Raw genomic sequence first — 141,604 nt, forward strand, 5'->3', positions numbered from 1 at the left:
AAGGATGTGGCAGTCTTCTGAAGGTTACATGTTTTTTGGTGTTTCACCATATGACCCATGTAAAATTAATTTCTAAATCACCATTAGAATGATCAAATAAGACTTACATCCATGAAATGTACAAATCTTAGATTTATTCCCTGTTCTCCAACTGTCAACACAGGCAAAATCGAAGGAAAAAGATTTCTCAATAACAGATTAAAGGAACTGGGTGGCTCACTAGTTAAGAGCACCGGCTGCTCTTCTAGAGGACCCAGATTTGGTTCCCTGTGTGCACATGGTGGCTCACAACCATCTGTAACTCCCATTCCAGGGAATCTGATGTCTCCTTCTGGCCCCTGCAGGCACTAGGCACACGTGTGATACACAGACATGCATGTAGGCAAACACCCATATATATAAAATAAAAGTTAAAAAAAATAAACTCAAAGAATTCATGACCACTAAACAATCTCTACAGAGGCTATTGGAAAGATTAGTTCAGTTTGAGGAGAAAAATAATACACCTAAGAAGTTACAATACAGTACAGTTAAGTAAGAGAGGTCTATGAAAATAACCACAAAAACAACAAAATGACAGGAATGTATATTTCCCAACAACAACTCTTAATATTAATGGATTTAATTCCTCAATTGGTGTGGGACAATTCTGTATTCTGTCAGTTATGTTTTAAATTAATGCTGATTGGACAGTAGCCAGGCAGGAAGTATAGGTGAGATAACCAGACAGGAAGTAGAGGTGGGTAAAAGAGAACAGGAGAATTCAGGGAAGGAGGAAGGCCATTCCTCCCCTGTTCTGTCCAGACACTGAAGAAGCAGGATGTGACCTGCCCCACTGAAAAAGGTACTGAGCCATGTGGCTAACATAGATAAGAATAATAGGTTAATATAAGTTATAAGAGTTAATAAGAAGCCTGAGCTAATGGGCCAATCAGTTTATCATTAATGTAGACCTCTGTGTGATTTCTTTGAAGCTTACCGGCTGTGGGAACTGGGCAGAACAGAAACCAGGCCCTCATGTTACACTTAATAAAAAGACACAGACTAGCAAGTTGAATTAGAAAGCAGAATCCATCTTTTGCTGCCACCAAGAAACATACCTCACTCCCAGGTGTGGTGACATATGCTTTTAATTCCTTTAAACTCGGGAGCAGAGGCAGGGGGATGTCTGAGTTAGTTCCAGGACAGCCAGGGCTAAGAAACTCTGAAGAAGAGAAAAGAAACAGACTTCACTGTCAGTCAGCCATAGACACGATCTTAGGATCAAAGGATGGAAAAGGGATTCCAAGGGAATAGAACTCAGAAGCAAACAGACATAGTTATTCTAATGTCTTAAGAAAACAGACTTCAAAACAAAACTAAACAGAAGAGATAAGGAAGGCCACTTCATACTCTTTAAAGGAACACTCCACCGAGAGAACATCACAGTTCTAAACGCATACTTACCAAACACAGATGTACCCAACTTCATTAAAAAGTATGATGTTATAAGCTGCAGAGATGGCTTAGTGGATAAGAGCACATACTGCTCTTCCTGAGGACCTGAGTTCTATTCCCAGCACCACATCAGATGGCTTACAACTGCCCAGCTCCTGGGGGATTTGACACATCAGACCTCTGTGGGCACTGAACGTTCCCACATGATGTGGGAAGGTCATCTACCACGTGATCCACTACCATATATGTCACAAGCTCTAACCAGATCTACCACGTGATCCACTCTCATATATGTCACAAGCTCTAACCAGATCTACCACGTGATCCACTCTCATATGTCACAATCTCTAACCAGATCTACCATGTGATCCACTACCATATATGTCACAAGCTCTAACCAGATCTACCACGTGATCCACTCTCATATATGTCACAAGCTCTAACTAGATCTACCACACGATCCACTCTTATATATGTCATAAGCTCTAACCAGATCTACCACGTGATCCACTATCATATATGTCACAAGCTCTAACCAGACCTACCACGTGATCCACTCTCATATATGTCACAAGCTCTAACCAGATCTACCACGTGATCCACTCTCATATATGTCACAAGCTCTAACCAGATCTACCACGTGATCCACTCTCATATATATATGTCACAAGCTCTAACCAGATCTATCACGTGATCCACTCTCATATATGTCACAAGCTCTAACTAGATCTACCACGTGATCCACTCTCATATATGTCACAAGCTCTAACCAGATCTACCACGTGATCCACTCTCATATATGTCACAAGCTCTAACTAGATCTACCACGTGATCCACTCTCATATATGTCACAAGCTCTAACCAGATCTACCACGTGAGCCACTCTCATATATATATGTCACAATCTCTAACCAGACCTACCACGTGATCCACTCTCATATATGTCACAAGCTCTAACCAGATCTACCACGTGATCCACTCTCATATATGTCATAAGCTCTAACCAGATCTACCACGTGAGCCACTCTCATATATGTCACAAGCTCTAACTAGATCTACCACGTGATCCACTCTCATATATATATGTCACAAGCTCTAACCAGATCTACCACGTGATCCACTACCATATATGTCACAAGCTCTAATTAGATCTACCACGTGATCCACTACCATATATGACACAATCTCTAACCAGATCTACCACGTGATCCACTCTCATATATGTCACAAGCTCTAACCAGATCTACCACGTGATCCACTCTCATATATGTCATAAGCTCTAACCAGATCTACCACGTGATCCACTCTCATATATGTCACAAGCTCTAACCAGATCTACCACGTGATCCACTCTCATATATGTCATAAGCTCTAACCAGATCTACCACGTGATCCACTCTCATATATGTCACAAGCTCTAACTAGATCTACCACGTGATCCACTCTCATATATATATGTCACAAGCTCTAACCAGATCTACCACGTGAGTCACTCTCATATATATATGTCACAATCTCTAACCAGATCTACCACGTGATCCACTACCATATATGTCACAAGCTCTAACTAGATCTACCACGTGATCCACTCTCATATATGTCATAAGCTCTAACCAGATCTACCACGTGATCCACTCTCATATATGTCACAAGCTCTAACCAGATCTACCACGTGATCCACTCTCATATATGTCATAAGCTCTAACTAGATCTCCAGTGATCCACTCTCATATATGTCACAAGCTCTAACCAGATCTACCACGTGATCCACTACCATATATGTCACTTCTGGGCACATTCCCAAAGGATTCTGTATCCTACTAGGGATACTCACTCCATCCGTGCTCTCTTCTGTTGTATTCACTATAGCTAGGGAATGGAAACAGCCTAGATGTCCATCAATGAATGAATGGATAATAAAAAGAAAGTCCACTTACACTATGAAATATTTAGCTGTAAAGAAAAACAAAGTCATGAAATTTGCAGGTAAATGGATGAAACTGGATTGATCATTTTGAGCGAGGTAACCTAGACCCCAGAAGACCACACTCTATGTTCTTTTTGATGTGAATGCCAGTTTTCACTTTTTGAGATTTTTCTTTTTCTTCTATGTGGCCGTGTGTTTTGTCTGTGCACCACATACACCCCAGAGGCAAGAAGAAGTGGTTATATCCTCTAGAACTTGAATTATAGAGTTGTTAGCCATCATGTGGGTGCTGGGATTTGAACCCTGATCTTCCGGAAGAGCAGTCGGAGTTCATGACTGCTGAGCCATCTCTTCAGCCCAGATGCTAGCTTTGAAACACTCTGGATATCTGTTTTAAGTTGGAATACCCAGATAACAGGAAAGATAGCCATGGGGGAGTTTCAAGGGAATGGGGTCTAGAATGAAGGTAGAGGGAAGGGCATAACAGCACAGGAAGGGTGGATGGGGGTGGAAGGGCAGGGTGGAGGAGGGCTAACCAGCACTAAATACCTTTGAAAACACTATTACTGTAGAAGTTTCCTTAAACAGATGCATACACACATATAAAAGGGGTTTACACGTAGCTACTCTATAATGGGAGACATTGCCTCTTCCCAGATACTATAGACTATCAGATAAAAAGCCCAGCGCCAAGTATGAATGACCTCTTTTCAAGTTGTTGGTGAGTGTGACTCTGTAGTGCCCCCATCAAACAATAATATTGCAGGTTATTGCCTTTGCTTTTGCTTACCCTCCAGAATTTGATGGTAAGCATCTGTTGCTTACCCCATATTTAAGCCATAGAACAGGCAGAAATCAAGCTAACTTGAAGAAGTATCATTACTAGATATAGTGTTTCAAGTTTCCATGCATGCTGCTACGGGAGTTCTACCCACTGTAAAGCCTGTGATCTATAGTAACAACTAGCTTGCCAATATATGTTCACTGGTGCAACAGTGGCACAAGAACCGTGGGGACAACCAACCACTTTCTTATTAGATTTTAAGTCCCCTCCACAAGACAAAACTGCTACCCAGTGCCCTTAATTGGATCAATAACTCATGGCTGGCTAGGTCATAGGTTCCAGAGGAGAAACGGACACTTTTGTTCTACTAAATAGACACAGTAATAAATGACATACATTCTTATCTTTATACCACAGATTAGCCCATTTATCTACCCTGATGAGTGAAGTTTCTTTTGGCAGAAGATGGTAACTAATACAGAGAACCACAAATGTCAACATGTAGAGACTAAGAGACTATGGGTCTGCCAGCACTAAGTGGGGCATTTATATCACAATGTTCCCCCACCACCCTTTCCAACCCCTGCTTAAGGCCGGGGATCCCTGTGGAAGAGTAATGATCCTAAGAGCCAGAGAGAATAGAGACCCGCAGGGTAGCAGCAGTATTTGCTGAACTCGACAGGGCGGTTGCACATGTGAACTCAGAGCACCTGGGGCTGCCTACACAAGATCTGCACAAGCCAGCTGCAGTCTCAGCATGGATCAGGGAAGTCCCACCTCTAGCTGAGAGGCCAAGAGGCCACTTTTTTTTTTTTTTTTTTTTTTAAGGATGCAGGCCATGCTCCAGTAGATTGTCCCACATCATATTCATACGGGCCACCCTGCATTGCCTCAGTGGGTTAAAAAAAAAAAACTGCATGAAGTTGGAAGAAGTGGCCAGAATAGGAAAGGAATTGGAAGGAAGGGAACAAGGGGTTGGATTTGATCAAAACACATGCTATATGTGTATATGACATTCTTAAGCACTAACCCTCCTTAAAAGCAAACCAACAACAAAACAAAGCAAAATAAAACGAACAGCAACAACAAAGAACCAAGGTCCCTAGAACAGCAGTGGCTACTTCACGAGGAAAGTTGTTGGAAATGCAAATTTTCCGCCTCTACCCTAGAGCCCTGGGGCCCACACAGGTGCACTCCAGGGGTCACCCCCAGTGTTGGGGACTAAAGCCAAATGCTATGGTGGCTCTCCGAGGCCGCTGCAGTATTTGGTCAGGAACGAGGAAAGTCTTAGGAAATGAGCATGGCTTTGTGAAGACTCTGGAAAATGAAGCAAATGAATTGAAGGAAATGCAATTTCATAAATAATATTCCAACTCCAAGGAGGAAAATTTTGAAAATTCTCTACACAGGCAAATTAATTGCCTCTTTTACTTATTTCCTTTCCATCTTTGGCTCCTGAGTCCATACACACACTTATTTGTAACTAACAAAGAGTTTTTCTACTTTGGTTTGGTTTTTGTTTTCTGAGACAGGATTTCACTCATCACTATGTTAGCCCTGGCTGGCCTGGAATTTTCTCTGTAGACCAAAATGGCCTCAGAGATCTACCTGCCTCTACCTCCTGAGAGCTGGGATCAAAGATGTATGCCACCATGCCCAGCTATTACATAAACTTTTTAAACATTTGGAACAAAATTTGGAAAATTTATTCAGGAATTCTTTGAAGTTATCTGTGGATTTATTATCTTAACCCATAATTGCTATTACCTTCTAATCTTTTTCTCTTGGAAATCACTGACATAATTGGTATAGCAGTAGACATGTATTGTACATATAGAGTTAGCATGCTAGCATGAATAGTCCTCATTGTTGAGCAGTATTTGTAGCTATATACAAGAGGCTAATAAATAAACCCACCATGGTTTATTTAGCCAGTGTCTTATCTCCGACTCCTTCTAATGTCTGTAGTGATGAACATCTTTGCTTGTGAGGTGCTTTTCCCCTTGTTCTAAGTTAAACCCTTAGCCTAGATTTCCAGAAGTGGAATTTCAGGGTCACCGGATACAAATTGGTTTATGATTCCCAATACATTTTGCCAAATTTCTTCCAAAAAGTTTTGTGCCGGTTTATATTGCCACCAGCGATGTGTGAAGATGCCAGCTTTCCCACACCCTTGGCAAGTTTAGGGATTTTAATTAAAAATTTCTGCCAACTTAATAGCATAGATTTTTATTCATTTTAATTTGCATTTTTATTACTTTACCTAGTATGTTTTTCCTATGTTGCTTTAAAGTTCTCAATAAATCCTTTTATATTTGCCAAGCCCTTTTAGCGTTGGGTTTTGATGGACGAACGTTCGGATAGAGCCATCCACTTTAGAGACCCCCACACTCCACTTTAGAGACCCCCCACAGAGCCCGTGCTGCGGCAGGCCCGGAGGGCTCACACGCTGCCTTTCAGGCTCAAACTCATTGTCTTCAGGCTCAAACTCATTGTCTTCAGCTCCGGCATCCAAGCCCACCTCCTCAGTAAACAGCAATACCAGCTATCTCGATTTTTCCAGTCAAAACCCAGGCGTGGGAATCACTGTCAGTGCCTCCCCGCTCTTTCCTAACCAGTTTCCCTCCATTGCTCTAGAGATTCATTTCATCCCCTTCATCTGCTCTTCTACCACCCAAGTTCAAACCCTACCCCTCTTCCGAAGGATAGCAGTCAAACTCCTGTGGATCAGAGTTTTCTTCTAAACTGTACTTCACGCTGCAGGTGGATCTATGGTTCTAAGTTTTAAATATAAATCAACATTTTGTCTTTTTTTTTTTTTTTACAACTTCTCTTTGCTTCCTGGATGTAGTTCCCAACTTCCAAGTCCCCCCGAGGACCCTGTATCCTCTGAACCCCACGTTGCTCTTAAATGTTTTTTTCTTACGGGTGTTTGGCCTGCATGTATGTCTGGGGACATGCATGCCTGGTGCCCACAGAGGCTAGCAGAGGCTGTCAGACCCCCTGAGACTGGAGCTGCAGATGGTTTTGTGCCACTCTGTGAGTGCTGGGAATCCAACCATGGTCCTCCCGGAGAGCAGCCAGTGCGTTTAACTACTGAGTCATCTCTCCAGCCCCGGCTGTCCTGCTCTGACCTGAGTGGTGGCACACTGTCAGGAGGCTTGCTTGCCCCAAGACTTTGGACATGACAGCCACGTATTCAAAATTGTTGACTGAGATCAAGGTTAAATGATGGGAAATAGAATCTAATTCCGCAAGCGACTTCATTAATATGCCTGCCATTGCTGAAGGGCGGTCATCAGAGTGGTATTTTGTCTAACTCTGGCTTGGTCTCTGAAGGTTTTGCTACTGGTACAAGATGGGACGAATATGAAAATAATAAATAGTGCCTGGTGATGGCACATGCCTTTAATTCTAGGACTGGGGAGACAGGGGAAGGCAGATCTCTGTGAGTTTGAGGCCTGTTTGACCTACAGAGCAAGTTCCAGGAAGAGAAACCCTGTCTCAAAACAAAACAAAAAAAAAAACAAGAAACAAAAACCCAAAACCAAACCAAAAAAAAAAAAAAAAAAAAAAAGAAGAAGAAAGAAAGAAAGAAAAAAGGAAACAGGAATTAGAAACTGTCACAGCAACTGGGATAGAATAATTCTCCACTTAGGAGCTAATAACAAAATCTGGGTTTGGACTTTGGTTCTTAAATTTTTGTACTTGCTGCTGGATGGCACAGAATAACAAAGGGTTTTGAAACAGATGGTGGCTGCATTATTTGCCAGTGTTAATTTTGCTTTCTATATGTTCAGTGTACATGCAAGCATATGTGTGTGCTCACACATGTTCATGTGTGCATGTGTATATGTATGTGTGTGTGCATGAGAATTTGCTTGTGAAGACCAGAGGACAACCTAGGGTATTGTCTACAAGTAATTTCCGCTGGTTCCCCAGTGAGCCACAGGGGTCTGGCTGCTTCTGCTTTCCCAGCTCAGGAGCTTTAGATGCACTCCACCATCCCTCCCTTCCTCCGTCCCTCCCTCCGTCCCTCCGTCCCTCCCTCTGTCCCTCCCTTCCTCCATCCCTCCCTTCCTCCCTTCCTCCCTCCCTCCCTCCCTCCCTCCCTCCGTCCCTCCCTCCTTCCTCCCTCCCTCCCTTCCTCCCTCCCTCCCTCCCTCCCTCCCTCCATCCCTCCGTCCCTCCCTCCTTCCTCCCTCCCTCCCTTCCTCCCTCCCTCCCTCCGTCCCTCCCTCCCTCCCTTCCTCCCTCCCTCCCTCCCTCCGTCCCTCCCTCCCTCCCTTCCTCCCTTCCTCCCTCCCTCCCTCCCTCCGTCCCTCCGTCCCTCCCTTCCTCCCTCCCTCCCTCCCTCCCTCCCTCCCTTCCTCTCTCCCTCTCTCTCTCTCTTTCTTTTTTAATTTTTTTTTTTTTGGTATATTCTGGGGATTGAACTCATGTTTGAAGGAGAACACTTTACCAACCAAGCTATCGCCCTAGCTCCAATTTTTTTCAGTGGAGGGAAATGCCAAACCTAGAGCTATTGATCACAGACTTGGTGCTCCACCTTAAAAATGGCCGTGTGACTAGGCTGGATTTTCTTTTTACTTGTCTGTGCCTTGTGCTTTGCACTGAGGGCCACAGTTGTGTCGCCAGCCTCCCTCATGTGCTGTAGGCTACAGAGGAGAACCAAGCGGTACTTCCTGGGAGGTTCCCTACCCTCAGCCAGATGAGCTCCTCTTCTGTGTTTAGAAATGGGCCTTTGTGTAGGGTTTAACTAGAGGTAAGATTTCATTGACATTAAGTAAATGGTGAAACTTAGGCTAAATGATTACCAGTATCCCTGCAACCAACCTTCCTTCCTTCCATCCTTCCTTCCTTCCTCCCTCCCTCCCTTCCTCCCTCCCTTCCTTCCTTTCTTCCTTCCTTTCTTCCTCCCTCTTCTCCTTCCTCCCGCTCTCCTTCCTTTCTTCTTATTTAAAATGTAAATATATTCTTTGACAATTTCATGCTTATATACAATGCGTCTTGATTATGTCCACTCCTCAGACCCCCTCCACTCTGTTTGGACCACCTCCCCCCCACCAAACAGATGCCTCGTCTCTCTCATCTTGATCTCCTCCTCCCCTAATCCTCCAATTAGAGCTACCCACGTGAGAATGGCCCTACCAGTGACCACATCTTCAAAGAAAAAGGACTTTGCCGCCGCCGGCAGCCATTCTCTGATAGCTCTCCATCGGGCACTGTGACATGTAATGACAGACGCCTGACTCATAGGCATAATGTCAGGTGAGGGGGCTGGATATTTGAATGCATAGAAGTGAAGGAATGACATCCGACTGGCTACACACCCAATAGGGAGCAGGTAGACTTTGGTGGATGAAGAAGTGCCCTGTTTAAGGGCTTCTGCCTGAGGCTGCCACACGGCATGTGAACCTATTCATCAGGATATATAGTATAGAAGCTAACCGTGCCTCATTCCCTCTGGACTCTGTAGTTCTGAAATTCTTGGAAATGTTTTAATGCTGAATAAGTGAGACATATGAAGTATCCGGCTAGTGGACCGGTGGCCTCTGCTGTTGCTTAGCACTGTGTCTGGCCCACGCTGAGCCGACTATGGTTGCTAGCTGTCATTATCATCATCATCATTATTACCTAATAATGGTGGAGCAGTCTTGAATCTGCCGATAATTGCCATGGAGTTGCAATGTAATTATACAATTTTGTGCCATTCAGATTTAATTCCTCTAAAAAACATATCATAAAACTGGAACATTTTGGGGGAATTATTGACAGCAGGAAAAAATAAAGTCTCAGATGAATTTGGGCCAAGTCCAAGGTGAGTCTTGTATTCTTCTGCCAAATATGGCCCTTCAGATTCCTGATTGCTCACAATGAAAGCGTGTGGGGGGCCAATATACTGTCTCATTCTGTGTGCCAAGTCAGGCCTATTCCAGAGGCTGGCCCACAGCGCATTTACAGATAGGTGTCTAGATCTGTGGCTTCTTTCTCACACACGACTGCTGCAGTTTTAAAAGCAACATCCTGTAATTCTATGATAAACCTATGATAGCATCCATAGGATTAAACCCTCTACCTCTCTGCCTTACTTACATAGAATACGAATGCCCAGAGAATGACTTCATGTATCCACTGTGAAATTTTAAGCAGGCTTTGGTTTTACTCTTTTAAAGTCACAGAACAAGCGGAAGAGGAAATAAAAACGTTCTCTCCATCCTAACAATCTTCTAAGACGATTGTTTCTTCAGATGCCTTCTCTTGCCTGTTTTACATGAAATAAAGTAAGTCATAACATTACTGAATTTGTTAAAGATTGGTAAAGGAGTATGGTCATGCCACAAAATTGTCTGTCTGTCTGTCTCTCTTTCTCTCTCTTACACACACACATACACACACACACACACACCACACACACACACACACACACTCTCCTGCACGCACACACAAAAGCAAAGCAACAATGAAAATTCCACACAAACAAAGCAGAAATAAACTGAAAGGTAATTTCTTTTTGGAAAAAAAAAAGTGCATTGTTCCCCAATGCAGGCCAGAGAACACACAAGGCCAAGAAGGCCTCTGCCTTTTTTTCTAGCACAGATGGTGACTGAGTCTCATTCTGTTGGTGGGCGCTTGATCGCATAGTCTGACACGTGGCAGAGGGGAAGGGTATGGCAGATCTGGGGAAACAGGCACATCAAAAGATCGAGCTTCCTAATCAAGTCTATTCCAGTGCTTGTCCAACAGCGTAGTTACAAACAGACGGCTCAGGTCTGTGGTTCTTAGCCATCGCTGCACGTGGCTGCTGCAGTGTTGGGGGCTTGTGGAATGTTGGCTGTTGGAGGGCCGACTGCCTTTGATAGAAAAAACATTTCTCATGTCACAAAAGTGGGTAGGATATAGTGTACTTTTTGTGGTTTTGTTTTTTTGTTTTTGTTTTTTTAACTCTTTGGTGCCCACTACCCAGCCCCAAATAAACACACGGAGAGCTATTCTTCCAGATGAATGCCTGGCCTTAGCTTGGCTTGTTTCTAACCAGCTTTTCTAACTTAAGTTATCCCATTTCTCTTTACGCTTTACCTCTGAGCTTTTTACCTTCCTTATTCTATATCTCTTTCTTTCCTTTTTACTCTGTGGCTGGGTGGCTGTACCTGGCATCCTCTCCTCCTTTCCTTACTCCTTCTCTCTCTTTTTTCTAGCCTAGATTTCTTCTATTTATTCTCTCTGCCTGCCAGCCCAGCCTGTTTCCCTCTCCTGCTTACCTATTGACCATTCAGCTCTTTATTAGCTCAATTGGGTGTTTTGTTTTTTTTAAACATTTTAAAAGTTTTTTAAAATTTATTTAACCTTATTTTATGTGCATTGGTACAAAGGTGTCAGACCCCCTGGAGCTGGAGTTTCAGACAGTTGTGAGCTGCCATGTGGGTGCTGGGAATTGAACCTGGGGTCTCTGGAAGAGCAGCCAGAGCTCTTAACCGCTAAGCTGTCTCTTCAGCACCAATCAGGTGTTTTCAACAGGCAAAATGTAACACAGCGTCACAGAGTTAAACAAATGCAACACAAAAGAATGCAACACATCTTTGCATCATTAAACAAATGTTCCACAGCGTAAACAAATGTCACACATCTTAAGCTAATATTCCACAACAATACAGTTTTTACTGGGGCGGGGGTGAAGACGGTGGATTTATGGGCTCATCATTTTGAGATTATAAGGTAAGTGAGATTATGAGTCTTCTTCCTGTAACTGATTTTTTCCCCGGGGACCATTGTACAGTTTGATGCCATCATTTTGAATTTCAAATAGAAATTCTGAGTAGAGGAAACGGGTATGGATTTTCTTCCTCCAGTCAGGAGGAACTGGGGACAGATGCTGGCTGACCCTGTGGGGAGCCTGACAGTGAAGAACAGGCCTTCTCTCTGCTTGGGCCTCGTCCAGGACTCTGGTCCTTTTAAGAGAGCCCCTTAGGGCCTGGGTGGGCAGCTGCTTTCCTTTGGTGCCACTTTCTGGGCAAAAGATTCAGTGTTGGGATTTTTATTAGCCAATAAAGTTAAGGGGGAAATGCTGGGAGGAAAAAACTCCCAGCACACTGTTGTTACTCTTATGAATGAGCAACTAGACTATTAATGTCTAAATGGGTTTTCTGTGCTCCCAGCCAAAACACATTTCATAAAGTTACACAGAGATGGACTGCATCCCAGTTAATAAAAACAGTCGTGTGCAGAGGATGCTGGTCCAACCAGAGGGGAGCTGACTGCTGGGTGGTTGCCACAGTTACTGTTCCAACTGTGGTTTGAGTTGACTTTTCAAAAACAAAGCATTTCATTAAATCATTAAACTTAAACATTATTACCAAATTTTAACTCCAAAAATTTATTTATTGTGCAAGATATTGGAAAGATGTAGATGGGCTTTTTTAGTGAATTACTCATCTATCTCTTTGTAAGGCAGGGCCTCACATATCCAAGGCAGGCCTCAAGTTCTCTGTGAGCAGAAGATGATCCTGAACGTCTCATCCTCCCGTCTCCACCTCTCAAGTTCTGGGGTCACAAGATTGCCATCATGTCTAGTTTATGTGGTGCTGGGGATCAAGCCTAGGGCATTGTGGATTCAGCGAGCACCCTCCCAAACGAGCAACAGCCGCACCCCAATTTTCAACATTCTATTAACAGCCGCAACTAATTATTTGTAAATAGATGTACTGGTTTGAAAGAAAATGTCCCCCAGAGAGAGTGACACTATTAGGAGGTGTTTGAGTAGATGTGGCCTGGTTGGAGGAAGTATGTCACCATGGGGGCGGGCTTTGAGGTCTCCTAGGTTCAAGATACGTCCAGTGACACAGTTCAAGTCCTGTTGCCTGTGGATGTAGAATTCTGAGATCCCTCTCCAGCACCATGTCTGCCTGCATGCCGTCATGTTCCACCATGATGATAATGGACTAAATCTCTGAAAATGTAAATTGGCCTCAATTAAATGTTTTCCGTTAAGAGTTGTTGTGGTCATGGTGTCTCTTTACAACATTAGAAACTCAAACTAAGACTAAAGAGATGTTTCTTTTTCTCTCCTTTATTCCCTCACTTTTTTTTTTTTAAGACAGGGTCTCACTATGCAGCCTTAGCTGATCTGGAACTCTTTATGTAGACCATGTTGGTCTTAAACTTGCAGACATCCTCCTCCTGTCTCTGCCTCCTGAATGCTGGTCTTAAAGGCATGGACTGCGACATCTGGACTTTTTCCTTTCTTTTTAAGATGATATCTTCCTATGTACCTTGGCCTGGCCTCAAATTTAGGATGTGCTAACTTCAGCTTCCTAGTGTGAGGAACACAACTTAAATTACATGGATTTGTCTGCAAGAGATGACAAACATCTTTCTCGCCCCCTCCCCGACATAATATTTTTGTTACTTATTGGGAATTGCGTACAATGCACTCTGATCACATTCGCTTCCCATTCCTCCCACACCACCTTCCCCTCCTTGCACCCCCCTCCCCAAAAGAAAGAAACACACCAAACCCATTTTGTGTTGTCCATAACATCACTGAAGCATGGTCAAACTCCTAGCAGCCAGTCAGTCCCTTAAAGGTAACTGAGTTGTGCCCCCAACTACCACCAGAAGCCATCAACTGTGGAGAACTACACTGCAGCATCTTTAGTACAACTTTTTAAGGTCTCTCTGCAATAGCTTCCTGCCTGGACTATTTCTTTTCTTTTCGCTCTCTCTTCTTGGAGGGGGTTGTCACAGAAGACTTCAATGTCTCTTATTCTCATTTATGAATCTGCAGTCATCCATACCATGTAAAATGAGCTTCCTTGCCCATAACAGCTAGCAGCTGTGTGGAACATGGACCCCAACATGTTCTCTGGGAGCAGCATGGACCACAGACATCAGTACAGCCTGTGGCGGCTGCACAGGTCATACAACATGGTCTCCAGCATCAGCATGGACCATGGAGGTCTTTCTAGGAGGGTTAATCTGGAAAACGTATCATTCTTTACCTTAGATATTTTGTTGTTGCTCAGAGTTAGGGTGATCCTGTGACTGGGCAGTGAGTTCAGGGGCAGAACCTGTGCAAGCTCCAGGCTGGTGCACACCATTCGCTGGCCCTGCTCGGCCCATTCGACCATCTTTCCCATCTCTTTATTGAATATTCATTTATTAAAATGGCGCTGCAAACTTCTGTGTGTCACACAGTGTATTTTCCCCCCCAAACAGCTTTGCTTGCAAATATTTATTGTGTCGAGTCTGGTTCAGGTTTCTGAAGCACTGTAGGTACTGGACTAACTCTGAGACTCATCTCTTGTTGCCCAGAGTCAGGGTGGTCTTGCAGCTGGGCAGCACATTCTGGGACAGGATCTGTGTGAGCCCCAGGCCGCTGGCAAACACCTTTACTCCCAGCACTCAGGAAGCAAAGCAGGCAGATCTCTTTGTGAGTTTGAGATCAGCCTCACATACATAGTGAGTTCCAGGCTAGTCAGAGATACACAGTGAGACCCTGTCTCAAAAACCAAAACAAAATAACACCAAAAAGAACAAAACCAAAGGATTTGATCCAAAACATATTATATGTATAAATGAAGTTCTTAAATAAAAATTATAATAAAACAAATACAGAGTAAATAAAAATAGCAATAAAATGACCCAGTTAATTTTATTGCTGGGGAAATGGAAAAAAAAATAAATAAAATACAGGGTAACAAAATTTTAAAATTTTTAAATTATACTTCTGGGACCAGTAACATGGCCCGACTGGTAAAAGTGCTTGCTTGCTTCTTGGGCCTAGTAACTTGAGTCTGATCCCTGAAATACATGGTGGAGGGTGTTGTAAAAGGAGCAGTGGGCTGCTTCCTGCTGCCCGGCTCCCGGCCGCTTGGCTAGCTTATATCCCAAAATAACAACACACAAATTGTATTCACTTAAACACTGTCTGGCCCATTAATTCTAACCTCTCATTGGCTAACTCTCACATCTTGATTCAACCCATTTCCAATAATCTGTATGTCACCACAAGCTCATGGCTTACTGGGAAAGATTCAGCATGTCTGACCTAGCAGCTTCATGGCGGGCAGCTCTCTGTCTCTGCCTCTTTTCTCCCAGCATTCTGTTCTGTCTACTCCGCCCATCTAAGGGCTGCTCTATCAAAAGGCCAAGGCAGTTTTCTTTATTCAACCAATGAAAGCAACACATAGAAAGAAGACCCTCCTACCCCAGGAGGGAGTAAACTGACTCCTGAATGTTACATATGTGCCATGGCATGCATACATATCCTAATAATAAATAACAAAATTAAAATTATATTTAATGGGCTGGGGATGTGGCTCAGCTGGTGGAATGCCTGTCCAGCATGCATGCTCAGGGCCCTGGAGTCAACCTCCAGCATTGCAGAAAACTAGGTGTGATGGTACATACCTACAATTCCAGTAACTGGGAGGGTGAAGCAGGAAGATTGGGAGTTCAAGACCATCCTCAGCTACATAGTGTAAGGGGGGCCTAGGTTATATGAAGCTGTCTCAAAACAGAAAACAAAATAAAAAATTTTAGAAGTCTACATCAATCTGGGAAAGGCATTCATTACATTAATAAAATAAATTCTATTTTGTTTATTGATTGATTTTCGAAACAGGATCTTATGTCTCTCAGGATGGCCTAGAATGGCTCTGGAGACCAGACTGGCCTTGTACTCATTGAGATCTACCTGCCTCTGCCTCCCAAGTGCTGCAGTTACAGGTGGGCACCCCTGCGGGCAGCATGTAGGATTGTAATGCTGATAATGACACTGATCGCTGTGGGGTCCTCAGCTCGAAGAGTTGTGATCTCCTCCCATGAATGGGGACAATATATTTCAGAGCTCAGCATCCTCAGGCAAAGAAGAAAAGAGAGTAGGAAAGGTGGCTGCAGGAAAGGCTTGGAGTTCCTCCCAAGAGCCCACCTTGTGTTCTTAGAAACCCTTCCCCATTCCAGAACCAGCTGCCAGTGCTCAGCTCACACAGAGTTATAGCGGCCTCCTGGGTGAGACAGAGAAATACATGGCACAGGAAAGTGCTTGCACAAAGCCAGGAGAATGCTCTAGGTGTCTTCATGCATTCCTTTCTTCCCTAAAAAGGAGCATGGACAGAATGAGGAATATTAGCAAAGTACCAAAAATAAATTCAACGTGTATATGGAACTATATCAGATGTAAGCTGCCAGATCATCAAATTTGGAGTGATTTTACTTTGTTACTTATTTATTATTTGTGCAGTACTGCGAATGGAGCCCAGGGCTTTAATGCACGCTAGGCAAGGCTCTACCACTGAGCCTACCCCACCCCACCTTTAAATTTTCAGTTTGAAGTAGAATCTCTTTAAGTTTCCCAGGATGGCATCAAATTCACTGTGTGGCCAGATTGGCTTTAAATTCCCAATCCCCCTGCCTCAGTCTCCAGACTAGCTGGGATTACAGCTGTGCAGGACTGTGCTTGGAGGATGGATATTGATTTGATCTGTTTGTCCTTTTATATAATGAGTCTGTCCCTCTTAGGAAAAAAGAATTTATTCTCCCACTGTGTGTGTGTGTGTTGTGTTTTTTGGGTTTTTGTGGGGGAGATTTGAGACAGGGTTTTATTGTAAAGCCCCAGCTGTACTGGAACTCACTCTGTAGACCCGGCTGGCCTTGAACTCAGAGACACACCTCCCTCTACCCCTAGAGTGCAGGGCTTAAAGGTATGCACCACTACCTCTCAATCTCTGCCAACTTCTAAGTATATATTCCCAGACTGGGAAATGACTACAGGATGAGTTTGGGATTCCACTGGACCTACTGTGAATTGAACTTCAACCAAAACTCCATTAATCACATGACCTCTATCACTGTGGCCCTCCAACTAAAGTAAGGGGTGATAGTGTCGTTTCTGAACCAGTATCCAACAGACCTCAGAAAGTCTGATTGTTTCCTTTCCCTCGGTGTACCATTGCCTTTGTAGAAGGTCATAGGTCTCTCTAGGGAAGGGCAGGAGGAAGGCTAACAATAAAACTCTTAGGCATTTAGCAGAGTCTTTCCTCAGGGAGACCTGGCATCCCCTCAACTCCAGAGGTTCTGGTTCTGCACACTGGCTCAGATCAGGAAATTAATTCACAAGCTGAGATTCCCTTTTGCAACAATCCAATATAGTCTTTCTTTCATTTGTCTGAAAGTGTCAATAAAAATGCAGTAGACTTCGTATCTATTTCACGTCTGGAAACACCATGATTGATTAGCCAATACCATATGAGTCAGTCCACCATAAAAATCACTTTGCCTATACCGACCATTACAGGTCAGGCCTTTATGGACATTACATTGTCTGTGCTGCCCATCGCAATAGCTACAATCATCTTGCTTTTGGTGATTCAGTGCTGCCAGCTGGCCCCTGCTACTTCAGGGCCCAATGCACTCAATGCATTCAACTGAGCAGCGCATCTCCAACTCTAAGGTCTGGCACAAAGAAAAGGGCGACAACAAAGCTCAGCTGTGCTGGTGCCCTTCTCAACGTTTTGTGTCTGATGGCATTAGTGAAGGGTGTATCTTCTGGGCTTTCCCATTGTGGAGGATTAGGTTTTACCCATCATACCACCCTAACATCGCAGTTTCCCTGAGCCTTCACCACCCTTCATCAGCCCTAAAGCCAAAAGATATCAGGAATCTCCAGCTCCTTTCAGTAGGCCATCTTTTGACAAATGCTTCAGTGAAGCATTCAAAGAAACTTTTGGACCTTCTTCTTCTTCTTCTTCTTCTTCTTCTTCTTCTTCTTCTTCTTCCTCTTCCTCTTCCTCTCCCTCTCCCTCTTCTTCTTTCTCCTCCTCCTCCATCTCCTCGTCCTTGTTTTTAACTTGGCAAGCTTCCATATTTTTATGGCGTCCACTTGGAGCCAGCACAGCTCATGCGCCAAGTCAAAGCAGATGACAACAATTTAGTGTGATCAATCCACTGCTGATGGATCAGGGCCACAGAACTGATCTGAACTTGGGGGTTGAACTGTGACCCTGAGCCAGAATGTTACAGTTTTAAAGTCTGAAAACCACAAACATCTGTGCCAAGTTATAGTTCCATTTTCTACCAGTCAGGATTCCGGGACAGGGGACTTTTCTAGGAACACTGTTCTGTGGTCCACTTATCTTGTTTTCATTGGTTGGTTTACTTGAGTGAGTCAGGGTGGCTTGCCCACCATTCAAGTCTCACCTTGGTAGTCAGGATATCAGTGAAGTCAGTTACACAGGGAGTTCTGGAGAGGTCTTGGGAATTTAAACTTTATTTGAGCTTTATTCAAAATGGAAGTTCTATCCAAAATGGCTTCAATTTGTTTCCTTCTTACAATAGTAAACCTAGATCTCCACTCAGTGGGCCCATATGGATAAACTCAGACTGATCCACTTTTATGTTCCTTCTGCCATTATCCTACACCCTTAAAATATATGCCCACACACGTTCCCCAGACTTCAGTTTGAATGAGTTAGCAAGCTCATTAAGCTCTTTAGTAGTGTAACGTACCTCCTCATGGACTACACTTTCTATCTCCCCTCTAGGAGCCTGCTTAGCCTTATAGATCTACAGGCAACTGTTCTTGGACCCTGAGGGACATCAGTAATGTCTTGTCTAGCATCTCCTTCAGGGAAAGTCATTGCTGGTTTAGCAGACAATGAAGGATTGATTTCTTCTGTTAAAGGTGGGAAGGCAATATTTTAGGGGGTAGAACTATACCTTCTGCTGAGGATAAAGAGACTACTTCCCCAACGAGATAAACCCTTGAGGATCTGAGGGTTCAACGTTCTCGGCTTCAACAGGGTGCTCCCACACAACCCCATTGTAAGTTATAGGATCCCATTCTTTATCAATTAATGCCCTTACTTTAGCCATTGATACCCTCTGAGGCTGAGACTAGAATTTTAGCAGTAATCCAGGCAACATTATAATGGTGACTTCTGTTTGATTTTTCACAACTTGATCCTTGTGACTGCTAGAGAGAAGATTCTCTTTCAGGGTGCACTTAGAAACCTGTAGAGTCTGAAGTTTAGACTGTTTATGTGCATATGGAGGTGGTCAAGTTTATCACCGAGTTCACTGTTGTCCTTCACTGTATTCTGAGATTCTAGAAGTTGATTAATGCTAAAGAGAGCTTAGTCTTTTCCTTTGTCAGTTTACCCAGAGATGCTAGGACCAACTAACCAGCATCATTATTTTCCTTATTGTTCCCCAATTTGTCAAAAGTTATATATACAGAGTCAACAAATTCCTTTCCTCTCACAACTGGTGAATCAGGATAATCAAATGTATTTGTCTTAATAATTTTATGAAGTAGTTTATACCACGGGCTTTCAGGACTCTCCGAGTTTGTAAGAGAGGCTTTAGTAACTGCAGATGTCAGCAGGTTGGAAAGCCTATTCCAGATACTTAGACTCATCCTTATACTTCTCTTATTCTAGCCCCACTCCCAGTACCAAAATCTGTGCTAGTCAGGTTTTCTAGAGGAGCAGAACTGATAAATAGATGGATGGATGGATAGATATAGATAGATACATAGATATATGGATAGGTAGAAGTAAATATCTATCTAGATATATCAAGAGGATTTATTAGAGTGGCTTACAGGCTGTGGTCCAGCTAGTCCAACAATGGCTGTCTACCAATGGAAGATCCAAACATCCAGGAGTTGTTCAGTCCACAAGGCTGGATGTCTCAGCTGGTCTTCAGCTTATGCTGGAATCCCAAGGGATGCTCTAATGCCAGTGAAGGAATGGGCTTAGCAGCGAGAGTGAGCGGGCAAAAGCAAATGCTCCCTTCTTCCATGTCTTTATATAGACTACCACCAGAAAGTACGGCCCTGACCAAAGGTGGATCTTCCCACCTTAAAAGATTCAGACTGGAGCTGGAGAGATGGCTCAGAGGTTAAGAGCACTGGCTGCTCTTCCAGAGGTCCTGAGTTCAATTCCCAGCAACTATATGGTGGCTCACAACCATCTGTAATTCCATCTGGTTCTCTCTTCTGGCCTGCAGACAGAATACTGTATAAATAATTAAATATTTTTTTTTAAAAAGATCCAGATTAAAGGTGGGTCTTCCCATTTCAAATGATTTAATTAAGAAAACAATCCCCCACAGTTGTACCCAGCCCTTGGGTTTTAGTTAATTCCAGATGTAGTCAAGTTGACAACCAAGAATAACCATCACAGGCTTGAATCCTGGAGAGCCAGGAACTCAACTATTCTGAGTTTGCCAGTATTTCCCCCAAAATGCACAGTCTTTCTGGGACCTCGGAATGTGATCTTACTTAGGGGCTTAAGTGTGGTTAAGGCATGTACGAGGTATGACAGGCCCTTAGTCCATGTAACTGGTCTCGTGAGAAAAAAAGAAACAAAAACATAGCGGGTGCCAGTGAGCTGAGCATGGATCAAGGTGATGTATCCATGGACTGAGGGATACCAAGAACTGCTGGCAATCCCCAAAGCTAAGACAGCAGCACCCAGGCTCCCTGGTCCACAAGTACCTTGGCTGTAGGCTTCTGACCTCTGCTGTGAGACAGTACATTTTTGTTGTTTTAAGCCATGTAGACTACATGGCTGCTCTAAGAACTGAACACAACATTCATAAGTGCTAGTGGATTGAAATATTATATACATTAAGAAGCACACATACGAGAAAAAAAGACATTGAAATACATAGATAAAAGGCCAGCATTAAAAACATCTTTCAAAGTATTTTATTTTTACTTTTTACTCTTGTGTGTTTGTGTGTGTGTGTATGTGTGTGTATGTATGTGTGTGTGTGTGTGTGTATATGTAAGTGTGCTCAGGTACATGGGGGAGCTTGAGGAGGCAAAGGGAGAGCATTAGATCCCTTGAAGCTGGAATTACATGGGGATTGTGAGCTGCCTGATGTCTTTGCAAGAGCAGTATACACTCTTAACTGCTGAGCCATCTCTCCAGTCCCTAACAAATTAATCTTATCTTGCTTATTTATAATATACAAAAAGTTCTGAGAAGTATAATGCTGTGTGACTTGTTTGTTGGTTTATTTGTTTGTTTGTTTTGAGACAGGGTCTGGCTCTGTGGTTCAGGCTGGCCTGGTATTTACCATGTAGTCCATGCTAGACTGGAATTCAGGGTGCTCCTCCGGCTTCAGCCTATTAAGTACCAGGATCACGTGTGTGTGTGTGTGTATGCGCGCGCGCGCGTGCCATCATTATGTGCCGTTTTAAAATAAACTTTTCATTCTGGAATAAGGTCACATTTATAGAAAAGCTGCAAAGATAGCACAGCGAGTTCTCCCTGTTGTGTGTGGGGCAGATGGTGCCTCCTGGGCCCACAGGCAGCTGGGATTCTGAGGAGAGAGCCCTGGCTCATTCTCTACACAGACCCCAGAACATCTGACTGGTGATGGGCTACCGCCATCTTTCCACCTCCATTTCTCATTTGGGAACAGGAACACAATCACTGGGAAGGTGGAGTAAGTCCCTGCCCCGTGCCAGGCGAGCTAAGTGGCCCTGAGAGGACACTCAGCTCTTTGAACACAGGCTCCTCCTACTCAGAGAAGTGAAGAGAGCGAAGCCTTCCCTCCAGGTGTGAGTGGAAGGGGAGCTGTTCAGCGTGGGCTTCTGCGTGCTTCCGCTTTTCCTTTCTTTACCCCTAAGCCATGTTTTCCAGGCTTCTCCTTATGCTGAGCTTTATTCGTGGGGTGAAAATGGTAGGTCAGACATCTGCATGATACATGCTGACACTCCAAGATATCCTGTTCTGAAATGCTTACAGCTCCTGACACACACACACACACACACACACACACACACACACACACACACACACAGAGAGAGAGAGAGAGAGAGAGAGAGAGAGAGAGAGAGGAGAAAGACAAGAGAGCACGGCAGGGGGAGAGAGTGTGTGTTGGGAGGTGTAGGTGAGAATAGAGGAAGAGAGAAAAGGAGAAGAAAAGAGAGGGAGGCAGTAACAGAGAAAGGGGTGATTGGTGACCCTTAAGGACCTAACAACCTTGAGGTTCTTCACACCAAGAGAAGCAGAATGTAGGCTGAATACTTTTCTGCTAGGAGTAGTGCCTAGCTCTGTCTGGAAATTTCCAGGAGGCGGCTTCTTCAGTACATATGTCTGAGAAGAGCTGATTTGTTCTAAAACGAGCAAGTGCGTGGGCTGCTGCGCACCGCTGCTCCTCCTCATCACCCTCCCCTCGCCCCCACTTCTCCCAGCACCAGCTCGGCTTCAGTTTAGGAACTCTGATGCCACCAACCCTTTCTCTGGGCTTCCTGGGCCCTTTTCTTCTCTTCCATGATGGCAGAGACCATGGGCCACCCATTTTAGTGCGGGCTGTCTCAGTCTTGTCTATATTTTACTTTTAAATCTCTTGGGGCGGGGAGATCTGAAACCCATGGAGATTCTGATAGCTTTGAGACAGGCTATGGCTGTGGACCCCAGGCTGTCCTTGAACTCATCTCAATCCTGCTTCTTCAGCCTTCCGCGTGCTGGGATTACAGGCACACACTACCATGTCCAGCAGGCAGTTCTGATTTAACTGGACAGGAAGAGGCTGAAGGGTTTTGTTTGTTGTTTGTTTGTGTGTTTGGTTTTTTTTCGAAAGCACCCTTCTGGTGATTCAAAAGTTCAACCACGATTGAGAACTACTGCTTTCTGCCACAGGCTCCCAGATCTCCTCAGACAGAAGGCAGAGACAGCAAGTCTCACCCGAGCGTGTTTGTTGGACGGGTGAGCAGGCTTGCTCAGCAGAGCCCTAGAGAGTCTTTGGAAGCCATGGAAGGATAGAGAGACGGTGTCAGTTTTTGGACTCTAGGCCCCATCTTTAGTTCTACTGGAACAGCTCCTGTTTATCTGTTATTATATTTCTTAACTGCTTCTCAGTAAGTTACGTACTATACTCTGGATCAAACGTCTCTATAGATCCATGTGTTTTAGACACATGGTCCTAGGTGCTGTAACTGGGAAGTGCTGGTACCTTAGAGAGGTCGGGCCTGGTGATGGTGGGATCTTTCTTTCTTTAGCCAGTGGGGCCGAGTGCGATTGAAGTGGGATGTGTGGCCCTGTCATTTCCTCTTTCTCTTTGGCCTTACCTGGAGGCAAGGTAAGCAGATGGTCATGCCAGATACCGCCTATCATCATAGCTTGGCAACCCTCCAGAGGCCTGAATGCAGGGGCTGCCTGACTGTGGGTTAGAACTTCCAAACCTATGGGTCAAAACAACACTTTTCGTTATGTTGCCTGTTCGAGCGGTGGGATGCTGTTCAGAACCGTGCAGAAGCTGCTGACTGAGACAGAACTCAGAGTTCCATGCAAGGGAGCAAGGGATGGTTCTCTTGATACGTGAAAATAGCCCACAGAAGCGGGAGGAAAATCCAACCTATACTAATTAACAAATTAAACTGGGATTTGTTGTCGTTGTTGTTGTTTGAGAATAAGGTTTGATGTGTAGCCCCAGATGGCCTGAAACTCATTCTGTAGACCAGACTGGCCTTGAACTCACAGGCTGGCCTTTGCCTCCTGAATGTTGGGATTAAAGGTGCTTGCCACTATGCCTGGTCCACAAGTTGAGTTTTGTAATTCAAGAATAATTTAAGGAGTTGGAGAGATGGTTCTGGTGAAGAGCATTTACTCTTCTTCCTAGAGGACTCGGGTTTGATTCCCAGAACCCACATGGCTGTTTCCTGATGTCTGAGGAACCCAGCACTCTTTTCTGGCCTGTAAGCACACGGTGCACACATGCAAGTAAAACACTCATAGACATAAAATAAGCCCTAAAAAAAAAAAGAATACTGCCAAGTAGTGGTGGTGTACACCTTTAATCCCAACACACTGGAGGCAGAGGCAGGTGAATCTCTGAATTCCAGGCCAACCTGGTCTACAGAACCAGTTCCAGGGCAGCCAGGGCTACATAGAGAATCCCTGTCTCTAAACTTGGGAGGTTATGGCCATAGGATTGCTGTGAGTCCAAAGCCAACCTGGGCTACATAGAGAATCCCTGTCTCTAAACTTGGGAGGTTATGGCCATAGGATTGCTGTGAGTCCAAAGCCAACCTGGGCTACATAGTGTGTGCCAGCCAACCCAGGCTTCAGAGTGAGATCCTGTCTCAAAAGCACCAGCAAAAAGAGAAGACCTAATAGCCGGGCGATGGTGGCGCACGCCTTTAATCCCAGTATTTGGGAGGCAGAGGCAGGAGGATCTCTGTGAGTTCGAGACCAGCCTGGTCTACAGAGCTAGTTCCAGGACAGGCTCCAAAGCCACAGAGAAACCCTGTCTTGGAAAAAACCAAAAAAAAAAAAAAAAAAAAAGAAGACCTACATATATATAATTATGAACTCAGGGGAACCTGACAGCCATTTCTCCTAGCAGACTTTATCTTTGGAAGATCTTAAATCTAAATGTATAGACAAATTGCCTCTGGTGTTCTCCGACCAGACAGGCCATGTTGGTAACCAACACATGTCAGAACAGATGAGCTAATACAGACACACAAAGTTTCCACTCTTAGTGTGTTTCCTCAAGTCCTTTTCCAGAAGCCGACATTATGTTCAATTATCATGTAACCATAGGCTCTTCTTGGTTGTGACAGGGTCTACCCCCTCTCTTTCTCTTTCCCTTCTCACCCTCTCCCTTTCCTTCCCCATCTTTGTGACCAAGTTTGGCCCTGTTAGTCTAGGTTGGCTTTGAGTTTGAGATCTTCCTTCCTCAGCCTCCCCAGGGCCGGAAATGCCACCATGTGGAGCTATGCCTGGCTGCCCTTCCCCTCCTCCCCTGCTCCTTCTCACCCCCCTCACCTGTCCTGAGTCACAGGTTTATATATGTGTGGTCTTCGGGTGGTTTTCCTTAATTTTGCTGCCTTCGTTGTTTTCGGCGTTGGCCACTGGGCAAGCTGGTGGAGCTCCTGGTCTGTGAATGATTGCCACCCCCACTTCTTTGCTTTCTGGCACTGGGAGCTGCCACAGATTCATCTCATGTATTTTCTGCTACAGATAAAATCGTTTAGAAAGACATTTGAATTTCTTATATACTTCTTGGGTTTAGATTAATGTATGTTTTTCTCAGAATAATTGAAGGTTTAAAAAGATACGATTGGAGAGGTGTGTGAGAGAGGCTGTTGGGGTCTACAGTACGGGCGAGCTTAAAAGCTCAAAAGTTTTGTCATTCTCTTTCTTGGTTGAAATAAATACTATTTTATATTCAACCTGGTATTCACAACTTGGAATATTTTCTTTAACAGAGTCTGCCTGCCTGTAAAGGTGTTAGGCCTTAGCTTTTCCCCTGGTGAGTCCCCAGGGTCTTCTGGCTGCCTACGTGAGCTGGAACATGAAGCCTGGGTCTTGACTTGTCATGAAGTGGGACAAAGACAAAAGTGTAGAAAAACAGAACTCAGGCCAGCAAGATGGCCCAATGGATAAAGGCGCTTGCTGTCAAGTATAATGACCCGAGTCAGACTCGCAACCTCCAGAGACTGGAAGGACACCTAATCCCAGAGAGTGCTCCTCTCCACCCTCTCTGAGGTATGTACCTGTCCCCCCTGACCCTCATGTTCACACGTGCACATACACATACATGCGCAAACACACCAAAGAAGGAAAGAAGGAAGGATCAACCATAAATGAAAATGTAAACATCTATCTCAGTTTGTGAGTCAGGACTTCTGAACTTTCCTTCAGAAAACGGCTGAACATGATGCTTTGTACACAGGCCTTCTTTGTCAACAGTGTAGCTTCGGTTGTTTCATTCACTTTTAAAGATTAAAACATGTATGTAGCCAGGCGGCGGTGGTGCACACCTTCCATCCGTTCCTCCGGAGGTAGAGGCGGGTGAATCTGTTGGGGAATACTATTTTCAGGTGTGTTGCTTTTATTTATGCTGCATTTGGCTGTGAAGCTGGGTTACTGTGCCCATTTAAAATGCCTAATGGTCCTAATAAAGAGATGAACAGTCAACAGCGAGGCAGGAGCAAGGATAGGTGGGGCTGGCAGGCCGAGAGTATAAATAGAAGGAGAACCAAGAATGAAAAAAGAGGAACAAGCATGAGAAGGAGAGGCGGGCATCAGGGGCCTGTCACCCAGCCAGTCATGGAATAAGAAGTAAAGAAAGGTATGCAGAAATAGAGAAAGCTAAAAGCCCAGAGGCAAAAGGTAGCCAGGTTAGTTTAAGTTAAGGAAATCAGGCAAGAAACTGGAGAGATGGCTCAGCGGTTAAGAGCATTGCCTGCTCTTCCAAAGGTCCTGAGTTCAATTCCCGGCAACCACATGGTGGCTCACAACCATCTGTAATGAGGTCTGGTGCCCTCTTCTGGCCTTCAGGCATACACGCTGAAAGAATATTGTATACATAATAAATAAATAAATATTTTTTAAAAAAAAAAACAAGAAACAAGCCAAGCTAAGGCTGAGCAATCATAGCTAAGAATAAGCCTTTGTGTGTGATTTATTTGGGAGCTGGGTAGTGGACCTCTCAAAAAGCCAAAAGAATAAAACATCACACAATGTGGATCTCTGAGTTTAATTCCTGTCTGGTCGACAGAGAGTTCCAGGACAGTCAAGGCTACATAGAGAAACTCTGTCTCAAAAAACAAAAACAAAAACAAACACAATTACATGTTTGAGTGTTTGCCTGCATTTATGCCTATGTACCATGGGAGCGCCTTGTGTCTTTGGAATACAACAGAGGGAAGCAGATTCCCTAGAACTGAAGGTACAGTCAGTTGTAAGCCACCATGTGGATGCCGGGAACCAAAGCCAGTCCTTTGCAAGAGCAGCCAGCGCTCCTAGTGGTTGAGCCGTCTCTCCGGCCTCTTCAGTTTTCTTATTTAGTATTCCACTAAGCACATGCTGTTGGCAGTTCAGCCAAGGCACGCTCAGTCAGAGCATTCTACGTTATATTCATCTTCCTGAGTATAGCTGGAAATAAAGCAGAACAATGTTGCTAACTCCAAGAAGCCAATAGTGGGGAGGGCATAAGGCAGGGTGGCATGTGGGTAATTACAGAAGGACCATGAGGGGACTCTGGGTCACTCTCCAGGAGTAGCTGAGTCTCTCCCGGGGCATCAGGAAGCCACCACAGAGCAGAGGCTCTTTGCACTAGATTCTGACAGATGAGTCAATGTTTATAATGTAGAGAAAGGGTGGCTGTGTTGAGGTACTTCCTCATTGGGACAGCCAGTCTACAAATAATGACATAGAGGCTTACTATTAATTAGAAAAGCTCAGCCTTAGCTTAGGCTTGTCCCCAGCTTAAATCAACCCATATTTTTAAATCTGTGTTTGTTGTGGGCTATTTTGATTGCACTCAGATGACTACTAACCAACCTACATTTCTTAATTATCGTAAACAGGTTGCAATACCAGCCTTTAAGGGCTAGAGCTTTACGTACAATCTTCTACATGGCTTGTTACCTCATCCCCCAACTGCCCATCCTGCTTCTTCCGAGTCTGGCTGGCGACTCCGCCTTTCTTCTTCCCAGAGTTCTCTCTCTGCCTGGAAGTCCCACCTATTCTCTCCTGCCTAGCTATTGGCCATGTAGCTTTTTATTACACCAATCAGAAGGTGCCTTAGGCAGAGACACATCGAGACTGTGTAAATAAATACTCCACAGCATTTTGGGCTGCAGGATGGAATGGAGCTGGATGAGGAAGGCTTAGGGTTGTAAAATACGTCTTGCCAGGCATGTGTTGAACCCTAGGCGGGGTGAGTGAGCTCAAAACTTAACCAGATTTATTTCAATGTCGTTTTCCTAGATTAAGGCTTCCTGTGTTAGATTCCCGTCTGCACCCCTAACCTCTGTTCAGTTCATAGCAAGTGATAGGTGAAGGAGACCCCCACATAGCAGGGGTTCTCACCCAGATCCTGGATTAGGCACAAACCACACCCAAACACCAGTTTTCACAGAGGTTCTTTACTAAGTGGGGAAGAAAAGTTAAAGTGGCTGCTTTCTGACTCCTTAAGAAAAACAGCAGCAAATGGCCTTGCAGGTGTAATTTTTAAGAAGAGAGAAAAGGGAGGCCTGGGTTAGAAGGGGCTAGGATGCGGTGGCATATTTTAAATGGGCATGTTAATTAGGTGAACCAGAAGGGGCTTTTGATTGCTGAACTTCGATACTTTGATGGCTGGACCTTAGTAGTCGGTCTCAGGAGGAGCAAGTGGCCAAATGAGGAATAGACTTTGATGGCTTGGATGTGCTCTAATGGTTTTTAGCAAGACAGAAGGAGTGGAGAGAAGGGCAAGGCCTGCGGGAGCCATGCTCACCACTCAAGCTGGCCAGAGTCCCTTCAGTAGGCACTTATGATAATTTGCTGAGTGAAAGAAAGAAGACAAACATCCCTGTTCTAAACGTACTTCTTTAAGTTATAGGAATTTTTTTTTTTTTTTTTGGTTTTCGAGACAGGGTTTCTCTGTGGTTTTGGAGCCTGTCCTGGAACTAGCTCTTGTAGACCAGGCTGGTCTCGAACTCACAGAGATCCGCCTGCCTCTGCCTCCCGAGTGCTGGGATTAAAGGCGTGCGCCACCACCAGTTATAGGAATTTTTAAAGATGTAACTTTATTTATGTGTTTGTGAGCATGTCTCTGTGTGTGGATGTCATCTGTGTGAACACTATCTGTGTGCAGGGGCTGTTGAATGCCAGAAGAGGGTGTCAGGTCCCCGAGCTAGAAGTAGGGGCATTTGCAAGCTCCCTGACATGGATGCTGAGGTCTGACCTGAGGTTCTTTGGAAGCACTCCTGTCCACGAGGCCCTCTCTCAAGCTCTGAGCTCTACGAATATTTGGACATGAAAATGATCTCATTAAATTGCATATGATACCAAAAGTCTCCAGAGAACTTAAGTATCCAACAGAGGTAGAACAGCTAGAAAAAGCATTGTGTGTTACTACTAAAGCCAGATCCTTTGTACTATTAATAATGATAAAGATTATTGTTATGAATTTAGAAAGGTTGCTTATATTGTGGTATGATATGAAGAAATGACAAGAATAATTATGTAAAATATGAACCATTTATAAACTGCACATATACACATATGTACATGTGAGATATCTGGAGGGGTTTTTGCAAATAAGTTATGGATAACTTCAATTTCATCCATATGGTTATTTACTTTTCCTAATTTCCCCATCTATGTGAAATGTACAACAATAGAAATGTTCTTAGAAAACAAAAGTTTTGTGTAAAAGTGTTTACTGAAAAACCAAGTGTAGGGTTCCGTATCAGAACACATGCACCGTGTGTGTGTGTGTGTGTGTGTGTGTGTGTGTGTGTGTGTGAACAGCCATGAGCATATGATATTTTAGTACTTTACTGCCTGACATCAATTGATGGTTCCCTAATCACTCATTGAATTCCCATGATAGCCCTGGAACATACAGTGAGTGAGAAGCACCTACATACTGTGGTTTGTGACTCAACACCCAAGTTTGCATGGCCAGTACCTGGCTGACCCTAAGCCATCCAAGGCCTCTGCACTTCGAGGACCACGGTCTTTTTCTTTCCTGAGGGAGGCCTAGAGCCATGGTAATATCTCAGGGCTTTTTCCTGTCATCACAGCCTTTGCAAGCGATAGCATAAATGTCCACACAAATCCTTAAGGTAAAAAAAAAAAAAAAATCACATTACAGAAGTCTCGTCTGATGTCAGTAAAAATTCACTGTCTGCATCAACACATGAAAAATGCATGCATTGGGATGCAGTGCCAAGTGCATAGAGCCATTCTCTGCTGTAAAGTGTGAAATAAGATTTGTGTTTGTTAGACGCTCGCGGGCCAGCGAGTCTGGAGCACACAGAGAAGCGGGGACAACAGGAGGATGCTACCTTGAAACAACACAGAAGCAGGGTGCTGAATTCCGAGAGTGGTCCCCTAACCACTGTGGCATGAGCATGTTTGCACACACACACGCACACACACACACACACACACACGTTTTGTTTTGTTTTTTAACAGAATAGTTTTGGGGCTGGGGATGGCTCAGTATTGAAGGGCACTTGCTGCTCCTGCAGAGAACTCAGCTCTGTTCTCAGCACTCATGCTGGGTGGCTCATGATCATCTGTAACTCGCGCTCCAGGAGATCTGACGCCATAGCCCCTTCCGATACCTGCATTCTCGTGCACATATCCATATGTAGGAGCATAAACATACATGTAATTTAAACTTATAAAATCTGGATGTGGTTGTGCACGCCTTTAATCTCAGCATGCAAGAGGCAGAGACAGGTGGATCTGTGTGTTCAAGACCACCCTTGTCAGCAGAGTGAGTTCCAGGACAGCTAGGGCTATACAAACAACAAAAATAATGAAAATAAATCTATTATTATTATTATATTTGAGACAGTGCCTCAATGTAGCCCCGGCTATCCTGGAACTCCCTCTGCAGAACTGGCTGGCTTTGAACTCAGAGATCTGCCTGCCTCTGCCTCATGAGTGCTGGAAGTAAAAGCATATGCCACCAGGCCTGGCTAAAAAAAAAAAAAATTTAAAGAAAAGAATTTGTGTTTATGCTTATATTTGTATAAGGAAATATTAGGGAGGTAGAAATAAAAAATTTCACTTCTCAAAAAGTATTTTTTTAAACACCATTTTTATCTTGAACCATTCAAAAAAACTCAAATTAAGCCAGGCACCCCTGCAATCTGATTGCTTAAGAGGCTGAGGCAGAGAACTGTGAGTTGAAAGCTAGCCAGGGCTTCTGGGATGAAACTGTCTCAAACAAACAAATATCTGGTTGGTTTTAACCCTAAAATTAAAACACTTTAAAATGTAATAAATACAACAAAATGCTCCTTTTTCGCAGTAGGGAATCGGGAATACTTATTCCTTTCTTGGCACATCTGTATTTTCTCCGTGCTTTACACATGTGAGAAAGGAGTTATTTTGAAACAACTTTCAAACTTATTAAAGTCTTTCTACTTATATTTGGAGACAGGCGTTGATTAAGATTTCTGAAGGGTTCCATGGCATCTTGCAGGCTCCTGGAAAGGAAGCCCAATTTTCACCTGAGACTGTTTGCTGCTGCTGCTGCTGCTGCTGCTTGTCAGACTGCAAAGATGCATTCTGAACCAGGCTGCCATTCCCAGAATTCCCTCTGGAATTACAGCCCCAACACCGCTCCGCTCAAAGGTGAAATCAGGTCTTCCATTTCAAAGGGCCATTCCTCCTCTGCCCCAGGCAGACCCAGATAATGCGTAAAAAACAACCCAGGAGGCCCACCTTAAAGGAAATCGAAGGATTTCCAAGTTAAAGTCCAGAGATATTTTCTGGGCCTTTCACTCTTGAGTGGCTGTGAATTTAAAGTATTTTTAACTCCATTCAAGCGCTTTTCCCTCAGGAGATGCATCCCCAGTTTCTCGGCCGAGTTGCCTTGCGTTGTATCCGTGAAATTTGGCTGGGTGTTTGTTGACACATTTTTCTGGGCAAGGCTATTTGAGAAACTGACATTTGCCTAACTTCCTCTCCAGGCAGAAGCTGGTTTTTCTCCCGGGCCCTGCTGGGGCTCCAGTCTCTGTCTTGGAAGTGAAGAATCTGCTTTCGTCTTTACAAGCACGTTCCGATTCCTAGTCTCCTTTTATTTTCCTCTCCTGATTTGACCCAGCCTGGACACTTCCATCCATGCTGTCTTCTCTCCCATGTGAAATGGACCTGCAGGGATCTTTTCAGTTTCGAATCAGGAATCACCTTTGTCACAAGATCACCCAACAACTTCTTCTCCAATTTTTCCCTGTATGTAAGTTTTCCATTCATTAAAGAGGAAATCCATTTTAAATAATAAGGAGGGGCCCGGTATTTGATATTGCAGGACACACAACAACTTCCACATTTTCAAAGCTGACTGATATTTTGGTTTCGGGATGACCAACAACACCCAACACTGGAGTCTACACCTTGTCTAGTCTTTGTGTGTGGGCTGCTTTGAGGCCCTATTGTTTACCCTTTAGTTTCATCTAAGGGAGAAGAATTAAGGAGGATAAGGAAGAGAGAAGGCTAGGTAGACAGAGCAGCACTAAGACAGGCATTTGCCCCAGGGGCAGTAGATGGTCTAAGAAGAGCTTGGCGTTTGTCTTTAGACGAAGATTTGCCCTAGCTCTCTGCATCACTTACTGACCAGGTGGTCTGGGCCAGCGTGTTTGTAAAGGTGGAGCTGTTGTAACTGCTCCATGGGCAAATGGGAAGACCGAAGGAAATGGTGGAGGGGAAACCTTTCTGTAATCAGGTTTCCTCAAAAGAACCTAATTATTATCTGGATGTTATAGATCAAGGTTCAGAGCACCCATGAAGGTGCTAAGCCCCAGGAACTACAAAGTGGCCAGTCTTAGGAAGATCTATAATTAAAAGAGGACAAACTGAATAAGGAAAAACACAAAATGGAGGAAAAGGGTACCAGGAAGTACAAACAGGTTAAAGAAAATCCTGTTGCTAAGTAGAATAAAGGGAATGGTGACCTCGGAGCAAGATTACACCTTGTGACAAGGAATTAAAGGAAAAGTGTAGAACCAGGTGTGGTGTGCACACATAGAAGGCAGAGGTCAGGGGATCTCTAAGCTCAAGGCCAGCCTGGTGTACAGAGCAAGTTTCAGGCCAGTGAAGCTTAAGCACTGAAGGAAACCATAGAAAATAGGAAGCTGGTGAAAATGTATTTGAACAAAGGGACCATAGCCCCGGCAAGCAGCACAACTTAGCAGCTTCAGCTATGCTGTTCTGACTTTAGAGTAAATGCTACAAGAAAGAGGTTGTGGGATCTCCCACTGTAACTAAGGAAAGCTGCTGAGGCTGGGCATGTGTCGGGCGTGTCCCTGTCAGAGGCCCAGAGAAGCCATTGTGTGAAGCTGTGAAGGTGAAGCCTGGATCACCTTGGAGACCCCAAGATGTTGGAGATGCCAGAATCGTGGGATACCTTCTAAGGAGAGCTACTAACAGGGAGTGGAACCAGCCCAAGAGAGAGGTGTGTGCTGGATCAACAAAAGAGAAAGGAGTTGGAGATCTGAAGAGCATTTTGACATCAGACCTAGAGATGCCAAGTTTGGAGTTTGCCCAGCTGGTTTTTGGTCTTGCTTTGATCCAGTATTTCCTCACTATGCTTCCTTTCATCATTATTCGAATGGTAATATATATTCTATGGCATTGTATGGTGGAAATATGTGAACTGCTTTTTCATTTTGATTTTACAGGCAGTAAAAGTTAAGTGATTGCCGTGAGTCTCAGGAGAGACTTTGAACTTTTAGTGTTGAGACTGTGATAGATTTTGGGGACTTTTGAAGTTAGACAGGATGCATTTTGCATTATGATAATGGCTACAAGCCTATGGGGGGGGTGTGGTCAGGGAGGAAAATGTCGTGATTTGAATAAGAATGGCCCCATAAGCTCACAGGGAGTGGCACTATTAGGAAGCCTGGTCTTGGAGTAGGTGTGACCTTGTTGGAGGAAGTGTGTCACTAGGAGTGGGCTTTGAAGTTTTAAATGCTCCAGCCAGGCCAACAGTCTCCCTCCCTTCCTGCTCCCTGTCCATCTGGATGCTGAGCTCTCAGCTCTTCTCCAGCACCATGTCTACTGCTCACGGCCTCGCTTCCTGCCACAACAATCATGGACTAAACCTCCAAACTGTCAGCCCCAATTAAATGTTTTCCTTTATAAGAGTTGCCATGGTAGCTGGCTGGTGGGTTCTAAGTCAAGTCAAGCCAATCAGAGTCAAGGAGACTGAGCTCTAACTCGTTCATTCTTTTTTCAGAAGTCTCTTTCTGTGGGGTTTGGAGCTGTGAACATGTGATCCCAGGCTTTCTTGACCCATCGCTATGGACGGCTCAGGCAGAAAGCAGTGCAGAGAGAAGCAGAGATTTCCATGGTAGAGACACAAAATCCTGGTAGTTACCTGAGCGTCTGGTGCTGAGGCTGACCATCATTTCCAACAACAAGTCCTACTCCCAGAAGACTCTGAAAAACAAAACCGTACCCCCATCATCCCCAGGCCAATTATTTGAAATAATGATTTCGTTACAGGTAACGTTCCACATGTGAGTTTGTCCCTGCAGTACCAGCTTTCAACATGGTTGCCCAGCGGTGTAATGATGGAGAAACAACCTTATTTAGGCAGGCCATTAGATCAGAAGCTGCTAAAGACCATTAGGTTAGCCGGGCAGTGGAGGTGTACACCCTTAATCCCAGTACTCAGGAGGCAGAGGCAGGTGGATGTCTGTGAGTTCAAAGCCAGCCTGGTCTACAAAATGAGTTCAAGCACAGTGAAGGGTATTACACAGATTAAAAACAACAACACAACAACAACAAAACCAAACAACCCAAAACATTAGTGATACTTAGTTGGTGAATGGGCTGTTATTATTAAGCAATAGGAGAAGAATTGTATTCATTTATTTCACTATTTCTGGAACTGGCCAGAGGAACTGTTCATCTGCATGGGTACAGGGTGCTGTTTCAACACAGTCGGACCCTGTGCGTGACTCAGGTGCTGAGGCTGTCCATCATCTCAAACACTCAGCTGTCTTTGTGATATGAATGTTCAAAATTCTCTTCTAGCTATTCTAAATAGCCATATTGCTTATGACTAGATTCGCTTGTCTGTAGGGTAGAATACCAGAATGTTCCCCTTCTCTGGCTAAGGTTTTATATGTGTTTAACCCTTATCAACACTCACTGGGGCGGTGGTGGCGCACGCCTTTAATCCCAGCACTCGGGAGGCAGAGGCAGGCGGATCTCTGTGAGTTCGAGACCAGCCTGGTCTACAGAGCTAGTTCCAGGACAGGCTCCAAAGCCACAGAGAAACCCTGTCTCGAAAAACCAAAAAAAAAAAAAAACACTCACTGGCCTCTGGTGGTTCCTATCCCAACCTCTGCATCTCTGATGCTCAGCTTCTTCAGGGTCCACATATCAGTGAAAAGCATGTGACATCTGGCTTTCTTTCTTTCTTTTTTTTTTAAGATATATTTATTACATATACAGTGTTCTGCTTGCATGTATACTTACAGGCCAGAAAAGGGCACCAGATCTCATTACAGATGGTTGTGAGCCACCACGTGGTTGCTGGGAATTGAACTCAGGACCTCTGGAACAGCAGCCAGTGCTCTTAACCTCTGAGCCATCTCTCCAGCCCGTGACATCTGACTTTCTATCTTGGGTTATTTCAGGTAACGTTGTGTTGGAAAAAACTAACAGAATTTCAAATAATTTTTTAAATAGCTGCAGCTGGCAAGATGACTTAGAGGGTGAAGATGGTGGCTACCAAGCTTGATGACAGGGGTTGGATGCCTAGAACCCACGTGATGGAGATGACCAACTCTCACAAGTTGTTCCCTGACCGCCACACACACATGGCCCCCACAACACACCTACAGACACACACACACAAGAAATAAATAAAATGTTCTTGAAAACTTGGCTAGATACTATTCCATCGTGCATCTGTACCACATTTTAAAAAACCTGTTGATCTATAGCTGGACACATTAAAAAAAAAAAAACAAAAGCCTGTTGATCTGTAGCTGGACACCTCAGCTGAGTTCACAGAACAGGTACTTAATGGAACCCAAACAAAGTCATCAATGCCAGCATTCCTGATAGTGACGCCATCTGTAGCTGCCAGTAAGTGATGGGAAGCACACAGTGACACTCCAGGTGCATCCCTGGCAAAAACACTGGACCAGAATCCCAGCATGAGAGGGTATTAGACACACTCAGCTTACAAGACAATCTCCTTAACAACGTGTCTGGGGAATGGCCTGGCATCCAGGAGCTGAAATCATTAAAGAAGGGAGCAGATAGGCACTCACGAGAATTAAAGTCAAGTGCTGATTAGTGCCCATGGTGCTATTATTTTCTGCTTTTCATGGGTTTGAAGTTGTTATAAGTCCGAACTGATGAAATGAAATACGTGTTCACAAAGTACATGCTATACGGTATCTCAAATGATAGCATATATACTGTGCCTTCAGTTACAGTCCTTTCTATCAGCTCATACTAGGAAATGTTTGTTATAATTATAGCTGATACTCATTTCAGATGATAATAAGATTCTGCACCTTCTATTAACAAAAAATAAGATTATATGCTAGCTGCTTGGCTAGTTAGTTTCAGCTGTATATACCTTTCTTTTTCATTAAATACATGGGAAATTTAATCACAATGTCTGATGAAATTAAAGAGGCTATTTTGGCTTTTTAAATGAATAACTTAATTGCATTATTCCCAAAAGCTCACCACCAGAATTCACAACCCACGGGAACACCCATTTGTCAAAGAGGTACCTTCCTTTTGGCATCACCGGTCACATGAATAATAACCCATAGCACAAAGGACTGGAGAGATGGCTCAGTGGTTAAGTGCTCTGGCTGCTCTTCCAGGAGACTAGGGTTCGATTCCTAGTGCTCACATATGGCTCACCATTGTATGTAACTCCAGTTCCACAAGACCTAACATCTTTTCCTGACCACTCTAGGCAAAACACCCATACACATAAAATGAATTAAAAATAAATAAAAAATGATAACCCACGGCTTGAGTTAGTTCTACAGTTTGGATAATTGTAATGAGGTCACCACTGTCATCTTGTGTTGGCAAGTTGATAGATGAATTATATTTCTTCTCAATCAGGTTTATCTGCTTTAATAATCTTTTTTATTTATAAGGTCTCACTGGGTATTGTTTGAACTCATTCGTGATCCTCCTGCCTCATCAGTCTCCTGAATGCTGGTCTTCCGTGCGCGCACAGTGGCGCTCTGCTCTTCTGTAGTATTTCATATGGCAGGAGCTACAAAAGACACCGCTCCACCTGATGACACTGCCATTCCTTCCCTCTCTTTTGGCATCTCCTCATCCTGTTCCTTCTTCCGCCCCGCGGACTCTCTCTAATCTCGCTTCCTGCTAACCTGGAAACACCTTCTTCCTCATACACTATTTCAGGAGCTTTAGGAGTTCCGGAAACTTCTGAAGCAAAGTTGCCTTCAGTACCTCAGAGAACATTCTTCTAGTTCGTGAGGTGGCCAGTGGGCTCCTGAACACCATCTGGGTAAGCATCCCCTTCACCATGTCTGACCTACTCTAAAACATAAACCTTGTGGGCCCAGCCGCCCCCAGTAGATTTAACACCCAGTTCCCTATCCAGCTTGAACCACTGGAACTCTCTTCCCTTGGATCTCAGCAAAGTAGCCATTTGCTGTGAAACGGCGACCCCAGGGTTGATATATTGCTTCATCTCTATGCATCGCCTCTCCTTTTGCTTAAACTGAAACAACACACTGTCCAAGGCCCTTTCTTACCAGGAACTCTGGCGAAGCACAGAGTTTTAACACTGGAACTCTCAAATAAGACTGGACATTGTGAATGTAATTCTTACCTGATAATTGCTCTTGTTCTATATAGTTTTACTGGGTTAGAGTTAAAACATTTTCTTTTCATTTAGACAAAAAGGAGGAAATAATGCGGAATAATCTTTTTGTACACTGTGAAGATGTTAATAAAAAACTGAACAGCCAATAGCTGGGTAGGATTTCCAGACTCAGAGGATTCTGGGAAGAGAGGTGGAGTCACCAGCCAGATATGGAGGAAGCAGCATGTAGATCAGAAAATATGGCTTAATTAAGTTATAAAAGGCAGTTAGAAACAAGCTTAAGCTATTGGCCCAGCTTTTATAATTAATAATAAATCTCCATGTCACTTTTTTAAAAATATTTATTTATTATGTATACAATATTCTGTCTGTCTGTATGCCTGCAGGCCAGAAGGGGGCACCAGACCCCATTACAGATGGTTGTGAGCCACCATGTGGTTGCTGGGAATTGAACTCAGGACCTTTGGAAGAGCAGGCAATGCTCTTAACCTCTGAGCCATCTCTCCAGCCCTCCATGTCATTTTTTTTCGTGAGCTGGTAGCCCAAAAAGAAACTACATGCTCAGACTCTTCATATTGCATGCATGTGCGCGCTCGTGCACGCGAACACACACACACACACATACACACACACACACACACACACTTTGCAAAAAATCCAAGTGGCAATAAAGCCTGCTGAAGACCACCAGCAGGCAGGAACATAATAGTTTAAAAATGTGAGCCTGCCATCCCATGCTGTCATAAATGTAATTAAATTCACTGTTTTCCGTAAGATGATAAATTTTCTGTGTCCATCTTATTATCTGTCTCTTTAAGGAGGGGATAGAGTGTAAAAGGGCAGGAAGAAGGGAAGGGAGATGGAGAAGAGGCAAAGATGCATCTTCAGTAAGAAAGATTGGAAGGAAAAAGACAGTATGTTTTGGATAAGAAAGGATTTTGTGGGTGGGTTTGGTAGTGCATGTCTTTAGTCCTGGTGCTCATGAGCCAGAGGGAGTGGGCAGGCAAGGCTATAGTGCGATGAAAAAATGAGAGAGAGAGAGAGAGAGAGAGAGAGAGAGAGAGAGAGAGAGAAGAGGGAGGAAGGGAGGGAGGAAACCTGTGTGGTAAAATAGATTTGGGTCCTAAGGCGAAACTGACTGGATTTTTCCACAGTGGGAAAGTAAAGACGATGACACACCGGAAGTCCTAGTAAGTCACAGGTCTGTGAAGAGTAAAACTTAGGCCTTAGTGAAGGTGAATACAATTCAGTACAAGGTTATAAACCTAAAATCTAACTCTCTGGTTAAGCTATGAGGTTTTCTCATAGTTTGTTCTTGGTCACATGTATAAGAGTTGGCTTTAAAATATTGTTTGTGCCAGGCGGTGGTGGCACACACCTTTAATCCCAGCACTTGGAAAGCAGAGGCAGGCGGAGCTCTGTGAGTTTAAGGCCAGCCCGGTTTACAAGAGTTAGTTCCAGGACAGCTAGGACTGTTACACAGAGGCCCTGTCTCGAAAAGAAAAAATGTTTGTATTTATCGAGATAATTATTTATATTTCTAATAACCTTGTCAGGCTTAACTAATGGGGAAATTGAGTCTTAATGAAATTTGTTTTTAATTAAAATTCTCTTTGTTTTTGTCTCAGCTTTACCTAACTGTTAACACAAAAGTTAAACCTAAAATCCATTTTCTCCTCAATGCTGGTAAAACTATCCTGGCTATTGAACAATCTAAGCTTGGGGGTCTAAGTCAAAAACAGTCAAGATTTTGGCCTTTTGACCTCCAAAGTCAACCAGGACCCTGGGATGATGAATCTCTAACAGGGCTTTGCAGCTCCAGGAAGTCACTTGCCTTTTGGCTTAGAGAGCCATGGAGACTCCGGAGGTGGGACTCTGGCCAGTGTGCACCCATACAGAGAGGAGAGTCCCCTGTGCCTTTATGGAAGCCACATCTTCAGCAAGACTGGCCCGTCCCAAGGGATGGCACAACTCATAGAGAAAATTAAGGAGCCTAAGAATTCCTCATAAGTCCCTAAGAGTAACCCTGAGGGGTCTTGACTGACTTTTACAGTTACGGGAAATGGTTATATTCTGGTCATTTACATGGTATTAAACATGCAGTAGGAACATATGATGAAAGAATAAAATAATTGGTATTATTAATAACAAAATTTCAGAGTCTGGAGAGGCAGTTCAGCAGTTAAAAGCACTTGCTGCTCTTGCAGAGGGCCTGACACCCTTGCTAAGGGGCTCACAATTCTAACTCCAGACCTAGGGGCTCTGATGCCTGACTGCATTTCCATGTACATATTTATGTGTGGATACACACCTACACATGATTCAAAACAAAAATAAACACACATTTCTCTTTCATTACATGTGTATGAGTGTTTCCCTACATGCATGTATGTTCACCATGTGCACACAGTACCCTCAGATGTCAGAAGATGGAATCAGATCCCCTGTAACTAGGGTTACAGGTTGCTTCCTATTGGAGTTACAGATACCCTGTAACTGAGGTCACAGACTGTTGTGAGCCTCTGTCCCTCCAGAACTGGGATTAAAAGGCTGTACCACCACTCCCAGCTTGTGGGGGACATTTCAAAGTCAAATCTCAGCTCTCATAAAAATCTTTTAAAGATAGTCTATTCTTCTGCCATAATTAATTGTCTGGATCTGAGTAAAGAAAAAAAAGCCAGTTCTCTGTTTGATGTCTCCTCTTTGACTGAGGAGAAAATCTCTATCGTACCCGGGCTTATCATTCATCCCCAGGCTAAGCACGCAGGCCTGTTAAGCCCCAGTCTTCAAGACAGATCCTTAACTCCACCTGTGCATCTCAGACTCCGGGGACCCCTGGAACATCACTGGACAACTGGCACACACTAACTGGACATTTTAAAGCCTGTCTTCTATTTTGCTTCTGCCTCACAGGGACTTTAAATACAGACATAGACACACAGAAGATAGGTGGAGCTGTCAGGCAGAGAGTATAAATAGAAGGTGAACTCTGGAAGAGAAGGAGCGAACAAGAGAGAACCAGGAGAGGAGGATGTCAGGGGGCCCCTCCCTGCCTCTCCCCTTCCCTTCTACCCTCTCCCATGGTCCCCAATGCTCCCAATTTACTCAGGAAATCTTGTCTTTTTCTACTTCCCATGTAGATTAGATCTGTGTATGTCTCCCTTAGGATCCTCATTGCTGTCTAGGTTCTCTGGGACTGTGAATTGTGGGATTGTAGGCTGATTTTCTTTGCTTTATGTCTAAAAGTCACTTATGAGTGAGTACATGTGATATTTGTCTTTTTGGGTCTGGATTACCCCACTCAATATGTTTTCTAGATCCATTCATTTGCCTGCAAATTTCAAGATGTCACTATTTTTTCTGCTGTGTAGTACTCCATTGTGTAAATGTACCACATTGTCCTTATCCATTCTTCGGTCAAGGGGCATTTAGGTTGTTTCCAGGTTCTGGCTATGATAAACAAAGCTGCTATGAACATAGTTGAGCACATGTCCTTGTGGCACAATTGAGCATCCTTTGGATATATACCCAAAAGTGGTGTTGCTGGGTCTTGAGGAAGATTGTTTCCTAACTTTCTGAGAAATCACCACACTGATATTCAAAGGGGCTGTACCAGTTTGCAATCCCACCAGCAATGCAGTAGTGTTCCCTTTACCCCACAACCTCTCCAGCACAAGTTATCATCAGTGTTTTTGATTTTGGCCATTCTTTCAGGTGTAAGATGGAATCTCAGAGTTGTTTTGATTTGTATTTCTCTGATGGCTAAGGATGTTTTAGACTCTTTTGTTGAGAGTTCTCTGCTTAGGTGTGTATTCCTTTTTTAAAATTTGATTGTTCTTTTGATGATCAATTTCTTGCACTCTTTGTATATTTTGAAGATCAGTCCTCTGTCTGATGTGGGGTTGGTGAAGATCTTTTCCCATTCTGTAGGCTGCCATTTTGTCATGTTGACCATGTCTTTTGCTTTACAGAAGCTTCTCAATTTCAGGAGACCCCATTTATTATTTGATGCTTTCAGTGTCTGTGCTGCTAGGGTTATATTAGGAAGTGGTATCCTGTGCCATTGCATTCAAGTATACTTCCCACTTTCTCTGCTTTGAGGTTCAGTGTGGTTGGCTTTATGTTGAGGTCTTTGATCCCATGGACTTAACTTTTGTGCATGGTAATAGATATGGGTCTATTTTCATTCTTCTACATGTTGATATCCAGTTATGCCAGCACCATTTGTTAAATATGGTTTTTTCCATTTGACATTTTTTGCTTCTTTGTCAAAAATCAGGTGTTCAAAGGAGTGTGGATTAATATCTGGGTCTTCAATTTGGTTCCATTTGTCTTCCTGTCTGTTCTTATGTCACTACCAGGCTGTTTTCAGTACTGTCGCTCTGTAGCAAACTTTGAAGTTAGGGACTGTGATGCTTTCAGAAGTTCTTTTATTGTACGGGATTGTTTTGGCTAGCCTGGGTATTTTGCTTTTCCAAATGAAGTTGAGTACCATTCTTTTGAAATGAAGAATTTTGCTGTGATTTTGATGGGCATTGCATTGAATCTGTAGACTGCTTTTGGTAATATTGCCATTTTTACTATGTTAATTCTACCTACCCCAAAGCATGGAAGATCTTTCCATTTTCTGGTGTCTTCTTCAATTTCTTTCTTCAAAGATTTAAAGTTCTTGTTATACAGGTCTTCCACTTGTTTAGTTAGAGTTACTCTGAGATATTTTATGCTATTTGTGGTTATTATGAAGGGTGATGTTTCTCTGATTTCTTTCTCAGCCCATTTATTATGTGTGTAAAGGAGGGCTACTGACTTTTTTGAGTTAATCTTATATCCTGCTACATTACTGAAAGTGTTTATGAGTTGTAGAAGTTTCTTGGTAGAATTTTTGGGGTTGCTTATGTAAGCTATCATATCATCAGCAAATAGTGAGAATTTGGCTTCTTTTCCAATTTGTATTCTTTTGATCTCCTTTTGTTGTCTTATTGCTCTAGCTAGGACCTCAAGAACTATATTGAATAGATATGGAAAGAGTAGACAACCTTGTCTTGTTCTTGATTTCAGTGGGATCACTGTGAGTTTCTCTCCATTTAGTTTGATGTTGGTTGTTGACTTGCTGTATATTGCCTTTATTACGTTTAAGTATGTTCCTTGTATCCCTGTTCTCATCAAGACCTTTATCATGAAAAGAAAAAGACCTTTATCATGAAGGGATGATGTATTTTGTCAAAGGCTTTTTCAGCATTTAATACGATTATCATGTGGTTTTTATTTTTTAGGTTGTTTATATGGTGGATTATGTTGACAGATTTTTGTATATTGAACCATTCCTGCATCTCTGGGATGAAGCTGACTTGATCATGATGGATGATGGTTCTGATGTGTTCTTGTATTCAATTTGCCAGAATTTTATTGAGTATTTTTGCACCAATGTTCATGAGTGAGACTGGTCTGTAATTCTCTTTCTTAGTAATGTCTTTTTGTGGTTTGGGTATCAGGGTAATTATAGTTTCATAAAAAGAGTTTGGCAATGTTTCCTTTGTTTCTATTGTGTGGAACAATTTGAGGAGTATTGGTGTTAGTTCTTCTTTGAAAATCTTATAGAATTCTGAGCTGAAACCATCTGGTTCTAGGCTTTTTTTGCTTGGGAGACTTTTGATGACTGTTTCTATTTCTTTAGCAGTTATAGGTCTATTTAATTTGCTTATCTGGTCTTGATTTAATTTTGGTAACTGATATTTATTCAGAAAGTTGTCCATTTCCTTTAAGTTTTCCAATTTTTTGGAGTACAGGTTTTCAAAATATGACCTAATGATTCTCTGAATTTCCTCTGTGTCACTTGTTATGTCCCCCTTTTCATTTCTGATTTTGTTAATTTGAATATTTTCTCTCTGCTTTCTTAAAGAAACAACTCTTTGTCTCATTGATTCTTTGTATTGTTTTCTTTATTATTATTTGGTGTGGGAGGTCCTTCTGTATATGTGTTGCTTTTATTGGTTAATGAATAAAGAAACTGTTTTAGCCTGATAGGGTAGAACAGAGTTAGGCAGGGAGAAGTAAGCTGAATGCTGGAAGAAAGGAGGCAGAGTCAGAGAGATGCCATGGAGCCGCCGCCAGAGTCAGACATGCCCAAACTTTGCTGGTAAGCCACGGCCTCATGGCAATATACAGATTAATAGAAATGGGTTAAATTAATATAAGATTATGCAATAAGAAGCTAGAGCTAATGAACCAAGCAGTGATTTAATTAATACAGTTTCTGTGTGATTATTTTGGGTGTAGGCTCGCTGGGCACCCGGGCACCAACAAGTGGCTCCCTCCTCTAACACTATTTTGTTGATGTTAGCTCTCAATTTGATTTTTCCTGCAGTATAGTTCTCCTGAGTGAATTTGCTTCCTTTTGTTCTGGAGTTTTCAAATGTTCTGCTAATTCACTAGTGTGGGATTTTTCCAGCTTCTTTATGTAGGCATTTAGTGTTTAGCTGGTATTTTTATACACCAATAGATAACTACTACAAACATCAAAGTTTTTTTTGAAATGAGCATCTTGATATTGAAATGATTTTGAAACCAGCAGATTAAATGGTGTCCTGGAGATATAATCACAAGCACAGTGCATAGTAATTGTTCTCACGCTTGAATGCACATTCGAATCACCTGCTAAAACACAGATTGTTGGGCCTCAGAGGGTTTGGGTTTATTATTATTTACTTTATATTCATACAAAGGTATTTCCATGTTGCTCAGGCTAGCCTTAAACCTGTAACCATCAGGCCTCAGCTTCCTATGTACTTTGGCCAGGTCCAGCATCTCCCTAGAGTTTCTGATCCCTCATGTCTGGGATTGGAGGGTCTGTCCTCTAACAAGCTGTTTTGGATATTACTGGGACCTCTTTGGAATCTTCCCTTTGACAATCAAACATGTAGAGTCATTTGGTAGCTATGTTCTGGTGATGACTCTTTGGTATACTCCCCAGAAGTCCAATTTCTTATTTCAACAAAATTGAGGAAGGACCTAGAAGAGCTATGAACTGGTAAATCATTAAGAGCAGTTCCTGCATGAGAGGACACTTGTCCAGCACATGGAAAGGTCTTTATTTCCATCCCCAAGACAAAAAAAAAAAGTTTGTGTTAAAAATTTTGCATGTGAATTTTAGCATATGACTTGAGAAGTCATCCAATCCTGGGTGGCATCATTGTTAAACATGCACACGGTAGGGATGGAGAGATGGCTGGGCCTGCAGTTGAGAGCACTTGCTGCTCTTCCAGAAGACCTGGGTACAGTTCCCAGCACCCACATGGTGGCTCACAAACATCTGTAACTCTAGTTCCAGGGGATCTGACACCCTCTAATGACCTCTGCAGGCACCAGGTGACAGACATACGTGAAGGCAACAAACTTACTGTCTTAGGGTTTCTGTTGCTGTGAAGGACACCATGACCACGGCAACTCTTAAAAAGAAAACGTTTAATTGGGGCAGCTCACTTGTAGTTTCAGAGGTTCAGTCCATTATCATCAGGATGGGCAGCATGGTGGTGTGCTTGCAGACATGGTGCTGGAGAAGCTGAGAATCCTACATCTTGCAGGCAATGTGAAGGTGACTGAGATATTGGGCGGTTATCCTGAGCAGAGGCAACCTCAAAGCCCACCCCACAGAGACACACTTCCTTCAACAAGGCCATACCTCCTAATAGTGTCACTCCTAGAGCTTATGTGGGCCAATTACATTCAAAATACCATACTTATACACACACACACACACACACACACACACACACACACACACACACACTTTTTTTCTAACTGAACAAAGTGTGTTAGAGAGGGTAAGCCGAACTGCCATTATTCCTTAACTAGCTCTTGATGAGCATGTGGTGAAACCCAGGTTTCTTCCATCTCAGGGCTCCACCATGCATGGGGTCCCACCATCTACATTCAAATGGAAAGACACTTTCATCTTAATAGCGCTATACCATAGATAACACATCTTGTTTTATCTTTAACTAGAGAGAAGTGGCTAACATGACCACTGAGTCCAAACTGAAGAAACCATGAAGTAATTTGCATAGGAGAAGTAATTTGCGTAGGAGAAGTAATTTGCTTAGGAGAAGTTCCATAGGAGGACTCGCTGAGCTCCCAGGCCTTGAGAAGCAGGAGTGGCTGTCCCCGAGCCTAGAGAAAGCAGGGCTCAGAAGAGGAGAGGACGTAGGAAGAGCCCCTACATTGCTTTTCAAGATTCAGACTTCACGGGAGAGGTGTCTTTGAGGGTCAAAGGTTACCACTAGTCTTAGCCATTTGTGAGAAGGACTCAAAGAGCCCAGAAGAACAGCAAGAGGTTGGGTTGGAGCCCGCTGCAGTGAAAAGGTACAGACTGAAGTCAGCCTAGGGGACAGGCACGTAGCCGTGTGGGAGACGCTGACTTCCACTTGTCCTGTGGAGTCAAACAGCATCTAACTCTTTCAGCAACCATGTGTTAACAAAGTGCTTCCCATCACAGAAGACTAAGGAGACCTGATGTGTTGGGGTTAATCAGGTAGCTATGACTGGCTGCCCACACAGCCCGTCTTTGGTTATTTGGTCCCTAGCTCCTCCAGAGACCAATGCATGCTACACAGATTACAGACTCCACCAGGAATTAGACTGTTAATAAAGATTGTTTGGTACAGCTCCAAGGTCCAGGTAAGTAAAGCCTGTCTTATCACACAGGATATCCCAGGGGCTTAAAGACTATTTTCTGGGAGCCAGGTAGGGGCAAACCTTTGTGGAATGTGCAGTGTTTAGACAATGCAGAATGAGTTAATCCGTTACTGACCAGAGGGCATGAGTCCAGTTTACTCAAGACCCAAAGTGCCTTGCTGGTGGAATCTGCTAGAAACCCACCATGATGGGTATTGGGGGACGCTATGAGGAACTCTGTTATAAACCTGCCAGGGAAGGAAGTGCTGGGTGCTTTTGGACACTGTGCACGGCAGGAGCCAGGCACTGAAGGGCCAGCGAGCTTCACAGGAGTCAGAAGCACTCTGCTCCAAGGCCACTCAAAACCAGTTACCGTCTGTGCACTTATAGCAGCCAGGTCTTGGAGAAGCTGGACTATTGCAGGGTCGTGCACATGGGAAGAAAATCCTTTTTGTTTAATATCGCTCCGGCATCTTCTCCTGACATAGCCAATCACTAAAGGAAAACATTTGAAGGTCTAAAGGACTCAAGCAATTTCAGGGATGCAAAAAAAAGGGGAAAAATGATGCATTTGAGTTGAGAAATCATATCTTAATAATAGTCACAGCTGCATTGCAAAGGATGCTGGGAAGCATAAGGTAGTTGTGCATCTGGCTACAGTCTTACTACTAACTAAGCAGAAGAAAACTCTTCCTTTGGATATTTTCGCTACTTGCCTCAAAACTGCTAAGTCAGAATAGAACCGACATGAAGTCCGGTATCATTCTTGCAACAGGCTAATGGGAAAGCAGTAACTGTCCCATTGAGCTCACGGAAATATTCATTTATAAAATTTTTGTTTAATAATTGTGTGTCCGATTTGGTTATATCTTTGCTTTTGAACTTATAATCACAGACACTCAATCCAACATGATTTTAAAAATATAAGGCCTTATTGTCAAATAAATATAATTTTAAAAAATACTTAATTAAAAATTTTACTGGTTTGTGTGTATGTGTGAACCACATGTGGGCAAGTGGCTGATGAACAAAAGAGGCAGAACCTTGCACACAAATCTTTAATGTCTGAGGGAACAACGATGCTCACGTTCCATGTCCACTGAGTTAGCTATTTTGAAAATATATTTTTAAACATTTTGTTTATTTATCGTGTGTATGGATATTTTGCCTGCATTTGTCTGTGTGCCACATGTGTGCAGGTCAGAAGACCCCCTGGGCCTGGTGTTGTAGACAGTTATGAGCTGCCGTGTGGATGCTAGGAGTTGAACCCAAGTCCTCTGGAAGAGCAGCCAGGGTTCTTAACTGCTGAGCCATCTCTCTAGCCCCTTAGTTAAGAATTTCTGCTTTAGAGATAACACAGTTAGCCAGACAGATACGTTCTGCTTTCGTGGAGTTTCTACTCTGCTGGGAAAAACAGTCAGCTAATCTCGCACATGGGTGAAAAATTAATCAGTGAGAAGTTCTACTTTACGAAGCACTAACCACTGGAAGCAGCAAACAACATGGGATTAATCAGTGTTTTGCAAGACGGCAGAGTATCTTCTCCTTGGGTGAGGTGTGGTCACGTGGACTTTATGGTGGTTAGAGGTCAGGGCTGGAGGTGTTGTAACATTGTGGGTCCCAGGACTTGGGAATGTCCAGGCTGGACAGGAAGGAGACAGCTACAGTTAACATTGTTACAGTGCGCATGTAACAATGATCTAAACCAGCATACCGACCTTCAGCCCTGTTTAGCTTTCTGATTTCTATTACTATATCTTAGTTTGTCTATTTCAGACTTCATGTAAATAGAATTATACACTATTGTTTGCCATTTATATGTTTTTAAGTTACTCTGTTTTTAAGATGACCCAGGTGCATGGTGCATAGTTCACACTTTGCAGACAGAGGATCACTTGGCAGTGAAACCACAACTTCTTTGTCTGTGGGGATGCCCTGAGCTTTAAAAACAAAAACCCATCACTCAGTACATATGGAAAAGAGGTTGTGTGGAACAAGAGCGGGGGTGGTGGGACCTGCTAAGTGCTGCCCACAGCGGGCCAGGCGGACTGAGTTCTAAGACTGGCAGAGATAGGTCTGGGAGCTATTCAGGAGGTAAAATTGACAGCACTTGGTTCCAGGTGTTTCATCTTGGTTGGTGTTGACACTTGGCTTCATTTTGTGATTGCTTTATTCCCAGCAAATGGGGCTCTTAGACATGTTCTATGGAATAGCACGCAGTCATTAAAAACAGTGGTGTACAGTAAGAAGTTTTTCAATCTTTACGTGTGTATATGATACGTATTATGTATGTGCAAGGGGCTACAAGCGTGTCACAGCACATTTCTGGAGATCAAAGATCAAAGTATAAACGTGGGTGTTAGTCCAAACCTCTATCTTGCTTGAGACTAAAGCTGCCCACCTCAGGCCCTGTTTTTTTTTTTTTTTTTTTTTTTTTTTTTGGTTTTTCGAGACAGGGTTTCTCTGTGATTTTGGAGCCTGTCCTGGAACTAGCTCTTGTAGACCAGGCTGGTCTTGAACTCACAGAGATCCACCTGCCTCTGCCTCCCGAGTGCTGGGATTAAAGGCGTACACCACCACCGCCCGGCACCCAGGCCCTGGTTTTTGTCAGACAAACCAGCTGATGGACTTCCAGAGATTTGCCGGGAGTTCTGGGATGACAGATAAATGTGATTCCACATATGACTTCTGGGGACTTGAACTCAGGCCTCAAGATTGTCTGAGAGTTTTACCCACTGAGCTTTATGACTAGAAAGATCTTAAAATAGTTTATTTAAAAAATAAGTTACATGATGGTGTACAATGTAGTAGTGGCCAATTTTGTGCTTTAAAAAGTTAATTAATGAACTGGGTGGTGGTGCACGCCTTTAATCCCAGCAATTGGGAGGCAGAGGCAGACAGATCTTGGTGAGTTCAAGGCCAGCTTGGTCTACAGAGCGAGCTCCAGGATAGCCAAAGTTACAGAGAGACCCTATCTTGAAAAACAAAGAAAAATAACAAAAAACCAAAACCAAACCAAGCTAAATGATGATCAGTGTGCATGTCTGTAGGTAAGCATACGCCATGGCACGCATGGAGTGGGCAGTGGACAGTGGGGAGCTGATTCACTCCTACCAGGTGGGTTCTGGGAATTCAACTCAGGTCATCAGGTTTGGCGGCAAATGCCTTCCCTGAGCCATCTTGCCTGCCCAACCTTGTATATTTTAAAAACAGTGCTGAGAAAACAGAGCGCTGGTGTCAAACACGACCTCCAGTTTGAATTTTCAAAGCGGTTTTAAATTTTGGCTATAGATTCTTCGAATTTTCCACAAAGAACACATGCTAATTATAAGCTATGAAGAAGGTAATTACAAACATTTAATGTTCCAAAATTTGGAATGTGCTCTAAGAACATAAAACAAGAATAAACAGAACCCCACGGGGCGGGAAGGTGCTAGCAACAGCAGCCTGCTCTTTCCTCTTCCTTCCCCAGAAAGCTTTCTACTCTATGAACTGGTGGGCAAGGATCCTACCACTCATTCAGAAGTTGTGCCTGGAGGCAGCAGGACGTGCAAGAAGCTGAGCTGAGTTCAAGCCAAGGTTTTGAAATCCATGGGGCTTCCCCTGGCCTTAACTCCAACTCTGAGTTCCAGTAGTCCTGAGCTGTTATGTCTGCCATCCCAAGGAACGTCCTGTACAAGTCAACCCGGACTATCTTGCTATTCCGGCCTCAATCCTCTTCTGTCACGTTAGAAGCATGCAGAAAGCGGAGCCTGCCTTCCTCCGGAAGATGCTTCCTGGCTACCCTCCCTTCCCTGCCCCAGGTTTCCCAGTCTCCATTGCTGACTCTTGTTCTCCTATGTGGTAGTTGTGGCGTATCAGAACATCCAGCTTCTCGATCTATGCATATTCCTGTAAGGATTCCATCCAGTCTTGGCTCTTAGCACTCCCATACGCACTTCTAATTCCTAGCTCCCGCTTGGAGTTCCTTCCTTATCTCCAGACTCGGCAGCCCAGCTGATGTCCATCCCCCCCCCCCCCCCGCCGGACTTTTTCTCCCCTAATTTATTATTTTATGTGTATGACCGTTTCGCCTACGCGACTGTATGTATGGGCACTGTGTGCATGCCTTGTGCTCTTGAAGATGGTGCCAGAGCCCTGGAACTGGAGTTATGGGCCGTTGCTAGGAACCACGTGGGCACTGGGAATTGAACTCAGGTATTCTGCGAGAGCGGCCAACGTTCTTCACCGCTGAGTTGCCCATCTGATTTCTAATGGGTGCATTAGTTAAGTATGTCCCGGGTGGAGGCCCGCCCTTCCTCAAACCCAAATCATTTCTTCTCAAGTTTATTTCTAGGTTTCAGTCCACAGCAACTTCAGCCTGCCATGGCCCAGACCTTGGAGCTGTAATTAAATATCCTTTGTCCCAACAACCTTCCGAAACTTACTGGCTCCAACTTAAACCTGCATCTGGGTCTGCCTCCTCCTGCCCTGTCTTCTGCGTCCAGCTGAAGGTTTGGTTTTCTTGCTTCCTCCCTTTCCCTCTGCAGTCCCTTTCAATTTTACAAGTCAAAGAGGTGGCTCCCGAGCTCAGGTAATTCTTTTTTTTTTATTGGTATTTATTGAGCTCTACATTTTTCTCTGCTCCCCTCCCTGCCTCTCCCCTCCCTCCTTCAATCCTCCCCCCCCCCAAGGTCCCCATGTTCCCAATTTACTCAGGAGATCTTGTCTTTTTATACTTTCTGCTTCCCATGTAGATTAGATCTATGTAAGTCTCTCTTAGTGTCCATTGTTGTCTAAGTTCTCTAAGATTGTGGTTTGTACGCTGGCTTTTTTTGCTTTATGTTTAAAAACCACCTATGAGTGAGTACATGTGATAATTGTTTTTCTGTGTTTGGATTACTTCATTCAAAATAATGTTTTCTAGCTCCATCCATTTTCCTGCAAAATTCAAGATGTTATTTTTTTCTGCTGTGTAGTACTCCATTGTGTAAATGTACCACATTTCCTTATCCATTCTCCTGTTGAGGGGCATTTAGGGTGTTTCCAGGTTCTGGCAATAGCAAATAAAGCTGCTATGAACATAGTTGAGCACATGTCCTTGTGGCACGATGCTCAGGTAATTCTTTTTTTTTTTTTTCAAGAATATCAACAGCAACTTTATTTATAATAGATACACATGCCCACAGCTATTATCAGCAAAAGGCTAATGTAAACATAAATCATGGCATATATCAAAAGCTTATTCTCAGAAATAAAGGGGAAAAAAGCTGAAGATCTACAGATATTCAAATCTTAAAACCATCAAGCTAAATAAGGAAGAGTTGTAAAGAAATATAAAAGCTGTATTGTTTATCCTCTAATGAATATTTAAATTTGTTATTACGTTTATTTAGTGTTTGGGGGAGAGCACAAATGCCATGGTGTACCCAAAGAGATCAGAGGACAATTTCTAATGTTGCTTCTCTCCTTCCACCATTTGGGTTCCAGGGATCAAATTCAGCTCAGGTAATTCTTAACAGCTAAGAACAACGCAAACCCTAGCGTTCTGAATGAGCTGCCCATGGGGCAGAGGCGTTGCTCCTCAGTTCTCCCTGTGGACCGCCCAACTCTCACGTGGCAATGCAGTCCGGGCCCCACACCCCCAGCCAGCTCCGATCCACTTTCAGAGTTCTACCTGGTACCGGTTTTTTCAAGCCTTTGCTCAGTCATGTGGTCTTCCTTAACCTCAAGATTTAAAGCTGCAGCCTTCCACCCCACTTTCACAGTCTCCCCCACCCCCTCACGTCTTCTGGCAAATGCTAGCGCTTGTTTATTCCCTTTGCCCTTTCTGGTTCCTTTGCCACATAAGGTCCCAAAGACCAGGATTTGTGTTTGCTTTCCCTCAGCTACACACCCCCGAGCAGCCCCTGCCAAGGGGTGCTGCTGTTTACAGGACACTGCCAGTCAGTGTGTCGCGTGTTCGAGTTTCGGCTGGGGAAATATTCTGTCGGTGGTCGGAGAGCTGCGAAAGGACTGGGTAGGCTCCACTGTGATTCTCCCAGACTCAAGTGTCATTCCCATAATCGGCAACCTGCACATCATTGAGTGATGAAAAGCAGACGCATTCCCTGTCACTATGGAGACAAGAACATCCGGGAGAAGCCTACTCGGAGTTTAAGGGGCAACACGGAGGACGCCACGGATGCTCTGCGACCACCTGAATGAGCCACACCGGCCAGCAGTTCCCAGCACATCAATCCCTGCACGACTTTCCTGGTAGACAGCACACAAGGTGTTGATATCCTGGTGTTAACACGAACTAAACAGGGGTAAAGGTTAGTGGGTAACTGTGCAGCATCGAGTCACGATGGTCAGATGATGTTGGAATAGTGTTTGAGTACGAGCTGGGAAGGGGAGCAGTAAACCATCTGGAGGGTCATCTTTCGTATTACCATGCAGGCCACAAAGCAACCTTGAACCCGAAACTGCTGTTTCTAAAGCCTTTAGTAGTAACTACACCCAGTAGGTGCTTAGACAATGAACGGCACATGCTTGAACGGAGAAGGGCACTATATAAAGGTGGAGCAATAATATTCTGAACTGTTCCGTTTACCCTCAGCCCCAAGTACACATACACCTTAAATTCCTTGGGAAAGGCCTCCTCCTCCCTTCCTCCTAGGAGTTCAGGGAAGGAGCCCCTCACCAGTGCCTTCACTGACCCGGGATGCCCTCCAAGATCTGAGTTGGGGACAGAACCTAGGCACCCAGCCTCCCAGAGTCTAGTCTGGCGTCTCCGGTAGCCACTGTGAGCATTCTGAAGAGAATAATTTTGGAGGCTGAGAGCCATATTTTCAGATTTGATTTCAACCAAGTGTTTCCATTTAAGAAGGCCTGCCAAAAAGATAATGGAGACTTTAAAAAAAAAAGTGCTCTGTAAACTGTAAAGTGCTACCAAATGGTTAGTTATCTGAGGATCACTGCCAAGGTCAACAAATTGAGGCCTGGGTATGGAGCCAGCTCTTCAACCGGAAGGGCTATGGAAAGGCTGGACATAGGGTCTGTGTTTGCCGAAACTGGAACACAACTTCCTGTCTGTGTCCCCACCATAGATCCCTCCGTCTATATGAAGCACAATGCATTTTCACCCAAGCCAACCAGTGTTGATTTTACATTTGCGCTAGAACCCATTTTCAGAACTCCTCCCACCCCTGCCCTCTTTTGGAGACAAGCTAAGCTCCATCTACCTGGCTGCGGGGCAAATGGCTCTTCCCAAGGTTCCCAGGCCTCTGAGTGCTCTTCTTCCATACTTAGCCCCCACTGCATTACAATTGAGACTTGAGATGAGATCTGGCTTTCAAACCACATCCTTTCGCCCTCAGACACCTCTTTGTCATCTAGCGGCTGAATGGGCCTTGTTCCTCTAACTTGGCTGGTGAAAGGGGACCCCACTTAGAATAAACTTCACATTTTCTGGCTTCCTTATCCCAGCATCCAACGCTGGCAGGGCAGCAGTGTTGGGTGACCTCTGGCATTAGGTTAATGATCTGGGTTGGAGCCTGGGCTAGATAATGAGCCCACACACAATGGGGAGATGCCTGTCAAAGCTTTATCACCAGGAATCTGAGCGCAGAGGGAGAGCCCCTTTGTCCTGCACACCCTGCCCCCGATCCCCGAGCATCTTTTCTTCATGCGCGGAAGCTAATGGGTTTTATGTGGCGTTCATTCACCCTCCACGAGTTCCCACTGAAGGGGCTCTGTACCAAATTCAGTCTCAGATGCTTCTACACTTAAGGGCTTGTAAAACAGCATGAGAAAAGATAGCAGATAACTTACAGAAAGAAAGCCTTCTGTTCTGGGCCCAGGAAGGCTCTACTTTGTTCCTACTCTGCAATAGGAGTCTGGAATGCCCCATGTTAGAAGTGTATTAACAAGGATGCAGCAGGGATCCTGCGCACAAGCTGCTGCCGAGTTCTGCCAGTGACCTCCTTCCACGTTTCTCAAGTGTTCCGTGTGTGGCATTACAGGTAGCTATCACCCTCTTCCCCCAAGAGTAAGAGGTGGACATGGATGCAAGATACCTATTGTTACACAACTGGAAAAACAACAAACTAGTTCTTTTGAGGGACTACCATCAATAAAATACTTCACTCGCTCAAAGAAAAACCTATTGGGAAAAAATGAGGAAATGGTCTTCGCGCTTACAAGTTTTCAAAATATCAACCAGAGGGGCTGAGCTAGAAAAAAAATGCTGCGACTCAAAAAGTAAAAAGCCCTGGCAAGAGAATCTTTACACACAATCCAAGGTTGAAAAGAATCATCCAAATTAAGGGGAGAAAATTACTAAGTGGTCCTGGGGGCAAATTTTGGTCCCCTTGTATTAGGGTAGGATTTCTGCTTCCATCCCCTTGGATCAGATTTGGTTTGTTTTGTTTTTGCTTTGAGACAGAGTTTCTCTGTATAGCTCTGGCTGTCTTGAACTTCCCTCTGTGTAACAGCATTAGCTGTCCTGGAACTAGTTCTTGTAGACCAGGCTGGCCTCGAACTCAGAGAAGATCCACCCCTTTCTGCCTCCCGAGCGCTGGGATTAAAGGTGTCCACTACCACCGCCTGCCTGTGGATCAGATTTTAAACCCTTCTCTTCTTTCTACTCCATCATCCATTAAGGCAAAATGGTGAAGGCAGGGGTAGGGGTGGGGAATTGAGAGGAAGCCCTGGGGCTCTAGCTTGCTTGAAAATGAGAACACCAAGCAAGGGCAAGAAAGAGGCGGGCATCAGGAGCTCGTAAAGGAAAGCAAACTTCTTTATTGTACACAGTACAGAATATAACGCAGCTCAGCAGGATGTACACAGCCCTGCGCAGGGGGGTATTTCAAATCAAAGGCGGGTTAAAGCCTTTCTGCACTGTAGACTTTCCACACTCTGGAAAAGCAGCGAACAAATGGAACAGCCCCCACACCCTGAAGGAAACATCTATTTGGGGGGGGGGCACATGAGTCCAGTGGGAATGCAAATGACGCTGCTGTCCTGTGTCCCTCGACAGCACAGGCTGTGCAGTCATAGCAGGGGAGGGGCAGCTCAGGTTACAGAAGGTTCTTTTCATACCCAATAAAACAGCATAAACATGGAAAAAAAAACCCAACAAAAAAACCCCAAACCAGTAGAAGGGAGGAAAGGAAAACAAACAAACAAACAAAGCAATCTATACAGCATTTACAACAAATAAATCTCGAGCCGGCTGGGTAAAACTCGCATCTATGTATAGGCTATGTGTAGATTAGAAAGCTATAAATATCCTTTAGGAAGAGGCCTTTCCTTAGAGCACAATGCTAATTAAGGCCCAAGCTTCAGGCTTGACACCTCTGAGGGCTGACCAGCTCTCAAGAGGAAAACCTTGGTTTCCCATAGCTACAAAAATACACCCCTCGTCCCTGTGAAGCTCTTCACACGGGAGAGAGGGCTACGGAGTGCCTCAGTGTAGGACAGCAAAGCCTGTCCCCCCCACAGTCAGTTCTGGGTCCTGCACAAGAGGACACCCTTATGGCATGTGGAGTGTCAAGAACAACAGGCCTGTCAACAGGGTGGCGGGCGGGCGGGCGGGCGGGCAGCAAGATACCGGCGCTCCCCGGTGACTTTCCCTCCACTCCAGACCCGACTTCCATACCTCTTCAGTTTGGTTGTTTAAAACATTCCCAATATAATACAGCAATCAGAATAAAAATGTAAAAACGAGAGTAGCAGGAAGCCAGGATGCGAGCTAGCACTGTCTTACCTGCCCGTGACAAGTAAGTTTCAGATCCAAGGGAACCCTTATGCAGGCGTGAAGGTCCAAAATGGAAAGAGAAAAGAAAACCGAGACAATGCCTATGCGGCTCCCACCAGGTGACCAGTTGTTAAATGGACATGACGTGTAGTATGTACATCTGCTTCCCAGAGAGGGCAAGTTAGTGAGCAAGGAGAACTATACACAGAGAGTTGAAGCTGTGTCCAGGCTGCCCTGCACACTTCGAAAATGTACAAACCAGGTGTAATGTTTCAAGAGGTTCTCTGGTGCACAGCGCACCAAGCAGGCTTCTACATGGCGAAGGGAAGCCCCAGCCGAGCCCCTCTTAAGCTGCAATGTCTTCGTAAGTGGGCACGGCCCTGCCTAAGGGACATAGTAGTTACCAAAAGGTTTTTGTTTTGTTTTTTGTTTTTTTGCTTTAAATACCAAAACTACAAAAATCAGTTTATAGAAACTGTTTTCTTTTTTTTTTCCAAAACAACCACCAAAACAAAATGATCCCCCTAAATCAAAGCAAAACAAAATACTGTCAAGTGTTAGTCTTTCTTCTAAAATGAAAGCCATCCGCACTCAGCCATGTGACTGGGAGGAGAGGGGCTTGATGTACTTGGTGACCACTCTGGCTGAAGGCTCAAGGGGAGTGGCGGTCAGAGAACCATGGAGTGGCTAACAGCCGCCCCGGCCTCCCCAGTTCTGGGCTAAGGGGGAAACATTTCAGACTGAGCTCCAGGAGTTTTGTTTACTTCAAGCCTTAACGATCTGAGCCTCCCTAACTGAGCCTTCGACTTTCCTATGGGTGTGCGGTTTCTTTCCATAGAATTGTGCAAGTCAAAGCCCTTCTATGTAAAGGCATTTAGTAGTCCATGGTCATGGCGGATTGTCATACACTCGGTCCCCTTTCGTGGGCACTAACCTGAGCAAGGGACGGCTCTGCACATGTTGTCCACAATGGCAAGGAGGCTTCACTTTCATCTCTTCTCACCAAATCTCAGAATCACCAGTCATGTGGTGGTTTTTCTGTCTCTCCCTGTCCCCACTCCCTAGCCAAGGTTATTTGTCTTTAAGGGTGTCAATCAGAGATGGCTTGGGGTCTCCAGATAATACTCAAAGGGCAAGCTTTAGGAACAGCCAAGAACACAAACAAAACCACTGCCCTCATTTGCCTGAATGGGGACTGCTAGCTCTAGGGTTTGGCCACTCAGCCATTTCGGAAACTTAGTAAGCGAAGCCTTCAGCATAGGGGAGGCTGCTGCAGCGATCCATGTCCAGGAGGTAAGCAGGGTTGTCTTCGAAGTGAGTCAGTGGCAGGGTGTCCTCGTCGTTGAGGGGGCATTCTGACTCTGCCTTCAGGAAGGGACGCTGATTGTCTGGGAAGGCCATGGAGAAAAGCGCATCGGGGTCGCAGACAAATTTGTAGACATACCGTTCCCCGGCCACCTGCATTAGAGCACACAATGCAAGACTCAGCTGGGACAGGGTGTGGGGCTCAAGCAAAGACATTTTTAAGAGGCCAATCTCTCAGGGAGTCAAGAATGGAAGGGGTAATTAGTAGCTGATTATTCCAATCGCATCTCAGGGACCTATTACCTGCCAAGGGTTTTGTTGACACCATAGTGAAGTATTATAGAAGACGGCATTTGAATTTCAAATGCAAGCCTGCTAAGCTCTTTCAGCAGCAAGCCTCACTCTGTCTTACACTGACAGCTCGGGGCAGCCTGGTTGCATTAGGGGAGATACAGGGACTTAAAGACACAATGCAGATGACAGACCCACATTTCCAGTGACCTCCAAACCTTAGTTTTCCCAGGATGGTTGTGATATTTTGAAGGGTTCAGAGCCCCTTGCTACTTCTCCCTTCTTTGTGTGTGCGTGCGCGCGCCGGGAGCACATCTGTATGTGCAGAGGCCCACGGTTGCGACCAGCAGCCTTCTTCATCACTCTTCCACCTTATTCTTTGAGGCAGGGACTCTTCAATCAAACCCACAGCTTGCTGAAATAGCTTTAGAGATTGACACAGCGGAATTCTGAGGCTGGAAGTACAGGGGAGTCCTATACCCGTGTACTATTTATCTGGGCATCTGAATTCCAGCCCTCTTGCATGGAAAAAAACGTTAACCACTGAGCAATCTCCCAAGCCTGGGTTAAGAATTTGATTAAGACAGCCTCTGTGGACCTAAGTCTGTTCCAAGCTCCACACTTCTGCTTGTGCATGGGTCTACTTAACTGGAAACTCACTGTGCAGCTCAGGCTGGCCTTGGGCTTAAAATTCTCCTGCCTTAGTTTCTGCACACATCTGCACTTGGTGACAGTACAACCCAAAGGTCTTGGTTACTCCAGGACCTTGTCATGCTGCTAGCCCAGGCTCTGTTGGTTCTTCAGTAACAGTGAGAGAAGAACAGGCAAATCTGTCAGGCACTGTAGAATGCAGCTACAATTCCTGATTACGAACGCACACCAATACTAAAACACCCCAATGTCTGGGTTAGCCCAGATTCTGCTGAGATCTCACATCTCAGTGTAGCAGAGGTCTGGACCCTGCTCCCCAGCCTTGGGCTTAACTCTGCTGCAGGTGCAGCCAGAGGCAGAAGGACAACCAGACATCTTGGAGCCCTTACAGCTGATCCTCGGTGGCACTTCTTCCAGTCACCAGCGCATATCTGTGTCAACATTCCCTTCCACCCTGATACTAGAAATCAGTGATCACGCTTATCAGCACAGAGAATACAAGCACCAAAGCAAGCCCCAGGGGCAGCAGATGGAGACAGTTAATCATCCTGACTATTCATTTGTTTGTTCATTCATTCATTTATGTATTTTTTAATTTTTAAGGTGGAGTCTTTTTGACGTAGCCAAAGCTAAACTGAAACTCACTATGTAGCTCAGGTTAGCCTTGAATTTAAAATCCTCCTGCCTGAGCACTGGGACAAGTCTGTACTACCAAGGCTCTCTCTATATCCTGTTCTTGGGTGGATGGCACCACAATAACCCAAGAGCAGCATGGCTTCCATCACCGGTGTCATCGCTGTCTCAACTCGGTACCACTTAGGAGGGCATGAACCACCTTTGACACTGAGAGGCCACTTTACCTTTAAACCACCTCATTTAGCCACGGTTATAATAAAGCAATGGGAGCACATTATTATCACGTAGCGACTTTCAGGTCTATTATCCTGAGGTTGGACCAGAGCCCTGCATTTTCACTGTAAGGGATAAGAAATGGTACATGACCCAACAGGCTACTACTAACAAAAGTTATGATATGAACCTGCCAAAGCCACACTTCTGGGCTTTCCTCTACCCAGAAATCAAGAGTCTCTTTGTCCTTAGTTCTAAGCTACTATGCCTAGAATTTACACTCCTTCATATTTGATCTGGAGCTCTGGGACTAACTGAGGAATGACATCATTTGCAGTGGTTTGGACGGGAAATGCACCTATAATCTCAGGCATCTGCACGCTTGGTCCCTAGTTAGTGCCACTAACTAGGGTGTGCTTAGGAGGTGTGCCCTTGTGGGGCAAGTATATGTAACTGCTGAAGGGCTTTGAGGTTTCAAAGCCTTGTGCCACTTCCAGTTGGCTGTCTCAGCTTCTTGTGGCCCAAGAGGTGAGCTCTTGGCTTCCATTCCTGCTGCGCTGTCTGCCATCATGGACTCTTAAACCCGCTGGAACCTTAAGCCCAAAGAAATCCTTCCTTCTATGTGCTGCGTTAGTCATGTTGATTTTTTTCCCTCTTCCCAAGATAGGGTTTCTGTGTTCAGCCTTGGTTGCCCTGAAGCTGACTCTGTAGACCAGGATGGACTCGAACTCACAAACCTGCCTCTGCCTCCGGAGTACTGGGATTTGTGTCGCCAACCATCCAGCTTGGTCATTGTGTTTTAATCAGAGCAACAGAAAAGTCAACGATAAAACATTTTTTCCCTGTATTGGAGATGTGATCTGATACTAAATGGGTTGGGGGAGATAAAAATCTCCTAATATTGACTGTAGGACAGAGGCACAAATTAACTGGTGAAGCCTGAAAATACTCCAATTTCTTTTTAAAATTAAACTTCAAAGCCTTAAATGCTTGTTCTACGAATTTCAGAGGAGGACACACAATCTGAGCCATCAAGGCTGCCCCCGTGTGTAAAGGTTAGACTCTGGGGAGACGGACAGCATGTGTGTGCTACTTAAAAAAGGTACAATCAGTCTGAACTTCCACTTATCAATGGTATTTTAAGGTTGTGGCCCCTTAACCCCTATCCTAATGAGGACTCTGTAGTGGCTTTTCCAAAGTAGGCTTTATTTTCTGTACTGCAAAGAAAACCCTCATGCTGAATGACTGTAGCTGCTATCTGACAAATTCTGGGGTCTCTTAAGTTACAGGCTGTGCTGGTTTGAAAGAGAAACAGATGCTGGGTGGCTGGTGGCGCACACCTTTAATCCCAGCACTCAGGAGGCAGAGAGAGGAGATCTCTGTGAGTTCGAGGCCAGCCTGGTCTACAGAGTGCGCTCCAAAGTTACAAAGCAAAAGCGAAACCCTGTCTCGAAAATCAAAAAAAAAAAAAAAAAAAAAAAAGGAAAGAAATATATTGTCTATTTTTCTAACTCCTTGAAAGGGTTTCTCACTGCGATGACAACAATGTAGATCGCTGTATCCCAAATGCTTAAACAACTAAGGGTTCCAGCTCTGTAGAGTAGAAATCTTAGGTCAATTCCTTCATGTGTTTCATGTGTTCCTTTACATATACAACAGCAATTGGCCCAAGTGTCTGAGTCTTTTGTAACCAGAAGCAGTCAAGAAAAGTAGAAGAAGTCAATTTCCTCTTGTGCCTTTCACATAAAACTTCGGTCATATACTCAACAACATTAAAAGCATTTTTTTAAAAAAAGTGTCCATTTTTAAAACACGTATGCATGTGGACCCGAATGTATGTCGTGTGTATCACGTGTACAGTACTGGTGGAGTTACAGAAGGCTGTCAGCTGTCTGACGGGGGTGCTGGGATTTGAAGTCAGGTCCCTGGAGAGTAGCAAGAGCTCTCAAATGCTCAGCCACCTCTCCAGTCCTAAAACTACTTTAAATATCCTATTTGTCTCCTTTCTATTTTAAGTTTTTGAAGACAGGATCTTATGTAGCCTGGGCTGGCCTAGAAATTGCTCTGTAGGTGAAACTGGCCTTGAATTTCTGATCCTCCTGCCTCTACGTTCCAAGTGCCCACACTGTAGCTATGTACCACGCCATTTTATAATTCCTGTCTTTTTGTTTTTTCTAGGTTCTCTTCTACCACAGTCTCACTTATGAGGCTCGCGGGTTTCTTCTAGCTACTGTAAATGTCCTTATTGCCAAGGCTAGGGACACTTTCTCCTTGAAAGCGGCCTGTAAGCACCTGCCATCGCTCACCTTCTGCATGATGCCCTTTTCATAGTAATAGCGTAGCGAGCGGCTCAATTTGTCATAGTTCATGGCTGGCCGATTCTTCTGGATGCCCCAACGCCGAGCAACCTGAAACAAGAGAGCAAAGATGCAAACACATTCCCAGGGGTGACTGTTCTGTAACTCAACAGTTCTGGCTGAAGACGGCTTCTCTCACTCGGAAAGTAAAGCGTTTACTTCTTTCAAGATGAAATATTAAGCAAAGGTGATGATTCGGCCACAGTTCTCGCGAGGTGAGACCTAGGGGTAGACGCCTCCTAACATTGTAAGGATGCAGAGGACTTGGTTAGCATCCCAGAGGATACCGGCTCTCTACTATTTCCCCGTTTATGAATTATTGACCAATACTCACAGACCATTAACATATTGCCATTAAGTGCTATGGTTTCTGTAGCAGTCAATAAGGGATAATTAGAACGGTCATTCCTGAGACATTAGGAACATGTTAGCGAGCTGCTAATGGGCCTGCAGAGCCCAAGTTCAATTCTAATAAGATTGGAGAGGGGCTGTGAGATGTTTACTTATTGCAGCTCATGGACTAAAGGGATTCAGGTCATTTCGGCCTCCTGCCATCCCACCTTCCCTCCCCGCAGATCTGAGGACGGACAGTAAAGCACACAGCACCATTAGCCATTTAATGAAAAATTAACAGGGCTTCTCACACAGCTCGAAAGCGCATTACAGCAACCTGGTCCGCTTGAGGTGCAGGGATGGGGAGATATAATTGGAGCTCTGGGCAAAGGCGCTACAGCAGGGGAATTTCCTACTGGGCTCTACTCAATTATCAGGGCAGCAAGTTCTGATCTCCACCATCTAAACTTTCACCGTCGCACTTGGGAGGGCAGCTGTCAAGGCAGATCGACCGTGGAAACGTGGGATGCCTGATGTCTTTATTTCAGTCACCTTTGGAAACTTTAAAAAAAGACCACCTAATGACATCCTTTTGATAGTTTTCTAAATTGCCTTATTTGGAGACGGGATCTCCTCTCTATGTTGCCCAGGCTGGCCTTGAACTTTCAATCGTCCCGCGCCCGCTTCCCAGTTGCTTAGATCGCAGGCATGCACCACTAACCCCAACTTGCTCTTTTGAGACAGACACACAAAGAGAAGTTCACATCAGCTAATGGAGGGGCAGGGGTGTGACAGAAACTCCTCCCGACTTCAGGATTCTAAAATGACCTCTAGTTAATACCAGAGACGATCTGGGAAAGAAGAACTCATCTGCCCTGACTATACCAGGGCAATCCACCAAAAATCTTAGAGGCAAAATTCAGCTAAAAGCGAACCCTGGTTAGCAGCCATTTTTATTTGAGACAGGATCTTATGTAGCTGGGGCTAGCCTGGAACTCGCTATGTAGCCCAGGCTGGTCTCAAGTCACAGAGGTCCACTTATTTCAGCCTCTGAAGTGCTGGGATTAAAGTTGTGTGCCAATCCACCCGGTAAAGGTAACTATTTCAAATCAATGGAAATACTGATAAGAAGAGAAATTTGCTATGTTCATCTCAGTCCTGCAAGGTTCGACAGCAAGTCACACTCTGGAGCTGTTAATCTGTCTGCCACAAGCGACAGGGAGTGTCAAGGCAGCTGGCTTTGTCTCTTTCCTCCACTGGGTGGTAGAAAACGATTTTGCTGTCTTCATTCGGCTTGAGTGGTGACCCCTTTGCTGTCAGCGCATGCGGCAGCTTCCTGGAGAGAGGCTTCGTGCACGTGCAGATTCCAAGCTGCTCTGGTAGCTATAGCTACCAACTCATCCTCCAGGCTGGTGCCCTATGATTCAGTGGCCTCGCCACACTGCTCCCTCCACAGTGATGCGTGATGCAGCTGGAGACTTGCTGTCCCTGTTTGGTGTTAGGAGGAACAGGCGAGAGCACATTGCCAGCTCGCTTCTTCCTTCTGCTCCCCAAGTAGTAAGTTATAGAATATACACTTTGGGAGCCGAGGCTAATGGGAGGAGGACGGGACGGGGGGGGGGGGGGGCGAGATGGGACACCTCATCTATTCTTCTTCTAAGAGTAAGCGGTCACAGAACAAGGTGTAGTTCTCACCAGCAGTCCAGCCTCCCATGGTGTCACTTATCTGCCATGCTCAACAAACAACCCTGCCCCCCCCCACAAATATTCCTATTAATGAAGATTCACAGCTAAAATGGCTCCAGATTAAAGCCGAGTCAGTCATAATTGAGAGGGTGCTAAGCTGGGTGACGATCAAAAGACATTTGATTAGGGGGCCTGCCAGAACGCAGAGCTACAACCACAATTTCCATGCACAGTGTAATGGATATTATGGATAATTACCCAGAGTGCACTACTCAGCCACACAGCTGCCTACAATTACATCCCCAACAGCTTCCTCCTCGGCTTCACCCTTTAAGCTCCCCCAAGACAAGTTCTTCCAGCTTTCCCTGGGAGCTGGTGGTATCTTCCTGACATTAGCAAGGACAGGGTCATCACAGTTATACAAGGCATGGAAGAGGGGAAAAAAAAAAAAAAAAGATCAAGCACTGTGCAGGCCAAGGCTCAGGGCTCCGAAGATGTCAAAGGGCCCTGCATCAGGGAGCATGAGCACGCCAAGGACCTCAAGGCTGGCAATGAAAAACAGTTCCTTAAGAAACAAGGGTGGGGTGGCGGGGTGGCTCAGTGGGCAGAGGATCTTCTGGACCCACACGGTAGAGAGAGAGAGAGAGAGAGAGAGAGATCACTCCTGTGGGCTATCCCGATGCAGCACATGCAAGCGTGCATGTGCCACCCCCACAATAAAAATGCATCGATGTAAACCAAAACAAACCAAAACATCACAGTGAAGACTGCTGCTCAGTCAACAGAGAGGCTTAGGGCTGCCATGGGCTTCACCCAGGTGACTTGGGAGCGCTTGGCATTTATGAGCATTCTGGGTTAATATTGGTTCCTTCATTAAAGTGAGAAAGCAGGGGCCCTCTGCCATCTGTCCATCATTTTCCTGACCGCTGGCAGGAGAGCGGAAGATTCAATAACAGCCTTGCTGAGGTTCATAACCAGGTTTACCTGCAGCTGGACAGCCTGTGCTCAGGCCCGAGGCGGTGGCAATAAAGCCATAAAAGCTCCTGTTTGTGAATGAGATGAATCAATAAGGGCTGCCCACACGGACAGGCTGCCTTCCATTTCCGAAAGCCTCGGTGAATCAGGGTATGGGCCTATTACCAAACCTCGCGTTAGCCAGGCCGCACTATCAGGAAAGCAGGGAGGAAGGGGTAGCCTATGTGGGGCAGTGGCCCCCGCCCCAGCACGGCTGGCAGCTCAGGCTCCATCTCCGCAGAGCTGAGCCCAATCAGAGGCTGTTTGTAGTACTCCCCGTTGAGAGCATGTCTGCGAATAAACAGGAGACAGGGAATGCCACAGACATGGTGTGCACACAAGTGTGTACGTGGTGCTGTGCTCACAGGGAGGCCCGAGGTTACACGTCTTCCTCAATTGTGCTCTACCTTCTGAAAGCAAGCCTCTCTATCTCTGGAACTCATCTGTCTGATGAAGCTGGACAGCCAATGAGCTCCAGGGAGCTGCCTGTCTTTACTCTGGAATTACAGATGTGTGGAGCTCTGCCTGGATGTTCCAGGGGTGCTGGGGATCCACACTGGAATTGCCACTCTTGGGTGGCAGGCGCTCTGTATATAAAACCCATGTTTTATACTACTTTAAATGAAGCCTGCCTTTTCTGACCAATGCAGGATGTCCCAAGTTTCTATTCCACGTTTTCCTCCTTTTTCTATCTCGGCCTTCAGACCACGTCCTTCTTCCAAACAGAGTATCAGGTTGTTGCCTTCTGCTGCTCACTCTGCGATCCTTAATGGGATGCTTCCCAAGAGGGCTGTTCCCATTTCTATTGTACCAACTCAGGGGCAGCGGCTGCTTAACCACGCACTATTAAAGCAGTGTATGTGGGCCGGAGAGCGTGTGTGTGTGTGTGTGTGTGTGTATTTTTTCCACCTACAATTTTTAAAACCCTAAACCAAATGAAAAAGAAAAATCACTCCCTTTGGCCTGCGATGCACTAATAGCCTGGTTTAATTCCCTAGGTTGTGTGTTCAGAAATGGGTCCTATGGGGACATGGTACCCACTGAAGACAAAGCCTTGGGTTCAGTTTTAGGTGTTTCTTTGAAAAGTTCTGGGCAAAAAGACGGTAACAATGTTTCCTTTTTGGAGGGAGCCTTGATGGAGAAAAAGCTTCCATAAAATTGGGCTGACAGGCAAGTCTGTAAAACAGCAGTTATCAATCTATGGGTTGTGACCCCTCGGGGGAAGGGTCAACGACCCTCTCAGAGTGGTCGCCTTAGACGATGCAAATACCAGGTATTTACATTATGATTCATCAAAGCAGCAAAATTACAGCTATGAAGTAGCCATGAAAATAATGTTATGGTTAGGGGTCACCACAACACAAGGAACTGTACTAAAGGGTTGCGGCATTAGGAAGGTTGAAACAACGGCTATAGAGTATTTTCTTAATTAGTGATTGGCATGGGAGGGTCCATTTCATTGTGGGCAGGGACAACCACGGGCTGACGGTCCTGGTTTCTATAAGAAAGCTGGCTGAGCAGCACTCCTCCATGGCCTGTGTCAGCTCCTGCCTCCAGGGTCCTGCCTTGACTTCCTTGGATGATGAACAAGGATGTGGAGGCATTAGTTAAACAAACAAACAACAACAAAACCAAATCCACAACAACAAAACCCATTTCTTCCCCAAGGTGCTTTGGTCATGGCGTTTGATCACAGCAATAATAACCCTACAACTAAACGCAACAACCAGGATCCTACATAACATACTTAAAAAGGGGAAAAAAATGTACTTATATTCTCGGGCTGGGGAGTTGGCTCAACAGTTAAGAAGACTCTCTGCTCTTGTAAAAGACCCAGGTTTGATTCCCAGCACCCACATACCGCCTACCACCTGTAACTCCAGGATCCAATGTCCTCTCCTGGTTTCCATGGGTACTGCACACATATGGTACACCAACATACACCCAGGCACACATACATACATACATGTTTATAAAATACTTTAAAACCATTTAGAGAATATGAAGTACGTAGTGGGGTCAGTGAGACGGCAACAGGTTAAGGCACCTGCTGTCACCACCAATTCCGGCAACCTGAGTTTGATCCCTGAGCCCCCCACACAGGAAGAGAACTGATCCCCTAAGTGGTCCTCTGCCTTTCACACATACACCACGATATATGCACACCCACATTAAACAAACTCACGTTAAAAAGGAAAAGAAATATGTAGTAGGATATGCATTACACAGTACGTTCATACAGCCTCAGCTGCGGGCTGTAACAGACTGGGGTGAGAGCAACAGGCTGTAACACACGGTATATCATACAGCCTGCAGGCTGTAACAGACTGGGGTGAGAACAACAGGCTGTAAGACACGGTATGTTCAGACAGCCTCAGCTGCGGGCTGTAACAGACTGGGGTGAGAACAACAGGCTGTAACACATGGTATATCATACAGCCTGCAGGCTGTAACAGACTAGGGGTGAGAACAACAGGCTGTAACACACGGTATATCATACAGCCTGCAGGCTGTAACAGACTAGGGGTGAGAGCAACAGGCTGTAAGACACGGTATGTTCAGACAGCCTCAGCTGCGGGCTGTAACAGACTAGGTTTGAGTCTGTGCTGCAGAAACAGCATTTCCAAAGCATTACAAGGAAGAACACGGCCTGCTATCATGCCTTCGCCCCTCACTTTTTTTCTCCCCAGGAGTGTTAAAACAGTTTTCATGTTCTACAATGAACCCTGCCTGTTCATTTGGCAACATGCAGAAAACTGACCTACTGACGGGAAGAACGCTGCTGTGCCCACCAGCTGAAGAGAAGATGAGAAGGCAACGCACACTTGAAACACAAACGCCTCACTCACATCCAGCATCGGCCGCGGTGGTTTAAACAAGAAAACGTGCCCCACGGCGTGCCCCACTGGTGCCCAGCTGTGGAGCTGTTTGGGAGAGATTCCAAAGGCATGGCCTTGCTGAAGGAAGACGTCCTTGGAGATAGGCTTTGAGGTTCCTGAGCCGTTCCTGGTGCTTGCTCTCTTTGCTTCATGTTAATGCTCGCTCAGCTGCTTTCTCCTGCCACCATGCTCCCCGCTGTCCTGCCTCCCCGCCACGGCAGAGTCTAGCCCTCTGTAAGTGTGGAGCCTAAACAAACTCCACGCTGCTTCACTGCGGCAGCAGAAATAAAAAGGAAGATGCCCAGACTCACCTCTTCCGGTTCTATTAGCTTAAATTCCATGCCTCGGCCAGTCCAGGCGATGAAGTGGGCATTAGCTGGGTCATCAAGAAGGGTGACAAGGAACTGCCACAGCTGAAGAGAGCCTCGCCTCTGGTAAGGAGGCCCCTCTCGATACAGGGTGGGCTCCTGCTTGACCTTGCCTGCAGGGGACAGGGGTCCATATGTTATAATTGGGGTTGGAGCTTTTCATGGATGTGCACAGAAAGCAGTGGTTTCCAGTGGCGCAGCACCGAGTTGTGGATGGCCGTCTTACCTTCCAGTCTCTCAGGCACCACGCAGGTGTCATCGAAGTATAGCCTGGGGTCCTTTTCATACGTGAATCCTGAAAGTTTAAGGAGAGAGACCACACCGCTTAACATCCTGTGCTGTACGAAAAACTATGGCGTTAAGGACTAAAGTGGCATTCTTTAACGTAACCTAGAAACATTACTATTATCATCCTTTGTGTGCACGGTGTGTGGGGGGCATGCAGAGAGCAGAGGGGTCAGTTCTCCTCTCCTACCTTTTACAAAGACTCTGGGACCAAACTCTCTCACTAACCCATATCCTTTCCTTCTGGGTTCCTAAGTTCTCCTGTTGTACCTATGCCAGACCGAATTTCCAGAGACTTCCAAAGGACTCAAGCATTCAAGTTCTGATGTCCCTGCCCTGGCCTCAGTTTGAGCTATCAGGGCTTAGGCTGCAGGAGCTGCTAAGTCACGTAGGTTCCCTCAGATTTTTTTTTTTTTTTTTTTGGTTTTTCGAGACAGGGTTTCTCTGTGGTTTTGGAGCCTGTCCTGGAACTAGCTCTTGTAGACCAGGCTGATCTCGAACTCACAGAGATCCGCCTGCCTGAAAGGTATTAGACTTGGTGTACAGTCCTTTAACTCTGGGTTCGTCTCTGGCTTAGTCCCTGGTTGATTCACCTGGCTCAAGATTTAGTCTGTGTGCGCTAGATGTGCAGAGAGGACAGACGGGAATCTCTCTAGCATGAAAACCCCACAGGTGAGGGAGCCCAGGTGTAATCCCTTTCCTGTTATCCTTGGCTTCTTCGGATCAGGTGGAGAAACGCCTTGGCAGGCCTGGCACCATCTTAAAAACAGTGAAACGTGGAACAAATTGTTTTGATGTTTGTGGCATTCATCTTTCTGTCTTTAGCCTCGGGCATGATTTTTTGATGGTTTAACAGTATCACATAGGGGCTGGAGAAATGGCTCAGTGGTTACAAGCACTGGCCACTACACCAGAGGACCTAGGTTTGATTCCCAGCATACACATGGCGGCTCACAACCATCTGTAGCTCTGGTTCTAGGGAAATCCACTGCCCTCTTCTGGCTTCTTCTTGTATGCCGTGCACATGGTACAGCCATATATGCGGGCAAAACACCCACAAGATACTCAAAATTTAAGAAAGAAGTGTATTTTATTGGCTTTCTTTTTCCCTTGATTGACTTCACTAAAAATTTAGGCCACATACCATGCTGATGTGAGCAGGTACTAAGAACACAGTCACGGACCTTATTCTATTAGTTTATAATGTCTATCAGATTAAAGCAGGAAGCAGGTAGCAAAAGAACAGGAAATAAATGACATAGTATAGCACAGGAATTAAAGAGTGCACGCTCTAGAACGAGACAGGTTGACCCCACTTAGTTGTGTGACTTCGAATAAATCAGTTCCACTGTGTTCAAGTTTCCCTGCTGGTACCGTTAGGAGGATTTAATGACTTAGTGAGTTTCCTGATCTATCTTCTCAACAGAGTGTAAGCAGAGCTTCCAGTCCGCAAGCGTGAAACCAATGACACCTAAAGAGAAACCAACGCAGTGGCAGACTGTGACAAGCACTGCTGAGAGACTGCATGATCCTGTGTCAGGTGTGGAAGGCTCAGGCCTTGCACCCCAGCGCTCTGAAGGCAGAGGTGGGTGGATCCCTTTGAGTCCCACGCAGCCTAGGCTGCAGGATTAGCAATGAGACTGCCTCAAAAACGAACACCAACCAAGCCACCCTGAAAGACAGCATGGTAACTTTAATCCTGACATCCCCTGCCACGGCGTCAAAAACTCTCAAGGATAAGGGTCCTATCCTAGGCATTTTAGTGATCTCATGGCACCTTGCACATAGTAAGTGTTCAAGCAATATTCGAGGTACCACAAGAGCTCCTGACAGTTTAAGCAAGGAAGGTAGACAGGGTCTCGTGTAGCCACATAGCTGTGCACGACCTTAGAACCCCTACCTCCCAAGTGCCTAACACCTGGCACACTGACTTTTATGACAAGCTGGTGTACTGGACGCTATCAGCAAGACAATTCCGTGCGTCATGCCTTTGCCCTCAGCTGCCAGGAGGTGATATATTTCCCACCTTCCATATGTGTTTTGCTACCCCGGCGCTGTTTAAATGGTCTCGTTATAAAGCCATCGGCAGTGAACTGCTTTCCGGCTTACACGCCCGTCACACCTGTCACACGCGCCTCGCTGTTCTCAGCGCTGTCCTCTGAGGAAAAGAGAAGGCACCCACAACCCCACCAGACACTCAAGTCTTGTTGTTATAAGGAACATCATTCGGGAACATTCTGTGGTTTCTAGTTATTGCCCACAATAGGTCCTCTAGCACACCTGGAAGAGGTTTCTGGTCTGAGCAATAAAGTCAGCTGAGCTCACATCTGCAGTTATTTCGGTTGTGGCCAGAACCATCTAATCACCCGAATAAAGGCGCAGGAAGGAAGAGCCTGCTTGAAAGGGCGAAGTGGAAATGAAAGACTCGCAATATCACACAAGGATTCCAGGTGAGTACCCGAGGCAGGCCGGCTATCGTAGCAATCAGAGATGCCAATCAGAAGCGCTTGTTTTGATTAACTGTTTCCTAGGCATCTGTGGTCAGGACAGCGAAGGAAGGAGAGACAATCCAGGCCAAGATAATTTAGAGCAGTTTAAAACACTGGTTTTTTTCAAATTTACTTCCCCCCCCTCCAACGTGTGCGGTCAGCTGGGCAAAGGAATAGGTTGGAGGGCGGAGGTGGCTTCACAAGATGGTTGTGTGTGTAGTAAGCAACCCGAAATCTTACTAAAAATATTTCCCTCGAGAGCATGCTCTTTGCTAAATGTTGTAATTATACAAACTGTGTGCCTCCCTCTCGTCCCTGCTCTCTCCGCATGTGCTCCGTGCAGACATCAACCGCCTCGACAGGAACAGGGAGGGATCTGGAAGCAGCCTACACAGCTGTGTCTACACAGCCAGCGGGCCAGTAGACAGCCTGCCCACCCAGGTCTGGACACTCGCTGAGACTATCACAGGGCCCACAGCAGGGAAGAGGCCCTGGTCTGCTTAGCCTGGGGGAAGCCCCTAGTCAACTGGTCACTTGCTTTTGTTTGTTTGTTTTCTAGACAGGGTTTCTCTGTGCAGCCCTGGCTGAAATGGACTCACTCTGTAGACCAGGCAGGCCTCGAACTCACAGAGCTCCACCTGCCTCTGCCTCCTGAGTGCTGGGGTTAGAGGTGTGCACCACCACAGCCCAGCTTCAACTAGTCACTTGTAAGAAACAACCAATGCTTTCTGAGTATCTAAAATGCCACAGGTGGGTGGTCAAAGTCTCAGGTACATGGGATCTCACCCTGGAATTTGGGGGTCTCACCACTTAGAATAAAGCCTTACTTCAAAACTTTAATTTAAAAGCCCCCTCAGGTGAGGCTAAGGTACAGCTGAGGTTGAGTGTGGGTTTCAAAACTGAAAAGAGAGACTTCTGTGCTCCATGTTGGAGCCTCTGATTCAATAGCTACACTAGGTGGTTTTGTACGTCAACTTGACACAAGCTAGAGTCATCAGAGAGGCAGAAGCTTCAGTAGAGGAAATCCCTCCATGAGATCAAGTAAGGCATCTTCTCAATCAGTGATCCCCAGAGAAGGGCCCAGGCCATGGTGGGTGGTGCTATGCCCGGGCTGGTGATCGTTGCTTCCTATACCCAGAGCAAGGTATAGGAAGCAAGCCAGTAAGCATTCCCCTCCATGGCCTCTGCATCGCCTCCGATGCAGATCCTGCCCTGACTTCCTTTAGTGATGAACAGCAATGTGGAAGAAGTCTAAGCCAAATGAAATAAACCCTTTCCTCCCAAACTTGCTTTTTGGCCAGTGTGTTTGGCCACAGCAACAGGAACCCTAACTAAGACAGGGGCTCTTGGGAATTTGTCTATCCAAGCTCTAAGGGAAGCTGGTGCCACCAGTGTGGGGGAGACAGAGCTCTAATGTATTTATGTGGATGGATGTGTTTGACAGAAATGAAACATACTTCAGGGGATCCACTCTATGGAAAAGTACTTCCCTATCTCCACGCTGGAAAGGAGGTCCTGACTCCATCGCGCTGCCAAGAAGAGTAACTTCTAGCCCAGAGTAGACCTCTCGGGCCTTTCAGCTTGGAAATTTCCTCTCGGCCCCACAGGGCTCCTTCCCATCACATGAATGGACTGATCTGCCATTGCCATCCATTCATGCAGGAGCTATGCATTCTGCAAATGGTCCTTGCAGCTCTGACAGCTCAATTATCCTCCTCCCACACTGTGCCCCCCCCCCCCCCGGATTCCCATCCAATTACTTCTTCAGACAAGTCCTAAGACTTAAAAGTTGGCAACTACACACTGGAGACAGACAACAAAATGCTGGCCTTCATGAAACCTGACAGTAGACATCTCAAAAATGTCTTGGCCCTTCAACCCAGAAGGGTCAGGAATTTAGCTTCAAAAAGTAATCAAGGAAACACGGAAAGATTTAATTAAATGAATTATAATTATTTTGCTGAGGTATCTGAATATTTAAAATTTAACAAGAAGGTCATAGTCAAATGCACCCTCACATAGTACGAACTATGCAGCCACCATGGAAGAAGCTGCTGAGAGATACTGGATCTCAGTGATTTCACTGGACAGATGTGGAGTGAGATGAAGGTTGGGTTCTGGGCCCTGAGGGGCTTGTCTCAGAATTTTGGGGTCTACCACCTTCCAAGCCATATCATTTAGAGTGAATCTTGTGAACTCTGCGAGTTTCAACAGCTAACAACATCCATCTTACATGACTGTTGGATGACCAAATGGCTTGCATGCAAGTAAACCGCTTAGGAAAGGGCTGGGAACAAGGTAAACACGCAGCGAATGAATGACTCCCGCTAAGACTCGATAAAAGGAGTCCTGGCATGATCTGTACAGTTCTGTATAGATGTATGCACAGAAAAGCAAGTTCATGACTTCCTTTGAACAGCGAAATCTGAATTTTATATTCTCTATCTTATAGTCTATGTTCTCTAAACCATGTGTAACCCATATTTATTGCTGACAGAAAGAATAAGCTATGAAGGTTTGTACTGTGAACAAAAGTAGCAGAAAAGCAAAGGAAGGTTCTCTAGAAACGCTCGGATTCCAGCTCCTTTCTGATCATTTCCTTGAGGCTACGTGCTACACGATATCTATCAATCTTCTAAAAACTCTATGCATGACGTTAGAGGGCGTACTGCGTGCCATACTGAAGGTCAAGGACAATTTGCCAGAACTACTTCTTCCACCAAGTGGATTCTGAAGATCAAACACCTTGGCAGCACCTCTGACTGCTGAGCCACCTTTCCGAACCCTTACTTTGTGTTTGCCAAGGATGACCTTGAACTTCTGATCCTCCTGCCTCCACCTCCAGAGTGCTAAGATTATAGGTCTGTGCCTCCGAGCCTGGCTCTGTGCTGTGCTTATAGGCTCAAACAGAGCCTCTTGATTGGTAGGTGGCCCTCTACCAGCCAGGCTACACCCCCGCCCAGCATCTTGACTGCTTTGTATTACTGTTAGTCCAATTAGCTTGGTGTTACGAAAGATAAGGTCACAGGTCCAGCTCTGCCCACCGCTCTTGCTCTCAGACCAGTTAGTCAGTTCTAAAGGGACTGTGGACTAGAGCCTGAACAGACAGCATCCAGCGCTCATCCTTTGTGTACGTGGTTGTTTGAAACCTTCCGTCTGGAGGTCAGAGGTCAATGTCAGACATCGTCTATCACCTTCACCTCATTTTCTGGAGACAAGGCCTCAAACTAAAGCCAGAGCTCACTACTAACTGGCTAGACCAGCTAAACCTTAACGCGCATTTATTCAATAAACATCAGGACATTAATTCATGCTTGTCGGCAAATCACTTTTTTTCCCTCCTAGGTGTCCTTAGTTTATCCAATGAGAAAACACCTCTGTTGCGCCCTGTCGTGTTTTGTACACAGCAGACCCCTGAAGAGTCTTCGCAACTGTCCTATTTATTGCCATCCCTTCCTGCGAGCAGCCAGCTCTCTCTCTCTAGCCCTCTCAAGGCCTGAAGAACAGTGACTTCCCTTTAATCATCCATTACATCACCATTCCGATGATGTGCTACCCACCCAAACTAAGGGAAAAGCGGAAACGCGCCCTACAATCCTTTCCTAAGATGTCCTTGGACCCATGCAAAACCTCCTGACCTGAGACCTAAGGGCCCAGTTTAGGCTGACACAGCTGTAAACATAGACACCAAGTTCCCCTTTTCTTCATGTTGTCCTAGGAACTGTGCACAGTGAGGGCCACTGCCATTCACAATGACTACAGCCTCCGTGCTTAGGCGGCTGGCTCACAGTAACTGCAGATTCCTATCACGGAACTCTCAGACGCATGAGCTGCGGAAGGCCTAACCACTGACCTCAGAGCTCAGTTTGGAAACAAGAGTAATTCTAAGTTAAGCATATGCATTACCAAAAAAACTAAAGGAGAAAAAAAGAAAAGGAGGAAGAGGAAATCCTCCAACTTCCCCGTATGTGGTGGCACATACGGCCCCCGCCCCCAACCAAATTAACTGTAAAAGGGCAAAAGCGAGCTCCTTACCGTCATGGTTGCTGGAGAAATACCCTCCTCCTCTCATGTAGGACTGGCAGTTAGGCACTTCTGAAAGAGAAGCACAGATGCACACATTCTTCACTGTCCCTACAGAACAGCAGAGGATACGCCGGGCAGCAAAGCCCTTAAACCCACGCTCCAGGGTCATGCTGTTTATCTCTTGCCAACATGACCCAAATCAGAGGTACTTGGGAAGAGGGAGCCTCCACTGAGCAACTGTCTCTGTCAGATTGGCCTGTGGGGCATTTTATTGATTAATGATTGGTATGGGAGGGCCTGACCCACTGTGGGAAGTGCATATCTGAGGCAGATCATCCTGGGAGTGTATAAGAAAGCAAGCTAAGGAAGCCATGAAGAAAAAAAAAAAATCAAGCCAGATAGCAGCATTCCTGTGGCCTCTGCTGCAGTTCTGGCTTTGGCATCCCTCAATGGTGATGGACAGTATAATCCCTAAGCCGAATGAATACCTAACCCTCAACCCCACTCCCTGCACCACCTCGATGCTTTTCATGAGTGTTTTATTACAGTAACTAAGAATCAACCTACGACAAAGGGCAAGTCTTTGGGGCCTTGTTCTGTGGAAGGGTACCAGGCTAACAAACAATATGGTAAACACCAGAACCCAACACCTGCAAGCAAGACCGCCTCATCAGGACTCGCAGGAGAAAGAAGAGAGCAGCTTTGTCCCCATCTCACTCATTTCAGAAACCGGCTAACAACGCCTCTGGCCAGAAAGCTAACGGTAACATGAGAAGCCAGTTTTCAAAGGGGCTTTAGGATGGGGTGGGGGAGGATGATCGCTTTAGACCTCTCCCAGTCTGCTCCTTTGGCCACTGATGCTCACAGCCAATTCTGCTGCCAGAGATGAGGGTATTTAAGGCCGAAGGGATTAGTGGAACTAAAGCGTTGAAGCCAGGATGAGAACTGGCAGGGTGGGTACTGTAGTTTGGCAAGCACGTTTTCTCCATGCTGGATCTGCTATGCTGAAACTAAACCACACTCATTGAGCGATCTCTTCAAGTCCCATGAGAAGACAGTGACCAGAGAGCACACTGGGACAGGGCTTCCGATGTGATGCTTGCTTTTCTTCAAGGGAATGGGATGATACCAAAAACTGATTGAGACAGATAAAAATTTGTTAGTGGGGGGACAGGGGCGCTGGAGAGATGGCTCAATGGTCAGGAGCACATACTGCTCTTCCAGAGGACCTGAGCTTCAACTCCCAGCATCCACATCAGGCTCACAGTCACCTGCAACTCTAGCTCCAAAGGATCTGACGCTTCTGGTCTTTGGAGGAACTCACATACACTGATACAAGCACATAACTAAACTAAGCTTGCAATTATATATATATATATTTTCATATATATGTAACATTTTATTATATAATAAATATTATAAAAATAAATGAATAATCATGTGCGTGTGTCAATGCTAGCCCAAAAGGATCAATGTTACCATCATGACTTTCGCCAGCAGCTACTTTCCATCAGAATGTGGTAAGTTTCTCTCCCTTACTCTACCTTCTTGATTCCCCCAAATGGTGCAATCTATGTGTTCTCTCAGAGACCAAGAGCCGATTCTATACCCCACTCCACCCACAAGGGCCATTCAGCTTCAGATTGATCCAACCTTCCAAAGGGGCTTAACAAAAGTCCACAGTGAAAGGCAGAAGCACCTAACAGCCAGGAAAGACTAGGAACACTTCAGCAAAGGGGAGAAACGTGTTTTTATACCTCCAGCCTGCAAGGCTCCAGGTGTGCTTTCCTCTGGGGTCCCAATGGGTCTGGCCCACAAGACACAGAGAAGAGAGGTCAAATAGCCTCTTCATATGCTGAAGCTCCTAGACAAGCAGCAGTGACCCTCACAGGTCACAGCTCTACCTGGGTCGGCTGTACTGACAACAAAGCCACAATATATGAAAACACGAATTGTGTTCCTTGTGTCCAGTGCCATTAAGGGTAGGGCATCATCCAAGTATGAGTCCAGCAATCCTCAGCTTTGACTCAGAGGTATATTATATACACTTCTGAATATCAGTAATTAATTCATTAAGTTCTTTGAGGGCAGTTTTTTTTGTTTGTTTGTTTTGGTAGTGCTGGGCATGGAATTTAGGACATTGTATTCTATATACTGAGCTGCACACCAATAGCTGAAGACAATTCTTAAACAACGACTACTTAAAGCATCGCAGACAACGGACTCAATACTGATCAGACAGATGAATTTGAGAATATAGAAGCCAAAACAATGAGTTTATGCTAACCTGAATCGGCGCAGTAATCTCGGGGTTCCTGCTTGATTCCCATTGGTGACTGGAACCCATGTGCTGGAGGACCAGGCATCCCAGGGACCCCGTGTTCATAGAGCGGGTCATGGTATTCCTGCTTGAATCCCTGAAGGGGTGGGGGAGCAGCGGGGACAATAGGCTCCGACATCTGTCGATGGTAGCTGGGGCGATTATCTCCAGGAACTCCTGACTGAGGAGGGAAGGGGTGGCAGGGTTCAGACAGCTGTCGCTGAAATCTGGAAGAAGGAAAAAGTTAAACTGTTTAATACAAAATGAATACTTACTATGATTCAGCATTGGGCATTGGCCACACATGTGGTTTAAAAAGATGAATTAATGTCTAAGTTAAGAAAGTATGTTGTTCCATTATTAATGTGTATATGTACGTGGACACGGGTGGGTGGGTACATGTGCTGTGACACACGTGATCGAGGATCACTCTGTGGAGTCATTCTCTCTTTCTGCATTTACATAGGTTCTGAAGACGGAACTCAGGGCATGCTGAGCATATATAACATGTACCTTTAATGGCTGAGCCATCTCGCTGGCCCACCAATTTTGAAAAGAACTAATGACCTACTTGGTACGGGTACATAGCATAAAACTGCCATAATTACAATATAAGAAATGAAAAGTCAACTGGTAGATCAAAGAAACCGATTTTTTTTTAAAAAAAATCAAGAACTGTCAAGAATATTGCAAAATATACTTTTATTACCTGTTAAATTAGGCATTTCAAATTTGTAAGGAAAGTTAGGTTCCATTTTATACTACAGTCTAAAGCATCGTACGGCTAAAAGATTTCATATTATGAAGTAAATATATATGAGGACTTACACAAGCCGGGGTGAGAGAAGTTATGCTAACATCAGAAACCATCAAGATAAACATGGACATGATATCAAAAGTAAAACACAAAAGTGGGAAGTGAAAAAAGTCACCTGTGATAGCCAGAAAATGCCAGAAACAAAATCAACATAGCAATGTTGACAGGGCTCTTACTTTTATTTTACCTGTTTGTTTGCCTGAGTCTCAGGATGACTCCAGCCCCTCTAGCCCCAGCCTTCTGAATGCTAGGATTACAGGTGAGTAGCACCAAATCTTTCAAAAGCTAACTGAGGATCAGCATCTCAGCGTGGTGGTTTGAATGAGAATGGCCCCCACAGGCTCCTTTATTTGAATGCTTAGTCACTAGGGAGTGGCAGTACTTGAAGGCTTATGAGGCTCAGGAGGTGCGGCCTTGCTGGAAGTGTGTACCACTGGGGGTGGGCTCTGAGGTCTCCAAAGCCCAGCTAAGCCCAGAGTCTCTTTCCCATAGGTCAGGATGAAGCTCTCCGACTCCTCTGCCAGCACCATGCTTGCCTGTCCGCATGCTCCCAACCACGATGATAATAAACTCTGACACTGTAAGCAAGCCCCAATTAAACACCTCACTTTGTTAAGAGTTGCCTTGGTCATGGCGTCTCTTTACAGCAGAAGAGTGGGTAAGTCACTGAGTGCGTGAGGCAGACGGGAAAATCAGTCATGAAATAGTAAAGGCCATAAATAAAAAGTTTATTAGCGATCATAAAAGGGGGCCAGAGAGAGGGCTTGGAGCACTCGCTCCTATTCCAAAGGACTCCAAACCAGTTTCTGAACCCTACTGGGCAATCCTCAACTGCTTCTACTCCAGCTCCAAAAGATTGGATACCCTCTTCTGGCCTCTATCCTGTACACAGAGGAAAGGGGGAGGGGAGGGGAGGAGAGAAGAGGAGAAGAAAGAAGGAGAAAAAAGATGAAGTTGTCTAGTGAGATGTTTCAATGGGAAAGGCACTTGCCACAAGGATTTGGTCCAAGACCCACATGGTACAAACAAGAAGAGAACTGATTCCTATAAACTGTTCTCTGACCACACACATGCTGTGTGGTGTATACACTCACACAGCAATAAATAAATATAATAAACATTTTTTTTGACTAAAAACAAAAATTACCTTGGGATCAGACTAACCAAGGAAGTGAAAGACCTATACAATGAAAAACTTAAAATTCTGAAGAAAGAAACTAAAGAAGTTACCAGAAGATGGAGAGACCTCCCAGGCACATGGATTGGTAGGGTTAATATCGTGAAAATGGCCATCCTAGCAAAAGCAATCTAAAGATTCAAAGCAATCCCCATCAAAATTCCAACTCAAAAATTTTCAGATATTGAAAAAAATCTTAGAATTCATAGGGAAACAATAAAAACCCAAACGGCCAAAACAATCCTAAACGATGCAAACACTGTGGGAGCTATCATCACCGCTGATTTCAAGTCAGACACACCATAAGCAGAAACAGCATGCCACTAGAATAGAAGCTGACGTCATGGACCCAAAAGTAAGTTCTCGTTCCTGTTGTCTTCAACAGATAAAGCGGTGCTGGTCAAACTAGGCAGCTACATGGAGAATGAAGCTTCATCCTTGCCACTCACCCTGCACACAAGTCAGCTTCAAATGGATCTCAACGTCAAACCCAAAACTCTGAAACTTCTAGAAGAAAAAAGTAGGGAGTACATTTCAGGATACAGCCTTAGGTAGGGACTTCCAAAATAGGAGCCAAAACCATCAATCGGGACTCCACGAAATTCAAATTTCTGTATTGCAGGAAGCTGTTAATGATGGAAGAGGCCATCAAATGGGGGGGGGGTCGTCTTTGCTAGGTTACGGCTGGCAAAGGATTAGTATCTAGAATATACAAAGAACTAAACACTAAAGCTAAACACCAAGAAAACAAAAGATACCATTAAATCATGGGCTAGAAAAAGAACACGTGCTAAGAAAGACATTTTAAAATGTTGGCCACCCTCAGCCATCAGAGAAAGGCAAGCTAAACTAAACTATTTTAAGATTCCATCTTACCCCAGTCAGAATTGCTAAGATTAAGAAAACAAAAGACATGGTTCTTGTTAATAGATGTAATCAAACAACTGGACTTAGATTGGAATCAATCTGTGTCAACAGGTGGCTAACAGATTTCTAGAGCATCAAGACTTAAACCCTTAACCTTAGAGATCTGGGCACAGATAAAGCCCCGAGATCAGCAAGATCAGCGCACAGCACGGGACTGCTCTTGGGTGAGTTCCTACTAACCCCGCCTGCAAGCAGCACCATAAAAACCACCACGTTAGAATGTGATCCCTGAGCAACTTGTGTATGTATGTTCTTCTGCCTTCCCAGACAGAAAAGCCAACAACACCCCACCACTGTGAGGTTCAGTGGGCACGGGTGCACTATTTCAGCAGAAACCCGAGTTCTAAAGTTCCTGTCATTTAAGAGTCTCCAAGTGAGCACACACATGCATGCAACTCAGGCTTGGGCAGACATTTCAAATACAGCCTCAGTCAGCAGCTCAAAACCTGAACTGGGGTCTTTAAAAACAACACAAAGATATTGCTGAGGCTTTATTCTTTCTTCATGTAATTTATTTTACTTTTATTTAATTTGCACTGGTATTTTGCCTACATGTATGTCTGTGTGAGGGCAGCTAACAACTGTCTCTACCCCCAAGATCTGACACCCTCACACAGAGGTTTTATTCTTATTAGCTGTCCAAACCCTTTGTCACTTGGAAGAACAGCAGCAGGAACAGCCCCTCCCGGTTTCTCTTCTCCTGCACCTTCAGAGGTGACCGCCACAAGTCAGTTGTCTGATGGCTCCAAGATGGCCCACACCACTCAGGTCTGTAACCAGAGCCTTGGCAGCTGGCGGGACCAACGGTCCTGCTTCCGCTTATCCTCACCTTCTCACCTTCCAGAATGTAACTCTAGAGCTGGCCTTGAATGGCCTCCTTAGGAGAGGATGCTTCCATGGGCCCTATTCAGCAACTGTTCCCTCCCCCCAGCTGAGTTCTAGGATTTACGAAGCCAAGGCCTGGACAGATCTCAAAGACAGGGCAGTCTTTCACCAGCACCGCTCCTCACTGCGAGTTTCCAGAAGGGGGGTGGAAAAGGAAGCCTGGGGCAGGTCACGAGACCAACATATCTGAAAAAAGATTGGCTCGGAGCTTGCAGCTGTAATTGCTATTCTCAGAGATTAATAAAGTAATTCAGTACTCATCCTCCAAACACATCCTGTGAACTTTACTCATTGGCCTTCATCTGAACCCCCCCCCACCCCAGCAATCTTTCTGAAGCATCCAAGAACGTGTGGTCCACATAAAACAGTCCCGACCAAGATGCTGCTGGGATCATCCCCAAAGGAGAGCAGCCCAATCACACCAGCCTCTCCTCCTCCCACCCCACCCGTGACCCCAGTGCGGCTCACAGGGGGCACACTGGGTGAGCAAAGGGACACAGACTCTGGCACAAGGCTTCTGAGTGCCAGTTTATTTAAAGGCCAAATTATTTATTTATTTTGTCAGATTTATATAGCGCCTTCCCTCTCAAGAGCACGCCCACACCACCAACATTTGGTTTACGTTATGAAAACTGTTAGGTTCTCTTTCTGCATTTCCTTTTTGGTCTCAGCTGCCAGCACACGGAGTAAACACAATGGCAAGAGAAGCAAGAGGAAAAGTACAGCTTCAATGCAGGGCACCGAGTGTCTATGCCTGGCAGGTGAAACGCGGGCGGTTCAGAGGTCACGTCACCCAGAGTTGATGGGTAAGGTTCCACAAGAACTGCGCCACACGCTTAAATCTCACTGGTAATGGCTAAGAGAACATGATGGAAAACAGAGAAGCAGCAGAGGCAAGCGAGAGCCTGGCAGTGAGGTCACAAGCTGCGCTGAAAGCCAGTCTCTACCACTGGCTCCCTGCGTGACTAAGGCAAGTTATGTAACTGCTCTGAGCCTTCATTTTCTTCTCACCAGTGGAATAAGGATGACCAGGCCACCTGCCCCAAAGATCTGTTGTAAAGATCACATAAGATAATGCATGTTATTGGGCAGAGCACACTAAGTTCTCAATACATGAGACCTTCAGACTCCCAGCCAAAATCTACATACTCCAAGCTATGCAAATACCAAGGCCTCATAGGGTCAGGGGATGGCCACACACACCAATCAAAGTAAGGCCCATGAATTGTCCACCATATCCCCTTTTGAGGGACAGAATGTTGGGTTTTAATTTTGAGTGACTCATTTATGCCCATCTGAGAAGAAAAGTGAGGCAGATTTGGCGAGCTGCAGGGGCAAGGGCATAACTCCAATAGTCAAAGGGCAGGGAGAAAGACTTCGCAATGCAAAAGCTGTAAAAATACAGCAACTGGAGTCTGTACGTTTGTGGTAACCATACTGTAGGAAAGAATCCTTTTGTTAAAAGTGTATTTATAGTAATGTCATATTTTTAAAAATTATTTGTTATTACGTGGGTGTGTATGATTGGGTAGGCTCATGGCAGCAGAGGGCAGAGGTCAAATATCAGGACCTACTTTTCTCCTCCCACCTTTCTTTCATGTAGGTTCCAGGGATCCAGGCTTGGGTGGTCAAGCTGTGTAGCAGACATTTACCTGTTGTGACATCTTGCGGGCTCCAAAGCGACATTTAAAAAATTTAAAAGCCAGCGAGACGGTTATCTCAGCCATAAAGACATCTCCCGAGCCTGACCATCTGAGTTTGTTCCCCGGGACCCACACGGTGGGAGGAGGTCTGGCTCTATGGGGCTTTGGGGTTCCACAATCACTCCCTATCCCCTAAATCTGAAAAGGGGGGGCAAGTAAAATCAGCCAGGCACCAGAACAAAGCCTGTGGGGGTCACAGCACAGGGGAAACACTGCTGGAATCACCCAAGTAGCAGGATGGGGGTTCAACACCAGGCCTCTCAGTCGACATAACTCCAGAGCTACAGGCCTACAAGTTTTTGTTGCTGTTGTGTGCGCCCCCCCCCCCCCCCGAGACAGAGTTTCTCTATAGTTTTGGAGTCTGTGGTGTAACTAGGTCTTGTAGACCAGGCTGGCCTCGAACTCACACAGATCCTCCTGCCTCTGCCTCTTGAGATTAAAAGCGTGTGCCACCACTACCCAGCTTCAGTTTTTGTTTTTTAAAGATGTATTTTAATATTTTTATGTGTGTGTCTGTGCCCTTGAAGGCCGTAGGAGGGCATCAGATCCCCCGGAGTTGAAGTTGCAGGCAATTCTAAGCGGCCTGATGTGGGACCTGCACTCAGGTCCTGGGCAAGAGCAGCAGGCACTCTTGAACAGTTCTCTCTCCTGCCTCACCTAAGCAGTTCCTGCAACCGCTTTCAACACCCTATTAGTGACATCTAAATACAAATCACACTGGCCAACGGACCAGAGGAATGCAGCTTTAGGAGCTAAGAATAAAGTTGCACAAGGTTTAAAGTTAAAAGCTGTGACAGCAAACCCTTAAACGACAAAACTCCACAACTCAGGCAACGTATCTAAAGGAGGGTTAGTGGAAAAGAATTAGGACTGAGGCAGCCGTGTAACTGGGGACTCATTTACAGAAGACAGTACAGACACCAGAAAGAAACTAAGACAGACAGACGGTACTTGACTCGTGAGGCTAGATTTTTCTGTCGAGAAGCCAGCAGGGTCTGTCAAGGCTTCAGAAATTCCAAGTCAAAAAGAGAGAAAATACAATTTTTAAAAGGTATTATGGACAACTCTGTGCTAATCAATTTTAAAACACATAAATGGGCAAATATCTTTAAGTTTTTATTAGATTATGTTTAGCTGGGGGCTTCACCCCAGCTCCTGGCATCCATTTTGGAATGTGGGGTGGAAAGTTCCCTGTCGAAGCCCTTTTCCCTGGGAGTTGCCTCAGTCCAAACTCCATCCCCAAAAAAGCTGCCAAACAGTGACCCCTCCCCAGAGAGGGTCAAGACCACTCCCATAAGGCTATTTAAGCAGCCGCCCCCCCCCCCACCAGAGAATGAGCACGTGGTCTCCCCTTTTCCCTCTCCGGTGGTCTGGTCAATCCGGTTCCCCCTCCTCCCCTGCCTCCATGTTTTCCTGGGGGGCCACTCCGGAATGTTTGTATCCATTAAACCTGGACATCTTTTCGTTTGGTCTGATTTGGATTACTGAGTCGGTGGAGAAATTTGTTGGTCAGAAAACACTTAACAGATTAAACTACATAGAAATTTAAAGCAAAACTCTAAAAGATAAAAAAAAAAATTTAAGTGCTAGCCACAACAAGAATGCCAAGAATAAGTTTACCAGTAAATCTTGAAACAACTTCAAATAACTCAGATTCTACATGAAATAGTCCAAACATAAAGGCATCTTCTAACTCATTTGATGAGCACAGCTCCAGTGTTAAGCCTAACAAGGCCCCTGCGAGAATGAAAAACCCCCTTCTCCTCAATCACAAATTAGAGGCAGAGGCCCCAAACACATGAGAAGCCAAGTTCAGCAACTGCATATGATTGACTACAGAGCAGGGAGGGCTCAGCCTGCAAGGAGCTTGTACGAAGCCCAACAACTTGAGCTATCCCTTAAAACCTAAAGTGGAAGGAGCCAGGGGACTTTCCCAAGTTGGCCTCTGACCTCCGTACACGTGCTCCGCCACACAAGCTCCAACATACAAACGTAAAAAACACATCAACTGGGGGCTGGAGAGATGGCTCAGAGGGTAAGAGCACTGGTTGCTCTTCCAGAGGTCCCGAGTTCAATTCCCAGCAACCACATGGTGGCTCACAACCATCTGTAATGAGATCTGGTGCCTTCCTTGCCAGCAGTACATTGTATGCTTAATAAATAAATCTTTAAAAAAAAAAAAAAAACAGATCAACTGGGTTTGCCACATAATGCAAGGGTGGTTTCATATAAATCAGTGCAATGGACATTATTAAAGGCATTGACAAATTTCAACACTGATTCCATTAACTTTTCCTGAGGGGTGGAAGGAAGTTTCCTTTAGCTTGACAAAGGGAACAACAACAACAACAAAAAGAAAGTAAGCAGCGAAATGCTGGAAACCAGCTTTAGAAGTCAGAACACCCTCTCCTTCAGCTGCCAGAAGAAAGGTCTTCAGTTTGTCAATGAAGGTTTCATTAACAATTCAGGAAACACAACAAAATAGAACTATGCCTTGCCTTTGATCCCAGTACTTCGGAGGCAGAGGCAGGTGAATCTCTGTGAGCTACAGGACAGCCAGGGCTACGTACACAGAGAAACCCTGTCTCAAAACAAAACAAAACAAAACAAAACAAAAAAAAGAATCCAAGACACTTGGTTTCAGTCCCCGAAGTGAGCCCATGCTGCCATACACAGCAAGCTGTTAGGCAGCCATGTGGTGAGGATACTGTGGTCTACACCCCAGGCCGGGTCACACGCCTGACTCTAGACAACCTCTCCTGTAACTACACAAGATCTGAAGGGCAACGGTGAAGGGCAGGCTGTAGGAATGGACTCCAGGAGGAAGTCAGGTTTGAGAAAACAGCTCAACCCAGGCTTTAGGCCTGGATTAAACACAGCAGGACGCTGCTCTCAGCAGGTTGGGAAGGTCCTCTTCCAAAAGGTGCTGACCAACAGGGCTGTACTGACAACATGGATGTGCTGAATCAACATGGCTGTGCTGACCCACATGGCTGTGCTGACCCACATGGCTGTACTGACCCACATGGCTGTGCTGACCCACATGGCTGTACTGACCAACATGGCTGTGCTGAATGAACCAACATGGCTGTACTGACCCACATGGCTGTGCTGAACCAACATGGCTGTACTGAATGAATCAACATGGCTGACCTCCTGGAGCCTAGGCTCTACAGATAGAGAATGAACACCCTAGCCCCACAGTATGGATGCTCTTTCACGCTACTCAAAAGCACTTTTGTTTTTGTTTTTCTTCCCCCACCTCAGGAACATTTTCTTAAGTTTTGTCTTGAGTTTCTGCTTTTCCTGATGTCAAGTGTGGGAGACCGCATGGCATTTCAAGATTCTTAGAGGGAGCAATGTTTTCGGTGAAGCCTCTGCAGCTACACTGTGAGGCTTCTTTAAGTGGAGCTACAGTGAGATAGGATACGAGGAAAGACAGAAAACACACACAGCCATGCTGTGGGTAGAATACAGCGCTATGCTCTCAGCACTTGTGACCATCAAGACTGATCTGGCTGAAGGACAAACAGCTTCAAGGAGCAGAAGATGGAAATCTGCTGGAGCTTGCCAAATACACAAAGATTCCCTCCCACGCCACGTGGGAGGAACCACCAATATAAATCACAGCTTGCAAATATGGTATTTATCTTCTTAAAATAAACTGCATTGTGAAGAACTCTATAGGCAGATCATACAGAGCATTTAAGAACATAATTTGACTATACTGTGTTTTAGCTGTTCAGAGCAGGACCACAGCAAATGACCAAGACTCTCAGCAAACATACGGGGGGGGGGGGGGCAATTAGGAAGCCGTTTATGGAAGAGGACACAGACTTGTCACCTGGACAGACCAGGTGCATCATGAACAAAACAAACACACCTTGGCCTATGGACTGAGACTAGATAACGCAGGGACTCCAAAGACACTGCCATTTACGAGAGGAACAAAGTTCAGGGATAAAATGGTCTCACTGAGGTCACTCAGCTGTTAGTGGGGGTCCTTGCAACTCAAAAACTATCAGAAAAACAAGGCAAATGGCATTTCATGTTTTACTGTGCTGATGTAAAATTAAACAGCAGCAGCAGCAGCAGCAGCAGCAACAACAGAGCTGTGTTCGCTTTAGCATACAAAAAGACTACACTTAACAAAGGCGTGCCCGGCTGAGGTAGGAGAGCGTTCTTCATGTTATATCAAAGTGTTATAGTGACATGAAAGTCATGGCCAAGATCTGCCAAGGGGTGGAAGAACAAGGAATCTGCTTCTGTGTGTGCCTGCCCGCCCGCACGCACGCACGCACAAGGTGGTGGTGGTGGTGGGGAAACAGAAGGCCAACTTCAGGGTCATCCCTCAGGTTCTATTCCGCCCCCTCCCCCACCCCCAGCAGGGTATCTGACTGGACCTGGACCTCACCAAGCAGGCTACACAGGCTGGCTAGCACGCCCCAGGGATCTGCTTGTCCCTAGCAGGAGGATTACAAGCAGGGACCAGCATCCCTGGCTTTTTCACATGGGGTCTGAGAATCCAACTCGGTGGTTGTGCCTTTGCCTCAGCAAGCACTTTCAGACTGAGCCACCCCTCCCTGCAAGAATCTGCATTTTCCCTCCACCTCCTCATTCCTAGAGCCTCCACTGTGCACTCAGCCTGAGACTGCACCGCTCTGGGGGAGGCCGGAGCACGGGAGAGAGTGGCTCTCATCTTGTTGCTGTAGAAGCTTCCACACTACTTCACCTTTCACCCCAGTTTCCTCGCGTCTCCGTCACCTCCATGAGGTCTTGTAGTTTTAGGACCATCATCACTACAGGCCAAGGGTAAACAGCAGGAAGTTCAGGACAGATAGGCCACTTCACACCAGAGTCATCGTGGAAAAGAAATACCTCTGTGCTTTCCCTCTGGACCCGAGGGCAGGCAGTCACAAGTCCCAGGGAGTCAAACCTTGTTGTTTCTGGAGGGTGGGCAGTCAGGAGACTAGTCTACTCTACAACTGATACTTGGGCTTCTCAGTCGGCCATTGTGACAACAGAGACTCCAGAGAGAGAGTGCTCTCCCTCAGTTCTGTGATCAGTTCATACAGGCTTTCACGCTGCTCAGGGTAAGAAACAAGGGCTGGGAGGAAAGTGAGGGCCAAACAGATTTAACAAGGCAACTTCCCTTTGCCCACATTTGCTAGGCATTTCTAACACCGGACAGAATCACTACAATCTCCACCCCCACCCCATTAGTAACTCCTGCATTGGGAATCAGTGAGATGCCATTTAAAAACACAACACCCAAACCAGTAAAATAAAAATGGAAGCGTACAAATACTTTTGACCTAAAAATCCATTTTCCATAAAAACTCTCTTGAAAAAGAACGAGGTTACGAATATATGACAACTGCCGAGGTCTGGTGTCGGCTGCTCTCTCAGATGGGCTTCTGAGGCAGCGGAAGTTCAGGAACCAGCATGTCTGCCCTATCGCATGTCTCACCCTATCCCTGCTTGGTGATCATCCCGGAGGCCCATACAGCACAAATGCTCATTGGGGTCTTGGCTTGACCATGGGAATGACCATCAACCACCTCTATCACGGAGGTCCGAGTCAGTGGGGGCAGGGCTAAGGTTACCAACTGAGTAACCTCTGGACAGACACTGGGCTGAACCACCCACACCCTCCTTTCTCCGCGTCCCTGACCCAACACATGGTGTGACAGACACGAACAGTGCTTTCCACCTCGCAGTCCTTGGTAATGCCACTCCACTCATTTGTCATGACTGAGTTATCTCGTTATCCAACACAGGTAAAAATGTCTGACAGGCATTAGTCTATAACCAGCCAAATTCCTAGATCCCACAGAGCTGCGGCTCTCAACCTGTGGGTCACAACCCCGGGGGGGGGGGGGGGGGGGCGGCTCATATGACCCTTTCACGGGGGCTGCATATCAGATATTTACATTACGATTTATAACAATAACACAATTACAGTTATGAAGTAGCAACAAAAATCATCTTATGTTTGGGGGTCATCACGACATGAGGAACTGTATTAAAGGGTCACAGCGTTAGGAAGGCCAAGAATCACTGCCACAGACAAGGAACTCAGAAAGCCAGGCTCCCCTCTTTACATTTGACAAATGAAGGACTCTAGAGACAATTTCCTCCAACGCAAATATAAAATTACCTAGGAGGAAACCAGGAAATTTGTACCCTAAAAGCAGATATTATCACTAACCGTTGATTGCAGACATAAGCTAAAATCTGAGGAATAATAAATAATGCCTCCTAGAACTCAGAATTTCCCCAGGATGCAAACAGAATGATAATACTGCAGTTAAGAGTAGCATTAACTGAGAGGTTCAGCTCAGTCAGAAACTTGGGGGTAGCGGTCACGAGACTGTGTACCCAGGGCAAGCCATCCTCCTTTGCGGCTGGAGGCGGGTGGATGAGCTTCCAAAGGACGCTGCTGTGACCCTATAAACCATCTGAGTACCTCTGGAACACGGTGGTCCATAACCAGCCCACACCCACTGTGGACCGGCAGTCTTACTTCACTGCGGCCTCAGTGGAGCGGTCACTGTACAGGTAACTGGTCACCATGGCTAACTGCTTCTCTCCTGATGAGCAGAGGAACTCCCGGGAGAAGGAACCAAGGACAGCCCAGAGCAGTACCCACCTCTGTTCTGATGCATACTGGCTTTCCGGCATCATCTTTGGCATTTGCAGGGGCTGATGTGGTGGCCGGGGGACCACGAACGTTTGCTGCTGTGACCCAGGTTCTGGAAGTGAGTGAGGGGTGGGGGCGGGACCCACCCCTTGAACTGGGCCAGCTCCAGGGGCAAGAGCTGAGGTGGGCAGGGTTGCCTGAGGTGGGGGAAATAGGGAACTCTGATGGGTGGGTGACAGAGGAGTGGTAGGAGGGGTTAATGGCTTGAACCCAGAGGGAGGCTTCCTATCGTAGGCACTGTAAAAAGAAAGAGAGAAGGATCCATTGAACTGCAGTCAAGCATTTGCATGGTAACCAGGTCCAGCAGAACACCAGTTTGCAGCCCATTGTTGCCAGGAAGTGACATCATTAACATAGTTAAATCGCTCCAGCCCTGGGGGAATATTTGTACCTCTGAAATGTGACAAGCGTTCTGCGTCAAAGGACGCCTTTAACACTTCTAGTGATTTTTCTCAAAGATAATTTTAGCCTCTGCTTCCGGTTTCCTTTTTTCCCTCCTTCTAAAAGAATTCTCTGTTTCTGCGTGTGCAGGGGTGGATGGGTGAGGCTGGGAACTTAGGGGCCTTCTCCAGTCCCCTCTCCAAAATATCCCAGGGTTCCTCCTAACTGGTCAAAATCGTTGTGGAAGGTAACAGCACTTGAATTAAACAAGCCTTCTCGGGTTCCAGGCGGATCTGTGTTTACCTTCTGAGTGCAAAGAACGATTAAAATTAAAGCCTCATTCCTAGGGCCTGGATATTCTTAAGTAAAGGGCACAAGCGTGGAGGCTTTTTTGTTTATTCTGATTTGAAGATTATTTCCTTGGTGCTTAAAGTTCACATTAACATATGACAGACAGGAAGAAGTGTAGATTACCTGACTCACAGATCAAATGGCCCAGGATCCCAGGCTCTTTCCCTAGCTGGTCTTGGTTCCCTGTGGAGCTACAGGGTTTTAATGAAAGTTTTGCCTTTCGTGGATAGCATATAATGTGGACGGGCTACACCTAGATTACCCGCAAGGCAGGCGTGCTCTGCCCCAGGCGAGCTAGACAATACCTAGAGCTCTGCTCACAGAGCCTCCCTGAGCAGCACTCCCCGCCCCGCCCGCCCCACCCTTCCCTCACCTCCACTTACCAATAGTTGTAGAGGCACTTTTCTCCATAGTTAGCACCAAGAGCCTGCTCGTGGCTACAGGATGACAACTCAGAGGAGGGGCTATGCAGCTCCCGCTTGATCTTGGTGGGAGGTGGAGCGTGAAGCACCACTGAAATCACAAAAGGAGCCAGGGAGGGAGAAAGAGGACAGCAGTCAATAAAGGACCCCTTCAGCGTCAGGCAAGCACCTGGAACTCAAGGTCAAGGACAACGGCCACACCTGGGTGCAACCTTTTGTTTGAAAAGAAGCAAGCTGTGAGCGCCCTTTCACCCAGCACTTAGGCTAGCCAGGGTTGCTTAATGAGACTTCTCCAAAGAATCCTTTCTCAAAGGCTTCAACTGGCTGCGGTAATACCTTTCTTCTTTCTTTTCTTTCTCTGATACAGGGTTTCTCTGTGTAGCCCTGGCTGTCCTGTCCCACTCTATAGGCCAGGCTAGCCTTGAGCTTAGAGATCTGCCTGCCTCTGCCTCCTGAGTGCTCAGATTAAAAGCATATGCCGCCACCACCATCTGGCTACAATATATTTCTTATTCAGAATCATCTTTTCAAATTAAAGGATTTTTTGAAGTCTTTTTCAAGTAATTCTAAATATTAGTTCTGAATAGGAAGCATTCAGGTTTAGGGGAATAAAAGGAATACAGTAACTAAGTGGTCCTCCAGGGAAAGACTAACAACACAGAGTCTGTGGAGGACTCTGCTCACTGTATCTGCCTGCTCCCAGCCTTTCCCAGCAACCAATCAGGAAGGGCCCATCTCCATCACAGTGCCTCAGAACGTGGTACCCAGTGATGGTTTGGGCTTGTTTTGTCCCCCCTAAAACTCAGACTGTCTCCCCATGTAATGGCGATGAACGGCGGGGTCCGATCGCAAGAGCTCCATGTGGAAGGAGCAATGAATGAAGAACGTTCTCCAGGGGTTGAATGAGCAACCACAAGGTCACCCTTCAGTGCACCTAGCTAGCTTCGTCTCTTCCCATCTACTTCCCTTTCGCTCGGCTTAGCACAAAGGCTTCACCAAATACTTCTCAATTTCCCAAACCAATAATCAAAATAAACTAGAGATACACATATATATAGTTACACATACATAATTATGTAGTCTTAATAAATTACCCAGTCTGGGTTATTCTGTTAACAGCAACAGAAAAAGGACTAAGACAATGCAAACGGCTTCTCCTGAATTCACAAAGCAAGTACAAGTGGCTGGAGCTGTGTTTGGAAGCACACCACAGATTCCACATGGATTATGAGAGGGCAAAGAAATAAGACTTTTCAAACTGAAGGTGAATTATCCAGAGGCTCCACACTCCTGAGTACAGAAAGCTAAGTTTGCCCTTTCTGTCTTACCTAGCTGCTAAACTACTTCAGAGTGCCCCCCCCCAAGCAGGACGAACCCTAACAAAGATACTGTACCACAAGGGCTGTTCCTTCCAACAAGGATTTAAATGGATACTGCCCGCCTAGCTACCTGCTGCTGGGTGTATGAGGCCACGCTTCTCAGAGGACTACTTAACCACCCCATCAGGAGGCTAACCCACAGTAAGCGTTCTGGTGACCCACCAAAATCTTCCTTGACTCAATGTTTGCTCCTAAAATACTTTCAGGAGTCTGGCTAAGTTCTAGTGATTATACTATGTATAATTATCCTTTTCTTTCTACCGAGACCGAGACAATCGGTATCTCTCATAACGTCAATTCCGACAACCTGAATCCGACCCCCAGAACACATGGCGGACGGAGAAGAAGCTTCTGACATTTGTTCTCCAATCTCCACACAAACGCCACTGAATATGCAATGGCACACACATGCATTAGCACCCACACCCACACGTGTGTGCACTCCCACTGACCCCCATACATGTGTGTACACTCCCCCCACACATATAAAGACAAGAAAAGGCTGTCTTGCCAACAGACTGGAGAAGACGGATTTTCATAATTTCTTTCTTACATAATACCAACTGTGTTTTCCCGAATCCATGAAATAAGTTGAGAACTAGCGGATTATATTTAGACATCTAATATTAGAGTCTCTCTCATGGGTTTCTGATGGTGACATCATGGCAGTCAAGAGTCAATTGCTATCAAATATTTTCAAGACCCCCCCCCCCCACAAAAAGCAGCTAGGCTTCTCTGTTTGTGTTTTGTTAATAAATGAGAAACTTTAGCGGCCATCAGGATGGCCCCTCGGTCACAGCCTCTTTTCTTTTTCTTATTACTTTCCTGCTGTCAAAATTTCTGGTTAAAAAAATAATAACTGGAACAGTCTCAATACTCCAATTTAAAGAAAAATTATGTGTAGCCTTCAAAGTCTAACTTTGTCTAAAATTGTCATTTATAATCAGTTTTACCTAAATTTAGAAATGATTGTGGCAATGTTAAATGTCCTCATTTCAAGTTTTAGAAATATCTTCATTTTTACAATATTTTAAAGTTAAAAATTTTTATTTTATTAACTAAAATATTCTATTAAAATAGTTAAAAATTTTAGATATTTTAAAATTACCACTTCTCCTGACAAGGCAAACTCTAGACTGCAAACCAAAGCTTCCCAGAGAGAAAACTTCATTATAATGTCAGAAAATTCACAAGCCATTTCAAAAGGCAATCTAATGCTGCTTACTGGCTCCACCTCAGTCAATGTCTCCTTCCACCAGGCTCTCAAGGAGTGGAATCTCACGTTTTCTACCAGAAAGAGAGCAATCAGGAAATTCGGAATTGCTGTGAGCACGGTGCTATGCTCCTACAATCCCAGTACTCAGGAGGGGGAGGATCCGAAGTTTGTGGCCAGGCTGGATACATGGTAAAGCCTCTCAAAACAAACAGACAAACAAACAAACAAAACCCCCCAAACTATCTCCCCTTCACGATTATTTATAAATTGACTCTATCACCAACCACTTTTTTTTTTTTCGAGACAGGGTTTTTCTGTAGCTTTGGTGCCTGTCCTGGAACTAGCTCTTGTAGACCAGGCTGGCCTCGAATTCACAGAGATCCGCCTGCCTCTGCCTCCGAGTGCTGGGATTAAAGGCGTGCGCCACCACCGCCTGGCCTCACCAACCACTTTTAATGCTGAAGGCAGGGTCCACATTTACTCGTTAATTCTAGCTATGATTTAGCCATAACTACCCCCTCCCCTCATATCAATCATCTTGAGAGAAAAGGCATGGCAAAAAAACAAGTCATGTTTCACAAACCCATGTTGACAGCAGAGCTAGGGAGGCCTGACAGCAATGAGAGGGCCCAATTCCTCAAGTTCTGTTGGATGAGGGCTGTGGGCAGAGCCTACTTGCAGCAGGTGCCAGACGGGGGGTGGGGGGACGGGACGGGACGGGACACTTAAGTCAGGAGTTTCAAAGAGGACGAATGTTCTAAGCTTTGTGTTTTTTCATCTGAATATCGCTGTGGAATAACCTTTCTGTACACTGAGAAGACATGTCACTCAGACTGGTTTAATAAAAAGCTAACCGGCCAGTAGCTAGGTAGATTTCTTGGGCAGAAAGGATACTGGGAAGAAGGGCGGAGTATCCAGGAGACACCATGAGATACAGAGCAAGCACTGTTGGAGATGAGGTAATAAAGCCACGAGGTAGAAAGTAAGTTAATAGAAATGGGTTAAGTTATAAGAGTTAGTTAGAAACAAGCCTAAGCTATAGGACAAGCTTTTGTTTTGTTTTGTTTTTTGTTTTCTTCAAGACACGGTTTCTCTGTAGCTTTGGAGCCTGGCCTGGAGCTAGCTCTTGTAGACCAGGCTGATCTCGAACTCACAGAGATCCACCTGCCCCTGCCTCCCGAGTGCTGGGATTAAAGGTGTGTGCCACCACCGCCCAGCCTAAGCTTTTATAATCAATACGAAGTGTGGTTATTTGGGAGCTGGCTAGCGGGACTGAAACTTCTGCCTATGCAAAGCTACTTTGAGAGTGAGGGAAATGACACAGAACTCTAACAGAGCCATATAAAATTACATAATTTTATTCAGTGCTTTGAAAACATTCAGCGCTCGCCTCTTCAAAGTGGACTTACTAACGGATGCCAGACATGTCTAGCTGTAAAGGATGGAACTGGATTAGATGGAAGGGTCATGAACTCCCCAGAAGTCTGCAATGTTCAAAGTGTAGGCTATTCGAGCTGATAAACATCTCTAATTAGAAACCTTGGCGCTCAATGGGAGATGGCCCCACAAAGTGAGCTGCCTCTAGGATGGTACCGCCTTCACTCTCGGGAGATTTCACTCCAGTGCTGACCATGTGAGCGTGAGGGAAACAGCAAGGCCTCGTGGCACACACGCACTGGAGATTTGATGGTTTAGGTTCTGCTCACAGAACAGTTGAGAGACTGCCTGGGGCCTCGGTCTACTTCCTTCAATCCCCTACACATAGGACCCCTGAGGCCCACAGGACTTGAAGAACTTGTCCCGTCTTAGCTCTACTGTGTGTAGAGGACACCAAGAGCTCCCTGTTGTCACTCTATCAGCCTTCTATGGCATGCTCAGAAACAGGAGACACTCCCATCACCTACTCTGTCCATTAGAGAGGACATGAACTCCCCCCCACACCTAAAACAATAAAAGTATCACAATATTCCAGGCTGAAAGTATTTGTGTGTGTATGTGTGTGTGTGTGTGTATGTGGGTGCATGTGGAGACTGGAGGAAGGGCATTAAGGTATCCTGCTCAATCTTATTTCTCTGAGGTTCTCTGAGACAGGATCGCCAGAGTGGCTAGAGCTAGGCAGTAAGCCCCAGCAATTCTCCTGTCTCTAACCTCCGCCCCACCCCACTGCACAGTACACGACACTGGGGTTCCAGGCACACACAGTCAACACTGAAGTTCCAGGCACGCCCACAATCACACCTGGCTTTCACTCTCCTGTCCCCATTCCCTCAGCATTTGAGGTTATAGGCACGCGCAGTCACACTTGTTTTTTGACCTGGGTGCTGGAAGTTTGAACTTAGGATCCTCATGCTTGGTCAGCAAATGCTCTTAGCTGCTGAGCCACCTCCCCACTCCCAAAAGTACTCCCGAACAAAGGAAAATGGACAAGAACCAATAATACTGGAAAAGAACAAAGGAGACAGATCGCAAAAGAGGCAACCAGGCAGACACCCCCCCCCCCCCCGCTTCGCACTCCCTACGTGCCAGATGCCATGGTTTACTTTATTCCATAAAGTCTTTCCAACCTAATGGAAACATTATTTGCACTTTTGCCATTTACAGATAGAGGGGGGGAAAAGGAGCTGGCTACAGTCTCTCAGCTAGCATGTTGCCAGGATTTCTGCCCAAGCAGTTCTTAGGTATCTTATTATAGTCTCCCAGAGAAAAAAAGTCTAGTTAGAAGAGTAGATGGAGCTGGGCATAGTGGCTCAGGTGTGTAATACCAGAACCTGGGAGGTAGAAGCAGGAGGAGCAGGAGTTCAAAGCCGTCCTCAGAGCAGCTTTGAGACCAGCCCAGGGCCATAGGAAACCACAAAAACAAAACAAAAACAAAGCAAAACAAAAACCTACAAAGATGGTAAAGAAAGCCAGCCCTGATTGCAGGCATGGTGGGAGGTGGCTAAAGTCCCGGTACTCAGAGGCTAGAAGATAAGCTCAAGGTTACCATGGGCTGCAAAGCAAGATCCTATTTCCGGGAGGCAGTTTTAAAAAGTAGCTTAAAAGATGGGAAAGAAAGTCCAATCAGAAAACGCATAAAAAATTCTTTCGGCCAAATCAGGTGGCGGTGGCCTCATGTTTACCATGCATTTTCCAGACGGGGCACACCTGGCACCCAATCCACCCAGGAACAGACACCTTGCCCCCCACACAGATGTCCGGGATCCTCCTTCACTCCCACTGGCTGCTAATCTTCCCCACGCCTACAGTCTTCATGCTTTGCAATCCATGCCTTCTGTTCGCGTGTTCCACCTACAAGGTCTCATTCTCCCTTCTACGGTCCAGTTGGCCAAAGCCTTCTGCTCGTTCAGACAGCTGCCAACACACCAGAAGACTTGTATCCTGTCCCGTCCTCTCTTAAACCACCTCTGCGGCAAGAACATTGAGTCCTCTCCAGGTTCCTATTTGACCACAACTCTATAGGCCCAAATACAGATTAAAAAAAAAAAAATTAAGACAGTAACATTTAATTAAGCCCACATCTAGGCATATATTACCAAGCACAGCACTGTCTCAGAGCCCACTATAATACCATTTTAAATTTAGATACTGTGTTTATCCAACTCAACCCCATAGCTTTTTATCATATCAGACTAGGAAACTCCTCACGTGGGGCACAGGAGCAATCCACAAACCAGCTGGTCCTCAACAATGGAGGAAAGGAAAACAACCAAAACCATACACACAGAGGGATCAGAAAAAACTGAACTGCCATTCTTCAGATGGGCTGGATGGGTACAAAGAAAACATAAATACTCTCACAAAAAATAAAAATGAATAGGCTCATCTGGCATTGTCATTTGTTACAAGGTCCATATAAAAAAGAACTATCTACAATTGGTAACCAAGGCAATATGAAATAAGAAAATATATTTACAGGGCTGGAGAGGAAGAGAGGCGATTCTGTTGTTAAGGGGACTTGGGTCTGATTTCCAACACCCACATGGTGGTACACAAACTTCTGTAACTCCAGTTTCTGGGATCCAATACCCTCTACTGACCTCCAAAGACACCAATGGATGGTACTCATACATATGTGCAGTCAAAACATGCAGGAATAGTCTTTCTGTACACCCTGAAGATATGTTGCTATCATTGGTTTAATAAAGAGCTAAACAGCCAATCCCTAGGCAGAGAGAGGTTAGGTGGGACCTGCAGACAGGGAGAGTGGAGGAACGAAGAAGGGTGGAATCTCGAGAAGCAAGAGGATGAGCATCCAATATGAGGAAAGGTTCTGAGCCATGTGGTTAAACATACATAAGAAATATGAATTAATTTAAGATGTAAGAGCTAGCTAGTAATAAGCCTAAGCTATTGGCCAAGCATTTTTAATTTAGTAAGTCTCTGTGGTTATTTGGGAGCTGACTGGCAGGACAGAAAATCGCACCTACAAAAACATACATAAAAATGAATAAATTTAATAAAAGTCAAGTACACTTAGGTCCAGTGAAGAGGATCAGTGAGTACCTGCCAACAAGCTCAAAAAAATCAATTTGATCCAAGAGTCATATGATAGGAGAGATCCAATTTCCAAAAGTTGCTACCCGATGGCCACATGTATGTTGTGGAATGTGCCACCTATAATGTTTATGCACAAGAGGGATTTTGGCAGGAAGGAGCCAAGAGACCCCACGGAGGGCAAAAGACAAATACGCCATGCAGACAGAGCTTAAGTGGGGAGTATATTGAAGAAAGGGAAGGGAAAGGGGGCGTGTACAGAACAGGACAGACAGACTCATGCCTACCTCTTCAGAACAGCAGGAAAGAGTGGGAATGGGCTGAGCCTGTCTCTTAAAAAGAGGCCTTTTGTGCGTACAGAGTAACGTAGCAGGCCTATAGGACCCTGGGCTGGCCAGGGTACTACCTGAGTACATCCTGTCAGGTGACAGGCTAGTATAATGCCTGAATCCTAATACCCCTCCAAACAATTAAAATGCAATGAAAATTTTAATAGCAACAAAAATAACAATGACCTAAAACAACCTAATAAAAGATTCCCATAAAGCACTAGCAAAACTTAAAGATAATAAACGGAAGGATGTATCACGGACTGAAAATCTTTGTAAAGACATCAGTTCTCTTCAGATTTATTTATAGGTTCAATGTTACACTGAACAAAACCTCAGCACCGTGCAGATGTTAGAACTGAGTAAATCACATTTATTCAGAGATGGACCTCACAGATATGCTAAACAAAACAAGCAAGGCACTGACATAGGGAGTCACCCTGTATCATCTACATACAAAACCTTTTAAGAGACCAACCTAACCTGCGGTGCTCAATGTCTGAAAGGAGACACAGGTCACACAGCTAACAATCATAAGGAGTTAGGAGGTGGCTTGCTTCTCAGCTATATTACCAGAAAGGGCAGAGAGACTTCTCCATTTAGGAATAAGAAGACTGGAAATTTATTTCAGGCATTTTACACACAGACAGACGCACACACTTTCTGACGATTTCATACATACATACAATGCATCTTGATCATACCCAACGTTAACTGCCCCCACCTCCTCCCACTACTCCAGACCACTCCCATAACGCGTCCCTCTTATACCCTCATGTTCTGTTTTTATAATAATCCACTGAATCCATTAGTGCCTCTGGTGTGAGGGGTTGTAAGCTACAGTAGGATACCTATAAGAAGGTATCCCACCTCCCCCACGTCCACAGTCACCACCGCCCACAGACTCTCAGCGGGCAGTGAGGGCTGGTGAGCCAGAATTACTGACTGGCTGGATCTCATGCAGATCTTAGGCGGATATCCAAAGCTGCTGTGGCGTCCTGAGTGCAGCAGCCACCCGTGATGTCACCGTCATCACCTCTACACACTCTGCATTGGCTGCAGCAGCACCAGGGAATGGTGGAGACGCAGGCTACACCCTGCTCTGGGAGAGGAGCTAAGGAGACAGACTTTATCACTGAAGGGGATGTTTGGAAAAGGAGGGATCTAAGATTTCCCAAGCCCAATAAGAAGCATGCTCAGATGTGCAGCGGGGCTGAGGGGCCACTCTGTCTGATAACTGTCTCAAAAATTAAAAGCCAGGAACATTACCAACTATAATTAGGAGGCACAAGTTCCAAGAGTGGAAATGAAAGAAATACAGGGAACCGCACCATGTTCATAGCTAATACAGCTAACTTCTATAAGAACTCTCAAATTTAATATAGTGAAACCAATTATTAGATGAGCTGTGCTAAATTTTTAAAAATGTATTTGATTTATTATGTATGTGTGGTCCCTCTGCATGCGTACACTCGGCATCACCCGTGGGGAAGCTAGAGATGGATACTGGGGATTCTGCTCTGTTATTCTCTGCCTTATTCCTTCGAGACAGGCTCTCTCATTGAATCTGGACCTAGACTGGCAGTCAGCAAGTCCCAGTTACCCCATCTCTAGCCCCTCAGCACCGGGGTTACAGGCACGCACAGTCACACCCGGCTTTGCCTGGGTGCTAGAAATTTGAACGCAGGTCCCATGCCTGCACAGCAAACTGAGCAATGCCCTCAGCCTTGTGCTAAAATCTGCAGCGAGTTTCCCCAAAGATCTCTCCTCAAGCACGCACAAGCTCTTTCTGATAAAAGGCTTCTCGACATCAGATGCTATTCTTTTAAGCTCAACACGATAACGCCGAGTGCGAAGCGAAAGGCTCAACAGGGTAGGAGATTTCCGAGACCAGCATCTTCACAAGCTGTTCTCACGTCTACACATTCCTTTTAAATAGACCCTCAAAGTGGGTCAGCAACTAGAAAGCAACTGAAAACCCTCTGAGGTGGCCCACACCCGCAACCCTGGCGCTAGGGAGAGAGCAGGATCATGAACTTGAGGCCAGCCTGGGGTACATAGCCAGACCCTGTCTCTAAAAAATGCGGTGTTATGAGGGAAACTATGGGCGGAGTAGGGAGGACCAGACTGGGATGCTGAGACCCCGGGCCCCAGAACAAAATAGATAAATAAACGAATCGGGGAGAGTGTGATAGATTAAATAGTCATATGAAGCACACACACAAATGACTCAATTCTAAATCAGAAGCAATGTCAATATTAACCATAAGAAAAATCCTTGGGGACAGCTGGAGAGTTCAGAATAGGACATTACTTTCCTTGGACTATAGGGAAGAACTGCCCCAACTTTTGGAAATGTACACTACAGTATTTGGAGGTGAAATGGCAGTTTTTACAGCCTGCTTCTAGATGATTCAATGAGAAAAGAGAGAGAAGAACATGCAATGGAACAAACATATAAATCTAGTGAACTGTTTTCAAAGAAGGGGACAGAATGGATCTTTCATCTGCGGTCGACTAACAGGTCAAAAGTTAAGAACTTTGAACCTGGAGACAGGGAGAAGGCTCATTAGGTACAATGCTTGCTGTACCAGTGAGGACCTGAGTTCAGATCCCCAGCACCCACTCAGAAGGCCAGGCATGGCAGTACCCACCTGCATTCCCAGCTCTAGCCAGCTGATGAGGTCCAGCTTCTTCAGTGAGAGACCCTGTCTCGAGAAAAATAAATAAATAAGGAAAGACAGCTCCCGCTGAACTCTTTCTCACCACTGTATGCGTGGGCCCGCACACCTGCACACACACATATTCACACCTGAACCTACACGGGGTGGGAGTGGGGGTGGCGGTGTAGGGGGGGAGACACATAAAAAACCTTGAAGCCCATGCATTTACATATGAAGAAAGCCAACCTTGGCCTGTTACCAAACCAGAAGCAGAAGATAACCTCGGGATCTGAGAACAAATGCTGCGTGCACCTTAATGCTTAAGACTGTGCTTCTCAAATATTCTGTTGGCTCTGACCCACTTAGAAAAAATAAGAAAAAACCTCCTTGAGAGGGCAAGAAGCAAATGGCCACTGTCACCACTACTCTCGGCTGCCCTGCTGCAGAGTATAGAATGACTGAAATAAAACCTATCCGTAATTTCATACACATATGGAACCACACAGAGCAGGAACTAAAGCATATGTCCCACTCAGAACCTCAAGCACTCTTGGGGGCAGGGAACAGAGAGAATTTCCTCCCCTTTTGAATATATATATACACAAAACAGACTTTCACCATCACCAGACCAGCTGGACAACTCATTAGATTCATGCCCACAGTCCCCAAGGGAGCACGAAGCAGCCATCAACAGCCTGTGACAATTAAAAAGACTGAAAATTTTAAATCTTCCCCTTGAAGGTCTCCTATTCAATCTCCTTCCAAGTAGCTGCCTTGACTCCCCACTTCTGCCCATAAAGTCTGAACAGGGCCAGGACCAGGAGAAGAGCAAAGAGGAGGAAGGAGCTTTGGGCTGAAGCATTTCTGAGGACTCTGGTTAGCCTGCCCTAATGCAACAGGCTGGGGGAATCAGAAAAAGATATAAGGTCAAAGATCTAAACTGGATTTTAAAACAATGGATGGCCAGATGGCGGTGGCACAGGCCTTTAATCCCAGCAATCAAGAGGTAGAGGCAGGTGGACCTCTGTGCATCTACAAAGCAAGTTCCAGGACAGCTAGGGTTGTTCCACAGTCGAAAAACCAAATAAATAAGTAAACAAATAAATAAATAAAGCAAAAACAGAAACAGAAGTATGCTGAGCTGAGCATGGTGGTTTATACCTGTAACTCCAGCATGAGGGAGGCCAAGGCAAGAACGTTAAAGTGCAAACTGGGGCCAGCCAGGGCTGTACAATTGAGTTCCCGGCCAGGCAGTTCTACGATGTGAGAGTCTGCCTCACACACCCTCAAAGCAAAAAAAAATACGCATGCCAGCTTAGGAAATACTTACAACGGAGGAAACACGGGATGGCAGTAGGATCCTGGTATGGCACCAAGGCTCGCCATACAATAGGAGACAGAACGATCCCCTGGTACAGTCAGCACCGAGGTGGGTATATGTCACATAGGGGCTGAAGTTTCAGGGAGGTTTAGTGTGCAGTCTTAAACTACAAGGACGGACAGATTTGTCTGAGGCAAAAGTCTTACACGAAGAAGAGCCTAGATTCTGCTCTGGGATAGAACTGGCGATTTGTGTGCACTGGGGAAGGCTGCCTCAGACTGGCAGTACTATTCAGGAACTTAGACTGGTGGTCAACCATGGTGGTATGAGGGGGTTTAGCACTGCTTATTACTGGATATCCATATTCTCTCTATGCTTCTCTCCCTCTCCATTTTCCTCTCCTTCCCAAATAGTCTCACTATGTAGCCTTGGTTGGCTTTCAATTCTTTATACAGACAAGGCTGGCCTCAAATTTTCTGGGATCCTCCTGCATCTGCCCCCTCAATGCTGAGATGACGGGTATCTGCCACCATGGCCAGATGGGTTATTTGTCTTGTATGTCATTTCAGCGAGGATCACAGGACTGTCACCCTGGTACTAGGGTTTAGGAAAAAGCAGAATTCATCAATGAACACCTACAGAAGACCTTGTCATACAGCCAGCACCACCCTCTGTACAATAACTAACTTAACGGCTGAAGGAGGAACCAATAAAGCTGGCTCCCGGAACATTTGACTTCGGGAGTCAGGTCTCTGCTGCAGTCAGCACAATCAGACCTAGAAACAAGGTAATAGAATCACCTAAAGAAAGGCTTTGACAAGAGAAGTGAATCTGGGGGAGGGAGGAAGTGAGGGAAGGGACTGGGAGGAGTGAAAAGAGATCGCTGTCAGGATGTAATATATGAGAGAAGAAAATTAATTAAAAAAAGTCAGCAGGGCTTTAAATGTAAAGCCACAACATGGACTATGGGAAAAAGGAACAAAAAGGGCCTAGGCTATGCGGGCATAGGACCCACTGAAGAATGAGGGTCACAGTTTTGAAAATCAAGCTAGCTGGATGTCAAGCTGTGGGAAATAACCAAAAGCAGGAGAGGCGGATCTTGCTACAGCAGGAACCAACTGACCAGAACCTTTGGGGGCACTACTTTTGGGGTATAAGCCCAGGGATCTTGTTAGTGATGAACTACCTAAAAATGCTAGGCACCTTTTGAAAGACTCTGTGGGGATGTGGGGACGGGGGCATCTACTCTGATCTAAGTGGGATGGCAGAGATACACAGTTGTCAGGACAGTGGAAGACTGGCTTCGAGTTCTGAAAATGGACACCCAGGGTCTCCACATGCAAGACTTAGAATTCTGAAGAAGGAAATTGAGCTGATCAAAGAACTGAACTCTGAAATTTTGACAGTTCCATGAAGCTGCCTGGGGTAGGGTCTCTCTCCCAAGACACAGGAATTAACAGTTCATTGGCTTTACTCCACTCTGTTCAATAGTCAACTGAAACCACAGATAGGGTAAGACAAAGACACCACGCTGTGTAAACCTTCCTCTTGAGGTCTGTCTATCTCTGATCAGCTTAGATTTAGGTAGAGGACTCCAGGCACCAACACAGCAGGTGCTAAGCTGTGGCCTGCACACTGTTGGGCTTTGCAGGGCATGCTTCCTCTGGAGACATGCTAGAGGGTATGGAGTTAGTCTTCCCTGACAAGGGCGCATCTGGGCTGGGGACAACATTTCTAACTTCAGCTTGTGTGGAAGTCATGTTATACTATTTTATCGTCTTACTGCTCCCGGAAGTATGACAACAGCAAGAGGCACGAGACAGATTCAACAGAGAACACTTGTCTAGTTTTGAGGGTGCCTTAGCACATGGGGTGATGCCAGCCTTGGGGGCTCTGGGTTAGAGTGCCATTTAGCTTCCAGAACAACAGATCCGGCTATGACCAAAGCAGGGTAAGATGAAAATGGGGCTTTACAGTCCCAAGGCAATTTCAATTTCTTTATGGGCAGGAACATTGACATGACAGGGGCTTTAGATGTGTGCTGGTACATTCTAGGAACTATAATGTTTATTTTAGCTCTTAACGAGATATAAACGGGGTGGGGGGGGGGGTGGGGGGAGCAGTTTAGAGGTTTGCTCCTGGTAGGTTCAGCTCACTAATGCTGGCTGGAAAGCACTTGACATCCCATAATTAAATCATCAAACCCAGAAGGTAAAAAAATTAAAGCTGCCCATGAAAGTAAATTTAGGAGACTTCTGTGCGATGTGCGACCCATCAGAAGGGAGAGTATGACAGACCAGGGAAACTGTGGTGGCTCCAGGAAAGACTTCCTAGTAAGGCCAAGGACACAATAACTCTTTGGTGTTCTGAGGATCACACAGAGAGGAAAAGCCTCGCTGGGAAGAACAACAATGGTCCTCAAAGCTCCCTACCTCATCTGCAACATGAGACTGGCAGCTGCCACCAAGGGAGTCAGTGGGTTGTACCTACAGACAGACAGGCTGGCCTATTTCAGACCTTTATTCAAAGCTCTTCAAAGGGAAGGGCGTGGTGGCATATACCTGTCGTCCCACTATAAAGGACGTTGGGACAGGAGGATTGCTTGAGTTTCTTACTTCTAGAGCAGCCTGGAGACTCCATTTGAGGAAAAAGCAAAAAATCTCGCAGTGTTGGCTAAGCCACAGCTCAGTGATACAGGACTTGCCTGGCATGTGTGAGACTCTGGGTTCATTGGGTACAGCAGAAAAACTGGCCAGTCTTGTCTGTGGTCATCTATTAGAGGTTGCCATGGATCTGGAAACACTGGCTTTATCCTTTCTTTGACTCTATCAGTACTAACAACAATGATGGTGGCTTTCAAAGAAAGCCTAGTTCAAATGGAAAGATTAACCAAAGTCCCCTGCTGTGAATCATCTTTTGTACACTGTGCAGACAGATGTATTGCTCTTATTAAAGGGCTAAGTGGCCAATGGCTAGGCAGGAAGAGGTTAGGCAGGACTTGCGGACAGGGAGAGAGCTTGGGGATAAAAGGAGGAGGGTTATTAGGAGAAGCAAGATGAGCCTGCCTTACTGAGGAAAGGTACCAAGCACATGGTAGAACGCAGATGAGAAATGTGGATTAATTTAAGTTGTAAGAGTTATTAATTTAACAAGATTCAAGCCTCTGTATGGTTATTTGGGAGTTGGCAGGTGGGACAGAAAATTCTGCCGACAGTCCCCTCCTCTTCCCAAAGTTGCAAAGTTGGTCTCAGGAGTGAGAGGAGCCCACTGTAGGCATAGGTACCAGATCAGACACCTCTTGACTCAGACCTCAACCTACGAATTGTCTACTAGTCTAACTCTGAACAGCTGCCTCTGGCTCTATATCAAATTGCATCACTTATAATTATAAACAGAAAACCGGTTATCAAATAAGGAAGGAAACTGGGTGACAAGGACTACAGCTGCCAAAGCCAATGATAGCACTTTTTTTTTTGAACCCAGGTGTATTAGTTTCAGATTCTTCCCTTCATCACCACACTTCAGCATCGCTCTCAAAGCAGCCCAGAGCTGTGCGGTACCTGCCCTTCAAAGGATGTGTCTATGTATGCCAAAAAGGCAAGCCTGGCGCTTTGGCATTCTAAGAGAGGGACTCTGGGGACCTCAAGTCCAAAGGTTAGAACTGAAGGGAGGAAACGGAGTAGAACACAGACCTAGACTGAGGGGATCATGCTATGGGTCTCTTACTCTGGGGGCTGGAGAGAAGGCTCAGAGGCTGAGTGCCTGCTGCTCTTCCAAATAATCTAAATGTGGTTCTCAGCACCTAAGTCAGGCAGCTCACAGCCTCTAGTCCCTTTTTAGCTCCAGGGGATCCCATGCTTCTTTTGGTCTCTATGTTTATATACATATACACATACATACATATATATGTACGTATACACACACACACACACACACACACACACACACACACACACACACCCAGAGGGCTTTAATTGTCAAGGAAAGGGCTTGCCCACCTGCACAGAGTCAACTCCAAGGAAAGCCAAGGCAAGCTTCTGGACCAAAAACAGCCCAGTCACCCAGTTAGAGTCTTTGCAGAGTTACAATGTAACTGATCGTTTGATCTGAGTGCCCTGCAGACTGTTTTACTACTTCCCTTCAGCCACCATGCCTAGGACATTAATATTCAACCTCTGCCAGTATGAGATACAACAGAAAAAGAGGCCCGAAGAGTGTCTGCGCTCCAGGCTCTAGGGTGGCCGGGTGGGAGACAGCAGCATGGCCGCACTGACCACGGCAAGCCTGGCTGTGAAGTTAGTCACAGAGTATTATTGTGAGGGAGTGGAGCTGGGGGAGGGGGTGCTCAAAGTGAACCTTTAGCTTGACCTTAAGCATCACTGTCTCGATAACTTTCTCTCATCTAAACTGACATAGAGGAAACTTTAGGAATATTAAAACCAGGCTATGTAGAGAGACCCTGTCTCAATAAAACAAACAAAAACAAAAGGAACATTAGAAGCGTCTGAAATGCATTAAGGCCTGTACAAGTCTTCAGCTTTGCTTTTAAAATTCGCCTTTCTAGTTTGACAGGAGGAAGTCCAAACTTTAGCAAAGTGGCCTCTCCCTAGAGCTATTTCTTTGTGTCACCTGCCACCTTTCCCTACAGGCAGGGCATCTGGGCACCTATGCTGGGCCCCGCTTCTCCAACATATGCAGATTTCCCTGGAGAAACAGAAGCAGCTGCTCAACCTAGGCCACCAACGAACACGTCACTACATGCATGCAAAAGAGCAAACAGAAGAAAAGAAACAGCCCAAATTCACTTTTTTTCCTAAGGTCATCATTGGAACATAGGCTTTGGGATCCTTTGTAGAGTTACTTCCTACTGTTTGGAGACCAGCACTGGGAGGTTGGGTGGGGCGAGAACAGAAGGTACCCTGCTCGTGTGCTGAGTACATGACCAGGTTCCTCTGACCTTGCAGAACATGGGTCCATGCCTGAGGAATGTACCAAAAAACACTACAGGACTTTTCCACTGTTGGAAGCACTTGGAGACTAAAGGATTTCTCAATGTGAACAGGAATGGAAAATGGGAAGTAGGGATTAAGCTTAATATTCATAAAAATAAGGATGCTCAGCATCTTCACAGAAGTAAAATTCTATGGCTGCTGAGGCAGGAAAGGGATGACAAAGGACCCGAGGACAATCGGAAAATGTCAGGGTATTCAGGTGACACAGGGTGATTGTCTCTATTCAAGTGTTTCCCATTAAGATTCAGATTAGGAAATCTGGGCAGGCTCCAGAATCTGGCCTTCACTATGGGTGGGTGGCTGTGTACAAGAGACACCCATGTTGTAGAGTATTTGTTTACACTACGAAGATATGTCTTTGCCAAGGCACCTTCTGGTTCATTTAATAAAGAGCTGAGTGGCCAAATGCTAGGCAGGAAGTGGTTAGGTGGGACTTCCAGAAAGAGAGGACTCTGGGAAGAAGGAGAAGTCGCCCAACACAAGGAGAGGAAATGAGAGGAACAAGATGGAAGAGAAGTAATGCCACTTGACAGAACAGATGAACATAAATGGGTTAGCTTCATTTTAGGAGCTAGCTAAGAACAATCCATACCATTATTTGGGAGCTGGCTGGCGGGACAGAAGGACTCTTTACCCAACCACTCCCTCTGGTATATACACGTGACTCTTGGGAATTGCTCTTCAGACCATTTCCAGACCTGCAGCTGAAATGCCTGGAGGGGGCAGTGAGTGTGTGCCCAGGGTGGGAGTGGGGGGCATCACCAGTCTCTTGACAGCAGACACCTAGAGCCACCTCTAGACAGGTTAACTCTGGCATAGGACAGTCTACCAAGGTCTATTCTCCCAGGAAGAGGGGTGGGGTTAAGGGGAGGCACCCTTGCAAGGTCAACTGCCAGAGAAATATTTGGGATAAAAAGTCCTTTTGACAAAACATAAACAACTTTATTTTGGTCATGAGGATGAAAGACAAATTTTAAAATCCTGCTGAAACGACATCCACCGTTACTGGTTAAGCTTTGCCCTTTAACTGTGTCATTCAGTGCTGACCTAGCCTAGCTCGCTGGAGGAGCTGGCTGTTAGCCAAGATGCTGGAGGATACTGAAGGGTATATTCTATTGAGCTGGGTACCCCTAAATCCAAGCACTTCCTGCATGAGGAGGTTCCTCTGGCTCTGGAGTTGTTCCAAGGCAGAGTTCTTTTTGGTACTCCCCGGGTATTTAATTGGAGAGGACCAACCCTTTCATTGGTGTTCAGGAAGTGGCAAAGCCACAGTGAGGGTGGCTTGTAACTAAATCCTGAAGTTTGGGAAACATCATTTTAAAGTGCCGCTTTCTGAGCCTAGACGAAAATTAACAAATGAGAGGCCAAGGGGTAGAGAGAATACTGTTTTATTGGCCCCTATGAAAGCCTAAAAACAAGAAACGTCCGCCTTGGCCTTGCAGATATTGATCCTGCAGACCTGGGAAAAAGGGCAGAGTTTGGGAGAGGGGCAGCCATCTTCGGGAGAGAAGTAACGCCATAGCCACAGAGGAAGTAAAGGGCTGACATCCTCAGACCAGGTCTCTCTGGAGAAAGTAGCCTGCCCTCCACCACTTTAGACTACTGTCCTAGAAAATGGAAGGCAGAGCAAGGAGGGAGGACTCGAGGCTTCTCAGATCCTCTGTAACTCACCCTCTCAGCCCAGAACAGCAGCCTGGTAGCGAGAGAGTTAAAAGCCAGCCCTTAAAAGAAAACTCATACCCCATTAAGCTCAGGCTTGGAGAGCAGGGAGCAGTTAGCAGGCCAAAGGAAACTAATTCTGGAGGTTCTCCAAGCTGCCAATCATGGGCATATTTCTAACAGTCCCAGCGTTGTTGGAGTTGGTTGTTTTTCCACAGGCTGCACAATGGGGTCTGGTTATTCATTGAAAAAGTCTGCCAGTGGGCCCCGCCCTCCATTCACAACCAATTTGGAATGCTCCATTCATGCAAGAGGGGGAGTCTGCAGCTAGCTGGGACAGACCTACTACTAGTGCCCAGGGCTCAGCTGTCGCCACAGAGAAGCTTGCTCGCCCAGTGCGATGTGTTTATATAAGAAATTCAGCCGCAGTAGGGGGCGCTGGCTGGGTCTGCACTCTCCCTAGGACCCAAATGGCTAGGATTACTGCTGAAATCTGCAAGGCTGAGCAAAGAGATGAGGTTCGGAAGACCTGCTATACCAGGCAAAGGGGTAAAGGAATAGCAGGACTTAGAATCGCTGTAGCTTCCAGGGGAGAATACCGGTTTCTACTGCCCTGATTTATATTAAGGGGCAGCGCTCTCTCTCTCTCTCTCTCTCTCTCTCTCTCTCTCTCTCTCTAGAGAGCTTGCCCTGCCAGACATCTTTTTCCCTGGTAGCTAACACAAGACGCCCCATTGCTCCCCAGGGCAGAGGGACTTGGGAGACATTAGGAATTTCAACAATTTCTTGGCTTCGGAGTGGCCCCTGAAGGGTTTAGCACACCCTCCTGGATGTCCAGGTAGCAAAACAGAAGACTGGAGCAGATCTGGAATGGGAGGATAAAATCTCTCAAGACTTCAGAGGGTACAAGGCTAAAAACTGGTTTGGTGTCTTTAGGGGACTTTTTTTTACCCCCTCCCTTTTGATTCCTCTAAACACTCAGTGATTACCCTGAGGGTGAATGGAAGGAACCTGTCTGCCAACCCAACTTGATTTCAAGGAGAAGTAGACTTCTTCAGGAAAATGATGGAAGGAGATCATTTTGAACTCGCAGGCTGCTTTCTTCATAGCAGACTTAAGTTCAAGTGTCTCATGCTCACTGCTTCTCACTCCCCACTTCTGAGACCTTTCTCAGTATCAAATTCCCACACAACGCCTTGCTGTTTGGGAGGTAAGTGTGGGACTCCTGGCCCAGATCTCTGCCTGCTCTGAGATCCTCTACCCCTGCCGCAATCCTCTAACCTCCCCTTTCAGAGCTGAGGGAGCCTCAGTTGTCTGCTGGGCAGGGTCTTTTTTTTTTTTTTTGTGGGGGGGAGAGGTTATTCTCCCAGGAAGGCCTGAGAACCAAGTCCACGGTTACCTCATGTACCTGACCCCCAAATGGACTTAAGCCCACACACACACTCACGCACCATGCCCACACCAGGAGTCTACAGTCTTGCTGTTCTTTTAAAAGAAGCCTAGAGGAGGGACAATGGCGGGAACTGACGACTGGAGCCCCCTGTTAACTGAGCTTGATGAGTTCACAAAATGAATTTTTTAAAAACCAACCTAATCCGGTAGTGGCATCAGCACACCTGGCATACATCCAAAAGCTGGGAGCCGCAACATGACGAGACTCTGAGCTCCCCGGATTCCAAATGGAGAAGCACTGAGTGCCAGGGGACAGATGGGGCCCAAGCTGCTCAAGGGCAGTGCCCGCCCAAGAGGGGGGAAGTCAGTGAGGCTGCTTCTTCCCACCATTTAAACCCAAGAAACGCAGCAGTCGCCTGTCTCACACACCCCAACCTGCCTCACCCCCAGGAATATTCTTTTCTGGGGCTGGGAACACAATAATGATTTGATAAGACAGAAGAAAGGGCAGAGAGACTCTCAGCTTTTCAGCTCCCGTATCTTTGTCTCATAAGACCCAAGGATGCTGGAGAGCAGGGGCTAAATGGTGAGTTCCTGATGGATGCCAGGATTTTGTTCCTTCTGGCACCCACACAACTGATCTGCCTGGCAGACAGATTCATTTCCCTACTCAAGGCTTTTTTCACCAAATACAAAGGACTGGAGAGGCTTCCCGACTCTCCTGGACAAGAGTAAAAGAGAACCACCACTGTTTTAAACATGCCTAACTTGACCATATGGCTTTCGTTTAGGCCAATGGTCTTAGGTCACTAACAGTTCTCAGGACGCTAGAGGCTATGAGACCAGGAACGGGCACTAATCATGGAGGGCCCTGTCTACAGCAAGACAGAGGACTAGCTAGCAAGGTCACGTGTAAAGTCTGTAAAGAAAGTCACGTGTAAAGTCTGGGACCGAATCAAATCATCTCTCCTCCACATTGTTCCTCTGCTTTCTTCTCTGTTCTCTCCCTTCTTTCAGTACTAACACCCCCCAACAGCCCTGAACAGCCAAACCTCCTCTTCCTCAGCCACCTAAGTTCTCTTTCTTCCAACAACCAATCTAGGATCCTTTTACTAGGGTGGTCTTGTTCCAAAGAGCAAGGGCTGCCAGCCAGCGCCCCCTCCCCACAACCCACCGTTACAACCGTGTTCTCAGAAGGGCCCCAGTGTCACTACTGTGCCTGGTGTTTGTGGCTTCAGGGTTAAACACAACCATTAACCCTGTGTCCCACTGAACTTAGGAAAAGCTGATTTTAACAGTTAATTAGCTGGTCCTTGGGAAATTACTTGTATTTCCTGCAGTCATTCCTTTATTATTTTTATTATTATTATTGAAATAAAGATTTTTTTAAAGAGAATTTCAAGGGGAAGATGGGGTCATTCAGATTTTAAGCCAATTTGTAAATTGTATGTGGTAGGGAGCTACGACTCTACGAAGAGATTCATGATCCCCCTCTGCATTAACTATTTCCATTACTCAAGATACTGGTAATTACTCACAATGCCACCCCTGAAACAAATGAGACGTTTAAAATAAATCAGAATTGAAACCTGCATTTAAAAAACACTCATTAGTACCCAGGAAGTCAGCTCAGAGAAATGAACCTATACAGCTTCCTCATTTCCACATCAAAGTCCCAAAGTACTCTGGAGTCCCGATCTTAACTGTGCCTCAGACTTAGATCTTAACTGTGCCTCAGACTTAACTCTGTGAAAAGACTTGGGAAAGGGGTAGAGAGACCCTGGAGCCCATGGTTTGTGTAACAAGTGGTCTGTGATATATTTATTCTCTCTCTCTCTCTCTCTCTCTCTCTCTCACACACACACACACACACACACACACACACAGACACACACACTATGCAAGGCATACAGTTTTAGACCTTTCTTTACAGTAATGCATCTTTAAGGAACTATGCCAGTTGTAACAATGTTTTTGCTTTATATCTCTTCCAAGTCCTAAATGGAAAATGTCTATGCCCTAACTTGTGTAACAGCATTTTCTGAGGTGCTGACAGGATGGCCAGCTAGCGCCCTAGCGCCTGTCTGAAAATCACGAGTCTGATCCACCCAGGCAGGCTGGCAACAGGACTACAGCTTTCCTTGAGGATTAAAAACTGGTACTGTTTATTTCACTGAATTCTTCCTGATTGCATCCAAACTCCATGTTGGTTTTCTCAGACTTTCTCTACAAGAGATTTCCAGCTCAAATAAGCTTGGATCTTCAAGTCACTTTCTAACACCAAGGGATTATTTGGGGGGAGGGGGTGGCACACCCGCAGGGCCCCTAGGCTCTAGAGCAGCAATCCTCAACCTGTGGGTCTCAATCCCTGGGGGGGGGGGGTACATATGCTATCCTGCATACCACATATTTACCATTATAATTCATAACCGCAGCAAAATTAGAGTCACGAGGTATCAATGGGAGTAATTCTATGGCTGGGGTCCCCACAGCATGAGGAGCTGTATTAAAGGGTCACAGTGTTAGGAAGGTTGAGAACCTCTGCTATAGAGGATGCACTTTCTGTTCTCTTGATTGTAATTTTTAAAATTTCCAACCAGGAGCTAGCAAGATGGCTGAGAGAATAAAAGTGCTTATCACCGAGCCTGATCACCCACACGCAGGGTGGAAAGAGAACCAATCCACACACTATCCTCCAGCCACTGTAAGAAAGCCGAGTCAGAGCGCAGGAGTGTGTATCCGTGAGACAGATGGAGTAAGCCGTTAAACTCACAGTGGGTCCATTTCTTTAAATCACATTCACAGGTAGATGTCTACAGGCAAGATACCCAAATCTCTCTTAGAAACTGGGCCTCTACTGTTTTTAAAATAAATAAACAACAAACATGTTTTCCACGTAATCCTTTCAAAAGACAGTTGCAGGAGCTGATCTTTCACACAAGGCTATGGCAAGTGCTCACAGGGAAGCAAGGTATGCAGTTTGATAGAAGGGCTCCACCAGCTCCCCTGGGGATCCCTTGCCAGTCTGAGCCTGATCGAACACAACAACCTGCATGAACGAAGAGTTCCAGGCTCCCAAAGCCATAATGGGGCTCTTGCCTCAACACTCCGGACAGGTCAGTCTATTTGATTCCACCTTTCCCCAAGCTCTACCTCAGAAAGAGTCGGGACAAGATTATTACGAGGCTTATTTAGGCTACTTGACCATCTACGTTATCCTTAAAATACAGACAAGCTCAACCGTAAGCAGTTATGACCAAAAGCAAACAGACAAAAGTCACAACAACAAATAACCATTATATCTGGTAGGCAGGGGCAGCCCCCAAAGTACCTGCACTTCAGGTATGGTATTTTAATTAAAGAACCCAGCGCATTCCATCTGCCGAGCAGGGATCATTTCTAGAGCACTAAGACACATTTATCGATTTCTTTGCTCAAGACTACTCCCACAGATAAGAATCTCTGCAGAGGAACTCTGCCCTGCTGCCGTCACCCCCACCCCCCACCCCAAGACCAGGCACAGAGCATGCAATCAATCTGAGGTCAGCTGTCTCACCTCCCTCTTAACTCTGGGGGGGGGGGGGAAGGGTTACAGAGAAACAAACTGTAATGTTCAAAGAACCTCTGCCATGAGAGCCACCTCCCAAGCCAACAGAAGCCTACCCTGCTCTGGGTAGGAACTGCAAAGGCTGGGCCAAACTGTCAAGACAGAAACAAGATTGAGTAGATCTATCTCTCCGCTCGAAAACACTCCCCCTCACCACACACACACACACACACACACACACACACACACAGCCCCCTCCAGTTATCTCTACTTAGCCTTTCAATGGCAAGTTCCCCAATCGCTTGAAAGCAATCAAGGAGCAATAATAAGCATTTCCTTTTGTACAGCCGATCTCCACAGCAAGCCGTGACAAAGCTAAGGTAGCTGCTAGCGATTCATCCACGGGCTGCAGCCTATCCCCTCTTCAAGTTTCATGGCATTTTGCCTTGAACACGAGGCCTATCATTACAGAATGCTTAGCTGGTACCTCTGCGCTTTTATCTAATAGATTTAGGACACCCCACTTTTAGGCAGACCCAGATACTCGCTCTCCGAGTGGCATTTTTACACATGCATGCACACGTACGCCCCAGAGGTAAAACAAAAGCTGAGAAGAATCTGCTGGTGCAAAATGAGAACTCAAATACCAGTTTGAGCCGGGCGATGGTGGCGCACACCTTTAATCCCAGCACTTGGGGGGCAGAGGCAGGCGGATCTCTGTGAGTTCAAGACCGGCCTGGTCTACAGAGCTAGTTCCAGGACAGGCTCCAAAGCCACAGAGAAACCCTGTCTCGAAAAACCAAAAAAAAAAAAAAAAAAATCCCAGTCTGGCTCAGGTGCTTGCTATTATAAAGCATGACTAAGAGACATGAATTTCTCTCTATGATGCAACTCTCAAGAGAGGCAGCATTCTCCAGCCCGCTCTTAAACCTGCTCATTCGCCAGTGACTAATGCTCTCTAGAGCAGCCTGGTGCTGCTCCAATTTCATCAGCCAGCTTTGTCCTTGGTAGCTTTGCCTGGACCATAAAGCCCCCAAATGCGTTGAGGGCAGCCCAGAAAGAGCAGGGCAAAGCCAACTATGTGCTGCCAGCATCAGCAGCCATTGTGGAACCCTGCATCGATTATTTTAAGGAACGAACACTCAGAGACCATGAGGAAAAAAGGGCTTTACTCTTCTCAACAGTGAGGTCATAACAACCACATGACAAGCGCAAATCAAAGCCTTCTGTGACCACCCTTCTTCACTGGCTTAGAAGCAAAATTGCCATGTTAGGTGGACCCACAATCAATAGGAATTTTCCATTAAACATGTGCTGTACTTTTCAAAGGAAGAAAAGTGTCTTCGCCTTAAGTATAGCTCTGTTTTTGCAATGCTAGCGACTGGGCTTGGAACCCTATACACGCCAGGCATACGAGTGAGCTACATCCTCATCCCAAGAAATAAATTTATAAAACAAATAGACAAAAAAAAAAAAAGAATTTGAAAAAAACCATATGATCAATAGACACTAGGGGCTGGAGAAATGGCTCAGCAGTTGAGAGCACTTGCTGCTCTTCCAGAGTTCCCAGCACCCACAAAAGGTAGATCACAACCACCTGTTAACTCTAGTTCTTGGGGATTTGACACCCCCTTCTGGTCCCTGCAAGTACTAACACGCATAATACACACACCTCTCACCCCCAGATAAATCTGGAAGACAAAAAGATGTTTGACACACGATCATATATGGTGAAATTCTCATTACAGCCACCATGTGGTGGCTGGGAATTGAACTCAGGACCTCAGGAAGGGCAGGCAGTGCTCTTAACCGCTGAGCCACACAGATGGAAAACTAGCTTAACATTCTGGAGTTCAAGTTTTTAAGGTAAAAAGCAGTTTTATTAAAATTATCTTGAGTAAATCTTATCTCCAAAAGAGCCCAAAATGATTAAAATACAGGTATACCACCGCCCAAAATCCTCTGGCTATCGCTGAAGAACGCATTCTACAGGGAAAGATCCAAGACCAAACAATTTCAGAACAAGTGTTACCAGCAACAGAAAAGAACTTACAGTTATCAGACTGGAAATCTGGGACAAATTGTTCATCATCAGGAACTTGAGCTGGAAAAGAGACCTCTGTTTTAGATCTTTGTACTGCAAGGAAAGGCACAGTGGAATGTTTCACATAAAGAACAGCACAGTCAAGAAACTTGCCTTCAGCTAACCAAGCCTCTTGAAGTTGACTAAGATCCTGAAACAACTCTGCAATTAAAAAAAAGAAAAAAGGATTCAGAATGAGGTTATTTCTTGTGCTTAGGAGGAGCAGGGGAGGCTGCGCACTGGTGATCTGAGCAGTCTGAGGAGGCCGCGGCACAGGGAAATCTCCACTACCTTCAGAATCGTGAGCCAGATCCGTATCCAAAAACTTCCTCTTTCTGTCCGTCACAGGTCGCCCTCGACAGTCCTCTGAGCGAGATTTCTGAAAGAGGTTGACAAATGAAGACTCAAGTGCAGTAAAAGGGGTGCAGAGGGGGTTCCACCCGCTCCTCCACACCAAAGAGCTCAGGGACAAAACAGCAGAGACGCCAACTCACCCCTGGGACCATAAAAGGGACTTGTTGATCACAAAACCCATCCATGGTGCTTCCAAAGTCTCTGGTACCACCGTGAAAGGCTTCAGCATTGAGTAGTTTCTGGGGTATGTAGGGGGGGAGTATAGAGATCCTCCTGTAACATGAATTTGGGAGATTTAAAGTGTCGTGGGGGTGGGGTGGGGTGTAGTCTTTCCTTCTTGCCTGTGCAGTAGGTCATATCTCTGCGTCCCCAAAGCCTACTCAAGGTGTAAACTTTCAGGATAAGTTTTCAAAGCTCACTAGGCACTCGGGGACAAATCCATTTATATGATCATCAGGGAGGGTGTTGTCCATGGTAGAACACTTAACCAGCAGCATGCACAAGGTCCTAGGTTCAATCCCCAGTAATGACGGAAAAAAGAAAGAGAAAAAAAATTGCCTGTCTACCACATAAACCAAAACCAAGCAACCAACTAAACACCTCAACTTGTTAACTTATTTTTTTTTTAAGATAATTAAGTTTTTGATAGTGCAGTAACAAGAACTAGAGAAACTGGGTTAAGTATTCCAAATTATTGGCAATTAAGAAACTAAGATACATGTGTTTTTCAAAGCATTTTATAGGTCTCTTTGTAGGTCTTTGGTAAAAACACTAGGTATAGTTCCAGGAACAAACTGATCAAAAGTATACTTTCTTCACACACAATTCTTTATTTAAAACCTAAACCTTCTGTCCAAACAGGTGTGTATACCTGAAATGACATAAACATCTCCATGGCAACTTACAAAAATTATCTGCCATCGACTAAACTTGTAGAAGAATGAAACATCTTTAAGAGATAAAGGAAACTCAATTTCACTTTATATATTTATGCAGCTCTATCAAAGCACACCCCCCAACTCCAAAAAAAAAAAAAAACAAACTTTCAAAGCAAAAAGATCCATGGAAAGAAAATGCCCTTTACTGAGCAGTGAAGTCAAATTTCCCAACAAAAACAGTAAAACACTGGTAAGAATTGGACAACAAAAGAAGACACTTTTCTAACGTGGGAGGGGCTTATCAGCAAATTTAGAAAGAGATCACCTTTCTTAAACACCTGATTTTCCAACTAAAAACTCAGGTCAAAGCAATGGGGGGGAGGGCATGATAATTCACTCACCCCGGTTCTGAATAACAGAAAGCCCTAAATAGCCATTTCTTTTCACTTGTACAAACTAGCCAACTTTTTTCACAGTACCCTTTCCATCTCACTTGTTTCCCATGCTGTGAACACCATATCAAATTTTCATAAGCGAGCAGGATGCGAGAAAACCCCTCGCAGCCAGTTCTTGGCCCAAGTAATCAGATATTTTCAAAGTCAAAGGAAAGAGAGTTCACAACTTCCTAGAAAAACAGCCCTGCCAGCTCGCCCTCCACACAGTGCAAACAGCGTTCAGAATGAGGCCTCTCTCTAGTACCCAAATCTGAAAAACCTTAGTAGAGTCGAGAAGCATGAAAGAATTCTGTGTTGTATTTAAAAACCTATCTGATTAAATTGTGGCCTCAGAAATTCTTAAATGTCTGTTGTGGGTAAGAGGAAAACGTGTAGGAAACTGAAGGGTAAAATATTTTTAGAATCTCATGATGCACAAAAATATCTTTTGAAAAAAAAATTAGTAAAAGAAGCTGCCCTAAGAGAATCCAAAAGCAGCACCGAGAATCTTCTAAGTAGCCCTTAGAGTTCAAGGGCTGGAAACATTGTGTTCAAAGTATCTTTTAAAAGCCTGCAGGGAAGTCGCTCCAGTTCATCCTGGAGTTTTAAACCACTTCCTTTGTGTCGTCGTCGCTCCCCCCCCCCCAAAAAAATCCGGGCGCCCCCAGGAAAACTTTCAGCGCAGCGACCCGAACGAGGCCCCTCCCCGTGGCGCGCAGCGGGCCTGGTTTTATGAATGGGAGAACAAGCCGCGGCCGCCACCGCAGGTAGAGGCTGTAACTGGATCCCTCGCGCCGGGCCCCATTCACAAAACAAGACACACTTCCACCCAATTCCCAGCCTTCCCATTCATGAAAACTCCTTCAGCTGCGCCCCCGCCCCCACTCCCAACGCACGCCTAGCCTCCGACGCAGGCCCCTCACCCCAGCGTCTTAGGAAAAAGAAGCTCACTGCTTCATTCACAAAAAAAGGGAGAGAGAGAGAGAGAGAGAGAGAGAAAAAAAGCCTCAGCGAGCTCCGAGTCCACGAAAGAAACCTGCTTCATTCATAAAAGTCACCCACATTCAGAAAACGAGGTGCGGCGCTGGGCGATACCAGTCGCCTCTAATTTACTCCCGACCCCACACGCCTTCTTTCGTCGCCCCCCTACTCAACCCCCACTCCGCTGAACGCCCCCCCTCCGCACCACCCCAATGCAAGCCAGTCCCCGAATCCTGCACGAGGCTCCAGCATCTCTCGACTAGCTCGGCACCGCTTCTCTGCCCTCCAGGCCGCAGCTCAGGCGGCCCCAGGCACCCTCAGCCCGCAGAGGAGGGAGTGGGGGGCTGGGGGCCCGCTGCCCATTCTCTAACTTGCCAGGCCCACAGAAGTTCGGGCCGATCCTGCATCCGCAGGCAGCACACGTCGGTGTCATTTAACTCTCGGGGTTCTGGAGCGACACCCCTAAAACTGCTGCCCGCCCCCCTCCCACCTAAGAGTCGCGGAGCGTTTCTTCTCGCGAGCCTCCCAGGGCCCTCGGGGGCCCACAACTCGGCGCCCCGCACCCCGTTCTTGCACCCCGTTCCCGCAGCCTGCGCCCCGCAGCCTGCGCCCCGCACCCCGCTCCCTGCACCCGCTCCAGCATCCCGGGTGCCTCCTCCACGACGTACGGAAACCGGCTCTCCGCTCGCTCCGGAACCGCTAGCCGCCCCCGCCCGATGCCTCCCAGGAACCGAACCGAACCGGGCCTGGGGGGGAGGGGGCGGCTAGCTCCAGGAGTCACCCCAGGCACACCCGACGGAGAACTCGGAACCGGCCCGCACCTGAGCGGCCACTCCGCGCGCCCGCCTGCGCGCCTCGGTGGCGGGCTGGGCCGCAGCGATCGGGGTTGAGGACCGCTCCGCGCGCCGGCCTCCGGACTCTGCGCCGCCCTGCAACCGGCTGCAGCACTGGCCCGGCCCCCGCCGGCTCCGCCCGCCGCCATTGGCTCGTGGCCCAGAGCAGACACGTCCTCATTGGTCCCCGGTCGTACCCCCGGCTGCCCATCACCTCTTGTTTACCCTGTCTTCAGGCAAATCCAGCTGGGCCGCCCCACCAACTGCAGCGCCCATTGGCTAACGGTCGGCCTCTCTCACCGCCCTCAGAGGTCTGTTTTACATAATTTATGCACTGGGCGCCATTGACCAATCAGCACCGGCTTGTTTATATAATGAATGTAAGGACGTTTTTCATTCATAAAAAACGCGACCTGAGGGGGAGCTGAGCTGAGTCAGTGAAGCTCTTAAAGGGGCCACTCGCGAAGTTCCCCCCCCCTCCCCCGGCCTCCGCCTGCGCCTCTCCTCCCGCCACCCCCGCGCGGGGCCGCTTGGCGCCAGGCGTTCGCAGCTGCAGCAGCGAGCTAAGTTATCATTTTAGAACTCAGGCGAGAGGAATTCGTCATTCCACACACCGAAACTCGCTGACCCGCCTGGGCATTCGGCCCATAGAAACACAGAAAACGGAAACCGAGCCCTCTAATCTTAGCTACCTTGAAAAGGAGAGGCTTTAATTTCTTTTAACCAGGTTTCCAGTGAAAAGAATAAGCAGTTATCTTCCTTTAAAAACCCGAGCTCTTCCATTTTTTAGTTGATGTTTCATATTGACAAAGCCCGGCCTGATCGCGCCTCCTCGGGTTAATTGACTCTGAGCTCTGCAATTTAGAGGCTCCCAGCAGAAATCCGGTTCTCGGGCCGCACGGGACCAGTAGAGGGCCTTGGAAGCACAAATCCCTCTGAAACGTGTGTGCAGAGTTAGACCGTTTGCTTCCCTCCCGGGCTGCTTGTTTTCCGTTTAATGCAAGATGGTGTATTTGCGAATTAGATGCCGTGCAGCTGGGAACTGGGAGAAGCAGCGTTGCTTGCCAAGAGATCGGGCACTGACTGCAACCGCTGAGATTCTTAACAGGGTGTTCCAGAAAACAAACAAACAAACAATCCTCTACCCTCCACCTTCTCGCCCCACTCCTGCGACCGACATCGGCCGGCAGTTCTCTTCTCTTCCCAAGGATGCTAGGCCGCCTGTAAGGGAGTTCACTGCCAGCGGGAGAGCGGGATGTCAAAGTTAGAACTTCAGCAAAAGGGTTCCTAAATTGTTAAACTATCGGTGCCGGAACCCCCACAAATGGGAGGTGCCCTGTGGATTTCTAGGGTCCGCGGTCTTTCCCCTCTCTGCTTGTCTATCAGAGCTGGCCCTTGATGTGTTGATCACAGTCTTTGATCAGATTGAATGCTGTGGTGAAACCTGGTCCCAGGCCCAGAGGGCTGAGTTATCGGTTTTGCCAGAGACTGGCAAGGGCACCAGTTGATGTGTGGGAAGGAGCTTTGAACTTTTTAACGAGCAATTCCTTGATATTTAATTTCCTGCTTGAGGACTGTGCTTCGCTTAGCACCAATCCTACTGGATGACTGGAGAGTCTGCCCTTTTCTGCTAGTTCTTCCTGCTTGTTTCTGACATCCCTGAAGGCTTTGGATCCAGCTCCTTGCAGGGCCCCCACTAGCTCCAGATCCTCCCTTGCTTCTGGGTCCACTTGCCACCACCGTCCTGCCCTGTTCTCATTCCAGGCCAGCCTCCTTGGTTGACTTTCTCCAAGAGTTTCCTAGGCCCCCTCACAATGATCCCTTCACATCCCTCTCTCCGTGCCTGGAGTGTGGGGCTGCTGACCTTTGCCTCAGACCGAAGTTCTCTGTTCCTCTTTGGGAAGAGGATGAGAAATGTATAGGTTGAGGAGCAGCAAACAGAGGCGAATTGGGACAAGGGTAAGTGTGGTGTGTCGTACTTGATTTATTTATTTGTTGCTTTTTGACACACGGCCTTGATATATCTAGCTAGATTGGCCCTGAACTCACTGTGTAGCCCAAACCACCTTGATTTCTCTAGTCTTCTCTTCCTTGTAAATATCGGAATTGCAGTCATATGCCAACACTCCTGGGCAGTGACGGTAATTTGAGAAGATAGAACTTGCCTAGAAGGAACAAGGTCTTGGCTTATAGCCCTGGTACCACAGCAAAGAGGAACGTTGATAGAGTATCATAGGTGGGGATTATGCTGCATTAAAGCTATTGGTAATTAATAACTTAGTCATTCAGCAAACATTTAATTTGTACCAAATATTCAGTCAGACCCTGTGCTAGGCAAATTAAAAAAAAAAATTACAAAGGTATATGAGATCCAGTGGTTGCCTTGGAAAGCCCATTACCACACAGTTCTCCAGGGATTATCTGATTTCTCTCAGCGAGTGAGGCAGTAAGAACGATTCATATCTTCACTCTACAAATGAGAAACTAAGGCACAGCACTAATCCATCCACTGCTGAAGGTAAACAAGAGCGGAGGTCACACTCCACAGCAACCCCCCCCCCCCCCCCAGGAGTCCCACCGGCCTCTGGGCTAAGCAAGCCACCCAGCGACAACATCTGAACAGAGTCCAGAGGCCAAACTGGGTTCCCCTCCTCTCCGGCTTTCCCAATCCATTCCCGCTCCAATCTCTTTCTCTTGTTATCTTTGCCGATACGAGAGTTAAGGTTAGCGTGGAGAAGCTCCTTGTCTACTGCACTGGGGCTCTGCTCCTAAGAACATATTGACATAGGGGGATTTGTAGAACAAGTGCTCTAATGACCGTTCCTTCTCCTCCAGGAGAGAAACAGAATTGGCAAAGAAAACAACAAGAGACCTGCCCCCTGGGACATTCATCTTGTGTCAATCTAGCCTTTGTCCTTGGACAGTGGCAAAACGCGGTCACAGTGAGAAACTAGACCCTTGTTCTCCACACTCAGCTTGCAGCCGTGGGGGAAAGAGAGGAGGGGGGGGCTGCTTTGACCGGGTCCCCCGAAAATGCCAAAGCCAGCTGGAGTCTGAGGCAAGCAACCTGGCTTTAAGCTGGCAACCAAGCTGATGCAAATGGTCAGGTTTGTCCCCTTGCGCTAGCTGCTGGCCTCCTGTCCCAGTCAGACATGCTGTGGTGAGTGTGGTCCTGGGGTGCTAGCACATACCCCCAGGTTTCTCTCTTCTTTTATAGTGTGGAAGAGAGGATTTGAAGACAAGGGCTGAATGGAACAGAGCTATATCCTTCAAACGAAAGATCAAGAATTCAGTATCTCTTTCTAAAATTTAGAAATAAATGCCCTGAGACCTGAGGGAAGAAAGGAAAATGTTATGTGCTCGATGTTTCTTTAAACAAATAGGGATCCCGCTGTCTGCAGGGCTCCTTAGGTCCAGGGAATAGCAAGCCCAGATAGTTACTGAGACCTTCCTATCAGGCAGCCTCTGTTGGGTCACATAACTACCAGCATTTCAGCCTACATCATCTCTAAGTAGGGTGCACTATTATGGTCACCCCCACTTTCTGTAACTGAGGAAGCCTTGGCACAGTAAAGACCACAGGGCCCACACCGAGCAGCATGGCGTTACAATTTAAGTGGCTCGTGTCTTGAACAAGTGGTCTCCAGCTAGTGGTACTATTCTGAGAGCAGCCAAATCTTTAGGAGGTGGTGGAAGTGGTTCTGGAGGGAACAGGCTTTTAAAGGTTACAGCCTAGGCCCTAGCTTCAGCCGCTCTCACCGTTTTCTTGGTACATGCTCCACTTCAACCACGGCAGAGCTGCCCTTCCTGCTCTGCCAGACCAGAACTCACTAAAACCGGAGGCCAAAATAAACCTTCAAATTTTTCAGTCATTGCAGTGAGGCATTTTGGTCATAGCGCCTTGAGAGTAACTTATACAGAGAGCATTATCACACAGGTTTCCCCTGAGCCTGCTGTTAGTCACCAGATTGTGCAGTCCGGTCCCTTAGAAGCTGTGTGCTTAAAGACATCAGCCAACACAGGAAGAGTCAGGTCTATGACAAGGTTTTGCCTAAATTAACTTGCTTGGTCTTCCTATGACATGTGTTCTCTCAGTTTCTGCATGGGTAAGGGAAGTACAGAGGTCGGGAGATGTTTTCCAGTGCATGTAGCTAGCTGGAGTCAGGAACTGAGCAGAGGAAGAACTTTACTGTGCTTCTCAGTCTCTCTGGGTACTGTCCTGCCCCATCATGCCTTTGGGGTTCTGGCTCTTCATCTGCCACTCCCAGAAAACCTGCTGCAGACGCTCCCCCTAGACTTCTGAGCTATCCTGAGCCAGCAGGATACACCTTCATGAAACCCACATCAGGAGGGGAAATTGTCTTTATGGCGTCTCCTCCATGTACCAGACATTTCACACACAGGGTTGCATTTAACGTCCCCAAACCCTCTCACAGGCCGTGCTTGTGCACAGTTTGTTGCTGAGAGTCAGTAGCGGGGCACTGTGGTGCAAACTTGTACTCCTGATTCTGGGGAGGTGAGACAGGGATCCCTGGGGCTGTCCAGCCGGTCATTTTAGCCTACTTGCTGAGTTCTAGGCCAGAGATCATGTCTTAAAAAAAAAGTGTATATTGTACCTAAGGAATAGCACTGAAGAATGTCCTCTGGTCTCCATACACACACTTGCATACACGCTTGTACAATACACACACACACACACACACACACACACACACACACAGAGGCATGCATGTTGGGGGCTGTGAACCCAGACCCTGAGTTCCCAATGGCAGGGAAGTGGTTTCTGGTGGGTTTGGCTGGGGCATGGTTATCAGTTAAGGAGCCATATAATAAGCAGCTCTGGTACACAATTAAGTAGGCATTCTTGTTTTAAGGATGGCCCGTGTCTCTGCCTGTGTGTCTTTATGTGTTTAAATCTCCAGGCCCTTGCCCGGCTCGTGAACGGTCCTGTAGTGCAGGCTCCACACTGCAGGCATAGTACATGTAGTAATACGGACGGTATACATGCAAGTCTGAGATTTCTCATGAAGCAGAAAGTCAGGCTGAATGTGTGTTCCTGACCCTCTGACTAGGGTGCTGGGAGGAGCTCATATCCCTCTCCTGGCTCATTTCCGGAGACATCCTTCCTCCTGTCTCGTGCTAACACTCCACTCTTAGAACTTCTGACAAATCAACTGTCAGGGAACTGAGGAGGAACATGAGCAATTCAGATTTCGGATAGAGGAAGGATGCCCTCCTCAAGCCCCAAACCTTGAAAACAAACAAACAAATGGCTTCAAGTTGCCCTTAGAACCAGGGTCCCCTCTGAAACAGGATCTGAACCACAGCATCCTACCCCACCCCCGCGCCCAGCATCCTCCTCCTGCCACCCCACCCACCCAGCAGTTTCTCCTGAGCCCCTCCCCCACCTCTAGCTACAGACTTGCCTACTTGTGGAGCCAGTCATATGCCAAGCTTCCGGCTCCATCTCTGAGGGTCACAAGAACTGCCTGTCCCACATGAGGGACCCTCAGGCTATTGGGTTTGGGGGTAACCTGCATCTGTTCTTCAGAGTTTTCCTGCTCATCACCTCCTTAGTTGACAACCAGAACTTACAATGGGTTAAAAACATGGATTCTCCGTTCACTCAGCCACTCTGGTCCACCTTAGTTTTCTGCCCCTGATCTGCCAGCTTAGAAACCCCAAACCAAGTCAGGCATGGTAGTTCATGTCTGCAAGTCCCATCCCTTTAGAAACTTTCAAATGAAATGGATTTGAGGTGGGCGTGGAAAAGCAGTCCCTGGGTTCTGAGTGAGGTCTGATGTGCCTACTCCAGTAATTCTGTAGAGGAACTTGATGTGTGGACTTGGCGAAATCTATTTTGACCGACCTAGAGTTCTCTTTTTGCTTCCTTTTATGCCCTTGGTGGTGAGCTTCAGAGGAGCAGTGGCCAGGCCTTGTTGTGACCTTTTCAGACTTCAGTCCCAAAGCGAGAGCAGGGTAGCTCAGTTTGTCTGCCTGGAGCTATGAAAGGCCTGGCTTTGCTGTCTCCCAACTGAAGACCTCGGCTAAGGGCTGGGAGGAGCTGGCCTGCTTCCGTGTGGCAACTGGAGGGCAGGTGGCAAGGCAGGCTGTTCTTTGGCTTTTGGCTTGGCCTGGAAGCACCCACCTGCCCCGAGGTTCTGCTGGATTTGTTGAGTGGGTCGTATGTATTTTGAGTTAGACAAAGGGGAGATTTGCCGTGGCTGACTGGTAGTAGACCTCCAGCTGAAATGCTCCCTCAATGGATTTGATTACTTGACATGGGACATCCAGCCTGCCCTTTTAGCTGGGGGAGGCTCCCCATCTCTTGCCCCCGAGACCAAAGCACCATAGTAAGTGTTTAGAAACAAGCATATATCTTATTCTCTCATCATCCTTCTTTCTGTCTGGGTGTGCCTTAGCTCTGGGAAGAAGAGAGCATTGGCTCAAACCATCTGAAAACCTCTCCTCACCTCTTGCTCCAGTCCCTCCTGTGCACCCCATTCCCATCAAGAAGCCAAACCACGCCTAGTGTGGTGGCACACACCTTTAATCCCAGCACTCGGCAAGCAAGTGAGTTTGAGGCCAGCCCAGGCCTAAAGATGCAAAATACTTGAGAAGTCCGCCCTGGGCCAGCACTGGTACCTAGAATTGTAGACAGTCCCTGTGTCCCCTTCCCTGTTCTCTGATTTAGTTCAGGGCAGGAGCCAGGATCCAAGAATCCTAGTCACCTCGGTCACCATGGTATGGCGTTGCTGGACGTCTAGGAGGCCGAAAGGGTGAGATCTGACTCTCAAATGGGATCTTCAGCCTCTTGGAGGAGAAGGCTTGGGTGTCTCAGAGTTGGCCTTTTTATTATGTATTGCGTCTACAGGAAAGGGCATGGATTGTTAACTGTGGACTAAGGAAGTTTAGTTTGTATTGTCCAGACGTCTTAGTTAGGTTCCTATTGCCGTGATCAAAATCAATACAGGGAAGAAAGACTTACAAATCCTGAGTTACAGTCCACTGAGGCCAAGGTAGGAGGAACTCAAGGCAGGAATGGAAGCAGAGATAAAGAGGAACCTGGTTTATTAGCTTACTCCTCTGGCTTGCTCAGCCTGCTTTCTTATACCACTCGGGACTACGGCCAGGGATGGCATGGAGGCGAATTCTCCTATCCTGCCTAGCCATCTCCCAAATAACCACACAGAGACTTATTATTAATTACAAATGCTCAGCTGATAGCTTAGGCTTGTTACTGACTAGCTGTTCCATCTTAAATTGACCAATAGTTCTTATTTATGTTCTACCGCGTGGCTCGGTACCTTTCCTCAGCACCGCATGTTTATCTTGCTTCTCCTCATGTCTCCTCGTAACCCCACCGTTCTTCATCCCAACACTTTCTCCCTGTCTGTGAGTCCTGCCTAACCTCTTCCAGCCTGGCTATGGGCCATTTATTTCTCTATTAAACCAATGAGAGCAACCCATCTTCACTGTGTACAGAAAGATTACTCCACGGCAATGGAACCATCTTCAGCCAGCTAAGCCCTCTCACATCCACAATTAACTAAGAAAATGCCCTACCAACTTGCCTACAGGCAATAAGATGGATACAGTGGAGGTTCCTCTTCTCAGGTGACTCTAGATAGTGTCAAGTTAGCAAAAAAAACTAACCAGGACAGCAGACTGAGAAACGAGACTTCATTAACTTACCTCCTGGCCCCACCAGAAGGCGGCCCTGCCACCAGGCAGCAAACCCTCTACCTCCCCGACTGCTGCCTCAGTAGCCACCTTCTTAGCTTGTAAAACTTTACAGACCAGTTTTATCTACCTTTATACTTCATATATAAACAGAAGCACCCAGCACATATTTTTATGCCTGGCTTCTTCACATGGTATCTAGGAGAGTCACCAATTTGTGTTTTGTTCATTTTTTTGTAATGCAATATTCCATTGTATGGTTTGTAGTAGGCCTAATCGTTACTGAACATATAGGTGGTTGCTATGCACGTTCCAGTGAGACTCTAGTATGTATAGGTCAGCGTCAATCTAATTTTAATTGGTTCACTTAAAGTCTATTTACAGGATTCATTCTCTTTTCTTATCTCTTTGAAATGGCAGGGACTCCTGGCAAAAACTTCTTCCATAAAAAAGATATAGAATGGCCATAAAAGCGCCCATGTTACCTCCTTGCCTGTATCCAGGTTCCCCAAATCATCCAGTACTAATAGTTTATTCCCTACCACTGTGAGCAGTTTCTGTTGTACAGACAACCCCCCTTAAAACTAACCCATGTAGCTGTCACAAACCTATAGGTTAGATTTTACTGTGTCGTCTCCCTCCTGTACTGACTACAGAGCTCGGGTGGTAAGTGGCCATGGCAGGTGGATGGCCCCTCCTCTGTCAGAGGAGGCCATCACCATGACAGGCCCTTCCTAAGGTTAGGGCACATGAGTTTAGAGAGCAGTAAATTCCATTTACACTCACATTAACAGCTGTTGGGCTGGCATCCTCATCCTGGGGGCTCGCCTGAGAAGAGCTAACAGTCTGTTAGTAGGTGGGAGAAAGGCACGGGGGCAAATCGCTACTGTGTGGTGGCTACAGGTACCATAAGAGAGGCATGGAGGTGGGTGCGGGCATGCTCACACAGGTGCTTCCTGTCAGGGTCAAGGAGACATCTTGATTGATGATTACAGCTTGCTGTACAGACCAAGGCAATAGCACACACAAGCACACACGCTTGGCAATAGTCACATGTCCCAAGGCTGCCAAATGATTGCTCTTACATGTCTAACTAGTAGGATATCAGATATTCGAGCTATTTATATCAGAGCTAGGAGGAGCCACGGCTGAGACAAGGCTAGAATGGGAAGTTGGATGGCAGGACATCAGATGTCTTGTATGGTCACTGACAGTCATTTCACACTTTGAAATTATGGGCTACATCTCCTAGGTTAAACAATCATCAGAAACCGGAAATGGCTCCGAATACATCCTTCGTCATGCTTCTGATTAAAGTATAGACGCCTCTTAGGTAAAGCCATGGTGCTCACAGTGCAAACTCCTCCAAGAAGAAGCCTCTTAAAGTTTTATCTGAACCTTGCAACTCCACCACGCAGTTCTTTGCAGGTGGTCACCAAAGATTGAATGACTTGATGAATAAATGTGGTGGAATATTTGTACACTGCGTGAAAATGTATGGCTGTGACCGGTGTGATAAAAAGCTGAACGGCCAATAGCGAGGCAGGAGGTACAGGCAGGATGTCCGGGGAAAGAAGGGAAGAGGAGGAAAAACCCAGGAGCACAGGAACCGCCAAGGAGACATAAAGAGAGATGGACATAAAGAATGAAAGAAACGTAAAAACTCACATGGCAAATGTAGATTAATAAAAGCAGGTTAATTTAAGTTATAAAAGCTAGTGGGACAAGCCTAAGCCAGAGCTTTCCTGATTAATAAGTCTCATTAATGTGTCATTATTTGTGAACTGGTTCTTTCACCCCACACACACACACACAAAAAAAATCCGATTACAAACAAACAAGTGATTTATGCTGCAACAGAACATCACGCCCGAGAAAGGGGCAGCTGGCCATTCTTTGAGGATTCACATTTAACATGTGCCTTGGGCAGGTGTTCCATTCTGCCTGCCCATCGAGTAACATCCTGGTTGGGAGAATTCGACAGGAATCCCTTCTGGCTCCACCCCCACTTTCTGTGCTCCTTCTGCAGCCCAATTGCTTGATACATTTATCTGAGTTTCATCTGGACTTTTCCTCTTAGGAATGTTTACTTTGCGTGTGGAGGCTGACCTCAGGGCCTGCTCTGGCAGAGCCCACTGGTGTCATGATGGGATATAGAAGCTAAATATGGTCTTCCTCTTCCTCCCTGCACTGCTAAGCCGCTTTTAATGACAAGATGTAGTTTTTCATTACAGGATCCGTGCTGTACCTGTCCTGGCCCACGCATTCCTGACTAGAATGTGGGTAGCATTCACTTACACTTCTGTGTGCAACTTGTAAATGTGAATGGTGACTAGGTAATCCATATGGCAATATGGTAATAGCTCCACAGACTCATGTCTGAAAGAAGGCACCCCCATACCTTCCTTCTCAGCGTGACACTTCCTGTAGAAAGTATCATCTCACTGTTTGGTTTCCTCTGATGCTGCCTGTGTGCCTTCTTCATCTTCACTGATTGCCAAAGGGGCTGAACACTTCAAGGGGGAGGGGATTCTGTAGAATGCTGGAGTGTTCTTTAGCAAGAGAAGGGTCTGGGGATATGGGCAGAATGTACGGTAAAGGTCACAGACTTGCATTCGCGTGGGGCATGCTGGGGGAAAGGGTTGGGGTGTCTGCCTCAGTTCTCAGCAGCGCTTTGGCTTACAGCAATCATGTCTTTCTAGGCATATCATCATGATTTTTTTTCAATTATCACTGAGGACTGTAAAGACGACTCTGGTTAAGAACACTTGCTGTTCTCCCAGAAGATCCATGTTCAGTTTCCAGCACCCACAGCAGGCAGCTCACAGCCACCCGTAACTCCAGCCCCTGCTGGATCTGAGACCCTCTTCTGGCCTCTGCAGGTGGACACCCGAGCATACATGCTGTACACTCACATGGACACACACATGCAAATAAGATAAAATCTTCTAAAAAGAAGACTATCATGAAAGTAGGGAGAAGATATTACACGAACCAAGAACAAATGAACTAATAGGACAACGGGAACGCAGATGTGTCTAAACAGCCACGGCCGTGAGCACGTCCGTGAACCGCACAAGCTTTGGAAGGACATGTGTCAGCTGTCCCTGAGGCTTTCCGTGACTATCACTTGGTACCTGTTCATTCGATTTGCCATCTGCGAGTTCTCACAGGAGATAGGCAAAGCTGCAGGTGCCAAAGGTTTAACAAAAATTGATGGGGAAAACTTAACATTGAGATAATCGTATCTTTGAGCACAATTTGGACAAGACCATTATTTTATTTAAGTGAAGGAACATGTATTTCTAGCCCATGGAACTTGTGAGGACCACTGAAGGGCTGTCTGCTGGACCAGCAGGCAGGGCTGGAGTACTAGGGCAGGCTGTGGAAGGCGTGCTAGACAGGCACCATGTATTGAAGAGCCGGAAGATTTGGATTCCTCTTTGAGTAAGAGAGAATCTCAATGAGTCCTGGAGGGGGTGAGTGACAAGAGGAGAGGGGACTCTGGCGCACTGGGTGAAGACAAGTTTACTGCTCGTAAAGGGCGTTAAGCACATCAGAGCCGAGTGTGAGGGAGCAGGCAGAGGATTTGACCTTCATACAGAAACCTCTCTCCTGACCTGGAATCAGCTCTGTAGACTAGGCTGTCCTGGAACTCACTGTGTAGACCAGGCTGGCGTCGAACTAAGAGATCCACCTGCCTCTGCCTCCGAAGTGCTGGGATTAAAGGCATGCTCCACCAGACCCAGCAATAATCTTACTTTTTTTTTTTTGTTTTGTTTTTGTTTTTTGGATTTTTCGAGACAGGGTTTCTCCGTAGCTTTTTGGTTCCTGTCCTGGAACTAGCTCTTGTAGACCAGGCTGTCCTCGAACTCACAGAGATCCGTTTGCCTCTGCCTCCCGAGTGCTGGGATTAAAGGCGTGCACCACCACCGCCCGGCCAATAATCTCACTTCTTAAGGTGGGAGGTTAACCCCAAAATTATTTATTTTTAGGTTTATTTATTTTGTTGCAATACTGAATCTTGGACAAAGGGCCTTGATGGTAGGCAGGCCTGCTGCACGAGCTACATCCCCAGGCCTTGTTATTTTCTTTATTCAATCTTTTTAGCCCAGTCAGGGCATTTGTCTTTGAAAAGCTTTAAAACAGGTCATATTACCAAGCACGATACAATATACAAATTATAATACAATGCTAATTGCAAAATATGTATGTATTATGTACAATTAGGAAGACTTTTAAAAAGGTTAAAAATAAACCAGCAAGCATCCATCATCTGAGAAATGAATACAGTTAACATTTGAACATATTTCCTCTTTTTCCACTGCTGCTTTACATAATGGAGATTTTTTAAATATATAATTTCACATTTTTGCTTCACATTTTATCGCGAATATCTCCAGCATATTAAGTATTTTTTATAAACTTCATTTGAAAGACTTACCTAATATGTCTTATATTGGTTATACTTTCTTAATTGTTCTCCTAGTGTGGAGGACTCGTTTTGCTCCTCTGAACTTCTCTGTCTTCTTTCTCTTTGCATGTCCATGTATGTTAGTATTAGCGTGGCTGTGGTAGGTCTGGCCAGCCCCTGCTGCCCAATTTAGATGAAGGTGACATTGTCCTCTTGCCATTGTGAATGGATGCTGTTGGTCAAAGGGAAGACTGTCCCAGACACTTTCAGTGTGGCTTCTGGGAGCAGAAACAGCACTGGCTGTAAGCTAGGAGACCCTCTTTTTCAAAGAAACAGGCCTTCCAAACCATTTATTTATTCCATATCTAATTATTTATAATGAGAGGGAGAGAGAGAGAGAGAGAGAGAGAGAGCATATATGTGAATGTGAAGGTCAAAGGACAACTTTCAGGAGTTGATTCTCTTCTTCCAGCTTTATGTGGGATGTGAGGATAAGACTTAAGTCACCAGGTGTGGCATCAAGTGTCCCTTCCTGATGTCACATCCATTTTTCTGGCCCTCAAAAGCTTTTCAAACGGGCCAAATTAGTATTGTGTGGTTTCAAAGATAAATTACACAAGATAAGCCAAAATAATGTGTTGAATGGAAGTAGGGAGTGGCAGCTATAGTCAAGCTAAATAAACTATTGGGAATGCTGTCTGTAAAGTTCTGTGCAGGCTGGCCTCCTTGGTAGGACTGTTCCCCAGGGAAGCAGAAGGAGGGGTCAGCAAATAGAATTCTGAATCTAACTGGACCATCTTGGGCAAGACATTCGGTCTCTCTGAGCCTTTGATGCTCACCTAGGAAACAAAGTGACAGTGCTAATATTTCTTACTTATTGAGTGGATTCAAATGGAATAAGGGTCACAGCAGCACCTGAGTCAGCCTACAGGATGGTTGAGACTTGTTCTTAAGTCAAGTTCTAAAAACGCTGTCCCTATCTCAGGACCCGGCTGACTGGAGCGTCTGGAATAGAGATTGAAGGGCACTCTGGGCTACATTTTCAAAAGTCACTGCAGGGATCCTAAGGCTTCCCCATTGGCCACTGAATAAACTATCTAATTTGTACTCTGTATCCTTAACAGATAGCTAGCATAGTCTTTGTCCCAGGCTGGGAGAAAGGCCAGCGATGGAATAAGGGAACACTGAGACCTTCTATCCCTCCCTTAGAAGTCTGGAAACCCTGCTATCAAACCCAAGACCTGATTCAGAAACAAGTGTGTCCAACGACAGTTCATTACCGAAGGTTCTGAACTTCTAAGAATTCCTTAGTAAGAAACAAACCAAATTTAACAAAGAGCTCCCTAATTGCCTGTGACTAGGAATGGTTTCTTCTTCCTGACTTCTCAAGGCATTGTGCGTACTTGTTAATGAGCAGGTAAACAGGATTCGGGGCATGTGACATACACCCCAGTAGGAACATGCTTGTGGTCAACAATGACAAGTAGGGTTCAACGCACGTGTCTGGTAGCTGGAATTCTTCCTCTGTAAAATGAAATCAAGGTCTGTGTGTGTGTGTGTGTGTGTGTGTGTGTGTGTTCGTTCTCAAATACCAGCTTTCGCACTTCTGAATATGTAGAATGACGGGAAAGGGGAGCCTGTGGTGCCCAGGATGCCAGCAGGCATTCTTTACAATGGGCCAAGGGGATGCAGTCTCCGTTTGCCCTTCTCTCTGAGCAGGGAAAAGGCACATTTTGCCCACCCCACTGTGGACTTTCTGTTTCCACAGCTCTTTGAAGTGCTCTTGAGAGCTGAGCGTCAGGCTGAAAGCAGCACTGTGTATCTTTGCAACAGATTAGAACATATTCACATTTTATTTGCTCACAGAACAAATATTTCCTTTGGAAGGAGGCCAAGGCAGCAGAACAGGACCAGACAAGGTCAGCCATCCAGGGTGGCCTCACGGCCCCCAAGGCCACATGGAGCTGTTCTTCCTCATCACTTCATCCAGTCCTGCACACACGTATGGGTCGATAAATTGAGGCATTCATTCACTTGGAAATATATATTGAGCTCTGACTACATACAGAACACTATGAAGGCCAGCCAGAAAGGAGAAACTAAGTAGCCTGTCCTGATGAGGCTTATGGTCAAGGAGGGAGATAAGCGTGCTTGTATTAATGACTCTAATCAAGGCAGCCGATTTCTCAAAACTCAGGAGGAAAGGGTGTTCTGAGATAGATGATAATCCTATTTGTGTTTCGTGGGTACTTACGAGGGAAAGTATGGGATGTAACGTGGAGCAAATTGTCTGTGTGAGTGAGGAATGCATGCATGTGGGTTTGTGTAGTAGCATGTGTCCATGTACTTGTATATGTGTGTGCATGAACAGTAATAAGGGGGTGTGGAAATGAGGTATGAAACCCTTCCTGTTGATGACGGGGAAGTAGAGTGCTAGCAGGGCAGGGTGGGAGGAGGACCCGGCAGAAGGAGCAGCCACAGCAGCTATGGCAACAAAGGAAAACTCTGGAGGGAATGCGCAGCAGAAGGGGTGGAGAGAGAAGGGACTTTACACTCCTGTTGGTGCTTTCTGATGAGGGCAGTGGTCGCCATCTACTGTTGTCCTTCCTTCCTTCCTTCCTTCCTCCCTCCCTCCCTCCCTCCCTTCCTTTATTTTTTCAAGATAGGGTTTCTATGTGTAGGCCTGACTGCCCTGGAACTCACTCTGTAGATCAGATTGGCCTTGAACTCACAGAGATTCTCCTGCCTCTGCCTTTTGAGTACTGGGATTAAAGGTGTGCACCACCACTATCCGGCTTACTCTCCCGTTCCTTAAGTTCATGTGAGGATTTTGGTTGAATAAATCTGTTTCTTTCTCTTAAAATCAAAGCCCTGTGTGGAGTGGACTGGGGTCTGTCCCATGTATGTGAACGTTTGAACATGTACTAGGCCTTTCCTGACCTAGGCTTGGTTTTGAGAGCTTCCAGCCTCTATAACTCTCAGGTTCTCTAAGAGAACAAAGACAGGTTCTCTTAGATGTGGGGCAGAGACATTAGCATGGCAGAATCTCAGAGGCAGAGGTTAGAAGCAGCTGCAGTAGGCACCCCTCTAGGCACGCAAGGGCATCTTTGGATTATGTGCAATACTTGGCTGCCCTGGCTCTACCAGCATGCTGTGGAATGCAGCATGCCAGGGCGGCAGCTGGCAGGGAGGAGTGCTTTCCCATTTTGGTTTGCTTTATAGGACTACACAGGTTCAAAGCTGTCTCATAATCAAGCCTTGCTCAGACAAGAATTATGTATTTGTTTCATTAAACAGAGAGAAGAAACCAACTGATGTGGGATTCCCCTCTGTGTGCTGTGAATACCATTGGTTAGTAAACAAACTGTCTTGGCCTGTGAGAGGGCGAAAGATTAGAGCTAGGTGGGGAAAACTAAGCTGAATGCTGGGAGATGGAAGGCAAAGTTTAGAGAAGCCATGCAGCCCCGCTGGAGACAGACGCTCAAACTTTACCCAGTAAGCCACAGACTCATGGCAATACACAGATTAATGGAGATGGGTTAAATTAATATGTAAGAGCTAGCCATAAAGAAGCTAGAGCTAATAGGCCAAGCAGTGATTTAATACAGTTTCTGTGTGGTTATTTTGGGGCTGAGCAGCTGGGGACAAACAAGCGGCCTCCTTCTACAACCAACATTTATAGATAATATGTTTGCAAGATACTGACCTGATCAGATCATTTCACGTCCATATTTGGAGTTCCCTTTTTGGAAATGTATCCTCTTCATTTTACAAATGCAGAGATTAAGGCTAAGAGAATGCAGTCAAACCTCTCTAATAACAGTAGCAGTGAATCAATTATTGGTCACTCACTAAAATATGACTCTGAGTCTATTTGCCCTAAAGATTCTGGCCTTTCCTTATGGCTGTGGGAAGCACATGAAGCCACCTGGGACAGGAAAAGGAGAATGGATTTTATCATCAGCCAGGCTGAAGTTCAGACCCAAGCTCTGGTCTGTGCTGGCTAAGGATGCCACTGGCTAAGGATCAACCTATTGCCTCCATGTCAAGCTCTAGGTGGAGAACCTGAAGCCCAACAGCTCACCACATAGTCCGTGTCCTTCCATGGCCAGTGCAGTGGACCCTGCAGACCAGGAAGCTGTACAGTGCAGTGCACAGCTCACCACATAGTGCATGCCTTTCAAGGCCAGAATGATGGACCCCACAGATCAGGAAACTATACAGTGCAGTGCACAGATCACCACATAGTCCGTGTTCTTCTATGACCAGGGTGATGGACCCCACAGATCAGGAAACTATACAGTGCAGTGCACAGATCACCACATAGTCCGTGTCCTTCCACAGCCAGTGTGATCGACCCTGCAGATGAGGAAGCTGCACAGTGCAGTGCACAGCTCACCACATAATCTGTGCCTTTCAGGCCAGTGTGATGGACCCCACAGATCAGGATGCAGTACAGTGCAGTGCACAGCTCACCACATAGTCCGTGTCCTTCTATGACCAGGGTGATGGACCCCGCAGGTCAGGAAGCTGCACAGTGCAGTGTGAAGTGCCGTGATGAGTGAGCCCCCACGCCAAGACATCTTCTCCAAGGCGTCTCAGTGGGCCAGCATTGCCAGTATCAGTTCACGCTAGGTTTTAAAGACCAACTACAAAAACAACAATGACACATCTCCACAAAATTCTATACTGAGTACATATTGAAATGATAGTATTTAAGGTAAGTATTTAAGATGTTGCTTCATAAGAATTAATTTCGTCTGTTCCTGTTTACTTCTTGCATGTAGTTATCAGACATTTTAAATGGATGCATTCACCCACATTGTGTTTCCATTCGACAGCGCTGTTCCGGAGCAAGGAAAGCGTGGTATGGTGTCTCTGCGGTGCACTGATCAAAGAACCTTGAACCTATGACCTCTACAGGAAAACACACAAGAAATGCTTAACACACAGGAGTTTCATTTGCTCCACACATCATTTGCATGGCTACTGTTGAGACGATTGAGGGACTTCCGCTTTGATATTGCAGAGAAGGGATCAGGTGCCATAGCTGTAGCGTTCCTTGTGCAGGCTACTGAAGGGTCCTTACTCCCTGGGCCCTACCTTATGTTAAGGGGATTTTGTCCTCAGTGTAGGTAGTGGTGAGGAGGCTGGGGTCCAGTGGGAGGGGCTTAGATCGTTATGATTGCTGCCTATTACATTCGCAGGCACCTCTACAGAAGGGTCTCCTCCTTCCTGTTTATTGCTTATATTACCTTGGGAAGGGGCTCTCAGAGCCTCGTCAGTTTTGTGAGTCTCCCTAGCCTCCTGAATTGCAGGAGCTTTTTGTGCTTTGGCTGCTTCCAGCTTCCCTCTAGAAAGGAATGCTTCAGTGTAGAGGAAGTCACTACACTGTGTTGCCAAGAAGAAATTAAGAAACAGCTGGGGCTGGTTGGTTTCTGAATAAGAGAGTTGCTATCATACATCCTGGTGTCTTTCTCTGAAGTCTGTATTACCAGGTGATGTCCTCCAGACCTACTCCTACCATTGTGATGCCGCTGTCTATGAGACCCTAAGAGAAGCTGGAGACACTGTTGAGTGTCCAGACCTGGTTGACATCAAAGACAAAGAGTCGTTTTTCCTTTCCTTTCCTTTTTCCTTTTTCCTTTCCTTTCCTTTCCTTTCCTTTTTCCTTTTTCCTTTCCTTTCCTTTCCTTCCCTTCCCTTCCTTTCCCTTCCCTTCCCTTCTCTCTCTTCTCTTCTCTTCCTCCCCTTTCCTTTCTTTTCTTTTCTTTTTTTGAGACAGGGTTTCTCTGTGTAAACCTGGATGTTCTGTAACTCGCTTTGTAGGTCAGGCTGGCCTCAAACTCTCAAAGATCTGCCTGCCTCTGCCTCCTGGGATTCAAGGTGTGTACTACCACCCAGGGACAATATGTTTTCTTTATAAGCAGTCAGTTTAAAAAGCTTTGTCACAGAAATTGGTGTTACAACATTGATTATGACATCACTAGCAGTTATTACCATTCATAAGCAGCTAAGAGATTTTGTTACAGTGAGATCAAGAAGAATTATGCCATGTGGTTGCTACAAAAAATTAAAGCAGTAATCCAAGCAAAAGATGCAACTCCATGATTGTTCACATGTTTCTAGGGCACCGGTACTAGCTTCAGTTCTGAAATAGTTTCAAGGACTTTGACAAACTTGCTGTTTCAGAAGAAGTTGCAAGAATAATATGGGCTGAGACTCACAATATATAAACCTTGATTTAAGAATCTGGAGGATGTTCCATATGCAAAACACACACATGCATATGGGCCCACTTGCATACACAGCTGTGATGAGTAGCTTCCCTTCATAAGGGTCGGAGACTTATTCTGTGTTCCAATGGTGAGGGCTCCTGGGATGTTTGGGGTACAACTGGACCCTATCTAAGGCTCAGAGAGCGGCTTTCATGGGGATGCCCCGAGAAGGTAGTGAGCTGTCTATACACAGGTATCTCCAAGCAGAGCCAGCCACCTATGCGATCTGTGTTTAAGAAAGACTCCCTCTGGGCGAGCCGTTGGGTCAAATGCTCTCTGTGATGCCTTCACTTCTGAGGCCACAAAGGGTTCCCTCTGATCTTTCTGATCGACTTCTCTCACCGTTACCGGTGCCTTTGTTGACTTTCTGTTCCTTCTACAAATGACTGTAGGGTTTTAGATTCAGAACAATTTCCGTAATAATTGATAGTTTGACTTAATGGCAAGTAGGAGGGAGGGGCATCTGAGAACAAAGGCTGTTTTGTTGCTTGGAAGGGCGCACAGTAACCTGTCCAGAGGGGGGAGGGACAGGAACACGGTCGTCTGTGTTAGACCCATAAATGCTCCAGCAAGTAGACAGGGACCATTTGTTTTCGGCTTTGGTTTAAAACCCAAGCACAAGGGCCACCAAGCCTTTGTTCTTCAATGGACTGTTGCTTTCCTTGTTTGCACAGGTTCGGGGTAGCTACACAGACTCAAGAAAATTCCCACTTTTTTTTTTTGTTTAAATCAAGAGCAACTTTTCATGTTCCTAATTGAAATGATTTGCTGAGTTGTTTTCCTAGGTTCTTGAATTCAGGAAGCCGTCATCTGCAGGCAAATAGTTATCATGCATATTTCGTGTTGCCGCCGGAGAAGACGGTGGTGGAGCCTCTGTGGGAGTGGGCTGCCTAGTTATTTCTAGTGTTCTATTTCTGCCCTTGGGTAGTAATTGTGTCTCTCTCTTACGGTGAGCCACCTCAGACATCCCAACCATCATTTCAGAAACCCGCACCTAGGCTCTGAGGCACAAAATAGCAATGGGCAGATCTAGGAGGAAGAAGACAGGAATGGGTGTCACAGAATACCGTCTTAGTCAGTTTCCTGAGCTCAGTATCCTTGCCCTGAGTTAGAATGACAGAAGGGACATGGGATAGACTGAAGATCCAGGGCACGACTTCTGCATGTATGGACCTTTGTGGTCAATTGTGGCATCGAGAGATTGGAGAGACAACTGCAGTGGCTCTGGAGATCTCTAGGACTGGCTAGTGAGGCCACACTGGACATTGAGGTGGGGGGGGGGAGCTATGGATCATCCACGGCCACCCCCATACCTGCTCCCCCATTAGGCTGTCACCCCACTGCGGGGCAGTCCCTACGTCTACACCTCCTGTGTAGCCCCATGCAGGTGGGAACTCGGACCTTTGGCTCAGGACAACCTCAGCCTAGAGATACATGTAGATTTGTTCCCAGGTCTGGATTCTAGGGACAGGGGTCAGGCAGCTCTGAAGTGAAGCCAGCAGCCTTGCCTCTTCTCTTCCATCTCAGACCTGCCTCCTGACCAGCTCCTCTCTACCCCAGCATGCCCATCTGGGGGGAGCTGTTGTGAAGCCGTGATGGTCTCAGGTCTGCCGAGTGGTCCCGCCTTCAAGGATGGGTCTGTGCAGTAGGTCTCCCGACTTCCAGGAGCATGGGAATCTATCTGCAGCTGCAGCTTGTAAAATATCAAATTTCAGAGCTGAGCTCTTGGAGAGTATAATTAAGGAAGTCTATGTGGGGCCCAGGAACTTGCAGTCCAGGCATTCTGGACGTAAATTGTGCATGGGCCACACTTGAAAAAAATACTAGTTTTAAGAAAAGAACGTGAATTGGGAGAGAAAGAGAGAGAGAGAGAGAGAGAGAGAGAGAGGGAGGGAGGGAGAGAGAGAGAGAGAGAGAGAAGAAACTGGATAACTCACTGTGATACTTGTTGATTGATTCGTATATTCTGAGGCCTTCTGTTTAATACTCTATAAAATGCTTGCCACTTCACAGAAGTTTTTTAGAGTCAAGTCAGTAATGTATATAACATGTTTGCCTGGGTGTCACGAATAGGGTTTTTGGATTTTCCTTCTTCTCCTTCAACACCAGAATTTCAATTCCTCCCAGCCTAGGATATCAGAAAAACGTTCTTGGCAGCAGGCAACTTCCAAAAGGTTCCAGAAGATTCTAAGGGAGAATATGCATCCCCAGTGTGACATGGCTGGTCAGACTGCCTACCTTCTCCAGTAATGACATCTAAAGAAACTCCCAGAAAGTTGGAGCTTAGCCACCTGCTGCCGTTCTTGCTCACAATGAACTACAAAGTCAGGACACACGCAGAAACAGTGCGTTATAGAACAAGTCCCCAGCATTCCACCCTCTCTCCTGGAGGGAGACAGGGAAGCCTTGCACTGCCAAGACAAGGCAGATGCAAGTGCGCAGAGACGCAGCCTGCCATCGGAACCTGCAACAAATGCCAAGAGCGCTTGTATAAGATCCAGTGAGCTCGTGTGTTTTCAAGACCTTCAGCAGCTTCTGGGCTTCAGGGCCTGGGTAAGGTTGGAGTGAGGAGCTTTTCAAAGAGGGCGGTCCCAGAGGAAGATCGTGCCTACATTAAGAACGTAGGCATCGATAGTGGTGTTCAAATGAATCAACAGTGCGCTCTTGTGCACTGCGAGTATGGACGGGAAATCTTTCCTCGGGATGTGTGAGCGGCTACACGGGTGCTGAGCTGGGTCCGCTCTGCACAGGCCAGGAATTTGTCCTCCATCCCGAAGTATCATCACTAACTAGGCTGAGCTCAAATGGAAACTCATTGCACTTACCGACTGCGGCAGACTGCATCTTCTGGCTGCTGCTCTCCCTCAGTCCACCTGTTTGCTTTCTGTGTCGCTCAGGTCAGGAGACCAGGAGACCTTTGAGAGCAAACCAGACAAGCATCCTACCCAGCACGTACAGTGCCTGTGGTCAGTCCCTGCCCCACCCCCAGTCAAGTGGGAAGATGGCTGCTTTTCTTCCATTTTAATCATCGTAAAACAAGCCCTTACCCCATGGACTTGAGGCCGCGCGTTTCAATCAGCCTTGCCAGACGTTCTCTCAGGGGCTGACACATTTCCAGGTTAGCTGTGTCTCAGTGGAGGGGGAGGGGCTGTCTGTATGTTTCCACAGCCTGCCCTCTCCCCAAATCTGGTCTCTTATTCTTCACAAGGTGGGACAATGACTGTGTTTTTGTATGAATGCATAAATCTTCAAACATGGATGTCCTATTATTTTTATCTCTTCAAAATAGTAATATTGCCAACCTCCCTATAACCGAAACTTTGAATATTTTTTGTTTGTTTCAAAAATAAGAACAGATCTCTAATTCTTCTCATGGTTTTGCATCTTTCTCTTGGTACCATTGGTGCATTTAACACCCCTAATTTAAGCCCGGTGGTGATGGTGCAGGAGGCAGAGGCAGGCAGATCTTTGTGAGTTTGAGGCCAGCCTGGTTTACAAGAGCTAGTTTCAGGACAGGCACCAAGGCTACAGAGAAACCCTGTCTCAAAAAACCAAAAAAACCAAAAAAAAAAAAAAAAAAACAAAAAACCCATCCCCGATTTAATGTCCTCTGAGAACGCTGTTTGCTTTCTTCTTTCTAGATGGACCAAAAATGTTTTGAATACAGCAAAGACCTTTGGCTTCAGTCCAAACTTCCTCCCTGTGGAAGATAACAGTGATGTCCTCATTCATTTTTATCTGGAGAGTAGCCACATTTATTCATCTTATAAACAATGAAGCTCATTTGTATGTACAGTGTCTCCAATCTTCCTCTGGCGGTGTGAATGATGCCTGCAATCTGTAGTTCCTAAGAAAGACCCCCTGATGCTTAAGTGTTCCGTTTTAAGAGATGTCAATTCTATGACATTAAGGGATTTCAGGCCCTGCATATGACTCTGACAGCATAGTAACTTTACTAAGCCTAAATCATAGGCCCACGCTTGCACGCTACACTCATGGCTACAGTATGTGTGAACGTTTTCATAGAACATGAAATGATTCCCCGATGTTTTAATTCCTAGAGATGTTGGTTAAACTCTGAGGTCTTTAGGTGGCAGAGAGGGGCTGGTGGGAGTGATTGCCTAAGCCCCACATCCTCAGAGATTCCCACGTGCTGGGTTAAAGGCGTGCCCCACCACTGCCTGGCTTGTGCCTAAGCCTCTTACATTTACCATCTTCATTACCTTATACCAGGTGTCAATATGGGTATGCTGATAGCAAACCCCAGACTGCAGGTCCACAACAGGCAGCATCTCTGTTGGCACCCCCTGAATTGAGATCTAGTGTCCCATCCCTTTACCTCGGGGCTGTTGAGGACAGAGGAAATATCCACCAGGAAAACTGCTTTTATTTTGTTTTCTTGAGACAAAACCTCACCATGCAACACAGGATGGTCTTGAACGTGTGCTCCTCCAATTCAGCCTGTTGAGACAGGAAGATGGGCGTGTGCCATGAAGCCCAACTACAACTCTTCCTTTTTCAAGATTGGGCAGCTTTATGTCTTCCAGTTGCTACTTCTATCTGTCTGTCTATCTAGCT

General features: G+C 45.9%; 1 protein-coding gene across 3 annotated transcripts; it reads right to left on the reverse strand.

Moving 5' to 3' along the window:
* Positions 1-54,882: 54,882 nt before the first annotated feature.
* On the reverse strand, positions 54,883-118,758 carry Etv5 (ETS variant transcription factor 5). 3 transcript variants are annotated; one of them, XM_041678196.1, is made up of 14 exons: positions 118,640-118,758; positions 115,666-115,798; positions 115,463-115,550; positions 115,286-115,333; positions 115,142-115,192; positions 100,149-100,202; positions 90,038-90,167; positions 88,872-89,159; positions 76,678-76,937; positions 74,400-74,459; positions 67,817-67,885; positions 67,534-67,703; positions 61,260-61,361; positions 54,883-57,315 (listed from the first exon to the last, which is right to left on the reverse strand). In XM_041678196.1, exons 2-14 carry the CDS (start codon positions 115,708-115,710, stop codon positions 57,094-57,096), a joined length of 1,587 nt encoding a protein of 528 aa, XP_041534130.1. In that variant the 5' UTR covers positions 115,711-115,798; positions 118,640-118,758; the 3' UTR covers positions 54,883-57,093. The 3 variants fall into 3 exon arrangements, with proteins under 3 accessions (XP_041534130.1, XP_041534131.1, XP_041534132.1); XM_041678197.1 differs by lacking the exon at positions 118,640-118,758 and adding an exon at positions 118,487-118,578; XM_041678198.1 differs by lacking the exon at positions 100,149-100,202.
* Positions 118,759-141,604: the final 22,846 nt, after the last annotated feature.

The sequence above is a fragment of the Microtus oregoni genome, unplaced genomic scaffold (assembly GCF_018167655.1).
Source record: "Microtus oregoni isolate MIOR12 unplaced genomic scaffold, Mior012 000029F_ref0000214, whole genome shotgun sequence".
Lineage (NCBI taxonomy): Eukaryota > Metazoa > Chordata > Mammalia > Rodentia > Cricetidae > Microtus > Microtus oregoni.

Coding starts and splice junctions, on each gene's coding strand:
- Etv5 (XM_041678196.1), bottom strand. CDS start 115,710: ATGGATGGGTTTTGTGATCAACAAGTCCCTTTTATGGTCCCAGGG. Junction 115,334..115,462: donor TCTGGCTCACGATTCTGAAG/GTAGTGGAGATT, acceptor TTTTAATTGCAG/AGTTGTTTCAGGATCTTAGT. Junction 76,938..88,871: donor CAGTATGCATCAGAACAGAG/GTGGGTACTGCT, acceptor TCCTTCTTCCAG/ATTTCAGCGACAGCTGTCTG.